The 121896-nt window shown below is 41.2% G+C and overlaps 2 long non-coding RNA genes across 2 annotated transcripts; one reads left to right on the plus strand and one right to left on the minus strand.

The window, feature by feature from the left end:
* The first annotated feature begins 13879 nt into the window (after window positions 1-13879).
* Window positions 13880-73941, plus strand: LOC123614629 (uncharacterized). Its single transcript, XR_006722061.2, has 3 exons — window positions 13880-14077; window positions 69651-69853; window positions 73573-73941. It is a non-coding gene; the product is annotated as an uncharacterized LOC123614629 (long non-coding RNA).
* On the minus strand, window positions 40587-115516 carry LOC141573464 (uncharacterized). Its single transcript, XR_012499223.1, has 3 exons — window positions 105401-115516; window positions 99945-100075; window positions 40587-50565 (listed from the first exon to the last, which is right to left on the minus strand). It is a non-coding gene; the product is annotated as an uncharacterized LOC141573464 (long non-coding RNA).
* Window positions 115517-121896: the final 6380 nt, after the last annotated feature.

Below are 121896 nucleotides of genomic sequence, written 5' to 3' on the forward strand. Positions count from 1 at the left end.
GTGCCAACCAGATGTGACTGCATTTTCCCCTTTTATGGGGACTAGATTTTATTCATATGACCTTTTGAGGAGGTATATGGGGATATGTGCAGTCATCCACCCTGAGTATATTCCTAAGAATAGAATTGCTAGCTTATAGGAGAGAGATGTGTTTATAGCTTTATTAAACAATGCAAAAGTATTTCTAAGAGAGATGGACAAATTTACACTCCCACCAGAAATGTGTGCAAGTTCCTGCTTTCCACGTTCAGTAGCATTTGATATTGTCAGTCTTTGGTATTTATCCAGTCTTGTGGGTGTGTAGTGATACACTGCAGTTGTGCTTTTAATTTACGTTTCCCTGATGACTAATGAGCTCTGGCCATTTGGATATTCTGTTTTGTGAAATACTTGCTCAAACTACTCTCAACTTTTTAAAAAATTGATTGTCTTTCTTTCTGTTGTTGTTTTATAGGAGTGCTTTATATATTCTGGATACGAGTTTTGTGTTGCTTATATGTTGTGACTCTTATCCTTATCAACACACTGACTATTCACTTTCTTGATGTCTTTTGATGGACAACTTCTTAATTTTAAAAAGTCATGTTTATGTTTTTCATTTTATGATTAATGCTTTTGGGGTCCTATTTAAGAAATCTTTGCTTAACATGGTCTTCTGTTAGGTGAATAATGATACACTGGAAATTGGGAATTTTGATGAGTCTAACTTACTATTTAATAAATATTAAGCTTTTAAATTTGAAATAAATATAACTTACAAAAAGGAGAGGGTAATTTTATTCAGTTTATTTATTTAAATGGAGGTACTGGGGATTGAACCCAGGACCTCGTGCATGCTAAGCATGCACTCTACCACTGAGCTGTACTCTCCCCCTTACCCAGTTTCTAATTGTTAACATTCTACCACATTTGTCCTCTCTCTTCATATATGTCTACTTCAATGTGTATTTTCTAAAATATGAGGGTACGTTCCTACATAACCACATTAAAACCATCTAAATCAATAATTTGGTATGATATTACTATCCAGTATACAGACCCCATTAAAATTTTATCAATTGTCCCAATAATGGGACATTTTCAGCCAAACTAGCAAATAAACAAACCTCATTTTTTCTCTAGTCCAAGATGCAAGTCAGGATGACTGGCTGCATTTTGTCATGGTTTTCATCTCCTTCGATCCAGGTTAGTTCTTCAATCTTTTCTTGTCTTTCATGATGATAATTTGAAGAATAGAGACCAATCATTTTGTAGACTAACTCTTCCTTTGTATTTGTGTGATATTTCCTTATAATTATATGGAGGTTGTACATTTGGGGCAAGGATTCCACAAAAATGACATTGCATCGTTCTCTGTGCATCATCTCAGGAAGTGAAGGATACTGATTTTCCCCATTGCTGGTCACTCCCTTGGTCTCCATCATCAGCTTGGCATCCCTGGTTGACTTACAGGAAGGGAAGCATGGGAACCAACGTATAATTTCTAAAGTAATAGAAAGTAAAATTGAAAGAAGAAGAAGACAATTTTCTCTATCATTTGAGCTTAATTTTGTTCTTTCTTATATAGCCTCTAACCACAATAATTTTAAGACTGGCCAAATAATCAGCTTTAATGAGTGATGGATACAAATCATTGTGCTGGACTTGAGACAGAGAAAATGGAAGACCTGGTTGATAATGTGCTCAGCATGAGTGAAGGGAAGTGAGGTAATATTTAGTGGCTGTTTACTCAAGACCAACTACTTTCTCATGATGATTTCAGAGATTAACTATCCTGATAGTAATACTCTAATGCAGCTCACATTATTTTTCTTTGAGTGATGGGCACACTGAGCTCAATTACCTGCCCTTAAGATCACAGAGCAAACGTGTGACACAGCCTGGATTTGAACTGAGGCTTGTCTGACTTCAAAGACTGGCCTTTCCTCCCTATTCTGACCATTTCTTAGTCTAAAGGATTGCACGTTTAACTGATAAGTATAGATAAGAGTTGAAGCGCTAATAATTCTGCTTTTATTGAAGATTGACAAGCCTCAATGTCTAGAGAATGTCAGAACATAGGAAGTGTGGTGCTGAGAGAATGTGTTGAGTTTTTAAGTGTCTCAAGCATGTTTGGGGTCATCTTTGAGAAAAGATTTAGGGACCGTCTTTCCTCACAAGTAGGGAAAGAGGAGTTTTTCTTAGCTATTTTGCCAAAGACAGAATCTTTGCCTGTGGAGATAAGGATTTTTTTTTTTTGTGGACTGCATATTCTTTATGATAAGCAAGATTTACATGCTGGAGCAATTTCTAATATCTGAGAAAGAACTGTTTACTCTAAACTGGCTGGATTCTACTACCTGTGGGGTTTTTCCCATTAAAAGTTATTTTATGTGTAGCCCAACTGCTCTGTTCCCAAAATTGTCCACAAACTAAGAGTACATTTCATATTAAACACCAAAATGATGACAACATGGTAACCTCTGACCTAATTCTTCTTCTTTGTACTGTCCTTCTTAATCTTTCCAAGGGTTCCCAAGAATTCTAACTCAAGTGTGTTCAGAAAGAGATCCAACATGTGTTTCTGCTCAGGACTTATTTTCATGTCGCCGCTGTCAAATCAAAAATGAATCCAGGCTTAGTAAAGAGAGACTTGATTTGAAAGGATTATTTTAAGGATTATTCAAGGATTATTTCTCTGATTATGTGGTCAGAATTATACTATTACAGTAAGTAGAACTCTCTGACCAAATGATCAGCAAGGTTTATGATCAAGGTTAGCCAAAAAGAGTTTTTCTTTCATGGGAAATAAACAAGGCTAGAAATAACCAGGTGGCATGAAAGGATGGCTCAATCAGATAGCAGATCATAGAATGTTGACACCAGCCTATTCTTGAGGGAGTGAGTATTAAGGAGAGGCTGGATGCCGGCTCAGCTGAGGTCAGCATTCAGGGTCTTATGGGGAGGAAATAAACTTAATCAAAATTGGGTTAATATGCATTTTGTTCTGATTGATGGCAGAGGAAAGCATCATCACCAATCATGAGTCAAAGAATGAGAACTGAGATGTTTGTGTCTGGTCTCATCATATGGATACAAGGGTCTTATATCTGTGAATCTTACTTACATCATTTGGGGAAGGATGTTTCTTTGCAGTAATCCATTTCCCAGAACACAAAAGAATGGGTGGGAGGTCTCTTAGCCACCGCTGTTTTTACAGGATCACAAAGCCGGGGTAAAATTCAACATTTTCACTGTATTTCTGACTGCTGTGTGGCCACTATGTTGCTGGACACAAGTGTCCTCTATGCACGATGCTGCTGGTGCCACCGTTCTCACTCCAGAAGGGCACTCCCCTCTCGGCCACACCTTCCCAAGTATGGAGGAGAAAGTTCCGCTGAGTCAGCAGAGCACAGCTGAGCTCAGGCTTTGGCTTCCAGTGGGAAGTGATTAAAAGATGGGGCACAAATGGCATTATTTCATTATTTTTTATGGCTGAGTAGTATCCATTGTTTGTATGTGTGTGTGTGTGTGTGTGTGTGTGTGTATCACATCTTCTTTATCCAACCATCTGCCAATGGACATTTAGGTTACTTCCATGGATGGACCTAGAGATAATCTTTTAAATGAAGTCAGACAGAAAAAGATAAATATCACATATCACTTATATGTGGAATCTAACACAATGAGAAAAATGAACTTATTTACAAAACAGAAATAGACTCACAGACATAGAAAACAAACTGTGTTTACCAAAGGGGAAATGGTAGGGAGGGATAAATTGGGAGTTTGGGGTTAGCAGATACAAACTATTATATATAAAACAGATAAACAGCAAGGTCCTACTGTATAGCACAGGGACCTCCAAACTCAGTATTTTGTAATAACCTATAACAAAAAAGAATATGAAAAAGAATGCATACGTAAATATGTATGACTGAATCACTATGCTGTACACCAGAAACCAACACAACATTGTAAATAAACTGTATTTCAATTTAAAAAATGTAAAAAGAGATGGAGGTAGAAAGAAGGAAAGCACATCACAGAACACCTCATAACAACCGCGTCTGGTCATGGTTATTTTTAGGTTTGGGTTCAAGAGTACCCTTCAGTTATAGGTACAGAAAGTCAGTCTTCATTTCCTGTCCCAGGAGTAAGCTTTGCACGGGATGATACAGTGGGATTATTCACTTAAATAAGGTGCAAATCCAGTCTCACTCAGACAGTGACCTTGCCTTTGGGCGCCAGCGAAGCTAGTAAGATAATCAGACCAACAAGACTGCAGTCCATGATGTCCAGTTTCAACCACTCAGTACTGAGCCCAGTCTTGTTCCCTGCACGTCACCTCCTCCAGGATAAGACATAAAATATGCTGCATCTCCTTGCTGGTACAGAGTCCTTTTCATCTCAGCTTGCTTCTCTTGATAACATTTATCCAGAGAAGAACACACAGAAGTTGCTAAGAATAAGCAATTATTTATACACACTGTAATCTAGATTCACCCAGAAAGGGGAACAAAAAAAACCCACTTATCTTCAAGGAAACAACAAAGAAACATTTCCTGAGCTTTCTGCCCTCACCTGGCCTCTCTCACTTGGGTAGCTTCTCTTCCTCTTTGAAGGTTCAGCTTAAACATTCCTTTCCTAGGAAAAACTTGCCAACTCCACATTTAATGGTCCTCTGCTTATAGACTCCCAGAGTACTTTTTAATTCCTCATTGCCTTTGGGACATTTATCTTTATAAATTATTTGTGTAATTTGTGCTTATTTTTTTTTCTGTTTCCTATTATATAGCCCATGAACCCTGTTAGGAATATATATGACTTGTCAACACTAACTCACCTGGCAAAGAGTTACTGTCAATAAATATTTGAGTGAAAATTTGTAGACAAAAGCTCTGATAGAAGATGCATCTGGCTCATTTAGGGGAAAAAAAGCAGTAAAGTATTGAGTCTAAGATAATCAGCATTCAAGTTGAGGTTGACCTCACTGTTCCTAAAAATCATAGGTGAGACCTGATTTATATTTGCATAAACAAATATGACCCAGTGCTATGTTTTTTCGTTTGCTTTTTTTTTTCTTTTTTTCAGAACAAAGCCACTGCCTGCCTCAAAGGCAAATTGGAGTCTCCACTCTTGAGTGGTAGAAAAATATTCAAAAACTTTTGAAATGGCAGTTTTTCCAGCTTCTACGCCCATCATGATGTTTAAAATAATGGCTTAATCTCAGCCAGTGTCTGTGGTTACATATGTTATTTTCAGAACTAATGACGTAGAGTGTAATTTGAGCTCTGGAAATGATAACACCTCTGTTCATTCTATGATTTACCATTTTCAAAGCAGTTTCAGGTTGGCTCATTTAATCTTCATGAGTACCTTTTGAGGAAAAAAAAAAATTACACCCATTTTGCCAGTGAAGAAACTGCAAACCGTATCCAGCACTTGAGGGGCCCAAGACCGCACAGCTGAGAGCAGGGCTGGGACTCCAGCCCAGGTCTCCTGACTCGACATCCAGGGCACTGGCCACGACTCTCCAGCTGCTGAGTCAACAACAAGGGTGGTGTGGCCTATTTCATCTTAGTTTTAAATAGATTGTATGCATTTGGCCTCCTTTTCCAAAGGAGAGCCAATTGGGTTTATCTCAAAGTGGATTCTTTTTCTTTGGCTATGAGCCTTCTTTTTCAAAGGATAATCAGAGTTGGAAAGGATCTCAGCAGTTATTCAGTCCAATGCAACATCCCCACCATGTGGCTGTCCAGCCTGAACTTGAATGTCTGCACTGACGGAGAACTCACCCCTGTACCCATTCTCCTGTCTGTAGATATGGTGGCTTAAGATTTATGACAACTATGATAAAACTACTATAATCATCCTTACTTTATAAGAGAAGAAACTGAGGCATGCAAACTTTAAGCAATTTGCCCAAGGTTACATGTTTTGTAAATTATAGACTCCAGATTTGACCCCAAGTGGGCTGACTTGAGAGCCTTCTTGCTAAATGACATATTATGCTGCCTCCAGACCTAAATGGTATATCTCCATTGCCACAAATGACGGTTATAAACCTTCCAAGTATTCTGAGGCCAATTTTAATGCACATGGACATGCGTCCAAATAGATGGAGATTAAAGAAAGGAACACATTATTTAGAGATTTAGGTTTTGGCTTTGTTTGCTGGGCTTGGCTGTGACAGGGCAGGATTCATCACATCCAAAAGAAATGTGTTGGCAAAATGCTTCCTTCTTTAAATGCTCCCCATCAACCCTTGGTGGTTCTGGAAACTATCCGTTTTGGTGCAAGGCAATGATTAGAATCAGGACAGGGATCTGGCTTCAGCACAAACTGTTTGGATTCTAAGGCAGTCCCCCTCTCCTGCCTCCCCTGCCCCAGTTTTCAGTGGACCTAACTTTAACACCAAGCACGACTTCATGTTTCTTAGTATCTAAATTCAACTAAGCTCATGAGCCACCTACATTTTTCTGATGCAAAAATCTAAATCTTGCAAATTAAGATAAGTCAGTCATTTTTACTTAAAATCCAAGCTCATTTAGGTAAGTACTCTATCAATTCCATTTCTCCTAGTCGCTCTCCTTTCCTTCTCTGACCCTGGGGCAGCATCAGGGTGCAGATGTCTACGTGAGCCCCCTGCCCAGGTGGGGGTGGGGGATGGGGGAGTGGGTGTTGTGTCCCAGCCCATTATGTGTTCTAACGGGCCACCACTGAGGTGTATTCCATCATTCCAGGTCTTGGTCACAACCCTGTCCCTACTGGGTCTGTATCATCTGCTTGCTGACTCAGCATGGTCTCCAATTATACACATTCTGTCTCCTTCTTGGAGGGTTCTTTCTATCTTCCAGCACTTCAGACACCTTTGAATGCTCTCCTGTGACAGTCAGGGCTGCAGGAGACTCCAAGGAACTTTCTCTGGGTCTTCTTGGAGCTGTTGCTGCACCATCCTCTGGGTCTTTGCAAAGCACAGGGATCCCCTCAGCGGTTTGTGCTAGCCTGAGATAGACCTTCTCAGCTTTCTGATCCTTCATAGTTATGTGAGATTTTTTACCATCCTTAACTCCCAAGGTTTTAACCCCAGAAACAGAGAATGAACTAGTCCCCTAGACCAACCCGCACACAGACACACATCTCATCCCTAAGCTTTCCCCATCACCCATGTCCAATACGGAACTTTGCCTTCCCATGTCCATGCAGAGTTCCTACACAGCACTTGGGTCAGCATTCCCTGTTCCCTACTCCATGACTGATAGCTAAACTCTATATTCTGAGAGCTTATATTCTTGAAGAGCTCAACAACAGTGACAATGACAAAAGTTCTTTTCAATTTTCAAAGTTGTTAAGATATTGAATGAGGCTTTTCCTATTGTCTTGGAATTTGGGCTAAGGCCCCAAACTTGGAACAGTAAGTACTGTGACATTCTAACTACAGCACCGAGTCATTGCCAGTTAGCCCTTCCAGTGCTCGGGGAGAGGTTGCCAGACCAGTCTTGTTATCCCCCATCCTCCCCTCCCCAAACAACCTATGCAAACAGGAGACTAGAAATTCCAAGGGAATTGGTTAGAGGACAAGAAAACTTTTCAGTAGTAGTCATATCTGAGACTTTTTATTTTCCTTGCCCAAGGTAGAGTTCTCCAAGAGAATCACCCAGAGAGCCCTAGGGGGTCAGCAAGAAAGGGACTGGGACCACCTCCCCAGGTGGATATTACTGAGCTACAGAATTCACCAGTCTCTCAGGGCAACCCATCAGCTCATAGTGCTCTGAAGTGGAGCTTAATACAGGTGGACTGGTGCCCATAGAAACGGGTGCTTGCTCAGAAGCAGGAAGTGGTTGGAGCCATCTGAAATCAGAGCAAGAGAACAGGGAAGCTAAGGGCAGCCACCCTCCCGCTGCTTGGTGCAGCAGGATATTTGAGAATGGCTCCCAGGGGATACTGTGAAAGGCAGCTAGACTTGAGCCAGCTTTGAGATATCCAATAGGGTGTTCTTCAAGGACAAGGGGAAGCCAGCAGAGTCTGTGAGATGCACTCCCAGAGGCAGAAATTGAGGAGGGAATGACTGACTAATGGTCCAGTTGTCAATGGTAGGACTTTGTGCAGTGGTGAGGTTCTCATGAGGAATTCTGGAAAACCCATAAATGGGCCCCTTGGAAGAACACGCATGTGACATCTACCATGTGGCGGACATCACTGGCTAGTCAGTACTAGCCAAAGAGGACCATGAGAGCAGGACCCAAGAAATGACAAAGAAAAAATTCGGTCCCTTTCCTGTATCCCTACCCTCCTTTCATAAGAACCTTGAGGAGGGGAGGAAGGAGTTCCTTCCTTGCCCCACTTTAGGTCCTGAGCTGGGTTAGGGATGGGCAGAAAACACAGCTTTCATTTGGATGAAAGAAAGAACCTTTTGATTTATTCTCAGATGGACATTTGTAGTCCTGAAACAGGAGTCTGGGTTACTTATACAGCACTTGCTCTTAAAACCAAGATCAGCCATAAAGTCATCGATCTGCTTGAATTGTCATTAGAGAGCTGGAAATTTATCTGGAAAAGAATAGAACTTTTTACTAGAGACAGGGCAACAATGAGTTAATTACTGCCTCTGTGACACAGGCTTTCAAGACCTGTTTAGGAAGAAAAGTCAAGGATTTAACTAGAAGTCCTCACAGGAATCTTTTGTGACCTCCCTGTTTTATAGCCGCTGAAGTCTCAGCTTCACAAAGAATTTAATGGTGGAATGGTGGCAAGTAAGAGAAAATTACAAAGCAGGAAAAAATATCAGTTCAAATTTAGCACTATTTTCCCTCTAAATGGGAAAACTGGTCTAGATGCTAGCTAAGATTTTTTTCCTTTAATTCTAGAATTCTATTCTTTGTTGCCACTTGCTTAGATAGGGTTGAGAGAAGCATTTATTTTTCTTGAGACATCTTTGTCTTTGGTTATTCTTTTTTATTTTATTTTTTATCCAACTAGCAAATGGATTCCAGATTAATTCACCGTGTACAGAGTTATAGCCAAGAGCCTGGTTGAATGTCCCTGCCTCTTCAGACACGACCCTAGTCCCAGACAGTTATCCTCTGCCTCCTCTATAACTGCAGGTAATTTAACAAGCTCCCCCACCCCACTGCTGCCTCCGGTCCCTCTAAGACATTCCCCTCATGGCTGCCAAAGAAATTTTCAGAAATTGTCTGATCCTTTATTCTCATGTGTAAAGCCCGTCAGCAGCTTTCCATCGCAAGGTGAAATGCAAACTTCCTAATTTAAAATCATCTTCATATCCAAGCACTTGTCTAACCTCTTTATTCTCGTTTTTATCTTTCTTCATCCGCATTGAACTTTTTTTTTTTTAAAGTTATAGTCAGTTTACAATGTTGTGTCAATTTCTGGTGAACTTCTTATTCTTTTCTGAAACTGTCATAGATTTTGCTCCCTCTCTTAACCGAGACCCTAACCTCTCCCCCTAGCCATTCCTGGTCTCCACCCTCACCCCCAAAATACACACATGCCCCTCCACTTTCCCCCTCCTGTGTGTCGATGCCTGGAAGACTTTCAGTCCTTCAAGACCACACTTTACAAATCTTTAAGCAGAGTTTTCTAAGCTCCTGCCCCTGGGTTCTCTCTTCCCTTCCACCACGATGCTCTGGGCAATAGTCTTACCTCTTTGTGGATTTCTGTTCCCCTAAGATTTGCACATTAAGGGCAAATGCAGGGTCTTCCTCATGACTTTAGTCTCACAATTGGGCACAGTGCCAGGAAGACAGTGGAGGGTACAGCTGACTGGAAAATCACAGAAGGAAAGTACCTTTAGTCCTTTGACCATTCTTATCTTGTTCCAGATCTATTCAGCAAAGCAGGATCTGGCCTACCGTAATTACTCGAAAGAATGAGGATGTGATACCTCCTTCCACAATGCAGGCACTTCAGTTTGGAAGTTCTTAAACATTTTGAGCCACTGCAGTTTGCTTAGTGAGTTCTGTAAGAGTTTTAAAGGGAATGAAAACACCAGATGAAATAAGGCCAGATCCAAGGAAATCTGAAGACTAGAAAGAATTTAAATAAAGTGGTTTTAAAAATACAAGTCAGTTCTCCTGTCTACGGGCTATTTCTGGTCTGTCGATCGTTACTGGCGTTGCTCTGGCAGGGCTGGGAGAAGTGTTGAGAGAGGAAGACAACAGAGCCGACCTCTTGCCATGACTTTCTTTTGTCCCATCTTGGGCAACAGACAAGGACAAGTATGCACAGCTGCGTCTCTTCCTCCAAAGCCTGTTTTAAATCCACCCTCATGCCGAAGAAGATTCAGGAGGAGAAGTTACAGCCTCCATCTTCCAGGGGCTCCATCGGAAAGTCACCTCTGCATCCAAGGACCCAGACGCTAGTCAAGACGTGATGGGCAGCGGCTTCCGAGCCCTGGAGTGAGGTGCTGACTGCCCCAAGGGGTGGGCCAGAAGGCTTGCTGCAGGAAGGACTGTGGCCAAGAGAAAAAGGAAGGTCATTGGAGGGGGAAGTGGAAGTAGACTGTGACCGAGGGAAACCCCTTTAGGGCTATGTTTCGATGCTGATCTTACAGTTGGAAGTGGCTCACAGAACTTTGCAAAGTGAGTGAAGCCTCTTCACGTCCGCCCGGAAGAGCCCAGCGTGGCTCTCTGTCCTCTGCGCCTTGCTGTGCGACGTCTCTGGCGGGTCTGCGTGTGGTTCACGTGTCCTTCGCTTCCTTTCCCAGGGCACAGCCTTGCCCAGATTGAGTTTTGCTGACGAACGATTCTCTAAGGCCTGATTTCCCTATTATCTAAATAAGAACACTCGGTCTGATTCATCCCGGGATCCAGGCTCTAAATATGCCTTTAGAAGAGCTGACAGTTATTCTGAGCTGACGGAAGTGGGGACTGGGCCCTGCCTTTCCTCCAGCGATCAGTATTAGCGTCAGTCCCTGATGTACTAATGTTTGGGTCCTGTCAGGCAACACCAGCGTTTCAGCATCAGAAGACTTCAGGGTATTTGGTCCTTCCAAATGGTGGCAACTACTCAGAAGCAGTGTTTTTAAAATGCCATTTCTATATTCATATAGAGACACAGATATATTCCCTGCCACCCCACCCCCAGAAGACTGATAACCTTTCCTGTACCAGAACTTGCTGGGTTTGGGAGCCATTTGGTACGTAGGCTGCAGCACCCTTGGAGGGGGACTGCAGCGGCGGGGAGCGTGCCTTGGAAGTTCTCTTCACAGGAAAAGTAGCAGGAGAGGGACAGATAATCCCCAGAAGAGGGCCACAGGGTGACACTGGAGGAGGGGAAGATGGAGGATTCAGAGAGCTTCCATCAACATTCTGTGAAGACAGACGCTGTTTTGACTTGATAGCATGTGTTCAGTCCTAGGAACTTCAAACCCTGGCTCTCTTTACGAAGAAACGAGAACAGCTTAAGCTCCAGAGGAGGAGGAGAGGAAGCACTAAATTCCTCCATCATTAGCTGTTGTATTCATTTCCTAGGGTTCTTCTAAGAAATTACCATAAACTGGCTGGCCCTCGGGGACTCTGGCTAGAACCGTTCCTGGCTTCTTCCCAGCTGCTGAGGGTGGCCAGCCATCCACGCGGTCCTGGCCTTGCAGCTGCATCACTGCGAGCTCTGTTTCTGTCCTCATATGATGCTGTCCCTGCGTGCCTGTCTTCTATCATCCTTATTTCCAAATAAGGTTACTTACTATCTGAGGTTCTGGTGGTTAGAATCCAACATACCATTTTGGGACACCCCCACCCCAACCCCAGTTCAACCCATATTAGCTACCCAGTACGTTTGAGAGATTTGGCTCATAAAATCCAAGAAATATGTGGCTTGGGCCTTACGAAGTCATCAAATCAAGCACCTCCTTCTCCCCACCTCTCCTGACATCCGAGGAGCGTGGGCATGCATCTTCCCAAAGGTGCACATGCTTCTGCAGGCTCCCAGTTTTGTCGTCTGAGTTAGGGCAGCAGCATGGAGTAGATGAGTGATCCTCAGAAGTTCACTGCACGGGATGCAGAGCTGCTCAGAGGGCGAGCTGCAAATTCCCATCTTCGGGACCTCAAGCCCTAGAGATGCTGTAGGTTATTCGGTTGCAGGTGTTCAAGTGGCTACATTTTGGGAAACACCTGCACGGAGACTCTAAGTAAACTGAACTTGAATTTAGGGTGAAGCGCTGATTAGCTGTGTGCCTGGCTAGTGAGAAGGCTGTCTAAGCTTTGGCTGCTTTTCTTTCCTAATCCGGAAAAGCGGTTAACCACACATAATATATGGAAGCATTTTAAGAATTAGAGAGATGTCAGCAGAGCCCAGATAATCCTCCAGCCTCTTCATGTTGTAGGGGAAAATATCTTGCCCTTCCTCCTTCAGAGGTGCCCTCCTTCCTCCTCAAGTCTCTCTGGGAACCCTGGGGCTATTTTCCATGTAACCAAGGCTACCGTGGGGACCTCTGCAATACTGCTTCTGCTCTGGAACAACGTCAGCAGCCGCATCACTGTTTGCTGTCACTTGGCTTGGGCGGAAACCCCTGCTGATGCCATCAGGCTGGCTACAGGGATCAGCCTTCGGCCCACCCGGTGGTCCTTTTCTAACGTGAACCCCCGATGTCACTTGGGCAGTGTTCTCACCACTGACTCTGCCATGAAGATGCTCCTGGACTACGGATACTTACCCCCCAGGGGCTGCCCTCTCCTGGCCACGGCTCCCAGCCCCGGGCTCTCCTGGCCCAATTTTAGTTCTGGACTTTGCCCCCAAGCGGCTGTCCATCACTGCCACTTGTTGGAATCCAAGTCTTCCCTCCCTGGATGTTTCCAGGCTGCTCCTCTAGGTAGAACATCCCTTTTTCATTTCCATTGTTATGTCTTTTGGGGAGTCCTATGCCGAATTTTGCTTTGGCTCCAAGAATTGTAGTTCTCCTTAGTCTCAGAGTGACCATGCTCTCCTCTTCTGCTAAGGAGCAGGATGTGATACGTTCTAGAGCTGAAAGCATTACTTCCCCTCAGCACTCGGTTCTGGGTACTGAGCTTTGCTAAAGGGGCCAGGTTACTTCTCCTCCACAGTTCATTTCTCCTCAGAGGTGGTGCACATCAGCCCCACGGTTCAGCATCATAGGACCTTCTTCTGAGACTGAAGACATGCACATAAATTTCTCCCCTCTAAACATGATACAGTGCATATTCTTTGCAAATTTCTCTGCTCATACAAATCCAGTGGGGTTTTTTTTAAATTTGATACTAGAATCTGAAACCTACCTAAAAATAGGCAAATTCACGATTTTCTCTGATCCACCGAGGCCCTGATTTCGATGCATCATCTGAGTTGTGTTTGGCACATAGTACGTGATCAGTAAATGATAGCTTCAGTGATTTTGTTACATAGTCACCTCAATTTTTAAAGTCTTTCTTACAGAAAGTCTACGTTTTCTCCCCTAGCCTTCATTCTGTTTCCTAGGCTGTACAGAATAAATTCATTTTCTCCTACCAATAACGTTTAGGTTCTTAAATCTGGCTGAATTCTATAACAACAGTTGTTATGGAGGAAATCCAGAAACTCACAAACGTTGAATATACTTCATGTTACAGTGGCATTTCCTTTCCTCTACTTCCCTTTCCTGCGGTGTCAGGCCACGGGCTCAGCTCTTCTTCTTTAAGGAGCTACAGGCGTAGGAAATTGTCTGATTGCCGGCGGAAGGGGATCTGCGAGAATCTAGTTCCAGATCCTTGTAGTTCAGTGCTTTTCCAGTCTTACAGTCGCCCACATGACCTCGAGGGCATGACCAGAGAGGTGAGTGGGCCTGCTCGCCGAGTACCAGACTCAGCATATCCTTGGGGCCTGAGAATACGCAGTTCTAAGATGCTCCCTGTGCGATGCACCTTGCAAACCACGCGATCGCAGAAGCTTTCGGTTTGCGTCAGCGCCTTCACCGGAGGCTCCGCCCATCTCCCCGCAGGCTCCGCCCAGCTCCTGCTGATTGCAGCTCGGCGCGGACCCCGCCTGGGGTCTTCTCGGATAGGAGCTCGGCGTCCTCCTGCTGCAGGACTTGGAGGAAAAACAGAAGGACGCTCGTGTTCAAACCTGGCTCTACCTCCACCTGGTAAGTTACTTTCTGGCTTCAATATACTTATAAAATGGAGGCGGGAGCAGGGAGCATCTCTCAGAATGGTTTGGAGGACCAAAATTAAAGAGCGCGCGTGAAAAAGCCGCGCACGGAGCAGGCTCTCCGTTGTGGGTGTTGCGTGAGTTAACCAGTGACAAATGCGGTCGCCCCTGCAAAAGGCTGGCCCTGGACTAGGTCCGTAGCCCCGGAGATAGAAAGGGGAAGATGGATTTCCCTGACGCTGTCAATGAAAATATGCTCGTATCGCTCAAAATACATGCTAAGTGAATAAAATACATTCAGACCTGAAAAGTACTTAGAAATGTGCCTAAGCCCAAATTTCACCATCTTTTTAGTGGCGTCGACAAAGGGATAAATGGCTCAAAACCTCTGTACTATTTGCTTGGTCTGGTCGTCCACATAGCAAACTCCTGCTAAGCAGAGCTGAGTAGATGTGCAGGTGCTTTTAATCAAAGCTTATAATCAATTTGCCTAAGAAGAAAAATGTGCTTTGGTCTTGAAAGCTGGATTATAAATCCTGGAGTGGGCGGGAGAGAAGTTTTTCCATGGAAACTGCATTTTTTAAGAACAATGAAGTTGAAGTGAGTCATGATAGTGATTGTGATTTTGTAAGAGTGAGGACAGAAAGGCTGGCGTTGACATTGGTTATAGGAAGATGGCAGAAGGCGAGGGGAAAAACACATGGTTTGGGCTGGGAACAATCTGAGTTTGATTTTTGTTTTTGCTACTGGCTGGTTGTGTGAAACTGAGTAAGTGATTTCATCGTCCTTCACTTTGGTTTTCTTATGGAACAGCTGATACTGTCACCATTTAAAAGTCTTGTGTTAAATATCTCATATAAACTGCCATAATACCTTCAACATGTTGCAGATACAATAAATCATGGAGTTAAGCTCAAAAAAATCTGATTGGGTGGCAAAACCAACTAAAGCTATCCAGCTTAAATATTGGCTGTGGGAAATTTTAATTTCCCCGATCTCTCAAATTCTGGCAAATTATAAAGTACTCTATTGCGGTGAATTCATTAAATGGGGGTAAAGGGAAGGCTAATTCTAGATTGAATATTGGCTGCAGGCAGTGTTAGTCTTTAAACGAGGGGCCATGATGTTGGTGTGGCTCTCATGCCTTGGTCGCTTATATAAATGAGCCAAAACCTAAGACAGAGTCCACTCACTTGAATCTGATAAAGAAACTTAAGAACAAGAAATCACAAATAGCCAACTAGGCGTCCCCAGTTAAGACAGCTGCTTAAGCTATAACTAAGCCAATAAACCTGGCCCCCAGCCCCTGATGATGAAGCATTCCTAACCACTTTTGGTTTGACATTGCCTGATTTGAATCAATGGATGCTCAAATAAAGTCTTTTGGTGAGGGACAATGAAAGGCACCGGGAGGGCATGAGGACTTTGGTGTATTGATTTGGCATATTGACTATATTAGGCTTATCTTCCCCAAACAACATCAATATTGTCAGGGAGAAAGAAATTTTCCTCTGTCCCTCTAGGTTCTTCTGGCTGGTCTGAGTTAAAATGACATGAGACAGATTCACAGGAGAAAATCAAACAAAAGTTTAATAACATATATACATGGGAGGGACCCAGGAAAACTGAGTAACTTTCCCAAATGTCTGAAACCCTCACGTTAAATACCATCTTCAGCTAAAGACAAAAGAGGATGTTGAGGGGAGTGGGTTGAAACTTGAAAGGGGCGGAAGGCAGTTGACATGGAGATAGAAAAGCAAATGTTTGGTAAATAAATGTTTACTGGGCCAGGCAGAAACAATGGGACACAGAGAGGAATTTTAACCAACAGGCTTTGCTAGGTTTTTCCCTGTCTACACACCTAATTAATACGCTATAGTTATCTATGGTGATGGCTCCCCTCCGGGAACTGATCCCCCACCTGCAGTTAGGGGGAAGGCCAGAGTTTCTTCCTGAGTCTTTTGGACCTTGACTGTTTTCAGCTCAAAGTAATCTGCATGCCAAAGAAACATTTGGGGGTGGCAAATGTGTCCCTCCCCTCCAGCAGAACGTGTCCCTCTTCTCAGTGTGCAGCATAAGCTCACAGCATGGAATGATGGGGAAAATTATTCTTAGTTCTTAAAAGTGTTCATGTGTGCTTTCTCTCTCTTTCTCACTTGCCTCCACTTCTTAATCCTTCATCGCATGCAGTTTAATCTGCTTTAAAAGTATGTCTTACGCAGCTGTATTCCATCCATGGTGCTGAATGCTAGGAGTAAAATGATTAATAAACCTAGGATTTTCCTGGAGGAAAAAAGACTCAGTCTAGTGGAGGAAACAAACACATAAAGAAATGATTAAAATATAGTCACGTACAGAAGCATTTAGATGAAAAAGCACAAGATGTATAGTGGCAGGTGCTTATGGATTAAAAAAAAAAGAGACTTCAAAAGAGGAAGCTGTCTTTTAATCACATGGTAAAGACCAAGTAGAATTTGCCAGTTGGATGAGAGAACAAGTATTCCTGGGAATGATTATGATGTGGGCAAAAAAGGCTTGAAGATGGTAAGCTTTGAATTTTTAGGGCACTGGGTGACTGGTTGAAATAAAGGGTGAGGCTGAAAATGTATTTTGCATTAGCTCTTGTGTGTTCCTGTTGTCTTTTTTTAAATTGAAGTATAGTCAGTTACAATGTGTCAATTTCTGGTGTGCAGCATAATACATACATATACATACATACATATATTTGTTTTTATATTCTTTTTCATTACATGTTACTACAAAATATTGAATATAGTTCCCTGTGCTATACAGAAGAAATTTGTTTTTTTAATCTATTTTACATATGGTAGTTAGTATTTGCAAATCTTGAACTTCCAGTTTATCCCTTCCCATCCCCTTCCCTCACCTCGTAACCATAAGTTTGTTTACTATGTCTGTGAATCTGTTTCTGTTTTGTAGGTAAATTGTTTAGTGTCTTCCTTTTTTTTTTTTAGATTCTGCATATGAGTGATATCATATGGTATTTTTCTTTCTCTTTCTGGCTTACTTCACTTAGAATGACAATGTCCAGATCCATCCAAGTTGCTGCAAATGGCATTATTTTATTCTTTTTTATGGCTGAGTATGAGACACACCTGGGGGCTAGGGAAACCCTTTAGGCAGGTGTCCGGTTAGTGATTAACACTTAACATCTTTCTCAGCCTGAGGCAAGAGGCCTGTGCCAGCAGGAAGCTCTCTGGCTTTGCCCTCCTCTTCATAACTATTCCTAACTTGCAAGCAGACCTCCCTACTGCTCTGTTGGAACCTCACCGTTTAGAATTTCTCTGGCTCCGGAAATGCGCGAGGGACGGATCAGAGGGACGCGCTGAAAGAAACCCCACGACACAGAAGTTTTCTGAAGAGCTGTAGGAAACAGGTTGCTGAGGTTCTAATGAAGGCAGCAGCATTAGGCAACAGATGAAGGGGGTGAATTGGTGAACATTCAGGAGACACAACCGATATAAAGTGGTAACTGGATGTGGGTTGCAAGGAAAATGGAAATACATGACTTGTACGCTTGGGTGAAAATGATGAGACTAAGACAGGGAATGACTATACCTGATGTATTTGTCTTAATTGTTATTTATTTTTCAGCCTTCTCAAGAGAATTGTCCTCATCTGTTTTCCCTTAAGTCCTTGAACCCAGTGAATGGGGAAAAAAAATTACAGCCGCTTTCCGATCGATCTGGTTAGATACAGGGCAGAACTTCTAAGTGTGCACACATCCCTCTAACGAAACTGCCTTTCACTTGGAGACCTCAGGCCGGTGAGGGGAGGGTGCCTGGTAACATGGGAGGCAGCCGTCTGATTTTACCTCCCGGTTTAGTCCGGCAATAACTCACCAGCTATGGCCAGTGGTGTGTCACAGCCGCTGTTGTCTTTATAATTACGTTTACTCAAGTGGTCAAGTGGGTGTGACTGCCAAGTGCTCCCTGCCTCTGGCGTCTTTACCTGTGAGGTGGATGGAGCGGTTCTCAGGTGCCCTTACAAACCTGTTATAAATTACTTTCACTGAGCTAAGGTCAAAGGCAGGGGAAGAACAGAAAGTGACAACACTGAGGATTTATAGGACCCCTGTCCTCCAAGGAGACCAAGTACTTCAAATATATGATCTAATCTGCCCTCCTCTGATGCCCGGGATGTGGAGGGCTTGTGGGGAGGCAGCAACGAGAGGCAGGTCTGAAGCCTTTGGTTAGCAACCTTGAATTATCTATAAGGCCAAATGCTTTCCTTCTCTCTCGTTTTCTTTAGGTTTTTCTGTTTTTGTTTGGGACACTGAAGCTGACTGGCTTTTTGTTTCCCTCCTTCAGTTTGAAGGGGCTGAGCAGGATGGTGAGAATGATTCCATATTTAATGAGGTGCCTTTGATTCAGTCCCTTGAGGAAGCAACATGCTGATATGATACCAAAATGTACATTAATTATCAGGCTAAATAAACAAGCAAACTGTGAGGTAGAGAAGTCTATGATGAAGTTATTTCTGAAAAGGAAATTAAATATTGAAGATAAATGATTACGGCTGGAATACATCCCCAAGATTGGTTTTTATGCATTTGTGTTCTCCCAGGGTTACGTGAAACTAGTGAGTGGGAGTTCTATCTCATGCTGCTCCAAAGACAAGGAGAGGTTTTAAAGGAAACCGTGGCTGATGGTACCCATCGAGTTGTCCAAGGTCACGCAGGAAGCTGATGGGAGCCGGGACCTTATCCCAGGCTTCCTCACTTTCCTTCTGGGTTTCTTTCTGTGCACTTTTGTGTGCGGCCCCTTCTGCTCTGCCTGAATGTGGCTTCTGTTGCCATTTGTTGCTAATGGTAGAAAGAAATACCACGACGGCAAAGGAGAGCAATAACAGGATTAGAGGAATGACACAGGAGAAGAGATTACAGGAATTTAATCTGTTACATGCTGCTCTGGGCAAAGGAGATAAAAGGGAGGACTATTTACAAATTGTGCAGGGTTGCAAGGGGAGGGAGGATCTGGGGAGCCCAGACCTGGCAGTGGGGAAATGAGCCTTGTCAGGACTGGGGCTTTCAGAAAAATCCCCCGGGGTGGCAGGAGCGGGCTGAAGACAAGGCAAGCGTCTTTCAGCAGCGGAATGAACTGCCCCTGGGGAAGACTAAATTACCAACGGGGCACCGTTTTCCTTTTAGCTTTTAGCATCCAGCTGATGGAGGTCAGACCCGGAGTGAAGATACTGGCAGCCAGTACCTTTCCCCTTCTCGGGGCTGCGTTAATTGAGCTCCCTGGTCTCCCTGCATTAGATGGAAATTCTGGAAGCTCCATCCTGCATGTGGGTAGGGAGTGTGCCATCAAACAATTGCGTGGAGCCCTAGTATTTTCAGAGACAGGCTTCACATAACAGGCTGATGTATTTTATTTAATAAACCTCCTAATCTATTCTAAATTTCCATCATGTTCCTAACTCACAGCTTCAGAATGCAAAACGTGGCATACTGTTTATGCCTAGCGATGAAAATGCATGTGACCAAGGTATTTTCACCCTGGGACAGCTAAATCTCCTGAAATGGACTTAAATTTTATTTTAAAGATAAAAAGTGTAGAATGGCATTAATTGCATAAAATGCTACACGCATCAGAAATCTGGGGCGTCGCCTGGAGCCAACCCATCATGACGCAGAGTGGCTCAGAGAGCTCTGCCCTTCACACAAGGCTGCACAAGAGTGATGGAGCTGAGGAGGGAGGAGCTGCTCACCAGATCATCGCGCCTTTCTCTGCCTCACTTGCTCTGGCATGCCCGGGGGGGGGGGGAGTAATAACTAAAAAGATGCTATTTTAGTTAAAACACCATAGTTTCATATTTTGGAACGATCGTTCTCTTAGTCTTTATTAGTTCTTAGTGAAAATTGTAATGTTCAGTTTGAAATGGAAACTACCCAATTATATCTATAGCACTGTTGATGTAATTGTTCAGCAGTAGTGTGATTAGTGTAGAAATATGGAGCTTTACTTAGTCACGAGAAGCCAGGGATAAAGCCTGAATACAGAGCTTTCCCTGGAGTGGGGTGCATTGATTTGAGAGCTCTGTTGAATGGTATTTCTTTTAGAAATAGCAATGAGGATCAAACTGAACTGGGTACAGAAAGTAAATGCAACCCTACCTAGATTTTTGCAATTACACAAAACCTTGATTTTTAAGAAACGTGCTGATGATTTAAAAATATTTCTAAAGCATACCTCCAGCGAAGCAGTTTAAACCAGTAGTAACCTTTAATGAAATGAATTAAACTATAATCTGATGGATAATTCCAACAGAAATTAAGCTGTGGTTATCAGAATGTTCTCTAAAACAAGCTGAACCAATTTAATGGTGGCAAGTAAAAGCGCTTTAGAACTTGATTTTGTTTTTCTTTTTATATAGTTCCCTGCGCTACACAGAAGAAACTTGTTTATCTATTTTATGTATAGTGGTTACTATCTGCAAATCTTGAACTCACAATTTATCCCTTCTCACCCCCTTCCCCAAGATACAACTTGATCTTATAAAATGAAATTATAAGAAGCAAAGCAATTACCAAACAAGTTTATATAAATATAATATAGTTATTAAAAACAAAAGGAAAAGTAAAGAAAAAAGCAGACCAGCTAGATAAAATAGCATTCCTCAATGAGTCACATGTTTAAAAAAAAAAAAAAAAAAAGGACCAACAGAGAAGAGCATGCCTGAAGGTTTCCTTCTTTAGTATTCAGTGTTTGAACTCATGTCGTATATATTTGGGGGATGTTCCAAAGAGAGCAAGGATTGGCCTTATTCTCCAGTTTTATAAGAGGAATTTCTTACAGGTGAACTTATTTTGGTGTCACTGAGAGCCGGTGAGCCTACAGTATGTGGATGCTTTTTTTAGCTCAAGGCTTTAAGGTCAAATAAACATTAGTGTAGAAGGACCTCATGTTTGAAAATGAGCTCTCTGTAGTCTGTTAACACGGACATGTGATATTCGCAAAATACAAAAGAATATCTCTGATGCGTGTCTTCACATCCTCCAAATTAGGGTTTCGGTGAAACATTAGCTGAGCAGTTGGTGAGTCTTCCCCTGTTCCGGTTTTACTTTTCTTCTGTTTTCATTTGGACTTTGTGGCTGACTGGTCTATTTCTATGTCCTACATTAGCCCATGTTGGACCTGGTTCATGATATCAATATGGACTGTAAAAGCTTTTGTCTCTCCAGTGCAAAGCCTCAGACTTTGTTGTTTTTTATTTATTTTAACTTCATTAGTAGAATTTTTTTCTTCCAGCTTGATTGAGATAAAATTGGCATCCAGCACTGTGTATGTTTGAGGTGTACAGCATAAGGATTTGACTTATGTCAGGAAATGATAATCACAATAAGTTTAGTGAACACCCATCATCTTGTATAGATACAAAAATTAAAGAAATAGGGAAAACAATCTTTTTCCTTGGGATGAGAATCTATAGGACTTACTCTTAGCAACTTTCATTTATAACACACAGTAGTGTTCATTATAGTTCTCGTGTTGTACATTACAGCCCTGCTACTTATTTATCTTGTAACTGAAAGTTTGCACCTTTTGAATACGTTTATCCCGGGCTCAGACTTTAAAATTGAGTTTTCCTATAACATCTTGCTTGTATGTGGCGTCTGAAAAAGCCAAGCTCATAGAAACACTGTAGAATGGTACTTGTCAGGGGCTGAGAGGCAGGAGAAACATGGGAGATACTGGTCAAAAGGTAGAAACGTCCAGTTATAAGATGAGTAAGTTCTGGGGAGCTAATGTGCAGCACGGTGACTATAGTTAACAATACTGCCTTACATACTTGAAGATTAGAAATAAAATTAGAGAATAGATCTTGAATGTTCTCCCTACATAAAAAAGATACATGTGATGGATGTGTTAACCAACCTTATTGTGATCATAACTCCACAATACATAGGTGTGTCATGTCATCACATTGTATACCTTAAACTTACACAATGTTATATGTCAGTTATCTCAATAAAGCTGGGGGGAAGAAAAGAGCCAAAAAAATACGACAGTTTTCCTCAACTGCCTGTTGACTACTAGTTGATTTCATTATCCTGCTTCACATTGATGCAAATACGGAAAATAACTGAATGTATCTCTTTCTATGTGGATGATCTGTGCTTGCTGCAAAGAGCCAACCTTTCAGTACCATTTTCTGATGAAAAGAAATTTATAAAGCTTCTTGATTTAGGTAGGAGAAAATGACTTCTTCCTAAAAGGACTGTAGTCACTTTCTTTATCCCACTAAAAAAAAAGTAACAGTGATATTATCTACTATGTCCCAGGTACTGATACGTGTTTAATATGTGGAACTGGTCCTGGAATAGCAGGAAGTCAATAAACATTTGCTGAGATAATGAATAATAACCACCTCTTAACAACTAGTGACAACCATGTAAATGAGTGGCTGTCAGTCTCTTTTTCAACATGAGGAGAGGAATTTGGAAAAGATAGATATTTACTAGAGTTTACAGTCATAAAAAAGCATAGCAATACAATGAAACTCTGCTCTTTAAAATATTTTCACTACTTATTTATGGTTACATCATTTAGATTTCCTAAACCACTGCTGGTCCTGATGTTCAGCAGACGCTGACCGTTTACCAAAATTATGAGTGATGGCAAATTGCCATTTGAAATCTTTGAACATTTATCTTAAAAGTAATCACAAACACTCTGAAACCATCTATATCTCTACTCCACTTAGTCAAAATCCATGCAGATTACACTTAGGGAGATTCTTTTTTTATTAACAAATTAATACCATAATACATAGGAGAGTGAAGAGTGAGTAGGAGCTGCTCCTAAGCTCCTGTAGTAAATTTTGAAAACAAGGAATAATTGTCAGTTAAAGAATTTCATGAATACTCTCAATAGAGAGGGACCTGACTTGATAATTTAAAAAAATCATGTGTGTGTGTGTATATATATATATGTATATGTATTCCTTTATATTTTCTGTTCTTTTCTAGTAAAAGAGGATGAGAGAATGAAATTTGAATGTAGAAGTAATTAATCTATTCTGAACTTATAAAGATAAGTAGTGCTACTTCTGCACTTCGAGGAAAATACTCTTAATGTGGATGAGTTGCAAGGAGATCAGTCTGAATTCTTGAAAAGTCAAAAGCATTTTCATAGCAAAATAGGGAGAATTTGTTTCGTCAAGTGAGTCTCCTGATGGAAAGATGTTCCCGCGGCCTCACTCCTTGCCGACTTCTTCCTCTCTCCCCCACCAAAAACAGCTGTTTCCTCGTGGCAGTGGGCCCGCTGTTGCCCACAGCTGTAAAAGCAGCCTCTTATTAGCTAATCAATTATTAGAATTGATTGGTAAATAAGTGCTCTCTATAACCAGGGGAAGGAAATGACATTCTATAGATTTCTCTCATTCCTCATTATGTTTGTAAAGTAATTTGGGTTTGACTCCTGCCTGGGCGCACAACTTTGCTCAGTTTGCATTTTTCTCGCCTGACAGCTTTGCAAGGGCAGAAGCTTCCCAGTCCCTCCTCACGGTCCTGGCGCAGGTGATTCTGCCTGGAGCTCGGTCTTCCTCTGACAACTCTGATCACTCGTTTCTAAGTTTCTCTTGCTTTCTCTCTCCTGGTTCAAAGAAGTCTTAGCTGTAGCTGTTGACTGCTCAACTGAGTCTTAAATGATGGGTTGGGGATGACCAGGGAAATGTGTGGGAGAAGTAGGGGCTGGGCTGACTTTGTGGGCCCTCGGCATTTTTGTCTTCATAGGCAGCTTCCTCCATCCGCCTTTCTCCTCCCCCTCTCCCCTTCCCCCAGAGGGAGAGTGAGAGATACACACACACATATAATGTGATATATATATATGATGGTATAAAGATGACTATAATCCAGGCTTATTACATTGACTTCTTTTCTGATGTTAAAAGAAATGAAAATGTTTTCATGGCCCCTAAATGTACTGTGGACTCTATGCACTGGGACCACTGAGGGTAAGGAATAGGTCAGCCCTGATGCAAAGAGCCATGAGGGCTTCTTAAAGAAGTACAGCAGAGTAAAGATGAGGTGGGAAGGAGGGGAAGAGTGAAAATCATTTCTTGGCAGCGCAGGCGGGATGGGCCACGACAGCCTGGCCGAGGGGATTGGCATTTCCCTAAATGTTAGCCTGTGGCTGAAAATGCGATACTCAGCCGACTCAACAAACACTCGATAAGATTCTTTTTAATATCAAGGAGCCTTTGTGAATGATCTCATTTCGTTTTTACAGTGGCTCCATGATCATTGCTGCCTTCTTTATTTACGGATGAAATAGTGAGACAGGGAGGAGGGTCAGACTCAGATGGTGAGGAATGTGCCCAGGAGCTGAATGCTAATAAGCACCCAAGAGCCTTCTGATGTAGATGGCCCGCGGGCCACACTTAGAGAAACTTTGAGTTTCGTGCGTTGGTTTGTTTCCTGGCTCAGAGTCACTTGTGTGTGAGGCGGTGAATATCAGTTACCTCTCTGAATCTCCGAGTACTGGTCTCTTCATCTGTAGCGGAGAGGAGGATCACCTACAAGGATTGCTGTAAGGATCACAGGAGGTAAAGCAGATTTAAATACTGTCAATTATAAAACACTGAATGAACTTTTCATTTTCTTGGCTTCAGGCCTTTTGTGGAATGGGTGTGAAACATAAATATAGATAAACATATGTTTATAACTAAATATATAAATTTACATATAATACAGATTATTAGCGATCACCTTCTCTCTCCCCTCTCCCTCTCTGCCTCTTTCTTCTTCTCATTTGCAGAAGGCTTGGGACAGACACCAAGAATACAGCCCAGACTGCTTTGAGAGATTGCCCTTGTTCAGACATAAAAAGGGCTTTGGTGAAGTAAGGGATTCAGCGTGGTTTTTGCTATTTAGTTTGGGAACTGGCTCTCATTTTAGCTCTGGGAGCCCAGTACACTTGCTGTTAACTAACCAACATGGAAGAAGAGCAACATTTTAACAACCCCATATGTGCGCCTCTTCTTTTGGGAAAAATGTACGTACATCGAAGGGGCTTCAGACAACTTTTGTTCAATCGGTGTAAGGATCTCTGACCTCTGTCATCAGAAGAACGTGACAAGAAGGTTAGAGTGCCAATAACTATGGGGACATAATAGCAGAGAATAAAATTAAGAACATGAGGAAAAGGTTTTATTTTTAAACATTGATCGTCTGGTCTTTGTCTCAGGGAAATTTCAAAATGGTTCTTTGAGATCAGGGCTAGATACAAGACTATTTTAAATGCACGTGGGTTTTTTTGTGTTTTTTGTTTTGTTTTGTTTTGTTTTTTTTTAAGACGGGACCAGCTAATCCTCCCCCAGGGACCTACTCACAGTCTGTTAAACTTTTAAAGAACATTTCATGGGGCTTTAGAGCCTGCTGCGCTCAAAGAGGCACTTTTATGAAAGCTGCTTATGCTCTGAATTGATAACGATGTGGTTCGCAGGCCAGCATTTTGAAACTCTATCCCCAAGTGAAAGAAGAATAAGCACTAATTTCAAAGTTTCTGTGGGTTTTTTCCCCCAAAGAGTGTGCTTATTTACATAAACTTTGACCACATCATTGTGCTGCATGCTGTATTTTTATTTTGAAGTTTCAGACTGATGGTGCTGTACTTATCTGTATCTTTCCAAACATTTTTCAAGAGTTTATTTCTAGGGCACTTTCACAATAATTCAGAAAGGGAGAGGTGGCACATGATCTCTTCTCCATTACACACTTAAGGAGCTGGAGGCCCTTAGAAGGAGATGCTCCTCTTACCCAGCCCAACTTGCTCTCCTCACCCGCCGTGCAGCAAAGCCACTCTACTGACACCAGGTTGTGATGAAGGAAAGTAGAGTGTTTATTAGGGCGCCAAGCAAGGAGAATGGGCAGCTCATGCTCAGAAGACCTGAACTCCCTGCTGGCTTTCAGGGAAGGATTTTTAAAGGCAACATTTGAGATGAGAGCTGCAACTCATGGACTTTCTTCTGATTGGTTGTTGGTGAGGTAACAGGGCCATGTTTCAGGAATCACCAACCTTCTGGTTCCAACCAGCCTGGGGTGTAGGTGCTTGTGGTCAAACAGGTAGTCATCATTCTCCACCTGGATGTGGGTCTTAGTTTCTGCAGAACAGCTCAAAGATACACATCAGATTGTTATGCACAGCCCCTGAGGAGGAACTAGGGCTCTGTTCTATGGCTGAACTATTGTTTAAGCTGTCGTTTCTTTTCTTGCTTGACTACTTTTCCTTTGTTCCTGTGTTCCCTCATTTCTTCAATTAGTAACTGCTGGAGTTTGCTCTTTGGAACTCAGGAAAGGTCTAAGAGACTAAAGCCTTTTTCTACAAACAAGAAACAGGGACACAGAGGAACTTTTGTACCCAGAAGGGCCCCACAGGGTGCTGCTTTTTCAATCTTTGCTTAATGTCACAGAGTTTAATGTCACTAGCTGGGACTAGAAGCTGGTTGTCTTGATCCTCACAGACATGGCTGTGGTTGGAGATGTGGTTTGCAGTGGGGACGGGAGGACCTTCAAAGTAGATGCCCTCCCAAGGCCCAGCCTAGAGTTCACTTCCTGCTTCTTCTCTGCCTCTGCAGGAGACCCAGCCAGCCAGTTCTCTTCTTTTGCATTGGTGACTGGGGTTGAGGCCTGTTTATCCCTGCTTGTCAGTAAAGGTGGTTCAGGTCTCTCAGCCTTGAGTGGCCTCCAACTTGCAGGATGACATCGGGAAGCTTAGGAGCACAAGGTAGAAAAGGGCTGTCTCCACCTGCTTCTGCTTTGCCTCACTCACAACTCCAGGTTTTAGTCTGCTCCTTCTTCTGGGCTGCCAGTCCACAGGGCGAGCATCTCCAGTCAGCTCCAAGACCTGAGGCAGGCCCCATGCCCCTGTTACTGTCACACTGGGTCTCTGCAACTTCTGACCCTCCCACAGAGGACACCTGGACAGGTTGGAAAAACTGTAGCTAAGCATTCTCTGCACTGGAGGAAATGGTACCCATTTAAAAACTCCCCAGGGGCTAATTCTCCTTCCCTCAGGGGAAGAAATGGGCTTCAGGCATTCTAACGCTTTTTTGTTTTTCAACAAGTAATAATTTTGCTTCATTCAAACAACAGAGGAACTTGAAAAGTTCGTCAGTTTGGTTGCAATGTTTGAAAGGTATATTAGAAACGGTTTTAGCTCTGGGCAGGAAAACATGTTTTGACAGTTCAGAACTGAGTCAGACCTGCATTTGAGTATGCACTGAACCTCCAGTTCAAAAAAAAAAAAAGATTCACTTTTCAGTGGCCAAATGTGGAACTATTCCAACATTTTTTTTTCCCCTTCTCATCTTGGCTTTTATAAAATGAAAAGCTGCAACTTTAGGGCTCCATAATAATTAACCTCAAACTATTCAGAAATGTTGTCATATTCCAAATAGTGATGCCTTTGGGGTTAAATGCTGAATTTTAATTCATTGTAGGGTAAAAATTGGATTTTACTGATTGTTAATCTTAAAAAATGTGCATGTGTGAAGAATATGAGATTCAGAATCAAGGCAAGGATTTTGCTCCTGGCTTTGCCACCTACTAGCCCTGTCCCTCCGGGTAAACTCATTTATACTCCCTGGGTCTTAGTGATGTGAACTGGGCCCATTATGTCTGCTTCAAAGACTTGTTAAGATTTTATAACATAATATATGTGGAATGTGTAATCTGTAAAATACTATAAAAATATTTAGGTAATATTTACCTTTGCCCTTCCCAAAGCAGGAGCGATTTGTGGTGTAAAAATCTGTGTTTTGAGTTTGATACTTCCCTAATCCTCCATGAACTGGGTCAAAGGTTCTTGAGAAAACAACACATCACAACAGTTCATTTCCATTCATTGATGATGGAATCAGACAATTTCATATTTTATGTCAACCTGCAGCGTTGTTAGCCCCATCTGCATTTGGGGATTATACACTCAGAGTATGAGAACTAAGGTGTCTTGCAGATACCGTGTTCAAAGCCTTCCTTATGGATGTGTTGGTTGAAGCCCAGAGAGGGTGAGCAGTTGCTTGGAGGCACCAGCCTGCTCTCAGTTGAACCAGGGCACCAATGCTCAGGTCCCCAGTCTTCTGCCTCACAGCTCACCAGACCTGTGTCCACTGTGGTTTTAGAAAGGGGGAGAGGACAGCTGCGGCGGGCGTGAGTTTACAACTGCACTTCCTTAGGGACTGGAAGGCAAGTCCTACACTTCTCAGTTTGCCTAGCGTCCCCTCCGATACTTGTCTGGGATTCATTCTTACATTCTCTATAGGGTGGTTTCCAGGATGGGACTTTGTACCACAGAAAGAGAGCTCTGCCCCCAGCTAGCTGCTGACGTCAGGACAAGCCATTTAAATGATGTACCCGGGCTGAAACCCAGGATCCGCACCTATGGTTTTCTGCAAGGCTTAAATGCAGTAACTTACATGCAGCATATGGGATAAGGTCTGATAATGGTAGATGCCAACATTTGTTATTTGACTGAAGGTTTTCAACTTCATCTCCATCTCCTTTGGAGGAATGACTTGCTCTTAAAATAAGGGAGGTTTCTGTTTGCTTGTCTTCTGTTTTATTTTTGTAACTAGAAGTGAAAATGTTAAATATTCTCAGAGGCAATGGAGGGAAGGACCTCAGAGGTTGCCTTCTTAAATTCTTCATCCACAGCTGGTCACGTCCACACTTAACAAAGGTCAGAGGGACAGGCAGCCGGCCCCTGGCTGACTGGGAGAGGCTGTCTCCAGATCTGGAGGTAATCAGGAAGAGCGTCTGACTTTCTGCTCCTGATTGAGGGAAATTTTCCATTGGCCGCTGGGGCATTTCAGCAGCCAGGTGAGTTCCTTAAGTGCTTGCTGACAGTCCTTTGATAACAGAGACAGGGTCATAATTGTATTGAAAAGTTCCATGAAAGAGAATTTCTGAAAGGTGTCCCAAAACATCCTGTTTTTATGGCTAATGGGCCGCATTCAGGGTTTCTTCCAGATGACTGACGGCCTTCACTGGCATCTGCCTCTCTCCATTCTGATGCTGACAGAAAGAAAGGGAATGTCTTAGAGCCAGACCTGGCCACTAATGCAGTGTGACTCTGTTCTTCTTACAAAGGAGTAAAGTGCTGTGAAAAACAGGCCCAGCATTTGGAGGGTGTGATTCTCAGGTCTGATTCTTGGCGGCTGTGAGATCTTAGCATAGGCATATGGTTTAATATCTTTGAAATGCATTGTCCTTTCCTCTTGAATGGGGGTAATTACACAGTTTGGGGTAAGAGGCAGAATATGAGCCTTGGCCTCGAGTAGGGAGCAGGTCTGGTTCCTGCCCACAGTCCATACAGCTGGAGTTTGGAAGCAGGCTTGGTGAGTCATCGCTTGTCCAGAAAGGTACATCACGGTATTCTTTGGGAGGATCAAGTGAGATCATGTTCTAAATGGCACTAAATAAATGCATCAGTAACCATCAGGTTTTCCCTCCATTATACAGTGACATCATGGATAAATTACGTGGTGGGCGAGAGCACAGCACAAAACAGTAAGGGGAGAGTACCATTTTGATAAATTACTATCCTTTCAGAAGACGGAAAACAAAGGTTCTATTCTGAGTGCTACCAGATGCTTTACCAAAGGGTTTCCCTGGAGGTGATCAGCATTTTCTGTTTCTTTCTTTAGCAACAAAGTACCTTTCTTCTTGGTATCAGCTAGAGTCACCCTGAAATTCCTAAGAATACTTTCTCAGAATAGCCAGTCATGTTCGCGTTATTGAGTGTGTAGGCTCCCTTACAAAGTTGGATGGAGAAAATTATCTTTAATTGTCCAGGAATAAGGTTTAATGAGGCTCACTTTCAGAGAAAATTTGAAAAGAAGGCGACCCGGTATTTTTGGAGAGTTGATAACTAGAGAGGCAGAAGGCTTGGTGATTCTTTTTTCTTGATTTGAGGCTCCTGGGCTGCCTTCATTCCAGGACATGGATGCTGAGATTGCTAAGTGCTGTCAGCTGGGTCCCACATTCCGAAAAATGGGGTCATCCTTCCATGATGAACCTGGGACTTCACAAGCAGAAGTATTATCACAGTAGATGAACACCACCAGTCAGATTGTGTAGGGGAAACTCCAATAAAGACGCAGTGTGAACATAGGGATCTATGACAGTAAGAGACAAGCTGCAGTCCAGTTTAGTCCATGCTTGGCATTAGCAGAGGGGTTAGCTCTTTGGATCAAGCATGAAACTGGGGTTCTTGAACAACAAAAGAGATAGGGTACAAGTATTAATATTTAGAGGGGATTATTGGACTTCCTGCTCATAAGGAACTAGGGGTCCAGTGATTTGTAGGGAAAAGTAAAAGTATCATGACTTTATTTGTATTCTCAGTTTGTGGAGACTATTAACGTCGGTTGCTTTAGACTATTCCTTTAGATTTGTTTTCAGTGATGTCTTATTTCCAGTATAATTCTTACTCTCCATCCAAACTTTGAAAATTACACATGGCCCTGCACAGGGACCAGTTTCTTCATGCTGTGTTAGGAGAGCCTGAGATGCTGAGTGTCCCTACAGAGCAGCGGTGGGAGGGCTGTGAGGGAGACAGGTGTTCATTTTGAAGACTGCATGTGAGTTACTATCATTAGGAAGAGGGAAAATGAAAATAGGACCAAACTCTTTTCCACTGACTTTGACCTGACCTTCAGTTGGGTTTCCTGAGCACAGTTTTCTAAGCGATACGGTGTTTATTATATTAAAGAAATTACAAAAATAATACCTTGCACTATAATTGAAACTGATTCTCCTTTGATTCTCTTTGTAATTGTGGCACTTTATTTATAATTTAAAAACTATGAAAAAAGAACCTGAAATCAGAGAATACTCAATTTGCTTTTTGTACTTTGAATTTGATCGATTCAATTCTGAATTGCTTTTCTAAATATTTGAACTTGTAAATGAGAAAAAGTTTCACATTCAGAAAAAAATGGATTTTCAATCAATTTTAGAGTAATTGCTTGCTTGAGTTGGCAAGGAGTAAATTGCTCCAAACCTTTTAAATAAATCTTTAAAGTGATAAGGAGAGTTTTGCTTGCCAGTTCTCTCTAAGAATTAAATAAATAAATACAAATGAGATAGTTGGAGAATGGGCATGAAGTGATAGAAGATTTTTCCCGATTCAGGTGCTTTGGATTTAGGGATTTGGTACATACTGGTCTGGCCATATGACTATTTTGAATCAGATGGTAAACAAGAATTTTATTCTTTTAACTGTACTTTTGTGTGATTAACTCTTTTTTGTGTCATGACTGATTTATCTGATGAGGAGGATTTTTGCTTAATAAACTTTATTTTTTAAAGCAATTTTAAGTTCACAGCAAGCTTGAGTAGAGGTACAGAGATTTCTCATTTTACCTCCTGTTCCCACAAGTGCACAGCCTCTCTCATCATCCGCATCCCCACCAGAGTGGTCCATTTGATGAAACTACATGACACATCATAATCATCCAAATTCCATAGTTTACATTAGAGTTTGCTATTGGTTTTGTACATTCTGTGGGCTGCACAAATACATAACAGCATGTATTTACCATTATAATATCATACAAACTAGTTTCACTGTCCTGAAAGTCCTCTGTGTTCCACCTGTACATTCCTCTCTCCCCTCCCAGCCTCTGACAATCTCTGATCCTTTTATTTTCTCTGTTGTTCTGTTTTCCAGATTGTCATAAAGTTGGAATCACACAGGATCCTTTGCAGATTGGCTTCTTTCACTTAGTAATATGCATCTAAGTTTCCTCTGTGTTTTTTCATAGGTTGATTGCTCATTCCTTTTTAGTGTTGAATAATATTCCACTGTCTGGGTGTACCACAGTTTTATTTATCCATTAAACTACTGGAAGACATCTTGGTTGCTTCCAAGTTTTTGTAATTATGTACAAAGCTGCTATAAACCTTAGTGTGCCAGTTTTGTGTAGACTTAAGTATTCAGTCCATTTCAGTAAACACCAAGGAGAGCAATTGCTGGATTGTGGTAGGAGTATGCTTGGTTTTGTATTAAAAAAAAAATTGCAAAACCGTCTTCCAAAGTGGCTGTACTATTTTGCATCCCCACCAGTAATGAGATAGAATTCCTGCTCTGCACCTTTGCCCACATTTGATGTTGTCAGTGTTTCAGATTTTGGCCATTCTAATTAAGTATGTAGCGGTACCTTGTTTTAATCTGCATTTCTCTGATGGCAAAGATGTGGGGCATCTTTTCATATGCTTATTTGTCATCTATATTTGTGTGTGTGTGTGTGTGAGGTATTTAAGATCACTGGATGATTTTTTAATTGGGCTGTTTGTTTTCATATTGCTGAGTTTTAAGTGTTCTTTGTATATTTTAGATAGTAGTACTTTCTCTCTTGTCCTTTGGAAATATTTTCTCCCTGTCTGTGGTTTGTATTCTCATTCTTTTGATAGTACTTTTGCATTGAGAAGATTTTAATTTCAATAGAGTCCATCTTACCAGTTATTTCATTCATGGGTTATACCATCTGTGTTGTATCTAAAAAGGCATTGCCATATCCAAGGCCATCTAGGTTTTTACCTATGTTATATCTTCTAGGAGTTTTATATTTTTGCACTATATGTTTAGGTCTGTGTTCCATTTTGAGTTAATTTTTATGAAGGGTGTAAGTCTATATTCAGATTATTTTTTCTTTGTTTGCATGTTGATATCAATTTGTTCCAGCACTATTAATTGAAAAGATTATCTTTGCTCTATTGTATTGCCTTTGCTCCTTTGTCAAATTTCAGTTAACTGCATTTGTATGTCTATTTCTGCCCTTTTTTCTGTTTCATTAATTTGTCTATTCTTTAGCCAATACCACACTCTCTTGATTATTGTTGCTTTGTAGTAAGGCTCAAAGTTCGGTGGTATCAGTCCTCTGACTTTGTTCTTCAATATTGTATTGGCTATTCTGGGGTTTTTGCCTTTACATATAAACTTTAGAAGCAGTTTGTCAATATCCACAAAATAACTTACTAGGTCTTTGACTGGCATTGTGTTGAATTTAGATCAAGTTAAAAAAAAAAATAGTAACATCTTAGACTGTCGTCTTCCTGTCTATGAAAATGGAATCTCTTTCCATTCATCCAGTTCTTTTTTGGTTCATCAGAGATTTGTAGTTTTCCTCATATAGATCTTGTACACATTTTGTTAGATTTATACCTAAATATTTCATATTTTGGTGTGCTAATGGAAATGGTCTATTACGTTTTTAATTTCAAATTCCACTTGCTCACTGCTGGAATGTAGAAAAGCAATTGACTTTTGTACATTAACCTTGTATCCTGTAACCTTTTTATAATTGCTTATCAGTTCCAGGAGGGTCTTGTTTTTGTTGTTGTTGTGTTTTTCCTGATTCTTTCGAATTTTCTACATAGACAATTGTGTCATCTGTGAACAAAGACAGTTTTATTCCTGCCCAGTTTGTGTACTTCATTTTTCTTTTGTCTTATCGCATCACCTAGGACATCTGTATAATGTATGATGTTGAAAAGGAGTGGTCATAAGGAATATCCTTTCCTTGTCATTGATCTTAGTGGGAAACCTTAGTTTCTCACCACTAAGTATGATGTTACCAAAGGTTTTCCATAGACGTTCTTTATCAAGTTAATGAGGAGGAGGACTTTTAATGTAATTTTTAAAATATGACAGGTTTAGATAAAGGAAGTATTCTAATGTTCTATTTTCAAGATATAAATACATTTTATCTTATAATGAAATAAATAGATGCTTATTATACCACTTTACAGCAATAGAAGTAAAGTAAAACTAAAATAAATAAAATCTCTATGAATCATATCTAATTGTTGGATTTAGAATGTTTTCTATTAGTGTGCAAGTATGTGTGCCTATTTGATTATCTTCCACCCACTTACTCATCTATTCATCCATTCATCATCTTTAAGGTGTCTGGTTTTCCCTTTCTTTATAAAAGTATGCTTCTCTTTCACTGGAGTAAACACGTTATGATTTTGCTTTCTCTCTTGAGCTCTTTGAATTTGCTGCCATTTTTGCAACCCTTCATTCTGTCTGCAGCTCCATGGGTGCTACCCTTCTCTTCTGCCAGTTACTGCCTTAAACTAGTCACCATGAGGGTGACTTCAATCCCGTGGAGCTATCAGGTTGAGGGTAGAGTGACCTTACCTTCCCTGTCCCCTCTGCCCTTGCAGTCTTCCCAAAGACTGCCAAACTGGACTACAACTATACACATTATTGAATTTTCTACTCAAGTACTAACATGAAATAACCTTTTTTTCAGAAAGATTTATGAATATTTTTTCTGATGTTTTACATGTCTTAAAAAGTCTTTCTTTTTTCCTTAATAATAATGATACAGTTTACAATAAAATTTTTGACTCACAATTCTTTCCCCTCCTCTCCCCCCAGAATCCAGAGTAGTTTTTAAATATTTTCCTGGTTATATTACACACATCTCTCATATTTTTTATTCCTCTATCTTGTTCTCTGAATTTGGGGAGAATTTACCATCTTGTCATTAATTCAGTGTACAATTCTGGCCATGATATTTACTACTTAATTGTTTTTATTTTAATTTTTGATGTATTTTTAATTTCTCTTTTGCCAAAAGAAGCCATTTCTTCTTTTATTAGTACTCTGATAGCAGCTCAAATCTATATAGACAAATATTTAGTTTATTTCCTGTTGTGATTTCCCTGTATCTCAAATAAATTCTTTTTTATTAGGCAGTATGTACTGTGACTTCTCAGTTAGGCAGGCTTCTTTAGAGCTGCTTATTTTCTTCATGTATCTGGTGATTTTTGCTTGTCTGCTCACTTTTACAAATAGAAATCTACATTGATCATATTGACAGTTAGCTCCTGTGGTACCTCTCAGCACATACATAAATCATTGTTGAATCCCCTCAGCAGGTGTCTCAGGATGGGAATTCTGTTGTAATGAGGTGAAGTCCTGCACTTCCTTTTAGTGCACAGTCATGAGAAACAGCATGCTCTTGCAGAAATAGGTTTCTTCATACAAACTAAAATAATTTGGTCATAGAGCTGCTTCCTTGGCTTGCCTATTCTGCAACTAGTAGGTAGAATCTGCCCAGGCGAGCTAGTTGTATATAGAAATTAACTCAGTGAAATTGTTGCAATTTTACTTTCTCTTAATTAAAAATGAAACCATTTAAGCTTTGTTTTTTTTTCCTTAGAACATTCTTGGCTGAGATCTCATAGCTTAGATCTCATAGCTTAGATAGTGCTAGTTTGAGCTACACAATTTGAACTACAGTGATGTCATTGACATCATTTAGTAGACATCTTACACTAGATACTTGAACTTGTGTGTTCCAAGGGTGGTAAAGAGAGAGCTTTTTGAAAAGAGCTTTTACATCTGGTTATTTTTTTAGAAAATAATTCGTTGCTTTTAAAAATTTCTACGTTTGCTCTTTGTATGGTTATTAATTGTGCTGAGCAAATCTGATCCTTTCCATTTCTAAATATCGTTGTTTAAAATGAAATACATGAACCATAGTGTTTGAAAAGAAGATGCAATCTCCATGTAAAGGGTATAGAGTTTTATATGTGTGCATATGTGTATGAAAACAAATACACATACTTAAGTTGGGTACTTTCATTGATATTATTGAGATACTCTAGATCAGTGCTTGGTGAAGCACTGTCTGCTGGCCAAACCCAGCTGGTAACTGACTTATAAATAAAGTTTTATTAGATCAGTCAAGCCAATTTGTTTACACATTGTTTATGGCTGCTTTCACACAACAGGAGTGGAGTTGAGCATTTTAGTAGAGACCACAGAGCTGCAAAGTCTAAAATATTTACTGTCTGGCCCTTTACAGAATATATTTGTCAACCCCAGCTCTACATCGATGCATGATTGGTCTATTTGATCTGTAAACAATGAAAAAGTGTGTTAAAAATTCCCATTCGTGTTGTATTTTTGTCATTTCTTTTTATAATATTTAATTTCTGCTTAACATATTATTACTCTTTATTGCTTCACATATGCAAACATGGAGTCATAATTTCTTTGTTGATTATCCCATTGATAATTATAAGGCAAAGCTTTATTTTTTTATGATTCCTAATATGAGTATCGAAACTGCTGCTCCTTCTTTGTTTGCATTTGCATGCTGTTTTGGTGGTGGTGGTGGTGTTGTTTCTCCCCAGTCTCCAAACATTTTAAGGTGCTTTGCATAGATATGTATATTATCACCTGCGGTAACCAGTTGTGGTTATCTGTCACATGGATACAAGTGACAGTCAAGTTTAGGTCAATTTTATTCCCACAGGAAGCTTGTCTTTTCATTTGAACAACAGTGTTGTTTGTTTGTTTGTTTTGCAGAGCAGCTTTTAATTTTTATACAATTTAACTTACCAGTTTTTTCTTTTATTTATCATGTTTTCATTGTACCTAAGAAGTCATTGCCAACCCCAAGGTCATCTAGATTTTTCTCCTGTGTTATCTTCTAGGAGTTTTACAGTTTTCCATTGTCCATGCAACTCTGTGCTCTGGTTTGAGCAAATTTTTGTGAAAGATCTAAGATCCGTGTCTAGATTCACTTTTTTGCATGTGGATGTCCATTTTCAAAGTAGTTTGGAGGCTGTCCTTTCTCCATTGACTCTCTTTGCTCCTCTGTCAAAGATGAGTTGACTGTATTCGTGTACATCTATTTCTGGGCTCTCTGTTTTGTTCACTGATCTATTTGTGTGTTCTTTCGCCAAGACCACACTCTTGATTCCTGTTGCTCTACAATAAGGCTATAGCAGTTGGGTAGTGTCAGTCTTCCAACTTTGTTCTTCACCTTCAATCTTGTGTTGGTTATGCTGGGTGTTTTGCCTCTCCATTAAGACTTTAGAATCAATTTGTCGATACCCAAAAAATAACTCATTGGGATTTTGGTTGGGTTTGTGTTGAAGTCCTTCTCCCGAGGTAGCAATTACCACCTTTGCTCTCCTCCCCAACTGCATTGTATACATCCCTTTATGTGATATAATTTTCCACTCTTCCCCATCTACAAACCATCCATTGGAAACTCTGGAACTTCTGGACTGTTACCTGTCAGTGTTCATACACTCTGAACCTCTTTTTCCAAAAAGGTAGTCCTTTTACTACCTTGACTGAAGTGAAATAAGGCTGTCCATGAGGATACCACTTCCCATGCTGCCCTTTCAAATTAAGCTGTTTGTGGGGTTTATTTGTTTGTTTTGCTTTCATTTAAGGACCAAGAGTTTGGTTAGGTGTCCATTTGCTCCTTTTTGATAGTTTTAGATCATTTACATCCTTTGTTCTCTGGGGGAGTGTGGACAGATCTGCTCTTTTGAAGCTCCTATCATCAAGGTGGGATCTCTTCTTTCCCTCTGGTCACTGTCTTCTATGATGAACTTGTCTTCATTACTTTTTACCTTTAGGACCATAGTCTTTCTATCTCAATTCCTGCTGTCAGGGACCTCAACATCACATGAATTAATTGTCCAGCAGTCTCTCAGTTCTTTATCCCTTCAACTCCAGTCATTTATTTGCAAGCCAGTCAGAATTTACTTTCTAGAATTCATCATCACCTAACTTCTGAACTTACAACAATAAACATCCTAATTTATAGCCATAATTTCCTATTTTTCTTGCCTTAATGAATCCCATTTCTTCTTGTGCTTTTTTTTAACCTTGTCAAGAATTCAGGTCAGTGACCCCATCACTTTCTCATTGCCAGTGAACCCCTCACTTTTCAGCTGTTTGGTCATGAATTGTTTAATTCATCATTATTATCAATTTCTTAAAATTCTGTCATTTTCTTTGGCTTTATCTTCCTCTCTTTTACTCATCCCAGATGAAAATTACAATCCAGGATTTTGGGATCTGCACCTGAGCAGCTGACTCTGGCTGAGGAAAATCACACAAGCGTGCTAACAAGTTTTGTTTTCCCTACACGATCATTAAGTTGAAAGGAGAATTGCTTACGAGTCCTTCCATGTGCGTCTAACATCTCTCTTTGTCATGGTCCAAGATGACTGTCTCCAAGCTAATTCTCTTCTCAGACCATCCCTTCATCACTCTCAGCTGATGACCTAGCTTCATATTTCAAACCGAAAATTGAAGTCATCAGATGTGAATTGCTTTATCTTTTTTGGCATGGGTGCCCTCTTAATATACACTATGTGACAGCCAGTATTCATCTCTCAGGTGTAGCTGTCTAGGGTCATAAATTTTTAAACTAAGGCATGCCTCCCTTCACTGCTTCCAAGCTGCTTGTGTGTCCCATTCAACATTCTTTTTGAAATAAGTTTCTGAGAAGGGGGAAAGGAAGTTTAACTTTCAGTGTCCTGATGGTTGCTGCAAATGTTCCACCCTGTGTTTAGAAATCTTTTGCCAGAGGAACAGATTTGGACATGGGAGTAATTACAACACAAGAAGCCAAAAAGCACCTGCATGCACGTATAAAACCTGACCTTTGGGGTAAGATGTGGTTTAAAGTCCATACGAGCTTTGTGTGAAGCTTTTTTCTCTAGCCACTCCAATACATTACGCACCAACTTAGCATCTTTGCGGACTCCTTTCTCCTACCAAGACTGGCCTTCAGTCATGATGACAGCAGCTTCTCGCTTCCACTGGTGATGACAAGACACTACCTTAGCTGACTTCCCAAATGTTCCAGGAGAAACAGCCACCCAGATTGGGGAAGGCTAATATTCTTCATGCCACCAACCCTAGATAAACTCATTCCATCTTTTCCGTCTTTCTATTTTCAGTGGAGAAAGTATCTCTACCTTTCAATGACTCCACAGTTACATTGGTTCTCTTTTCCTCTTGCTTTTCAACAGTCTTTGACTACACTCTCTACTGCATCCTTTATCTTAGCTTTTCTAGTGAATCTTTCCCTGTCTCATGAGCATCCTTTATAACCTTTCCCATCTGAAGAAAAAAAAAAATTCCCTTGACTCTGTATGTCCCAAAGTTTTACTCCATTAACGGTCCTGTTTTTTTGGTTCTCTGTTACCAATCATTTCAAGAGCCACTCTATCCATTTTTCTTCCATTCGTTACTTTAGCAGTGACTACGTGCTGTGTTTTGATTTTGAAAAGTAAAAAAAAAAAAAAAAAAAAAAAAATTTCTGAAGGTAAGGCCAATATCCAACATCCAGAATTAATAAAAACATTTTCTTATGTAAGTGCCAATCATACAACACATGGTGGAAAAAATTCCTTTGTTACCGACTTGCATTGTAAGTCTCTCTAAAGTAAAATTCTATCTTGATTTGGGTGTATCCTTCCACATCACTTTTTAGGTGTGCTTTTACTTCCCCTCTTAATTTGCCTTAATGCTATCATGTTATGTATGTCACTCCGCAATTAATTATTTGATTTAACACACCCATCATCTCACCCAATTACCCTTTTTTCTTGGTGGCGAGAATGCTCAAGTTCTACTCTTAGCATGTGAGTTTTTTCTATAGTGTCAACCAAGGAGCAGGATTGCTGTATATCAGAATATTTTCATTTCAGTGTCATTAGGTTTCTAATTGCTCTCTAAATTAGTTTTATAAATTAACATTCATACTACAGAGAGTATGAAGGCTTTGGTTTGCCCTCGTCTTTCCTAACACTTCGTAATGTCAAACTTAACTGCGTTTTTGCCAATCATCCAATTCATGGACATAAACCTCTCCTTGCTTCAGTTCCACCTTTGCTAATTTTCTGCAAGGTTGCATGTATTTTCATATTTGTAGGCTATTTCCAGCCTTTGGCGTTGGCTGTTCAATGTTACAACTCTTTTGTTCTTTTCCTATTGAATTATTTTTCTTTTAAATATTGATTTGGTTATGTTGAATGGAAATATCTTCTCCCAATTCGGCCCCTTTCAAGTTTTGTATATGTCTTTATATTACAGATACTTCAAATCAGGATACAATCAGAATTATTGATCTTTTCTGTTTTTTAATCTGTCATACATAAGAAATGTTTACATTTTTAGAGGTCTCAAAGATGTTCTACATTTTCTTTTAAGTGTATTACAAGTTTGATTTTATAAATTGGATATTTTAAGCGTTTGCAAATTCTTTTTTGTATGATGTGAATTAGTGCTTTAGATTTTATTTTCCATAAAGAAAGCTGAGTCGCTAGACCTTTTATTGAACAGTCCATCATTGCGCAGGATTTGTATGCTATGCACACCAGGTACTAAATTCCACATACGCCTGAATCTATTTCTTGTCTCTCTAATTGATTCCTTTTATCTATCGACTTCTAAGCTTCTGCCTTAATGTTTTAATTACCATAGTTTTACAAAAGTCTTAAGTCGAATAGGGCGAGTTATCTTGGTTCTTCATTTGTTACAATTATTTTGGAAAATATTAGATAATTGCTTTTCCCAAGAATTTTAGAATTAGTTTAATTCGTTACATGAAAAATCACGTGGAGCGTTTGATTTAAATAGTCTTGAATATGTGGATTATTGGGGGAAGAACTGACCACTTCAGGGTAGTGGGACTTCCTATCCATAAACAAATTGTAAACGCTCTTATGCTCGTCTGCATAAATCTTTTCTCTTAACTGTATTTTGTAACTTTCTTAATGTGGATATTATACATATTCTGTTAGGTTTATTTCCATATGCCTTACAATTTAAGTTGCTGTTGGTACGTAGGATTGACATTTATCTTTGAATTTTGGTCTTGACTTCAGTTAATACTTCTAAATTCTCTTCTCAGTTTTTGGATTATTCTGCAATAATAAATAGCTTGCTTTCTTTTCTAGTTCTGAGGAACTCTGTAAGGTAGTTGCATGCTGTTACGTGAAAGCATGATAGTGTTACTGTTTCATGAAATGTCCAGGGGTGCAGAGGATGTTTATTGGTGCTACGTAGCCTACGCATGGATTCTTAGAATGGGCACAGAGTGTGAAGATTTTGTTTTCATGTCACTGCTCACCTCAGGGCATCTACTGCAAGGCTCCTGATCACCAAATGGACAAGAAACTGTGTGTGTGTGTGTTGGGTTACTGTCTTACCCCAACCCCCTTAGTATTACCCTTCAAAGAAACAAATAACCCTCTCATCCTCTCCCTTTCATGGGGAGAATATTATGTAAATATATATATACACATATATATATGTATGTGTGAGAAATATATTAATAATTGATAATCTATTAATATTTCATATATATAATGTTATGGGTATTACATGGAAGTTCAAATCTGTGTGTAAAGTTATGTATGAAAATTAATTAGACTCCTGGCTTTGCCTCTCATATGCATATGCTGTAGGAATGATCTTTCATATATCATCCCTATGCAGAACATTCCTCGACCAATGACTTTCTGTTGTTCTTCAGTACATCCAGGTTCCTGACCAAGGGACCACAAGGTTCTGCTCCATACCTGCCTGAGCACAATACCTGGTTTACCTTGGGTGCTTGGACATTGATTAAGTGAAAATCCCACGTCCTTGCAGGTCTTTGGAAGTGCCTTCCTGGGAAAGCTGTAGGACGCTGCACCCTTCCATCTTCAATTCAGTGCCCCTCTAGGACACACTGAGGATCTCTTGTACTTGTGCCAGCCTCATCTGTGTGTTCTGACCTCTTGTCTACCCTAAGCATGACTGCTCATTGGAAAAACAAAACAAAACTGCATTGATAGGATGAGTTGGGAGGGTCCTGTCGCCCACTTTTCCCCACAGCATCATCTAAATGTTCCTTCCTGCTGCTTCTTTCTTAAGAGTAAACTCTCACCAGTGAACATACTTTTCCAGAAACCATACTCAGAAAGCGTGGCTCGTTCTTTTATAAATAGGCCCCCACAAGAAATTTCACCATAAAACAAAACAAATCTTTAGTGAATAGGGTTTTAATTAAGAGGAATTTGTCTGAACCCAGATCTTCTCTTGTGGCTTCTCACTTGCTGCCCACTCCCCTCAGTTACTCTCTGAAACTACTGCCCTGGCAAGGACATGGCCATGTTTTGGTTCTAAGGCCACCAACGGTGGCTGAGAGGATCCTTGCCAAGTCTCCTAGGTCTGCTATCCCATCTAAAAACATAAGCCCTTCAATGAAGAATTGACAGTCCACATCAGTGGCCATTCGTTTTACTTAAAAATAAGTAAGTATAAATCTATTAAGCAAGTAATATGGAAATGCTATTTTCATATCAAAAGTAATAACTTTAAGAGTTTTATGAGGACTGTCAATTTGGTATTCTACCAAGAAATCTGGCCCCCATGCTTGGCAGAGTTGGATAGTTCTTGTAGCTTACCAGATCACTGAAGTCCCTACGTGTGGTCAGATACAAAGAACCAAGACTATTATGAGTTGTCTTTTCAATTACCGCTCTTCTTGCTTTTAAATGAAAAATTGCTATTATTGTCCTCTATTATTGTGGATGTTTGTTGCAGGTCATTTGATTAACTGTATAAGGTACGGAGATACACATTTAAAACAACAATAATGTGGGTTTCCATTTGTCTAATTCACTAGATATATTTTTAATTTTTTTTAATTGAAGTAGAGTCAGTTACAATGTGTCAATTTCTAGTGTACAGCACAATGTTCCAGTTATGCATATACATATATTCATTTTCATATTTTTCACTAAAGGTTATTACAAGATATTGGATATAGTTCCCTGTGCTATGTAGGAGATAATTTTTTTTTGTTTTTGTTTTTTAATCTATTTTTATAGATAGTAACTAACATTTGCAAATCTCAAACTCCCAAATTTGTCCCTTCCCACCCCCTTTCCTCAGTAACCATAGATTGTTTACTGTGTCTGCAAGTCTATTACTGTTTTTTAGGTAAGTTCATAGTGTGCTTTTCTTCTTTTTTCTAGATTCTACATATGAGTGGTATCTTATGGTATTTTTCTTTCTCTTTCTGGCTTACCTCACTTAGAATGACAATCTCTAGTTCCATCCATGTTGCTGCAAATGGCATTATTATTTTTTATGGCTGAGTAATATTCCATTATATAAATATACCACAACTTCTTTATCCAGTCATCTGTCAATGGACATGTAAGTTGTTTCCATGTATTGGCTATTGTATATAGTGTTTCTGGAAACATTGGGATGCATGTATCTTTTCAAATTAGAGTTCTCTCTGGATACATGCCCAGGAGTGGGATTGCTGGCTCATATGGTAAGTCTATTTTTAGTATTTTGAGGACTCTCCATACTGTTTTCCATAATGGCTGCACCAAACTACATTCCCACCAGCAGTGTAGGAGGGCTTCCTTTTCTCCACACCCTCTCCAACATTTATCATTTGTAGACTTTAGAATGATGGCCATTCTGACTGGTGTGAGGTGATATCTCATTGTAGTTTTGGTTTTCATTTCTCTGATAATTAGTGATATTGATCACTTTTTCATGTGCCTATTGGCTATTTGTATCTCTTCATTGGGGAATTGCTTGTTTAGGTCTTCTGCCCATTTTTGGATTGGGTTGTTTGTTTATTTGTTAAGTTGTATGAGCTGTTTATATACTCTGGAAATTAAGCCTTTGTCAGTCGCATCATTTACAAATATTTTCTCCCATTCAATAACTTGTCTTTTTGTTTTGCTTTTGGTTTCCTTTGCTGTGCAAAATCTTATATGTTTAATTAGGTCCCATTTGTTTATTTGTGCTTTTATTTCTATTGCCTAGCTAGATTGCCCTAGGAGGACATTCCTAAGATTTATGTCAAAGAATGTTTTGCCTATGTTTTCCTCTAGGAGGTTTATCATGTCTTGTTTTATATTTAAGTCTTTAAGCCATTTTGAGTTTATTTTTGTGTATGGTGTGAGGGAGGTCCTAAGTTCATTGATTTACATGCTGCTGTCCAGTTTTCCCAATACCACTTGCTGAAGAGACTGTCTTTCCTCCATTGTATATTCTTGCCTTCTTTGTTGAATATTAATTGACCACAGGTCTGTGGGTTTATTTCTGGGCTCTCTAATCTGTTCCATTGATCCATATGTTTGTTTTTATGCCAATACCATGCTGTCTTGATGACTGTAGCTCTGTAGTATTGTCTGAAGTCTGGGAGGGTTATTCCTCCAGCTTCATTCTTTTTCTTCAATATTGCTTTGGCAATTCTGGGTCTTTGTGATTCCATATAAATTTTAGGGTTATTTTTTCTAGTTCTGTGAAAAATGTCCTGGATAATTTGATAGGGATTGCATTAAATCTGTAGATTGCTTTGGGCAGTATGGTCATTTTAATGATACTGATTCTTCCAATCCAAGAGCATGGGATATCTTTCCATTTCTTTTAAGTCATTTTTAATTTCCTTTATCAGTGTTTTGTAGTTCTCCATGTATAAGCCTTTCACCTCCTTGGTCAGATTTATTCCTAAGTATTTTATTGTTTTGGATGTGATTTTAAAAGGGATTGTTTCTTTATTTTCTTTTCCTGCTAATTCATTGTTAGTATAAAGAAATACAGCTGATTTTTATATGTTAATCTTGTATCTGCTACCTTGCTGAATTCTTTTATCAGCTCTAGTAGTTTTGTCTGGAGCTTTTGGGGTTTTCTATATATAGTATCGTGTCATCTGCATATAGTGACAATTTTACTTCTTCTCTTCCCATTTGGATCCTTTATCTCTTTCATGCCTGACTGCTGTGGCTAGGACTTCCAAGACTCTGTTGAATAATAGTGGTGAGAGTGGGCCTCCTTGTCTTCTTCCAGACTTTAGTGAGAAGGCTTTCAGTTTTTCACTGTTGAGTATGATGCTGGCTGTGGGTTTGTCATAAGTAGCTTCTACTATGTTGAGATACGTTCCCTCTATATCCACTTTGGTAAGAATTTTTATCATAAATGGGTGTTGAATTTTATCAACTGCTTTTTCTGCATCTGTTGAGATGATCATGTGATTTTTGTCCTTTCTTTTGTTGATGTGGTATATAACATTGATTTGCATATGTTGAACCATTCTTGTGTCCCTGGGATGAATCTAGCTTGATCATGGTGTATGATCTTTTTATGTGCTGTTGGATTCTGTTTGCTAATATTTTGTTGGGGATTTTTGCATCTATGTTCATATGTGATATTGGCCTGTAACTTTCTTATTTGGTAGTGTCTCTGGTTTTGGTATCAGAGTGATAATGGCTTCATAGAATGAGTTTGGGAGTACTCCCTCCTTTTCAGTCTTTTTGAAGAGTTTGAGAAGGACCTGTATGAATTCTTTATATGTTTGGTAGAATTCCCCATTGAAGGCATCTGGGCCTGGACTTTTGTTTGTAGGGAGATTAACTGACTAGATTTGAAAGTAGTATTTTCACTGTGGTTCAGTCCATCATAAAATATTTCCAGAGGACTTGTTTTGGGTCAGCCCTGTCCTGATGGTGGGAACACAGCACGGAGGAAAGTGGGCCAAGTCACTGTTCCCACAGGTCATACACGACTCACCCACACCCTATTGTGAAAGCAAACGTATAGCAATTCCTCTAAGTTTTGCTTGTATTTTGACTTCATTTATATACCTGAGTTCTTTTTAAATTGGAAAACGAAAAGGATGGTGAAAGTCATGTCCAGGGAGTTTTTCTCATCAAAGTGAGATACAGTCAAAACATTTTGACACTTGAGCATTAAATCTTGTCCAAATTCCTGTGGTTCTCTTCTTCAGGGATATTGCTCAGGGCCCTCTGTTCTGGATGAGATACTAAAATAGCATTCTTCAAATAGTCTCAAACTAAAACCCACAAAATCCTGCTTTTACTCCCTGTCTCAATCTCCTAATTTGGATCCAAAGTTCCCTTAAGAAATTTAATGCAGCATGGCCATCACGCTGCCCATCACGAAGCAACTGAACTTCTCAGACTCCCCCCTTAAGCCTCTGCCACCTCCCTCTCTCCGCAACCAAGCTGGGCTTTTATTTCCTGCTGGGTGCTTTAGCTAAAGCCTCCCTGCATGTTTTCTGGGCAGCAGACACAATTCCAATATAGGCAAGGCAGCCTGGTAAAAATTGCTCCTGGTTGAGCATATGTGAGTTGCCTAGCACAGGAACAGGCTCGGTAATCATTCCATTCACTGGTCTGAGCTGGCCCTCTGATGGGAAATTGTAATGAGGCTGTCTGAGTCACCGTTACTCTCCAAATAACAGATCCATCTTACAGATGAGAAGAGAGGTGTTTTTCCAAAGCCGCTCCATTGTTTTGGGTATGTGCACTTTAATGTCCAGAATCCATTTTTATTGATTGAAGTGTCATCCTAGACAAAGAGCACGAGCTTTCAGGCTGGTCACACCTGCTTTCTGTCAAGGTTCCACCTCCTCTTGGCTGGCTGACATGAGACATTCGTACCCTATCTTCTTTGTCACATGTAAGGTGGGAAAATTTATGTCTGTTCTAGATTTTGGAATTAGATACAAAGTAAGTAAAATTTTTAGTACTTAGTAGGTACTCAAAACACATATCAATTATTCACTAAATGGTAGTGTTCCACCCCCTTCATTTCTAAATTTGAATAAGCTTCGAGTCAGACCTATTTATAATGGAGCAGCCTTTAAACATGTCTCAATGTGTATTTACGCCACAAAACCAGACAGCGAGAAATGGATCCTGAGATTAGCTAATCTCACGGTTTTACTTGTTTAATGTACAAAATATTTTCTTGAAATAAAATATCATTTAACATCCCTGATATGAAGAGATGAAAGATGAGCTTTGCTAGTTGAAACTGGAATTCGATCCCCCCATTGCCCAGATTTGAGCCAGAAGGACCTCACATGAGCTTCACTGGACTCCTTGAAGCCTAGTTTGAAAGCTGCTAATCACATTTTCTAGTGTAGACAGAAGACTTTCCCGAGATCACATCAACACCACTAGGATTAGTTCAGGGCAACTCTAGGGCCAAAGTTTTTACGTTTAGCTTATTTCATTCATTCAATAAACACGACTGAGAAAAGACCATTGTGCCACCAGGCGTTGCCCCAAGTTTTATAGTAGTTAAAGGTGGTAAGGTCTCCGCTCTGTCCTGGGGCAGGTGAACTGAAGGGGAAGCAGGTGAGGACACCCCCAAAGTTGTTCAAGGTGAAATACAAACACATTCTGAGAGAAGGGGCATAAAATACCGTGGAGGAGTGAAAAGAGGAGTAATCTGTGTGTGTTAGAACATGAAGTTGCAGGAGGCCAAGAGTAATTGCTTCTAAAGAGAGCCTTGAAAGAATGGAATAATCACCAGGCGGAACTACAGAGAGAACACGCCAGAGGCACAGAAGCATAGAATCAGGAGAGCATCTTCTAGGAATAATGACTACTTCAAGTTTGCTGGGCCATAATTACACAAGGAGAAGTGGCGGGCCCGAGAATTTTATTTTAGTTTTGTTCAGTGTTACGTAGGGTCTCGAATGCCTGGCCAGGATGCTTGGACTTGATCCTGGCAGGCAGTGAAGAGCCACTGAGGGACCATCAGGGCCTGAAGGAAGTATTTAGAGCTGTGTTTCAGGAAGATTGTTCTGATGCTAATTAGGAGCAAAATCTGCATTTAACAACCCCTAAATACTTTTGATGACTCTGTGTATCTTATTTTAATGCATCTATCCTGAAGAGTTAAATTCTCAGTAGTCCACAGTTCCTGCTCTCTCTTCCAGCTAATCATTAAGCATGCTTTTTTTAAAGTCTGGGGAGAAGAGAAAAATACTACTATTTATTGAGTACTTATTACCTAATAAATATTATTCATTCTTCATATCTATGATCCCTCAATGTGGTTTTCAGATAAGGAAACCAGTGATTAAATACCTTGGCCAGGACACACAGTTAGTGGAAGGTATAAAGGTGAGAGTCTGACTCAGGTCTGTAGACTGGAGAATGTGTGCCTCTGCACTCTGTGAGTTTCTAGAACAGACTTTAGCAGAGTCACAGCTGTCTCAAGTCGTGTCTGGAAGCTGGGGGCAGGGCATAGATTTTTCTCTTCATAAGGAAAATGTTTCTTTAACAGAGAATTCCCAACAGTGTTAGTCGCTGAAGATTCACACCCTTCAAATCCTTCTGTGAGGTTGCATTAAGGCCTGGGCACTTGCGCAAGGCCCTGAGGGTATCAAGCCCAGTAAGTGGAGCTCAAGTCAGGGGAGGCTGGGGGAGAAAAACAAAAGAACCTCTGGGAAACAGGCCTGGAGCCTAGCACCCTAATTGGTGAATGTTTTGAAAAGAACATGTGATGTTACTTGAGTCTGAGACCTGAGGTCTTCTGCTAACAGCATCTGAGTGCGTCTGTGCAGGGAAGAGTTAATAGACGTGGGAGAAGGAAGTTTACTTGGACACTCACCCATGAAGAACTCAGGATTCAGTACCATATCTTTCTCATCTCGTTCCTCTTTCCTCCAAACAAAATTTCATCTATGTAGATGACTCTCGTTACACAGTCACGAGACCAGGAACTCTCTATTGGGATTGCCTGAGTTCACATACTGGCTCTCATACTTAGTTCTGAGACGATTTGGGGCTTATTCATAAACTTCTTTAGTCTTCAGTTTTCTCATCTGTAAAATGGAATGCTAAAACTATACCTCACAGAGTAGAATTAGACAAGTTAATATATGCAGAAGCACTTGAAACAGTGGCTGGCATGTAGTATCACTATATAATAAAAACATTTGCTACTATTTTAATATTATTGCCATTAATCATAATGATGTATTCTCAGTGCCTAGAACACTACTATCGAAAATAGGTACTAAATGATCTTTGGGTTAATGGAAAGATTAATGAAAATTCTACCAAAGTATAATTTCTATGAGAAATTTAATTTTTATCAAAGTAACATGAAACCATAAAGCTCTCAGGAGTGACTGCTCACCGAGGCAAAGCTAAGCATTCAGTATTGTCCACTGAAATGAAATGTACAACCTATACGTTGAGAGTTGCGTTTTACTTGGCAGACTTTCTGACGACTTGAACCTGGGAGGCAGCCTCTCAGATCACTCTAGGAGGCTCTTCTGCCGAGCCAAGGAAGGAGCCAGGATATACAGGAGTTTTTGGCAACCAAGACCAGGTAGTTGGCACATTAAGATATTACTGTTAATTAAAGAAAGCCAGATATTTCAAGTTAAGCAATTTAGCACTTTTCTATGTATGGGAAGGTACAAAGGTCTGGGCTCATTGAAATCGTATCTTTGATGTGCACCTTACTTAGCTTTCTAGGGCCAGTATCCTGTTCTTTCCCATCCTGAGTTCCCTCAGGGGGCACCGTTGTGGGTGGCAGCAGAGGCCGGGCTGCCTGCTTGTCTGCATCCTGAGTTGCCCCTACTCCCTGTCAGGGGTGGAGGTAGTGGCTGATGACTGGATGGCCACAGCATCCTTTGTCTACCGATATGGCTGGCAATATTTTTCATTCACAGGAGATTACAATTCTTGATACTCAAGATGCAGGGTGATTAGGATTCATATTCTTCAGACCCTGTATAGAGCACTTAGAACATACATGTGTATGGATATATATATAGTATTCATTTAGCGCTATTAGCAAAAATTCGTAAACTTTCTTTAATCTAGTTATTCCACTTAGGAGATAAAATACAGTCCAACAAAAAGCTTTACACACAAAGATGTTCACCATATTATTTACAATAGCAACAAAATTCTGAATTAGCTAAACACCTGTATAGAGCAAAATGAATAAACAAATTGGCAAACATTCCATGAAAGGATTAGCCAGACTTCTAAAATGTCATATGCTAAGAATGTTGGTTATGTTACAAGTATCTTCTTCTAAGAGAGCTTTGTGTATCAGTATGTAGGAATGATTGCCAAGTTCCTGAGGAGGGGGTAGGAAACTCAGTTTTGCTTGACCTGGGATCTGTGAACAGATCTAGACATTCTATGAACCTTCTGCATTTTATGCAAAAGTCTATTTGTATGGGTAGTGTCTATGACGTGTAGCAAGTTCTATTTCTATGTCTGTGATCTCCTCAACAAGATAGGCACCAGTGTTTGGGAGCATGTCTAAGTCCAGATTTATGGTACTTTGAGTAGATTAGCTATAGACCCATGTATCAAGGGAAGACAAAATATATGATATCAAATCTACAGACATGTCACTCAAAGATCCGTATAAGAATATAAGACTTGGGTAATCTATTGCCCACAGACCAAACCTGGCCATGCTTGTTGTTTTTGTATGGCCCATAAACTAATTTTTTAAAAATATTCATAAAGAGTTATGAGCAAGGGGTCAGGGGAAGGATAAGGAAGAAAAAGAGATGAGTCGGAGACCACATGTGGCCTGCAAAACCTAAATACTTGTTCTGACCTTTACAGAAAGAGTCTGCCAACCTCTGTGATCATTAGAACGATGCCAAGAGGTAGAAGAATTTCCATAGACAACTTCGTGCCTGTCCTTTCATTTTCCATAAAAAGTGAAATTTAACATAATTTTTCTCAAAAATCATTTGAACTAGTTAGTTGAGTGATTGCCGAACAGAACTTCAGGAATGATGTGAAAGGCCACTGAATTGTCTAAAGTTGAATTCTTCTCAGCATAAAGCTCATTGAATCTTAGACTGGAAAACAAAAGGGAGATAATTAGGAGTCTTCATTCTCAGTGTGAACGTTACCAGGTACAACCAAACTGAGTCTTTGCTGTAGGTCTGCTAGAACCTTTATTTGGTAAGCATGCTGAAGGCTAGTGACTGGATACAATCGGAAAAAAATTTAGAATTTTATTTATATTTAAATATTGCATGTCGCAGACTAATTTAGGACTTAGCAAGGGATTTGAGCCCTCAAAATATATGAAAATACTTCGGTGACATAGTTCCATAGATGGCTATTTGTGTTTCTTTACACTAGAGAGGCCCATCCTGGATTTGGGGTCAGGGTTTAATTTGGCTTAAATATCTTATTTTGCTAGGCCTTCACTGAGTCGCTCAAATTAATGAGGTTTTCTTGTATTTGGCTAATGGAAGGCCTTTGCCAAGACTGAGTTCCGCTCCGCTTCTCAGATGTGACCAGAAGATGCCTATCAATTTCAAGAGGGAAAAGAACATTGTGTGGCGGTACCATTTGGAGGGTCTTTCAGGAGAAGGCAGTCTAGCAGAGAGCACTGTGGGAAGTTTTGAGACTGCCACAAACCGAGGGTGTTTCTGAGGTCTTTGTCCATTTGTGGGTGAGGCAGCCTGAGGCAGTGGCAAGAAGGTCAAAGAAAGTGCCAGGCTCCGCTCTCCTGTCTGTGTGAATGTGAGTGAGTCACTTTACTGGGTGGGTGGAAATAACATAACATTATCTGGACTCTTAGGTTCCTTGTCTCACAGATGCAGCACTGTTCTGAGACCTTCCTTGGACCTCATAGTAAACCAGGACCCGAGTCCTGTCTTTCTCTGGCCCCAGGCCAGCTCTGAGCCCTACCTGGTGGTCACTATGAACCAAGGATTCTATCCACATATCAGCGTCGTGGTATTTCTTCAACAAGCTGGCCTCCACTTTTCCTGAATTCTACTACAGACATTAAACGTAGGGTTGACCATTCATTTTTTTAATTTGAGGCAATGTTGTGTCAATTTCTGGTGTATAGCACAATGCTTCAGTCATATAGGAACATACATAGATTTGTTTTCATTCCTTTCCACCATAAGTTACTACAAGATACTGAATAGAGTTCCCTGTCCTGTACAGTCTGACCTTGTTTGTTCGATTTTGTGAGAATCCTGTATTTCGAAGCGAGAGACACTCTGCCAGAGTTCAGTCGGTGTTTGTGCAAGTCAATGGGTTTGTAGGTGTAATTCTTGGTGTATGTGTGGGAGAGGGAGTCGCTCTACTCCGCCATCTTGGCTCAACCCCTGACCATTCCTTCTTTTTCATTCACTTATTCAATCTGATATTTTGCAGTACAATTTAACCAATTTTTGTCTCAATAGCTATTATAGACCATCTTCTAAAGGACTTGAGGTCCGTCCTCATGCTGGCCTTGGGAAAAACAGAACCCATATCAATTTACTGAGTCTGCTCTGTGTGAACTTTGGCCCCAGCTGACCAGACAACCCTGCACAGGTGGAATTCCCTCACCACATACTTAATTAATATTATACCAAAGTACCTTTACACCAAAAGATTGTTTCAAACCTTGGGATTACTGTCCCCCCAGGACGGGCATCCTAGGTTACTCCACACATTGTTGGTTCTTAAAATCAACTACTCCCTCTTTACACAGTTCTGTACTTCCCTAAACCTCGTTCTTGGGTTCTTTCACTCAAATCTGCATTTTCCTGGTTAACAAGGTTTCCTACAGATGTAATTAGTTTGCTGTGTGTTTCCGCTGATCTAAACACAACTTGGCCCTGAGAATTCCCCTTCCCCTGTAGCTCCAACAAGGGACTATGAAGTCAGCGTCCTTCCCTCACCCCATACTGCACCTGATCTCCTTTATCCTTATGTAAAGTCCTGTTGCAACTGGAAATCATAGTTACCTCCAAACAGATCACATGAAATAACAATGGAAGTTTAGTTGCTTTTAACTGGAGAGTCACACTGGTTATCACTGTTTTACTGGAAGCTCCGATTAGCAATGCAGTGTCCCTTTGCTAACACAAATACAGGAATTTGAATCATCACATAGGTAATGAAGTTTGCTTGGCAAAACTTTAAAAACAAAGAAATTCTTAGGGGAACAGCTTAACAGAAAAGGCTTTTAATGGTGAAAATTTGGAAACCAGAAACTTCAGTTTCAGCGTATTTACCTACGCCAAGACCACCTGGGCAAAAGGCTTGAACATTAGAAGGGCTGCCAGGAAGTTTGGGCAAGAGCCCAGCGGGCGGCCGAGCTGAGATTCTGGGCCAGGAGAGCTATCAATCAGGTCAGACCTGCCTGGCTGGTTTATGGCTTCTGGAAACCTCCAAGGTTGATGGTCAACACACGGACCCTCAGATGCAAGCATCCCACTTTCCCTTGCCTGGAAATTTGGGAGCTGGTCAAACTGTAACACTTAAAGTAACTCAGTCACTTTACAGATGAGGAATTTGATGCATGGGAGGGAGAAGTGACTTGTCAGTGACAGTTTATGGTGGAGAGGAACGAACACGCAAGTCACTTGTTTCCTTATTTGTTTCTGTTAAGCAGCATGATGATGGGGTGAAACAGGAGTTTTTAAAATATCACCATGGAAGAAATCAAAATAAATAATGATAAAACAAAATATATATCATAATATATAATATATGTAATAAATTTCTTTAAAATAATGAAGATTCATTGCAAAGATAAAATAAATAGCAAAATACCTATGGCTGAGAATATCTGGTAGCAATCTTGCTTTCCTGTTAGTATTCGTAGATGCTCAGCTGATACAGTAAGTAAACACTAAGCCTTCACAAGAAGAAATTATCTGCATTAATTCTGTGTGTCTAGTTTAATCATTGTGAATAATTGAATCCACCGCTTTCCTTTTCTTGCAGAAATTGCTGAACTGCCTAGTTGTTTATTGTGCCGTAGATGCACTCAGCTGTAGTCAGTTACTAACTTTTATCAGGATCTGGAACTTAGGAAAGCAGATTTAAAAAAAAAGTCATCATGGTCTCAAACCTCTCTCCCATGCCAGACTGAGAAAGACACAAAACAAGATGGTTCCCGTGTAAGGCGGTCACTCCTGCGTAGAGGAGCTAGGACACAAATAGCTCGGGTGTGCGTGTGAGAACTGATGACATCCGGGGGGGGGGGGGGGAAGGAATTTAATTACAACCTGCCTTTCAGAATTCCAAAAGGAAAATGGTATGAAGCCTATCTTCCCCAGAGCACCCAAAAAAGGAGAAAAGGCTCACAGGTGTGTTAGATCATGGCACCACCACGGTGGAATTCACTAAGGTGATGACTTTTCAGTTAATGAACAGGAGTGGAGTGTTCTTCTTCTTCCCGAGGGAATTTATTAGCCTCTCTGTTCTGATTCCCTTTCCCAGCCTTTGGGGAAGAGAGGAGGTGGGTGATTCCACCGTGTTTGTGTGTCTGGGAGGAGGCTGTGAGCCCTGTTACTGGCACTTGTGATGTGAGGGTTGAATCAGGACATGCAGTGACTTTGTGCTCATGAAGGCACTTAGCGAACTTCTCATCAGCGGTCCTCATGCTCCCTGCTCTCACTGCTGGGCACCTATCCCCTGTCTCTCCATGGCCCAGAACGTCACGTCCACCACAACCGGTGCTCCTCAGCCCATGCTCTGAACCTGCTAGGACCTTGATTTTAAAAAAGAAAAGGCAGTTTGTCAGATGCTGCCTTTACCTGCAGCGTCAGGTGTAAACAGCTACGGGAGCACACAACGCCCTGCCTAACCTGCCTTTCCAGCCCCTTTCTCATTCCTCCTCTTAGAAGCCTCAACTTCCTGCAGCCCTTCCCAGGCACATGGGCATGCATCAGCTTGTCGCCTAGAATGCCCTCGTTTTCCTCTTCTACCCCTTCAAATTCTACCAGTTCCCTTACAGTCCAGCTTATACACTCACTGCCTTCCAGAACATTTTGGTAATTGTGGCTCATAGCAGTAGCACCCTCTTTGGAAATGTGGCATATGTATCAGCCATGCCATTAATTTAGCTGATTTCTTTTATAACCAAATAATTCTCAGTTCCTTAATGTGTTAAGCCCACTGTAGTACGTGCCTTAAATACCTCTGGATTTTTCCATATGTGTGGTCTCTTCCCCCCAATTAGGTGACAAGTTTCTCAAAGGCAGGATCATACCCGTTGTCACATATACTTAATATTATCCACAGGATGCATGAAGTGGCCTCATCTAGAGAGAAATAAAAACAGTATTCTCTTGGAAACAATTGGCATTTGGGTTTTGAGTATACAGGTTAAATGTAATTAAAATCATTAATATAAAGGAATAAATAAGAAACTTCTTGGGGATAAAACCTACAGGTCAGTCATAATGTATGTGTCTGTCTTAATTTGCTGGTTCCTTATTCACTATCATTCCTTCCAGATGAGCATGCACATCCTCAGAGAGAAAGGAAAACAAAAAACAAAAAACCCAGGTGGCAATCCACTTGAGTAAAGTCTTGACAAGCAGGAGTGCTCACCACCCTTGTCAGTTCTCAGCACCGGGTGAGGTCACCTGCGCAACGGACGTGAAACACAATTGAAACAAACAGTAGATGGTGAATTACTAGCCTGACTGCTCATAGACCTGTTCTTTCTTGGCCTCTCTTTGAAGTTCTGCAAAAAAATAAGGTTCATGGAGGGATTCTTTCATGCTCCCCAGGCCTCATGAAACCTACCATAACACCTCCCACATCCTGTGCCTTTTCAGAATCCGCCTAAGGAAAGCAAACACGCACACATGCCCCCCGGAGTCCTCCGTCACTGTGTGGGCCTTTCATTTCACAGTCCTCTTGAAAGTGTTCTTTGTGCAACTTAAAATATGTGAGCTTGCAGGGGGAGGAGACAAGTGCTCTGGAGAAAATAACACACCAGGATAAGCCATATCACACTGTTTCTTCAGGGACACATTTTGTTCTTGGAAAATGTCCTAATAGCCTCCGATTTCAATGTTACTGCATATCACAGCACTGTGCCTGGGAAAATACAATGACATTTTATATGATGATATTGTAGCAAAATAATAGCTCTTCAGCACCATAAGCAGCAGACTGACGTGCAATATCTATTGGAAATAGCACTGAATATCTAATCCATCAGATAGCTCTGCGTACAGGATTGTTTCATGGTGGGGAGGCAGATTTCACAAACTAAGGTGTGATACAAGTTTTAGCACAATGCCAGCTGCTTTTGTACTTCCAAAATGAAAAATCGAGGTGCAGCTTGTTAGGGAGACGGTACCATACAGCGTACAAAGCAGAGACTTGGGTCACAAAGACCTAAACATCGGTAGAGGCACCATGATTGCATTTTATACCTTTGGGTGAGTCATTTGGCATCTCTGTATTTTTGTTTCCTAATTTCAAAAATAGGTATAATAGGTAAATGATTTTTCTTTTTATGTTGAGGATTAGTAATAATGCACAGCTCCTGAAATGTGCTAAACAAGTTCATGGTCATTTATTGTTCTTGTCATTATCAGGATGAAATGACTAACAGGTGTGCAGCATCGTACAAGAACTGCTGCCCCAACATCTCTTCCTCACCAACATGCAACCATCTTCCCTTAGATACAGGGAGAGCAAGACCATAAGAGGCCTCTAGCATTCTCCTGACTGCACCCCGGCTTTCCCTAAGGTCTGCTGCTAAGAGAAATCCTCACAGCTTACGTGTTTCTCATTCTTTTACATTTATGTGCTGTGAGCCTTCATGGTCTCCTCAAGAAATCCAGTTCCTTTAGAGGCAGTTTTAACTACCAGCACAGTGCCCTGTAACCAAAACGCCGGACTCCTCTCCATCAGAAATGCATTAATTTTCTATTGCCGCTGTAACAAATGACTAGTGACTCACAATAACACAAACTTACTGTCATGTGGCTCAGTCAGTCATAAGGTGTCTGCAGGGCTGTAGTCCTTCTAAGGGTAAATCCATTTTATTGAATTTTAAAGTCTCTGGAAGCCACCCACACCCCTTGGCTCATGGCTCCCTTCCTCCACCCTCAAAACCAGCCACGTTACCTCTCTCTGGCCCTACTTCTATTGTCACGTGTCTTTCTCTGACCCTCTTCTGCCTCCTCTTCCACTTTTCAGGACCCTTGTGATGATGCTGAGCCCACCTGGATAATCCAGGAGCACCACTCTGTCTTAAGATCAGCTAGTTAACAACTTTCATCGTATTTGGTATCTTAACCTTCCTTTTGTAACCTTCCATATTCACAGGTTCCAAGTATTAGGATAGTCACTATTCTGCCTAACTCAGTTTGGCTTTAGATCTTTTTCCAAGAAAAGAAACAACCTCAAAGAACCAAATTTTGCCATCCCACCTCACACACAGGGAGAGAAGGCAATCTAAACATTTCCTAAGCACCAGTTATGTGTCGGTCACTTGACATTTACTAACTCATTTAAACCTCAGGACAACACCCTTAAGTGGCCTAGAAGAACCTGCTTGCCTCTCCTACCTCATCTCTGTAACCCTAGCATGGACGTTCATTGTACACATATAAATTCTGAGACCCCAGGAAAAAAGGAAAATTCTATGAAAAAAACAGAAATCAGTTTGTGACTGAAAGGTCAAAAAATATTATCTCTGTTATAGAAAGAAAAAAATGATTTCCACAGTTAGGAAAATTGTTCAAGGACATGTAGTGGTAATTGGCAGAATTATACTTTGAACCCAGTTTGCCTGACTTGACGGTGCACGTGGAGAGAGATCAGGATGGCAGAGAGGGAGACCCTGAGCTCACCTCCTCCCACAAACACGCCAGAATTCCAATGCCAACTATGCAGAGAATGGCTCTTTCTCTGAGAATGACCTGAAGACTACCAGAACAGCTCTTCTGCAACCAAGGACATTAAAACAAAAAAATATGAGACTGGTAGGAGGGGAAGAGAAATGACCACCTTGGGACCCACTCCCCCAGTGGGCAACTCCGAGGAGGAAGAGGATATCATAAGCTCAGGGATCCTCTTGAAAGAGTGAGGGGTTCAAGTCCTTTGTTGGGCACCCCACCCCTTGGGTCTAGCACCAGAGAGATCCCTTGGCTGGGTTTTGAAAACCTGTGGGGTTTACGGGAGGGCTGTAGAAAACTGAGACACTCATACAGCTGCTCTTGCAGTCCCAGTGCAGAAGCAGCAGATTGAAAAGTGCCTGGTGCCCTGGCTGGCCTGTGGAGACCACCCCAGTGCACCTCCCTGCCTGTATCAGGCTGTAGCTCCAGCCCTGTACCCCACCAAGGCAGTGGCAGCCAGCATGCCCTGGGAGGAGCCATGGCTTGCATGAGGCTGCAGCTCTAGCCCCACCCCCTGCCAAGGCAGTGGTCACCAGAAGCCCTGGGAGATGCCCCAGTCCAACCTGGGCTCCATTTTCAGCCCCCCACCCTTCCCTGGATCCAACCCACATTCTCCAGGGCAACCACCCCGGCATGCCCCAGAAAAAGTCCCAGCCTGTGCTCATGTTAGATCCAGCCCTCCCAGTAAAACCACTAGGCACATGTGGACCGACCGCATACATAAGGACACTCCAAGACCAATTTTGCCTAATTTCAAAGAGGAAAACAAAGTCAAACAAAATGAGGAGACAGAGGAATATGTTCCAAACCAAAGAACAGTATAAAATCCAAGAAAAAAACTAATAAAACTGAGATAACTACCTGACAAAGAGTTCAGAATAACTGTCATAAGAATGCTCACCTAACTCAGAAAACAGAGGAACACAATGAGAACTTCAACAAGGAATTAGAAAATGTGAAAAAAGAACCAAAGCTGAAGAATATAATAACTGAGATGAAAAACACATTAGAGGGAATCAACAGCAAATTAGGTGATACAGAAGAATGCATAAGTGACCTGGAAGACAGAATAGTGCAAATCACACAGAACAACAACAACAATATTTAATGGAACAACATCAAGCATACTAACATTTGCTCCCATAAAGAGAGAAAGGGGAAGAAAATGCATTGGATGAAATAATAGCTGAAAACATCCTGTTACCTGAAGAAGGAAACAGATATTCAGGAATCACATTCTTGAAAAAAGACAAACCCAAAGAGACCCACCCCAAGACACATCATAATTTAAATGGTAAAGCTTAAAAGAGAAAAATTTAAAGGCAGCAAGAGCAAAACAGAGTCACATACTAGGGAGCTCCCATAGGACTATTAGCAGATTTTTCAGCAGAAACTTCAGCCAGAAGGGAGTAGCATAATATATTTAAAGTGCTGAAAGGGAAAAAAAATACAACCAGAAATACTCTCTCCAGCAGGGTTATCATTCAGAATTGAAGGAGAGATAAAGTTTCTGAGATAAGCAAAAAATAAGAGTTCATCATCAGCATTATAAAAAATGTTACATGAAAAAGAAAGGGCCAGTTACAAAATCAAAAAATATATGAGGGAAAGTAATCTCTCTGATAAAAGCAAATATATAGTATAGGCAGTAGGTCAACCTCTTAAAAAGGTGAGTACAAAAGTTAAAAGACAGTTGTAATATCAACTATAACTACAAGAAACAGTTAAGGAATACACATAAAGATGTAAAACATATCATCAAAAATATAAAGCATGGGGGAAAGTAAAAGATGTAAGGCTTTCAGAATGTACTTGAACTTAAACAATCATCAGTTTAAAAAATATATAGAGATTCTGATATATATTAACCTCATGGTGACCACAAACCAAAAACATATAATAGCTGCACAAAAACAAAGAGAAAGGACTCCAAACCTAACACTAAAGATCATCAAACCACAAGGTAAGAGAGTAAGAGAACAGAGACTAACTTAAAAAAAAATCCAGAAAACGGTAGCAAATAGCAATGAGTGCATAGCGATCAACAATCACTTCAAATGTAAGTGGACTAAATGCCCCAATCAAAATATATAGGGTGGCTGAATAGTTCTACAAGAGACTCACTTCAGAGCTAAAGGTAAAGAGATGGAAAAATCTTTCCATGCAAATAGAAATAAAAAGAAAATTAGGGTAGCAGTATTCATATCAGATAAAGTAGACTTTAAAAGCAAAATTTGTAACAAAAGACCAAGAAGGACATTATATAATGATAAAAGAGTTCATTCAAGAAGAGAATACACATTTGCAAACATATATGACCTAATACAGGAGCAGCTAAATATATAAAACAAGTATTAACAGACATAAGAGGAGAAATTGACAAAAATAGTAGGAAACTTTGACACCCCATTGATATCAATGGATAGATCATCCAGACAGAAAATCAATAGTGACCTCAAATGACACACTAGATCAGATGGATTTAATAGATACAGACCATCCATTCAAAAACAACAGAATATACATTCTCTTTAAGTGCACATGGAACTTTCTCCAAGATAAATTCCATGGTAGGCCACAGAACAAGTCTCAGTAAATTTAAGAAGACTGAAATCATATCAAGCAAATTTTCTGACCACAACAGTAAGAAACCAAAAATCAATCATAGGAATAAAACTAGGGGGAAAAAAAAACCCACAAACACATGGAGACTAAACAACATGCTACCAAAAAACTTATGGGTCAATGAAGAAATAAAAGGATATTAAAAAAAAAAACAAAAAAACCTTGAGAGGAATGGAAATAGAAACACAACTTTCCACCAAAAGGAATTAGAAAAAGAAGAACAAAAGCAAAAATTAGCATAATAAAGGAAATAATAAAGATCAGAGCAGAAATCAATAAAAGAGAGACAAAAAATTAGAAAAGATTAATGAAACTAAGAGCTAGTTTGTTGAATAAACAAAATTGATAATCTTTAGCCAGACTTCTCAGGAAAAAGGAGAGGGCCCAAATAATAAAATTAGAAATGAAAGAGGAAAAGTTATAATCAACATGGCAGACATACAATGATCAGAGAATACTATGAACAGTTACATGTCAACAAATTGGACAACATAAGAGAAATGGATAAAAAACTAGAAATGATCATCCAAGACTGAATCAGGAAGAAGTAGAAAACATGAACAGACCAGTTACTAGTAACGATATTTAATCACTAAACATGAAACTCCTAACAAGCAATAGCCCAGGACCAGACAGCTTCACAAGAAAATTCTACGAAACACCTGAGTCAGTATGTATCCTTCTCAAACTATTCCAAAAAAGAAGAGGCAACACTTTAAAACTCATTCTACAAGGCCAGCATTACCCTAATACCAAAGCCAGAAAAGACACCATAAAAAAATGAAAATTACAGGTGACACAGATGATGAACATAGATGCAAAAATCCTCAACAAATATTAGCAAACTGAATTCAACGATACATTAAAAAGATCAGACATCATGATCAAGTGGGATTTATCTCAGGGATGAAGGGATGGTTCAACATCTACAAATCAATCAACATGCTGCATTACATTAAACAAAAGATAAAAAGAATGTGATCATCTCAATAGATGCAGAAAAAGCATCTGACAAAATTCAGCACCCTACCATGATAAAACTCAAAGTATAGATAGAAAATATCTCAACATAATAAAGGCCATTTGTGACAAACTCCTAGCTAATATATATTGGAACTCCTAGCCACAAGTCAGACAATGAAAAAGAATAAAAGCCATCCCAATTGGAAGGCTAGAAGTAAAACTCTTCACTATTTGAAGATATTATACTATATATAGAAAGAGTCCACCTAAAGACTCTATCAAAAAACTATTAGAATGAATTCAGTAAATTTGCAGGATACAAAATTAATATACAGAAATCTGTCACATTTCTATACATTAATAATGAAGTATAAGAAAGCAAAATCAAGAAAACAATCTCACTTAGAATCAAATCAAAAAGAATAAAATACTTAGGAATAAATTTAACCAAGGAGGTGAAAGACCTAAACTCTGAAAACTAGAAGACACTGATAAAAGAAACTGAAGATGTCACAAATAAGTGGAAAGATATGCCATGCTCGTGGATCACAAGAATTAATAGCACTGCAATGTCCATACTAACCAAAGCAATCTACAAATTCTGTGCACGCCCTATCAAAATACCTCAACATCACCAATCATCAGGGAAATGCAAATAGAAACCACAGTGAGATAACACCTCACTCTTGTCAGAATTACAGTAGTCAAAAAGACAAAAAATAACAAATGTTGGGGAGGATGTGGAGAAAAGGAAACCCTACTACACTGTTGATGGGAATGTAAATTGGTGCAGCTGCTATGGAAAACAGTATGGTGATTCCTCAAAAATTAAAAGTAGAACTACCATGTGATCCAGCATTTAAACTCCTGGGTATATATGTAAAGAAAATAAAAATATTATTTGAATATTAATTTGAAAAGGTATATTCAACACAATGTTTATTGCAGCATTATTTACAATAGCCAAGATAATGGAAGCAACCTAAGTGCTCATCAGCAAATGAATGGATAAAGATGATGTAGGAGATATATATATAATGGAATATTACTCAGCCATAAAAAATGAAATCTTAACCATATGTGACAACACATATAGACCTGCAGAGTATTATGCTTCATGAAAAAGTCAGAGAAAGACAAATACTGTATGTTTTCACTTATATACAGAATCCAAAAAAAAGGAACAAATATAACAAAACAGAAGCAAATATACAACAAACAAACTAGTGGTTGCCAGAAGGGAGAGGAGTAGGAGGAGAGATGAAATAGGGGAAAGGGATTATGAAATACAAACTGCCAGCTATAAAATAAATAAGTCACAGGGATGTGATGTACAGCACAAGGAATATAGTCAGTATTTTATAACAACTTTGTATGGTTTGTAATCTTTAAAAATATCAAGTCTATATTGTATAACTAAAACTAATGTAATATTGTAAGTCAACTGTACCTCAATTAAAAAAAAAAAAGAACCACCGTGTGTTAAACCACAATACAAACTCTCACATGTTGGGTCACAGGGCATCTATTGAAGATTAAAGCCTGAAAGGATCTGAATTTAAAACAGCTTATTTAAGCCATATCAGAATCTGTGTTTAGCCTCCAGTGATGATTTCACAGAAGGAGAAAATGCTCCTTTGGAAAGGTAAGCATACGGTGTTCACCAGGGAAAAACAACCCTTAGCCCAGCAGAGGGGGAGAGGTATTTATTTGGGAAGAGCTGATGACTAAACAACCAGGAGGAGGGAGGACAAGGGTGCCAAACAGAAAACAGCACGTGTAAAGGCACAGAGATGTCACTACTGATGGAAAACAAAACGTGAGAAAGAAAATGCAATAGGAAAGGGAGACAAGAGACCAAAAACATTGAGGTCTTTGAATGCCATATGATGAGCTGAAGGATTCTGAGCAGAGAATTAACATGACCAGACGTATAGTTACCAAGAATGCTGGGCAGTTGTGATGGAATGCGGGCTAGACCCCAGACTGAGACTTGTTCGCCTGATGCGAGAGCAGAAAGAAGAAATATTAAGAAGAAAAATTGAGGCTCGAGTAAGATCAGTTAGTAGTGATGGATAGAAGGGACCAAACTGAGATCCATTCAGGGAACTTTAGAATCTCAGCTGCTGAGTCAAGCTGGCCTCCTCCTGGGACAGTTGGGCGGCTCTGGTCCCTCAGTAAGTGGCAGCTCCTGTGAGCAGTTTGGTACCTGTGATGAGGAACACTGAGGTGACCGCACAGGTGCCCTTTTCTCTGAGACCCGAACTGAATTGCTTTGAAGTGCCAAAGCTGCTCTGAAGAGGAATAATTTAGAGCTTGGCACAGCCTTTGCATGCAGTAGCCCTCAGCCTTTCTGGAAGAAGAATCTGTCTTCCAATTGAAGTCAGTAAGAGTTGTTTTTGGTTTTTACATCAAGTCCATGTTGGAAACTCTCGGCAGTGTTCTCATTCTCTCCCTTGGATTGCACATGATTCATTGTGTTTTCGCCTGTCTGTTCAGGGGGAAAAACATCCCTGGACCTCCCTGTCATAGGGAGGGGTGGCAAAGGCACATGGAGATCAACTTAAGTACATTTTCACGCTTCCTTGCTAATGGCTGGACAGTGCTTTGCAGGTGGATAAAGATTTTACCGGAAACAAAAGGACAAGGTTTAGTCTTCAGCCTAATAATGGTGCCGACCTACCATTTAAAAACTTCTCTGAACGTGCATTTAATCACTGTCTCGTTGCACAGTCAGTATTGCTGAGTGACTTATTCAAGGAACAAGCGTGTCTTGGACCCTCCTGTGGCTCAAACTCTAGGGAGGTGTTTATTAGTTACACGGCTGTACCACACATGCGACTCAACCTCTCCAGTCTTCAGTTCATCCTTTAAAAGGTAGGGTCATATGAACTAAGGTAGCAAACACAATGCCAGGCAAAAATAATTAACCTGAGATTAAACCTAAAGCTACAACACTGGGCAGGTGAAGTTTGGAAGAGAATGTTTGATTTAACTATTATTGTACAAGAAGGGCCAAGGCATCCATTTTATGCCCAAAGAGAGTTCATTTCTGTCTAAAAGAGAATAAATCCCTCTTTCAGCACAGAACATACAAGCAGCAGGTTGGAGCACAGAACTTGCAAAGAAGAAACAGGGAGCTACGTATGGGTCTTTCCAAAGGGGAGACTTGACTCCTAAAGTAAGAAAAATTAATTAGAGACATTATTCTGTACAGCAGAAACTGACATGTCGCAACTGACTGTATTTCAGTTAAAAAAATAATCAGAAACCAATATTCACAGTTCTTTTTGGAAAGAATAGAAATAGTAATGAGATTAGGGACTTGCATACGTTGAGAGCTTTCCATGTGCCAGGCACCATGTTCAAGTCTTCTCTTAGAATAATTTCAGTTCCCGTCTTCACAGTAATTATTGCTTGTTTCCCTGTTTTACCATGAGAAGACTGAAGCGTAGAGTACATGCTCGTCCACAGTTGCCCTTAACATGAGTTAAACTGGCGCTCAACTGTCCAGCCCTGTCCAGAGTCTGATGCTCACCCGATCCTGTCATGCAGAACCTCAGCCACACCCTCAGCTAAGCTAAAAAGACTAAATATTTTCTTCAGATGATCCAAAAAAAGTTAAAATAAGTGTACACAAGCCAACGCGGAGCAGGGGCAGTATGGAAGAGAGTCAGTGGAGTTGGACAGTGACCGAGATGAAGTGAAAAAGGGTTTTCTTCGTGTTCCCCTCCACTCCTTAGTGAGGAGCTATTTGAAAACAGATGGATGTTGTGGGTCTGTGTACTATGTGAGTATGTGGCGGGAAGAACATTTCAAGTAGATGTATGAACCCAGATCCAACTGTAGAAGCTTCCCCTTTTGAATGTTTTGGGGGTCAGCGTATGAACAGTAAGGAAAGAAAATGGCCAATTTTCTATCTTTATACTGATGAGGATTCCGAGGGGAAGAAAAGATAAAACTTAAGTACTCGCGGGTTCACCAGGCTGCCGAAAGAGGAGTAAAGAGGCAGGTGGCCTTTGGCTTTGGAGAACATGCGTGGGCCACTTCGAGGAAATGGAAAACTAAGTCCTCTGAACAAAATGAGGGGGACTGAGCTACAAGGGGAGTACTGGGCCTGAGAATGGCTGGGCCCTTGTGCTCTGAGAGAGGCAGAAAGAGAAAGCATCTTCAAGTGCCAAGATGTCAGAAAGACAGGCATCTGACAGAGGCCATATTAAAGACAGAACACATGATACAGAGTGAAAGGCAACTCTGAGCTTTACTCTCCTTCTGTACTGTTAATGATGAACTCTAGCTACTATATTCTTCCTGTAATGAAATTTATATATTTAATTTTATGGTATGCATATTTTTTATGTTGTCTGCACTGCTACAAATTCAAACCCAATCACTGCCCCCCAAATTGTTATGTTTATAGTCTGTTTTATACACACAACCATCTCTAAGAGAATTCATAGAGCACAAATTGCATGCCACCCCTGGGTGGGTAGGGAGAAAGCAGACATGGGACATGAGAGATGAGTGCAAGCAGAAAATTGGATCAATGTTATCACGGTCTCAAAGGACAGATGACTGTAGCTAATATCAGTCCTCTGTACTACTTACACTGAAATAACTGAGCTACATGATATAACTTTGTAAGCGCCAAGCAATCCCTTTGTCATATTGTTAAGATCCTAAGCAGAAGGAAACTTCCAGAAATTATTTTAAGCAGGTAGCTAAGGTAACTTACTTAGAGCAGTGAACAAGGGAAATAAGTGAATAAGAGACAGACCTTTCAAGTCAGACAGCCCAGGATTGTGGGCTGAGCAATTCCACTGGCCAGACCTGTAACCTGGGGGCAAGTCACCAAATGTCTCTAAACTTCAATTTTTTCATTGGTGAAATCAGGTTACCAGTACTTCACAGAGAACCAAATATATTGAAGGTACTCGCCCTGGAGAAAGGCATCGGGGCAAAGTCTGGTGCAGAAATTTGGGAAAACCAAATCATCGGCCCTCAGAACAGAATATACCCCAAGCCAGCTGGTGTGCCCAAGAAACATTGCCATCCAAAAGTGTTCAAAGGACATGTGTGGGAAAACGTGTTGTCAGTGCCACCATGCTGTAATTTTTAGAATATGGAAATGAATATATGTATGTATATGTACAACTGGGACAGTATGCTGTATACCAGAGATTAACACATTATAACTGACTATACTTAGATGAAAAAAAATACTGTAATTTTTGTGTATATATTTTTTAATTGAAATATAGTCAGTTTACAATATGTCAATTTCTGGTGTATAGCATAAGGCTTCAGTCATACATGAAGCCATGACATATTCATTTTCATATTCTTTTTCACCATAAGTTACTACGTGATATTGAATATAGTTCCCTGTGCTGTACAGTTATGAACTTACTTATTTTATAAGTGATTTTTAATGTTGCTCTTTTCAGAGCAATACTATAAACTCCTTGAGACCAGAGCCATAGCTTCACTGTTCACCATACAATAGATAGCCAGAATTATTAACTACCCAGGAAAGATCTTTTTCTAACTGAATAAAACCAAAAACCAAAAATCTTCACTCAACAATGATGGCTAAATTTAAAGTGTCTTCTGGGAACTCTAAAAGACCTAAATGGAAAAAAAAAAAATCATGAAGCATTTAGAGTACCGTCCGCCTTACAGAAGTGAAGAAATATGGGAATGGGTTTTCTGGAGGAATTGTCCTTCATCACGAGGATGATGAGTGACAAGGCTTCCGGCAGATCAGATAAGCTGAACCAGAGGGGGCAATGCCAATGTGAGGGCTCATTAAGGAACCCATGGTTTCAACGGCACAGCATCATCTGTCACAAGGGATGTCACGGGTCATGAAATGTAGGCACTTGCCAGTTCCCCGCTGGGATCGTATTTATCTTGAATTATTTACTACTAGATTTCCTGACAGTGGGAATAGGTTAATAATGTGGTCTTAATATGGGGGTTTGGGGGTCCTCAAGTTGTAATTAATCCATCTCTAGGAGATTGAATGGGTCTGACAGAGCCACAGTCCATAAATGACTACAATTAGTGGCATCATGCAAGTTTCACGGCATGAGAAACCACATTTCCAGAAAGAACAGGGAGTGGAAAACACTTTGGGGTAGATTGCCTTTGATTCCTGTAAGGTGGCCTTCCTTTCAGGCTACATTAGGTCCAAACATTAGGGTGAATACTAGCCACTGGGGAGATGGATGACAATTTTAAAGTAGGAAAAAGTGAGATGGTGTTTCATCAAAGAATGTATTCTAGCCCCAGAAACCATACACAGAGAAAAAGGCTGTGTGAGGAATAATTACAAATTGAACATGTAGACTCAATAACGTGTGACCTTTCAAAGATTCTCCCTGTCACCTTTGGGATGGAGTCCAAAGTCCACAGCAGGCTGGCTCCAGCCTCCTTCTCCAGTCTTATCTCTCAGTCTCCCCACTTACATCTTGCACTCTGGGCGTACGGAACTCTTGGCAGTTCCCCTAAACACACCATGTTTCATGTTTGGGAGCCATTTTTCTTTGTCTCCTGTGCCTGGAATTCTTTCTTTCTTTCTGCCTGGCACAAATAAATCCTTAATGTTTTAGTTAAAAACCTTGCTTCCTCTGCAAGCCTTCCCCCCCGACGCCCTCAGGCATGGCTGTCAACTCCCCCGAGTCACGCCCTGAGTGGTCTCTCAACTCACCTTTCTTATGATGCCCCATACCCTGCACTGCCACTGTGAGTGTTAGGACCAGGACAATATCTCATTTTTCTTTTTTTCCCCAAAGCCTGCCAGAGGGTCCGGATCACAGTAGGTGCTCTGACTGTGTGGTTTTGATATAGACAGGGGATGCCACAAATCCCAGCAACTCTCAAAATAATGTGTATCAGGTCAAACAGATAGGAATTCTAAATTGGATGCAAACATACAGGGTAGATTTTGCCGTAAGACGAAATGACAAAAGATGTCATAGAAATGCTAATCTTGTCCCATACAGTTTGAACTGGTCACTGTAACTGAGAAATGTGCAAGTTTATGTCCTGAACTAGTTACACATGTGTGGGTGACTTGTTCCTTTTACCTGGAATTCTCTCACCTCTGCATGTCCAAATTTCACCCTTAAGCCCATCCACCAGTTCCTTTATGAGGCTTTTGATGTTAGCCCTTATAACTCTCTCCTGTACAATTGTTTGTATAATTTATTATGTAATTTATGAAAATTATTGAGCGATATTTCTCACTAAATTAAAAGTTGTTACGGGCAGTATTCTCTGTGCTCTGTTCTGGATATCTACTACTGTGTAACCACCACCCCTCCTTCAAAATTTCTTAAACCAACAACAGTCATGTATCTCTCATGATTTCTGGAGCTCAGGAATTTGGGGATTGCTTGGCTGGGCAGTTTTGGCATGGCGTTTCATGTAGTCCTAGGTGGACAGTGGCTGGAGCTGGGAGTGGTGCTAAGGCAGCTGAGGGCTAACCGGGCATCTCTTCTCTTCATGTTCTCTCAGAAGCTCTGTGTTTCCTCCCCATGAGTTAGTGTGGGCTTCCTCACAAGATGGCAGCTGCAGTCTTCTTAAATGGCAGGTCAGCATTCCCAAGGCAAGTGTCCTAAGGGACCTGGGAGCTGCGTTGCTTTTATGACCCTCGTCTGAGAAGTCAGAGCAGCTCCATTCTGTTAGTTAATTCAGTCACAAAAGCCTAAGTGCAAGAAGGGAGGGTGTACATTCTGTCTCTTGAGAGGGGAGAGGGAACATTCTGGAAAAGCACCGGAGATGGGAAAGAGTGTTGTGGCTATGTTTGGAATATGCAGTTTGTATCATGCGTATTTTATCCTTACTCCCTAACATTGGTTCTGTTTGCCTGGACTTGAGCTCAGTAAATGTTTGTTGAATAGATGAATTAATGATTTCTGAGTTCTGTTAACACTGACTGATACTAAATATTTGAGCCCACATACTTCTCTTTCTAACCCTCAGCTGTCAGTCCGTTGCTTGTCCAAGGGGGCAAAGTAGAAGATGCATGTTTTATTAACACTGATGATTAGGAAGTGTGGGATGTACGTTACTCCTCCCAAACGAATGCAAGTCAGACAAAGGAAATGTTCATTCTAATTATTTTAGTAGTTGTTTGAGTCGCTATGAAGAAAAAGTATCCAGTTATTTTCCCTCTGACTTTCCTAAAAGTAAAGATGTTTGTTTATAGTTCTGATATCCACCTGGTTGATAGAAAGTTCTAAGTATTTCAATATTGTTTAATCTTTTAAGGTGGGAATTTCTACAGCCCAGGTATTAACATACGTCTGTATGGGTGTGCATTATGTGTGAGTGCGTGTGTGTGTATTAGTTGTCAAGGCAAACATTTTGCCCTCCAGCAAGAGTGGAGTTCACTGAGTTTAAGAATGTTCTGCATGGCTATTCTGTGTTTTGAAACACATGTATACATGGTGTAGGAGGTGTCGGTTTATATGTGTTTGTGTGTACAAATCTAATACATGTCTAGGAAATATGCTAAAACACAGAACACATATTTGAGCAGGAAACTAAAGTTAACAAACTCTCATATTTTTGTTTACAGTTTCTCTGCCTGAGACTATTAGTTTGAGTAACTTACTACCTTTTACTAGAAAATACAGAAAAATGCTGTGTCCTTTCGTAACTTGTCTGTTTTCCTGCAGGGACTGTGTCTGACGCTTCAGTGTACTCTGAACAGTCTCCATGCTCACTGAGTGACTAGCTGACCACCAAGCATGAAGGAAGGTGAGCCCAGCAAAGCCCCACTTGGCACCTGAAGGGACAAAGATCACAAAATCCAGCCGTGGGTCACTGATGAGTCATAATGGACAAAGCCATGTTCAACAATTAGCTTTGGGACTAAAAGGTAAACATGAACATATTATCATATTGTCTGAAAGTATATCCCTTAATGTAGATTCTTTTTCTTCTATGGACACTTTGGAAAAAGTATGTCAATTTTAGGGGCAAACATTCAAAACTACATAACATGTTCCAAGAGATTCTAGTTCCTTCTACAGTCAGATGAAGGACAGGCACCATGCAGGATGGTGCAACTTGACATCACATAGAGGCTCCAGCTTCAGGAAACCATCTAGCACTTTCCTACCTCCTAAGGTAATTAAAAAGGTGAAAACATATAATATCTGTAAGAGCATTTTAAATGTCAATGAGTATAATCCAAATATAAAAGATCGTCACAAAAGATTATAATTTATAATTGTTTTATACCGATTTTAGGCACTACCAGCTTGCATTCAGGACCCTTCCAAATCAGACCCAAATCTGCCCAACTACTTTTATTTCCACTCTTTCCCAGCTTAGACTTTAACTCCAATTAAGCAGAGTGAATCATTCACTCCTACATGTACCCAGTCCACATCCAAGTTCCACCCCAGCTCCCTACCCCTCACAGTTTTTACTCTCTGGGATTTTCTTCCATCTTTCCAAGCTGCTGGAAATGTTCTCAGTTTTACCAGTTTGTTAAGTCCCAGCTTCAAGTTTATTTCCTCCCACCTATGCTTCTCTTTTCGGGATTGCATAGTATAGTATAAATAAATGTTGTAGTATAAATAACTCGGTTGCCAGGATATCTGGGGTTAATCCCATTGGGGCAATTTACTAGTTTAGAACCCTTAGTTCAAAGCACTTGGCCTCCCTCATATAAGATGGGAGGGTAAGGACGGTCCCTCGCGGGATCTCATCAACAGACCAGTAGGGGAGTCAGCCAACCACGTGAGCTATACGAGAAGCTGCAGGACATAAAAATGAATATGACAAAGCTACTGTCCTCAGAAAGATCAGCGTCTCCTAGAAGAGACAGGTAACTAAGCCAACAATAACACCATTGAGTTCTGGGTACACCATGATCTGGAAGGACAGACGAGCGTGCCAGGTATTTTCAGCAAAAATATTTACCTTAATAATAAGACAGATCCACACATTGAGCAGTGAGGAATGTTTGGACAAACAATGGAAAGTCTGAGTTCACTGGCCACAGGCTGGGTACCTGCTTTAGGAGAAATGCAAGCGCGCAGGGAAAGCTCTTTGAACTCAGTGTAGGAGTCGGTACGGCCCCACGGCCCCTGCATCAATCCTCGTGTGCGATGGATTCTTTAGGAAAAGCTGGAGGGGGGTCAGAATCGTGTGTCTTCCAGGTGATGGAGGCGTATTTGGAGAAAGTGGAGGCAGAGTGAGCGATTTACCTTGTTTTAATGCAAGCAGATGGCGAGGTCATGGGAACCTGTTTAAAGCCTTAGTGAACTGTCTCTTCAAATTAAGGACTTTGGAGAATTAGAAGTTCTGAGAAACCCCCATGACTCACAAGATCGTAAGTTCTCGCTGAGTGCTCAGGCATCTCACCCTCCGCACGCTGAACCACCAGGCGTACACAAGGGCAGGGCTGACTGCTCTAATGAAATGCAGGTATTCAGATTCGAGGCAGTGTAGTGAGAGAGACTGCCATCGAGACAGCAAGCGCTTCCCACTGAGCTGCCCTCGGCTGAATGGAATCACAGGCTTTGAAGAATCACAGAGCTCTCTGGTAAAAATAAAGTGACAGTTTCTGAAGAAACTTTCAGATGTGAATGGGTTTGAATCCTGTTTCAGAGGTTCTTGGGCCTATATTTGGGAGTACAGCGTCCTTAGATATTGGAATAACTAAGGATCTAAAAACACAACTAGGCTTTAAAAGGAATTAATGGACCTAAAATCACACGAGGCCTATGCAATATAAATCATCTATACGATCCATATATAATATATATTTAATCACATGAGTCATTATTAAACAAATTCAATTTATAACTTTAAAAATTAAATGAAAAACTATGACCCTGTCTAACAAACCATCATTTACCTAGTTAGGGATCCTTTAATTCATTTAAGATTGTAGTCCTTTTTAGTAAGCACAAAAATATAAGCTATACAAGGTATTTACACTAAATCATTGTGTTTTGGAAGTTTTATACTTGACATTTTTAGATTAGCAGTTTGGGGCGAATATAAAAGAGGCTGTTAGACCTGAAAAGGCCATTGGCCATTAACTAATTCAAACCCAGTTTTTACAGAGGAGAAAAGTGAGGCTGGAGAGAGTGACTCTTTTTAAGTCTTTAAGCTATGCAGTTATGGTGATAGAAAATACGCCAGAATTCAGGTCCGTGGAATTCATGTAATCTCAAACCCAGGTCCGATATTATCAAGTTCAAATTACAAAACCGTAACCCTCAATTTCCGTATAAGATAGGCATTTTCTATGAAATACATCTTATAATACATAAAACACTTTATTTATACGAAAAAAAATTCAGTGACTAAGAAAGAGGAAGAAATCTAAACTCAGCTGGTTTTCTTCACTGAATATAGCAAACCAAAAACTGGCTTAAATTATTTCAGAGGCTAAAACAGTCCTCTACAAGAGGAGGGGAGAGAAGAGAAAGAGAGATCTTGGAAATTAAAATACTCTCACAGCAGACACTACAAGACTGAATCTCCCAAGTCCTGTGGGACTCACAGTTCCCACCCCAGACGTGAGCCCAGCACAGTGAAGGTACGCGGAATTTGTCACGGACGATGGAGTCCTTGCTCAGCCACTTACTAGGTGGATACCACTGAGTGAATCACCTTCTCTTTGCATCAGTTTTCTCTTCCTTAAAATTCAAATTAAAATACTGCATCCTCAGTCTTAACTGTGGATACTAAGAAGAAACGTACATGAATGTGCTTTGTAAACCATAAATTGTTAGGCACGTGGCCATTACTGCGCTCCTTGCAGATCACATAACGTTCAGTGATGTTTTCCTTCAGCGGACTTCTTTCTTAAAGCACCATTATAAAGAGGTGGTTGTGAAGGGACAGCTAAGAAACTGGGGGTAAATCCTCACAAATTTGAGGCTAACAGTGGGACCAAGTGCCAGTGTAGATGGGACCTTCAACCTGTCCTGTCCCAAACCTTCCTGTTGTGGTCATTTTAGGATTAATTTTTATAAACAGAAGTTCAACAGAAGGTTCTCAGAGGACTTGAAGTTCCCTGTAAGGCTTCAGAAAAAATTTTAATATCATCGATAATCATTTAAAAATCTAAAATAGCATGTTCTGAATTATCGGCACAGTTGCTTTATTTTCAGATCCTTTCTCACGGTTCCAGTGTCCAAGTTTGCAATTATATTTACAAATGAGTTGTCACCAGTCAAATAGGGCTGCTTTCACTGTCCCAGGCGGATGAGAAAAGAACAAAGGCAGATTTAGTAGGCAAATGATCAGCTCCTGCCGTGTGAACTCTAAATGACATCAGTGTGAACTGTGGGGATGAAGGTTCAGAAGCAGTGCAAAAAGTGGTGAAAAAATTGACTTCAGTCCAACAGAATAGGAAAGGACCAGTCCACACCACAGCCCTAATGCAAGTGGCAATTTAGTTTCAGCAAAATTACTCTTGGCGATTTGAATTATTTTTGCTTTTGTAATTTGTCTGGTTTTAGCTCGTTAATTTGTTTTGACTTCAAAGCAGTATGAATTAAAAGCATAAGGAGTTTAGACCTAGTTCTGTGTGTCTTTATGAGGATATAATAGTCTAATTCTGTATCACAGGGTCTGTGAAAACATTTCCCTTTAAAAGGGTCTGCACACACCGGAATTCGATTCTGACCAGCATGAAAGCTTGGCTCCCATGGTGCTGGGTGAGTTCCCCGGAGGCACCGTGCGCCGCCAGACTAGGCTCCCCGTGGACCAAGGATGAGAAATACATGGCGTGTAACTCTTCGCACAAATTTCACTCGCACTGAAGAGATTTGTTTTAAGCTGTTAATCTAATTTTTTTTCTATTCTCAGACTCATATTAATGTTCCAATTAAATAGAAAATGAGGAAATGAAAAAAGGGTGTGTTTTTAATAAATTGAATTTCCATTTGGGCTTTATTAAAACTGCCATGGAAATTATCATGGGAAAGTTTGTCTCGGAAAATGATGATATCAATGATGATTTCTATTCTTGTGATTAAAAAAGAGGCAACATTAGGCGTGGTGCCAGCCCAGGTGCAGACGAAATAGTAAGCAGTGCCTCATTTGGGAACAATCCCAAGGCAGGAACGATCTTGCTCCCCTGTGAATTCCTGGCACCCCAAACAGGTCCTAACACATGACAGGTAAGTGCTTGCTAGTTAATTGCTATGCCTTGCTTGGCACACCGCCCTCCAGAACTCACAGCTGGAATGTTCCCACGGGCTCAGCCCTGCCCCTAAGTTTAGGATGCAGTGAAGCAATCCCAAGGCTAAAATCCTGCAGCTCAGGATCGAGGCAGCCTAGATGCACAACCTACTCTCCGCTGCAGATAACCTGTCTCCCCGATTCTGAGCCTCCAGGCCAGGAAAAGGAACCCTAAAACTGATCTTTCTAGAGACAGGCATTTTTTTTTTTTTCTTCCATGAATCTAGCTCCCCACGTCCTCTGGCTGTCAGTCACCTGCCCGCCTCTACCTCTGCCCACTCTGGTGCCGGATCGTGCCGTCACTCGTGGAGGAGGTGGTAGACAAGGAGACTGAGACTCTGGGCTGAGCGGACACGCAGTGCATTGTTCAAGAACAGAGATAACAGATGTGCGGCTTTAGTCCTGTCTGCACCTGGCCGGGATATTCACTGCCTATGGCTTGGCATTTTCATCTGTAAAACGAGCTTAAAATAATTTATAAGCCAGTTATGAGCAAGAAATGAATTCCTTTGTAGAAAGCATTTGGAACAATGCCTGACTCATAGTAAGCACTTGGAAATGCTGGCTGTATTTTTTTTTTTTTTTTTGGTCTCTGCTACCCCCACACCTGTGCCAGATATCGCTGGTACTGTTAACCGGCTGTCCTGGAAGCCTCTGCAGCCACAGAATTCTGCTTTTCTGACCTCCTTTCTCCTAACGCCTCTGCTTAACTGCCACGTGTTTCCCTACCAGAAGTCCTCATGTCATCGTAGGCATCATGAAATTATCCCCCAGTACTATTTTACAGTCTTTAATCCTTGTGGGGCCCTGGCCTGCCCTGACCCTCCCATGAATGAACTTCCTTCTGACACTTACTTGTTCAGGTGTAGAAATGAGGGCTTTCCTGCAATTAGGACGCATCCATCCTTACCTGGCGCACTCGGGCCCAACTCCACTGGGTCCTAAATGCACCTAATTCCCTCGTTCTGTAAGCAGTGCCCTAGGAGCAGGGATGCAGTGACAGATCTACAGACAGGTCGCAGGTGAAGGTCTGGGGCAAAGACAAGAGAAAGCCAAGAAAGCTGCCTGAAGACTCTGTCAAAGGAGCAGTTCACCTTTGTCACGTCTCAGAGCTTTTCATTTTACACAGTAATAGGTTCTCTCATTTTGTCCTCACAGAAACACAATGACAGGACAGGATGTGTCTGGATGACTAAGACAGTGCTTGGTACAATTTTAGCAGACGCAAATGCTCTAAAAGTGGCTGGTATGCCCATGAATTGAGGTTCAAGGGTGATTCAAAACAAACAAGCAAAAAACTGTAGCTTTTTGCACTTTTGCTCATGCCCTTGCTGGTGACTTTACACCCGATAACTTTCTCCACTGATGATTTTTTTTTTAGAGGGGGTGGAATTAGGTGGTTTGTTTGTTTAAATGGAGGTACTGGGGAGATGGAGAAGATGGCGGAGTAGAAGGACATTCGCAGGTCACCCTCTCCCACAAATACACCAAGACCCACATCTACTGACCCACTCAGCCAACCAGAGCACCTGCGGAACTCCGACAGAACATCGCCCTCTTCAAAAGATAAAGACGCCAAAAATCTGGTAGGAGAAAAGGAAAAAAGAAAGAACAAAAGGCAAAGCAGCGCCGGATGGGTCCCGCGGGGAGGGAGCAGCAAAGGAGGACTGGCGCTCGCTCGCTGGGTCTCCCCTCTCCAACTGAGAGGCCAGCAGGACTGAGGGGGAGCCTCCGAGGCTCGGATCTGTACAGACCAGCCCTTGACTAACAGAACTAAGTTAAACGGGCACAGAGCATCCCCCCCCCCCCCCCCGACACCCAGCCTGAGACGCGGCCGGCGGCGGCGGCGGGCAGGGCCAGGCTGCCCAAGCCGGGCGGAGGACGGAAGCGGCTGCACGGAGGCAGGCCCGGGGGAACGCAAGGGGCTGCGCGCCGTGGCTGTGGGTGCACAGGGCAGAACAACCTGGGCCCTCCATAAAACAGCAAGGTTGAGGTGCTCCCGGGGGAAGGGTGCACACCCCCATCTCTGAAAACCCGCGGAAAGTTTTCGGGGGAAGACAGGCGGGGCTCAGGCACAGCCGCCATATCCTCCGCTCTGAGCACCCAGGCGGGGGCGGGGGCGAAACCTGCATCCGCACGGAAGGGCTTAGCAGCCTCAAAGGCCAGACGGAGACTGGCCTGCAGCCCGGGGCAGATAGGATCCTTCCATCCTGGTCCCTCAGAGAACTTGCTCCACAAAGACAAACAGGGAGCTGGGTTTTGGCTCGGAGCAGGGACAAGGCTGTCCCTCGGTCTTCCCCGAGCCCACCCGCGGAGCGCCGACCAGGGCGGAGCGCGCAGCCGCACAGAGCAGCGGAGCCACAGGTGGCGGCGCAGGTAGAGCGAGAGCGGCCCCTCCCCCCCGCCTTTCGGGCAGGAACACAGCCCCTGACCGAGGTGCTGGGAGGGGGCACGACCCGCCCTCCTACCCGGCCAGTCTGCAACATCTGACTGCGGCATCCGGAGGGGCAGCGACCCGCCCGCCCACAGCAGAGAGCTGCACCTGACCCAGTGTTAGGAGGAGGCGCCATCCGCTTGCCGACAGGTGCTGGGAGCAGCACAGAAGAGGGCGCCAACGGAGGGCCTCTGAAAACAGCAAGCTGAGCTTCCAAAACAGGACGAAGACAGAAAGACTTCACAGTAAAAGCACACAGACTCCAGGAGAACACCGACAAACCAACCCCCCCCCCTTTTTTTTAAATCTGTTTTTACCTGTTCTATTTTGTATTACTCTCTTAATTTTTACTTCTTAATTCATTTCTATTTCTCTTGGGTTTTGATGTCCTGCTATTGATTAGACACAGGTTTCAAATACATCTATTCATCTCCCCCCCTTTTTTTGTAAAGGTTTTAAAAGGACGTCTCAACCCGATTAATACTCTGCTTCAACTCACTCTTCTATTATTCATTATACACTGTTTTCAAACCTTCTTTCTCCCTTCTTTTAAAATTCATTCTCTCTTATTTTTTTTTCTTTTTTTCCTAAGTTCTATTCCTAAATAGGCATTAGATAGATAAAATCCTTAAGGACCAAAATAAACAACTGATACTCCATAAACCACAGTGCCAAAGAGGTACGAGCAAGATGAAGAAGCAGAAAAACCTTTCCCAATTAAAAGAACAAGAGAAACCCCCTGAAAGAAAGATCAACGAAATAGACATCGATAGCCTACTAGATCAAGATTTAAAAAAAAGAGTGATCGAATTGCTGAAGGAATTAAAAGAGATAGTGTTTACAGATATAAAATATGTCAAAAATGAAATTGAAGCTATAAAGAAGAGCCAAGTAGAATGGGTAAACTCATTGACAGAGATGAGGAATGATCTAACAGCTGTGCAAAGCCGACTAGATAATGCAGAGGAACGAATTAGTGATCTAGAAGACAGGGCAATAGAAAGCACCCATTCAGAAGAACTACAAGAGAGGCAAATAAGAAATAATGAAAATAGCATAAGGGACCTATGGGATAATATAAAGCGTCCCTATCTTCGCATAATAGGGGTCCCAGAAGGAGAAGAAAGATCAAAGGGGATTGAAAAGGTTTTTGAAGAAATCATGACTGAAAACTTCCCAAACTTAAAGAAGGAATCAGATATCCAAGTACAGGAAGCTCAGAGGGTCCCAAACAGGAAGAACCCAAATAGACCCACACCAAGACATACCATTATCAAGATGGCCAGAGTCAAGGATAAAGAAATGATTCTAAAGGCAGCAAGAGAAAAGCAAAGAGTAAGTTACAAGGGAACCCCCATAAGGCTCTCAGCTGATTTCTCTACACAAACACTACAGGCCAGAAGGGAGTGGCAAGATACATTCAAAGCCCTGAATGAAAAAAAGATGCAGCCTAGGATCCTTTATCCAGCAAGGCTATCCCTGAGGATAGAAGGAGAAATAAAGAGTTTCACAGACAAAAAAAAGCTGCAGGAGTTTAGCAACACTAAACCCATGCTAAAAGAAATATTGAAAGGGCTATTCTAAATAGAAAAGCAGCAGGATGCTACAGAAATGAGAAACTCACAACTGGAAAGGTGATAACTCATGAATTACAAATAAAGTAAACATGAAATTATAAAAGAAGACATACAAATCACTGAGAGTGGGAGAGGGAGGCAGGGAAATATAGAATATCTTTTTCTTTCCTCTTTAAATTTTTTTAAGAGTAGGATGGGTTTGAGATCATGTTACTATCAGTTTAATAAAAACAGTTATAGTAATGGGTTAATAGATTTACAAAAAAGGGTAACCACAAGCCAAAAATTTACAAAGGAGTCACAAAAATTAAATAAAATCCATGATAATACAAAGGAAAATTACCAAACCACAAAAGGAAGAAGAAAGGAACAAAGAGGATATACCAGTTCAACTGCAAAGATAAGTTCAAAATGGCAATAAACACACATCTATCATTAATTACTGTAAATGTTAATGAACTAAATGCTCCAGTCAAAAGACACAGAGTGGCAGACTGGATAATAAAGCAAGAACCTTCAATATGCTGCATACAAGAGACCCACTTTAGGGAGAAGGACACATATAGATTGAGAGTGAAAGGATGGAAAAGGATATTCCATGCAAATGGAAAAGCCAAAAAAGCAGGTGTTGCAGTACTGATTTCAGACAAAATAGACTTTAAAACAAAGGCCATAAAGAAAGATAAAGAAGGACATTTTATAATGATTAAAGGAGTGATACAAGATGAGGATATCACACTCGTTAATATATATGCACCCAATATAGGAGCACCTGAGTACATACAAGAATTACTAACAGAGATAAAGGGGGATATTGATGGGAATACAATCATAGTTGGAGATTTTAACACTGCATTAACATCACTAGACAGATCTTCCAGACAGAAAATAAACAAGGCAACAGAGAAATTAAATACTGCAATAGAAAAACTAGATTTGGTGGATATTTTCAGAGCATTACACCCCCAAAAAATAGGATATACATTCTTTTCAAGTGCACATGGAACATTTTCCAGGATCGATCATGTACTTGGGCACAAAAGAAACCTCAACAATTTTAAGAAGATAGAAATTATCTCAAGCATCTTTACTGACCACAATGCCATGAAACTGGAAATCAACAACAGAGAAACAAACGAGAAAAAAAGGAAAGCATGGAGATTAAACCATATGTTATTGAAAAAACAATGGATCAATGAGGAAATCAAAGCTGAAATTAAAAAATGCCTTGAGACAAATGATAATGAAAGCACAACCACTCAAAACGTATGGGACACAGCAAAGGCAGTGCTAAGAGGGAAGTTTATAGCGATACAGGCCTTCCTCAAAAAAGAAGAACAATCTCAAATAAACAATTTAACCCACCACCTGAATGAATTAGAAAAAGAAGAACAAAAAGCCCCAAAAAGCAGCAGAAGGAAGGAAATAATAAAGATCAGAGAGGAATTAAATACAATAGAGATTAACAAGACCATAGAAAAAATCAACCAAACCAAAAGCTGGTTTTTTGAAAAAGTAAATAAAATCGACAAACCTCTGGCCAAACTCACAAAGAGGAAAAAAGAGAGAGCACAAATTAGCAAAATAAGAAAGGAAAATGGAGAAATTACAAAAAACAAAATAGAAATACAGAATATCATACGAGAATATTATGAAAAACTATATGGAACCAAACTGGATAACCTAGAGGAGATGGATAAGTTTCTGGAAACATACTGTCCACCAAAACTGAATCAAGAAGAATATGAACACTTGAACAATCCGATCACTAGAAAGGAAATAGAAATAGCAATTAAAAACCTCCCTACAAATAAAAGTCCAGGACCGGACGGCTTCACCGGGGAATTCTACCAAACATACAAAGAAGAACTCATACCAGTCCTTCTCAAACTCTTCCAGACGATTGAAAAGGAGGGAATACTCCCAAACTCATTCTATGAAGCCACCATCACCCTGATACCAAAACCAGGCAAAGACACTACAAAAAAAGAGAATTATAGGCCAATATCACTGATGAACATAGACGCCAAAATCCTCACCAAAATTTTAGCAAATAGAATCCAACAACACATAAAAAAGATTATACATCATGACCAAGTGGGGTTCATCCCAGGGACACAAGGCTGGTTCAACATACGCAAATCAATCAGTGTAATACATCACATCAACAAGAGAAAGGACAAAAACCACATGATCATCTCCATCGATGCAGAAAAAGCATTTGATAAAATTCAACACCCATTTATGATAAAAACTCTCGCCAAAGTGGATATAGAGGGAACATATCTCAACATAATAAAAGCTATATATGACAAACCTACAGCCAGCATAGTACTCAATGGTGAAAAACTCAAAAGCTTCCCACTAAAATCTGGGACAAGACAAGGATGCCCACTATCACCACTCCTATTCAACGTAGTCCTGGAAGTCCTAGCCACAGCAGTCAGGCAAGAGAAAGAAATAAAAGGGATCCAAATTGGAAAAGAAGAGGTAAAAGTGTCATTATATGCTGATGACATGTTACTATATATAGAAAACCCTAAAAGGTCCACACAAAAGCTACTAGAGCTGATTGAAGAATTCAGCAAGGTAGCAGGTTACAAAATTAACGTTCAAAAATCAGTTGCATTTCTTTACACTAACGATAAATCAATGGAAGAAGAAAGTAAAGAAACAATCCCCTTTAAAATAGCACCCAAAGTAATAAAATATCTGGGAATAAATCTAACCAAGGAGGTGAAAGAATTATACACAGAAAACTATAAACCATTGATGAAGGAAATTAAAGAAGACTTTAAAAAATGGAAAGATATTCCATGCTCTTGGATTGGAAGAATCAATATTGTTAAAATGGTCACACTGCCCAAGGCAATCTACAGATTTAATGCAATCCCTATCCAATTACCCAGGACATATTTCACAGAACTAGAAAAAATCATAATAAAATTCATATGGAACCATCAAAGACCTAGAATTGCCAAAGCATTACTGAAGAGAAAGAAAGAGGCTGGAGGAATAACTCTCCCAGACTTCAGACAATACTATAGAGCTACAGTCATCAAGACAGCATGGTATTGGTACCAAAACAGGCATATAGACCAATGGAACAGAATAGAGAGCCCAGAAATGAACCCACAAACTTTTGGTCAACTAATCTTTGACAAAGGAGGCAAGAATATACATTGGAATAAAGACAGTCTCTTCAGCAAGTGGTGTTGGGAAAACTGGACAGCAGCATGTAAAACAATGAAGCTAGAACACTCCCTTACACCATATACAAAAATCAACTCAAAATGGATTAAAGACTTAAACATAAGACAAGATACAATAAACCTCTTAGAGGAAAACATAGGCAAAACATTATCTGACATACATCTCAAAAATTTTCTCCTAGAAGAAATAAAAGCAAGAAGAAACAAATGGGACCTAATGAAACTTACAAGCTTCTGCACAGCAAAGGAAACCAGAAGTAAAACAAGAAGAAAACCTACGGAATGGGAGAAAATTTTTGCAAGTGAAACCGACAAAGGCTTATCTCCAGAATATATAAGCAGCTCATATGACTCAATAAGAAAAAAATAAACAACCCAATCCAAAAATGGGCAGAAGACGTAAACAAGCAATTCTCCAAGGAAGACATACAAATGATCAAAAAGCACATGAAAAAATGCTCAATATCACTATCAGAGAAATGCAAATCAAAACTACAATGAGGTATCACCTCACACCAGTCAGAATGGCCGTCATTCAAAAATCCACAAATGACAAATGCTGGAGAGGCTGTGGAGAAAGGGGAACCCTCCTACACTGCTGGTGGGAATGCAGTTTGGTGCAGCCACTATGGAAAACTGTGGAGATTCCTCAAAAGACTAGGAATAGACTTACCGTATGACCCAGGAATCCCACTCCTGGGCTTGTATCCAGAAGGAAATCTACTTCAGGATGACACCTGCACTCCAATGTTCATAGCAGCCCTATTTACAATAGCCAAAACATGGAAACAGCCTAAATGTCCATCAACAGGTGACTGGATAAAGAAGAGGTGGTATATTTATACAATGGAATACTACTCAGCCATAAAAACTGACAACATAATGCCATTTGCAGCAACATGGATGCTCCTGGAGAATGTCATTCTAAGTGAAGTAAGCCAGAAAGAGAAAGAAAAATACCATATGAGATCGCTCAAATGTGGAATCTAAAAAACAAAAACAAAAACAAACAAACAAAAACAAAGCGTAAATAAAGGATAGAAATAGACTCACAGACAGAGAATACAGACTTGTGGTTACCAGGGGGGTGGAGGGTGGGAAGGGATAGACTGGGATTTCAAAATTGTAGAATAGACTACACTGTATAGCACAGGGAAATATACACAAAATGTTATGATAACTCACAGAGAAAAAAATGTGACAATGAGTGTGTATATGTCCATGAATAACTGAAAAATTGTGCTGAACGCTGGAATTTGACACATTGTAAAATGATTATAAATCAATAAAAAATGTTAAAAAAAAAAATAAATGGAGGTACTGGGGATTGAACCCAGGGCCTCATACATGCTAAGCACACGCTCTCCCTCTGAGCTGTACCCTCCCCCACCTTGACTGATGATTTTTGACTACAGATTCAGTTCTTGCTTTCCTGACTCTGAGTTCAGCAGACTCCATTCTGGAACATTCCCAGACTGGACGTGAGCCTCCTTCAGGCCCTACTTCTACCTCACCCTCTTCGACTTCTTACCTCACAATTGTCTCAGCGTGAGAGCCTCCTCTTCCTCCCACATTGTGAATTTTGTTTACACCTGTGGTGGGTGGACCCAAAGGTGCCCCCGCCAAAGATCACCACCCTCTAGTGTCCATGCCCTGTATAAAACTGCCCCCTGACCTTCCATGAGGAAGCCCACATGACCAGGAACTGTGGGTGCCTCCAGCCAGCAAAACGCTCAGGCCCTCACTCATACAGCCACCAGGAAATCAATTCTGTCAACAACCTAAATGAACTCGAAAAGTATTCCTCTCCAGTTGAGCCTTCAGATGAGATTGCAGCCTAGCCCATACCTTGATTGAAGCCTTGCAGGAACCTGAGCCAAGGATTCAGCTAAGTCTTGCCTGGATTCCTGACCCACAGAAATGGCCACAGTCGCATCAGCTGATCAAACCACATCACACTTGTTTAGAAAAACTACAAAATTATATCAAATTGAAACAACCAGGATGATAAGCCTTAGGGAGAAAAAAAACAATTAAAAAATATCTTGTAATAACCTTTAATGAAGAAGACTATGAAAATGAATATACACATGTATAGCATGACTGGGACATTGTGCTGTACACCAGAAATTGACACATTGTAACTGTATTTCAGTTTAATCAAAACATCCAAACTATATGTTGAATGGCCAGTTCAATAAAATCATACTGAATTTAACTTGAGGTTTAGAACATTTACTATTTTGAGTCAGTCCCCAAATTCCTTCCCTAAATGCATGACTATGTGCAGCCTCATTAAAGACAGACTGGAGAAGCCCTGCATTGACAGGTGGATGGTATGTAAACCAGCAGGCATGTGAGAATCCAATAGGATGCATAGACTGCAAGGATAAATGGGCAGCATCCGATGGTGATGGTCAGGAGAGCCGGGCAGCTCCATACCCCTAAGCAGAGTCAAGAACAGGAAGGCTTCTAGAAAGGCAGAGACAATGGGGAACAATCACTGACAGGCCGTCTCTGCCTCTGCACACACTGAGAAACACACTCACACATCACAGTATTTACAGAGTCCCTCTTTGTTCTTTCGCAAAGATTTCTCATGCTATAGAAAAGAGCCTGGAATGCCATTTCAGTACAGTACAGTAGAATCTCTGAGCTTGGGGTCTGTTAGTTTTTGTAAGGTTGGAATTGAACAGTTAAAGACAAATGTACTTGAAGGATCCCCATCACTGGCCACAGTGATGCTCCCCTCTGTGCCTCTAAGACAGACAGTGGGAAGCGGAAAGACAGAAGCTGAGCATCTTTCACAGAAGGGCTGTGTGTCCCACAGACAGAATTCAGTGCCACGAGGGCTCTCGCACTCTCTGCAACAACTTCCAGTTGTTCAGGTGACGCAGGAAAATCTATCTCAGATGGTTTCGAAAGTCATTCTCTTCTACTGTCGATCTTATTTTTAGAATGTTTCCCCCTCTTATTTGTTTAATCACTCTCATTCTAGATCTGTCTTCTACAATGATTTTGGACTCTTCTTATCAGCCTCCACAAGGCAGCCCTTCCGATGTGTAAAGACAGTTGTCATCGTCCCTGTCTTCTCATCTCCTCTTGGGAGCTCCGAGCAGAGTAGGAGAACCATTGCCTGAGATCAGGACCCTGTAATTAGGCTGTTTGTCACGTTTCTCCCTCTTCTTCCTCCTGAGACAGCTCCTGATGAGCAAGAGCCCGGTGCTGCACCCAGTAAACCAGTCAACTCGGGGTCACTCACGAGTGAGACCACTGATGCTCAAAGGACACTGAAGAAAAGAGGGATGGACGGGCAGGTCGTCTGCTCAGAATCCGAGAGAGAAACTCTGCTTCGATCTATTTACATATGGAGCTTCTATGCAAAGTTTCATTTTAAGAAAGTATTCTCCTATTTTAAAAAAAACCTTAGAAAGCTACCACACCAGCCCATTTGTAATTTCTTCATCCTTATCAATTTTATCTAATTTGAATAACCTTTTTGCACACTTGACTCGAGACTTTTAAGGCCAGGAAATTTGCATGCCTGATTACAATACTAAGATTTTGATGTGTTTATACATGTACAAAAAAGGAGTCATGCCTAACATTAAATGACAGAGAAACGTGGAAATTAAAAACATAAACAGAGATTTTAAAAAAAGAAAAAGATGTAGGTGTGAGTATAAAGAATTACTCAGTAGAATTCCTTTTCAGTAAAACAGAAACACATCTGACATTATTTTCCATGAGTTTATTTACATAATATTCTTGGGAAAAAAATAGAGATCAGTGATAGCCCAACTGAATTTACTGGGGTGATGGAACGGTTCTCCGTCTTGATTGTGGCTGTGGGTATGTGACAATACGTATTTGTCAAAACGTACGGCACTTTACACTAAGAAAGGTGCATTCTACTACAGGTGAATTATACCTGTTGGATGATACAATTTTGTTTACAGAAAATATATGATTTTAATGTCATCAAAATGAAAACTTTTGTCCTGCAAATGACACCATCCCATAAAGTGAAGACACAGCCACAGAATAAAAGAAAATATTTGTGAATCATCTGTCTGATCATGGACTGTATCCTGAATAGGTAAAGAGTGCTTACAATTGAATAAGATTAGTAAGCTAAATTCATACAGAACGTATATGACTGGACGTTTCTCCAAAGAGACACAAATGGCTAGTAAGCACATAAAAAGATGATTACCGTCATTAAACATTATCAAAACCACAATGAGACAGCACTTCCATACCCACTAGTATGCCTACACTCAAAACAAGAGAAAATAACACGTGTTGATGAGGAGATGGAGAAATTGTAGCCTTCACGCGTTGCTGGTAGGAATGTAAACTGCTGTAACTGCTACTTTGAAAAACAGTTTGTCAGTTCCTCAGAATGTTAAACACAGAGTGTTCATATGACTTGGCGTATTCCACTCCTGGTTATAGACCCAAGAGAAACAGAAATCTGTATGTATGTGCAAAAATCATCCATGATTGTTTTCTGACTTTTACTGAGGTAAAATATATATATAATATAAAATTTACTATCTTAATCATTTTTAAGTATACAGTTCAGTAGTATAAAATACATTCATAACCATCTCCAGAACTCTTTTTAATCTGGTACAACTAAATCCTGTACCTATTAAACAGTACCTCCCCATTTCCCCGTCTCGCCAGCCCCTGGCAACCACCATTCTACTTTTTATTGCTGATTTTGACTACTGTACACATCCCATGTAAGGAGAATCATACAGTATCTGTCTTTTTGTGACTGGCTTATTTTACTTAGCATAGTGTCTTTAAAGTTGATTCATGTGGTACCATATGTCAGAGTTTCCTTCCTTTTTAAGACTGAGCAATGTTCTATTGTATGTATATACCATATTTTGCTTATCCATTCATCCCTCCAGGCACTTGGGTTGCTTCCACATTTTAGCTAGTGTAAATAATTTTGCTATGAACATGGTTGTACAAATATCTCTTTGGGACCTTGCTTTTAATTCTTTGGGGTCTATAATTCAGAAGTAGAATTACTGGATCTTGTAAATGAGTGTTATCTGTATTAGCCAAAAATGGAAACAATCCAAATGTCCATCAACTGATAAATGAATAAATAAAATATGACATGTCCACACAATGGACTATTACTCCACAATAAAAAGGAATTACACATACACGCTACAACATGGATAAACCTTGAAAACATTACGCTAAGTTAAAGTAGCCAGCCACAAAAGACCACATATTTATGATTCTATTCATATAATTATTCATAGTTGGCAAATTTAAAGAGACAGAAAGCAGATTAATGCTTGCCAAGAAATGGGGTGGGGGAGTTTAATAAGGGGTGATTATTTGCAGGTACAGAGTTTCTTTTTGCAGTGATGAAAATGTGTTAAAATTGGTGGTGATAATTGCACAAATCTGTGAATGTACAAAAGTCAATTGCATACTTTAAATGGTGAGTTGTATGGTATATGAATTATATATCAATAAAGCTGTTAAAATAATTATACCTCAAAAATCCTGACTCAAAAGAGAAAGAATTTCAAATTTCCAAAGTCCAAAGAAAAGAAGGCAAATCACACAAGCAGAAAGTTTCTCTTTAAAAAGGAATATTAATAACCAATAACCATACAAAAGGATGCTCAATTGATCAATTGCCAAACTAATGCAAGTAAAACAAAAATGAACTGCATTTCCCCAATAAGATTCACAAAAATTAAAGACTGGCAATGCCTCATGTTAGTGAAGTTATAATTAAATAGCCTTTCCAGCCTCAGGACTCATAAAGGCTCAACTGAAACACATTTTCTAGAAAGAACTTCTGTAGTATGAATCCAGATAAGTAATGTGCATAGCTTCCTATCTAATTTTAAGGCTACAGTAGCACACGTTTTATAATCAAACATTCAAAACTGTCACAACAGTGGATGGCGTGGAAGTGATCTGTCACAGCATGTAACTGGGAGGGACCCTGCTGAGTCCGGGACGGACCTTTGCAAGTTCCAGGCTGTGAGGAAGATCTGAAGGGTCCTGACAGAGAGGCCTGGACAGCCAAGGAGGCTGAGACTTGAGGCGCATCCTGGTCCTTACTGAGTAGTACAAACTGGTCAGTTGTGTACAATTTGGTACAAATTTTCTGTATTTCAAGTCTTGCCTTACTGTGAATACTGACCAAAAGTTGGCCCTATGAAAAACCACAAGTGTTGAAAATGCATGCAGTGAACACCATCACGTGTGTTTGTAAGACCAGAAGAGTAAGTGTTCATCTTTAGGGGACTGGTTAAGAAAACTGTGGTATATCCAGAAAACGTCTGGGGCCATTACATACGATTTGAAAATATACACTTGTTAACATGCAGAAGTATCAGCAACACTGAATCACTGAATGAAAAGATGACTTAACAACATATAGTTAAAAAAAAAAAAAAAAAGTAAAAGTATTCATTCATATATACTTCTGTGCATGAATAAGGAAACATCCCCTGGGAGGCTCCAGTGTCACCTCTTCCAAGAAGTCTTTGCTAATCAAGACCAAGTCCTTTGCCATCATGGAGCTTGATTCCCAGTGTTGTGGGAAGAGGAGGGGGAGGAATGAGTTTGGTGGAATGGGTAAGCAATAATAAAATATGACGAATTCAAAAAAATGAAAAGTTCTATGAATAAAATTTATAAAAATGAGATGATAGAGAAGGCTTTAAGGGTGTGGGGAGGGTGCTGTTTAGCAAGGATGGTCCAGGGAGAACTCTCTGAGGAGGTGACATTTAAATTGAGGTCACAGAGATAAGAGTGAGCGAAATATGTGAAAATACAGGGCAAAGAGTTCCTGCAGTCGGAAGGACACCTACACAAAGATCCAGTGATGGAGGTGCGGTTGGTGTGTTAGAGCCACAGAATGAAGGCCAAGGGAGCAGGGACACAATGAGCCAGGGAGGGCAGGTAGGAAAGGCAGACTGAGACCAAACCCCACAGACCCATGTAGGTCCTATCAGCCATGGCATAGAAACTTGATTTTTTTTTATTTTTAAGTTTGTGATAGGAATCCATGGCAGATAAAAAAAAAAAAAAAAGAAACAGATTTACTTTAAAAAAGATCACTAGGCTGCTGGTTAGTGAATTTACTGCAGAGTAGAAGCGAGGAGTACCGGAGGTGTCATCACAGTGGCACAGGTAAGGGACGCTGATGTGCGCGGGGCTGGCAGCTCCAGACGCAGTAAGGTGGTGAGAAGGGTTCAGATTTGGGGAACATCTTAGACGTAGTGCTCACCAGGATGCTGGTGGATTGGGGGTGGGGCTGAAGGAAAGAGAACAATCAAGGCTTTCTGCCAGATGTTTGACTTGAAGAACTGAACAGCAGTGACTAGGGGAGGAGCAGATTAGGGTGTCTGGGAGACTCCAAGGGTTTTCTGGAAGTCTTAAATTTTGGATTCCCATTAACTATCCAAGTGAAAGCGTTGAGAAGGCTATTTGGTATTTGTATATGGAACTCACCGCGGAGGGCTCAGAACTGGTCACATGAATCTGACTGTCACCAGCAGGAAGGCGGTAAAGATAGAAGGACTATGATCGCTTCAGGAATGGGGGTGGAAGAGAGAAGGTGAACGTGGCTGAATTCTGGGCCCTCTAAAGCGAAGGGGGGAAGAATCCAGCAAAGTAGAACAGAGATTGGGAAACTTTTTCTGAAAAAGGCTGGACCATCTTGTCTGTTCCCGCCTCAGCTCTGCTATTGTATTTTGAAAGCAGCCACAGACAAAATAAAAACAAATGGGCATGGCTGTGTTCTAAGAAAACCTGATTTACAAAAGGAGGCAGGAAGCAGAATTTGGCCAGCAGCTGTGATCTGCCACCTCTGGAGTGGATGTGAAGGAACAGCGATGGTGATTGAAAGAAAACCAGCCACCGTGGTGTCATAGAAACCTGGAGAAGGTGCTTTAAGATGGAAAGAGGAGTCGATCAGGTCAGACTGAGTAAAAAGAAGCCTGAGCACGAACGCCTTCCAGCTGCAAGCGTCTTTGTGGTCTGCTGAATGCGCTATTGTTTTCCACAGTACTCCGGGGCTGTAGCTCTTTCTGCCTGCAGTGTCTTCCACCAAAAATATCTGTTTGATGAATTCCCACTTATTCTTTTTGGTTTTCAATAATACCTTGACCCTAGAAGCTTTCTGCAGTAGACAAAATAACAGCCACCCCAAAATCTCTACATCCTGAGCCACGGAACCTGCAGGTATGTTCCCTGTTACCTTGTGGGTATGACTGAATTAAGGATCTTGTGATGGGGAAATTATCCTGGGCTACCTCAGTCCAATGGCCGAATTGTGTTCCTCAGGTCCCGTATATCGAAATCCTAACCCCAAGGACCTCAGAAAATGATCTTATTTGGAAATAGGGTAATTGAAGAGGCTAAGATGAGGTCATACTGAAATATAGTGGCCCTTTAACCAGATATAAGTGGCGCCCTTATAAAAGGCCAACAGACCACCAGAAACCAGGCAAAACTCCTGGCACAGACGCTCCCTCACAGCCCTCAGAAGAAACCAACCCTGCCAACACCCTGACCCCACACTTCTAGCCTCCAGGATTGTAAGACAATAAATTTCTGTTGTTTGTAGCTTTGCACTCTGTTACTGTGACCCCAGCAAATGAATACGGGCTCTTAAAGGTGAAAGAGGGAGGCAGGACAGGAGGGGAGAGTGACGCAGAGGTAGAAGAATGGTCAGAACTTTGAAGGTGAAGGAAAGGGACCGTGTGCCAAGGAAGGAGGGCAGCGTCTAGACACTGGGAGCCTCCAGAAAGCAACGCAGCCCTACCTGCACTTTGATTTTAGCCCAGTGAGACCTGAGTTGGACTTCTGATCTATACACCATCATGATAGTAAATCTGTGTGCTTTTAAGTCCCTAATGGTAGTAACTTATTACAGCAGCCACGGCAAACTAATACACTTCCCAGGGTTTAAGTCCTTCACGTCCACTCCCTGCACAAGGCCAGCTCCTGTCACTCTGGCTGGACAGGAATATCTTAAAGGCAAGGGTCAGGTTTTACTCGTATTCTGATCTCCCAGGCAGAGCAGTTACTCCGTAAATAAACGTAGGTTAACGTATGTTGATGAATGTGTCTTTCAGCATTTTCACCGCTAAGCTACTCGCGTTTTAGTTTTCTGGACTAGAAGCTCATTTTGTTTACATTTCTTAATCAACTTTATTACATTTGATTGGACTACTCTAAACTGTCCTAAGCTCTTCTGAAATTCAGAACAAAAACAGAAGAAGACTTTGAAGACCTGGGAAGAAACAGGACCCATCGGGAAAGTGTCCCTGGCAGAAGGTTGTGATGTGAAGTCACTTGACCTAATTTGCTGCAAATCACTCCTGAGTATATCGCAGTGGGCAGATCTGAAGGGACAATTTCACAGGAGTTGAGCTGAGCTGATCCTTAGCCATCTGCAAATCCATTTAGTCTTAATGGTGAAATAATAATAAATTTCGTTATGATTTATTGAAAACTTCTTCTAATGATTCTAGATATGTTTATGGAGTCATTTTTTTTTAATGTTGGAACTGCAAGTCCAGCTCTCCATGGCCCTGTGCTAAATAAATATCGCTAAGTATGAATGAGATTCTACTAAATGCTGAATTAATTATGGATTCTCCAGGATGTCCTTGATTGCAAGCTCCGCAGCAGCCTTGCCACGGAGTTAAAATGTATTACAATCTGTCTCTGCAACAGAAGAATCCCTCATTTCGGACAATGGAGAAGCAGCTGATAGTTACAATTAAGTCAAATCCAACCAGATGGAAACCTCAGTTGTAACAAGTGCTGAACAGCGCCTTTGTGCGACTGTAACTCAAACGTTTTTTAAAGTTATCACGTGTGCTGCATCTTTACACTTTATCTCATTTAATCCTCCCCTCAGTGTATGAGGTAGCTTTTCTTATCACTAATGTGTAGATGAGGAAACCAAAGACGGGCAAGTGGAAAAGACTTAAGCAAGGTCATGTAGAAATTTAACAGTAGATCTGAAACCTGTATAAACCTCTGACTAGAGCACCATTTGCCTCTAATGCAGTGGAAGAGCACAAACTCCAAGAGGAATAGAGAACTCATTCTCCGACTCCAAAATGATCGCAGTTTATCAAAAGCATTGGCTCTTGCTTTTCAGATTTGAAGGGGACACTGGATACATAATCTCCCACGTCTTGGCACATGAGCTGCCTCACCAAAGAGGAACCTGGCACTTAGCATAGGTTAGTGAAGGAAGGAACCGGAACCAGAATCCAGGTTTCCATCACCTCCCTTGGCTCTCCTCAGCAGCACACACAGAGGGAACGGTTTGCAAAGAATTACATCAACTGTATCACCCAGCGCCAAACAGTGAAGAAACCACAGCAGCAAAGTTGCTTAGAGCCGGCTGGGGTGCATGCAGGGAGGATTCTTGCAAGTGGCAGGCTCAGAAGCAAGCAACCAACCAACGAAATGGAAGCACAGCCTTAGAAGCAGAGGCTGGCGTGTGCTTAATGAATCATCGGTAAATATCATACAGGACTAGACATGTAAGCAAGTTTGGCCATAACACAATGTCACAAGGGGAATGGCAGGAATTGGAAGGCATGAAAATATATCTGTACGAGCAACTCTTTCTGCATGGAATGTATTTTCCCAGCTTTCCCCAACCTTCTGGCTACTGAAATATCATTCACGTCCAAACCAAAGGCCACTTTCTTCATGAGCCTCTATTACCTTCCCATGGCAGAAAGGTCTTCTCCAGTCTCACTTTATTTGCTCCAACAGCAGAGCATGCATTTTGGTCTCACTCAACTTATATCAGTGAGTTGAGCAGGTGTTCTCTCTCTGAAGGATTCTTGAGGGCAGAGATTCTGTGTGATTCACACCCTCTGATCACCTGCAAAGTCAGAAGGAGGTAGGACATGAGATGACCCCGGAGGCAGTGGGAAGGAGACGTCTCTGAAGACACGATGGAGCGGAAGGGGTATTCATAAAATCTTTAATCAACTGGCCAAACTGAGGAAAGAAGAGAGATGTTGGGACCAAGTGAGAAGCTGAAAAACAGCAGATCTTGTTTCAGCTGCCCGGAGGCTCAAAGGCTTACCCAATTTTTGAGCAGAAGGGCAGGCCAAGGAAGACTGACCTGGATAAGCTGGGTGGCTGGTGAGGCCACGTGACCCAGGATCGAAACACAGAAGATGAACATTTGGTGGGATTTCTTGGATGTTTCTGAGACATTTAGCTCAGGTAGAGCAGGAGCAAGACAAATATTTAAGTGATGCAGAAGGATGTGATCGCTCTGAATCCCTGTGGAGCCCAGCTGGTTGGGACAGATTCAGGAAGGATTCTTGGAAATAGCAGGCTCAGAAGCAGGCAACCAATCAAAGAAATGGAAGCACAGCCTCAGAAGTAGAGGTCTTCAGAATGGGCTCCAGGACATTCAGTGCACAGATGTCCTCAGCTCCTTCCTGCCATTGTCCACCAGAGCTCCCCGCAGACGCAGGCACTGCTGTCCACCTTTGCCTCCATTTCTGATGCTTCTTCCTCTCCAGTCATCTGACACCTGCTGAGCACACTTCTGCTCAGTGCCTTTCTGATCGTGGTTCCATTGCCTGGGATGCCCCCAGCAGGTGTCCACCTGGCTTGCTCCCTCGCTTCCTCCATGTTTTTCCTCAAAAACTCCTTTATCAGCAAGGTCTTCCCAAATATTAAAATGAAAAAAGCAAATCATCTCTCTGTTCACCCTCTCTCTCCATCTCTCCGACCCTGCTTTACTTCTCAGCACAGTCATTTTCATCATCTGACTCCCTACATATTTACTAATTTATTAATTTATTTCTGTCTCTCACCCGGAAGCATGTAAGTTTCCTGGGGGCAAGGACCCGTCCATCTTGAGCTCTGATGTATCCAAATGCGTATGGCAATGTTTGGGTCGCTGTAGGCACTAAATGAACATACACTTAATGAAGAAACCAGAATGCTACACTACTTTTAGCTACAAAAAGAAACCTTTTGTCCATCACTCTACAGAAAATCATGCTGCCTGGCTCCACCTACGTCCCTATCTCTAACACCAGCTTGAATCTAGATGAGATTAACTGCTGATTTGAATCCAATGCATGTTCAAGGGCTGACATTTCAAACCTTCAGCTACTCCAAAAGCCCCAATTCTAACTGAATTATAGATTTTGCCTCTCCTTCTGTATTAAGTCCCAGCATATGCTGCCGCTGAGCCCACCCAAGTTATCACAAGATGTGGGTCTGATGCTCAATATCTCTTTCCCGAAAGATCTGAAAGAGTGTAGCAGAAAGCACCGGTTGGAAGCCTCGCACAGCATTCCTGCAACCATTCCAGCTCATTTTGAACAGAAGCTGATACAGACTGACTACCTTTATGTGGTAGCAATTTATCATGCTTAGAGTCTCTTTTTTGAACATCAATCTTATAAATTTACCAGGAGACATCATAGTGTAAATATATTATTCATAAACTAGAGTGAATCCCCACTCACCAGTATAACGATTTTGACAATAAAGCATAACATGTAAATGGGTTTTTCTTCTTTGTAAATTTTTTTTCTTATTTGGAGACTCGACAAAATACATCTTTAAGCAGGACAAAGAGCAGCAGAAAGGATTCTCTGAGCAAGAGCATCGAAGAGGAACCTGGATTAAATGCACAAACACAAGGGAACACTGTTGAACTGAGATAATTTTTTCTTTTCAGGGTTGCTAAACCGTTTAAAAATCCTCATCGTTTCTTTTAGTTGTACCAAAAGCTAGTTATTCTAAGCCACTGGGCATTCTGGGTAAATACTACATGCCTAATAATTCTCAAATGGCTGGAAGATAAGGCCACTGATTATAAAAAGCAGCCAAAAAGTGGTATCTTAACATAGGTATCGTATATGTAGAGTGAAAAAAAAAAAAGCATGATTCCTATAGTTAGAACTGAGTTCATCATTTCTCAAGTTACTATTAGCAACGATCTTAAATTTACTTTCTCTCACGTGCAAAGGGAGAATCATACTATACTTTACCCTATATCACAAGATATATAGGAGTTAAGTAAATTAATGCACATGGCCATGTTTAATGACAAGGTATAATACAAATATGACAGATCATTAACACATTTTGATGCAAGACTATACCAAATTAATGCAGAAACTTTAATCATAACATATGTTGGGAAACAACAAAAGAGCAACTGAAAATGTTACAATGAACGAGCTTACTTCTATTAGAGACAAGGGGAAAATGTGGTTGAACCTGGGATAGAAATCTCTAATTTGCATGTTTGGTTTAATTTTATAAGTCACACTGGAATTTAGTAGCCATCACACAATTCAGATCAATAACTTACACAGCACGCAGAGTTCATATGCAAGCCAAAATATCAGGTTGAAGTAATCTGACACTCCACGTGGGGTAATACTGACGTGTAACTCAGAAATGACCTGCGTCTATAGACTGCAGTTGGTGACCTCCGGGTTCAGGAACTATTCTTTGTTATTGAAAGGAACTGATTTTAAGAAGCTTTTGGGTTGATGAGATGATCTTTCTCTTGGTAGGCCTTGGTATTTCCAAGAAGCATGAAATAAGTACAAGTAAATATAGCCCCTCTGCTTTGTTGTCTGCTTTCTGTCAGTTCTATTAAATAATGCTCTCAGGAAAGATTATGAGTCTATGAAAATACAGAAGTAATTAAAGAAACTGTCTATACATTTTCCAATGTGCTGATGGAAAGAGTTCAGAGAACTGAATTGTTGAATCTGTTACTATTCTCGTGAACTTGGACCAATGATTTGATCTCTCAGAGATGGGGTTTCTTCAGCTGTAGAGTGGGCTGGCAAAGTTAAATTTTACTTCAGTGTGCTATTTAAAGACGCTATGACATTCTACAGAAACAGTTCTGAACACTGAAGAACATCATATGCGTTGTACTACTAGTAATGGTCAGTGTTGTTATAAACAAGAAGCAAGGAAGACATAGTCATTTACAGTCTCTGGGCCTGAGACACACCCTCAGCAGAAGCGGAAATGAATTTGCGCCTGGCTGATTCTCAGGACGGCTGCAAAGCTCAAATGACACCATGTGTCTGAAGGTGCTTTGCAAACTGTACTGAGTTTGACAGAGTGGTTAACATGCCGATATCTCCTCATAGGCACTGTCTTAAGATGTTGAATTTTTCAGATCTTTTAGAGGCAGAAGCGTCTGATCACACAGCTAGGTTTTCTCTCCTTTCATTACATATTTACTCATCATCCCTCTGGATAATTAACTGAAAGCAAAACAGGCAGGAGGTAGACCAGAAGTAAATGTTGCAGTTAGACGCACAGTACGATTTGGAGGTGTGGAGAAGAAAACAGAAGGAAGTTAACAGACTAGGTGCCACCGAGTTTGCACGAGATCATAAATAAATACTGGCACCAGAATTCAAGCCCAGATCTGTCTCCTGAGAATCTGTACTTTGGAAAACATTAAGGCTCACCGTATCACATCACCTCATTTTACAAGTCCAAGAAATCAAAGATCAGAGAGAGAAACTGACTTGCCCAAGGTCACACAGCTATCAGTGGCAGAGACTAAAACCCCGGAATCCCAACCACATCTCCTACTTCCAGTCAGTGCACCTTCCTCCATAACCCTGCGATCAGGGTCTAACAGTGGCTAGTGCAGCATTTCAGCTGAAGGGCACAGAAGGAGACGACAGGGCACAATCCCTGCTTGCCGCCCTCCGGTGACTCCCAATCTAGGAGCCTCCACTTGAAAATGTGCCTCATGTGTGCAACCCAGGATGATCTCTTGTGACCATCCCTCTTTTTCAGATCACTTTTACACATTTTCGGTACGGGGGGCTGGACGGAGTGAAGGCAAAGGGGAGATGACTGAGTAAGTCTGAGTTGGAACCTGGTTATTTGTGATTTTTTAAAAATTCACAATTCACAACAGGTGATTCTAACACACACTATGAGGGATAATAATCACAAATGTGATTCTTTTTTACAAATATTCATACTGTTTTTTACTTAATATGAGTTAGTCTTATATCCTTAGTTAAGACCCTGGACTAGGACTAGAGATTGTTTTTAAGTGGATCAGAAAAAGTTACACAGTTTTTTTAAGCCATATGCCAAGAATCACACCTAGGGTGTGATCTAGGACACCCCCTGAGTCCTGACCAGACCTCACCCCACCTTCTCCCCAGGGCCCTCCCACTCTCCCACTCAAGCCCTAGTCTCCCATTTCTCAGAGAAGAGTGGCCCAGGTATTTAAAAGTATTTGGTCTTGTGTGCCCATAATGTGCATTTCCCTCACCAGTCTAGGGGCAGCCCCCGATTTTTTTTTCTTAACCCAAGATGCAAAGAGAGAGTCTGTCAAGGCTGAACCCACCCCCACTCATTTAATTTACAGTGAAAATTACAACCAACAAAGAGAACAGCTGTTCTGTGTCTTTTGACAAATACTTTTTATCCCTGTAGAAGAATTATGTGGCGAATCAAATTTTAGCCAGACTATTTCTCATGAAGAATCAGAAAGAGAGGAGGTAAGTGTGAAAGCTTAGCATCAAATTGCATTAAGTAGGCCAGCCTGGCACACCAGGCAAGAAGAATCCTTGGGTTGTGTCCAGGACAGTGCCGGGATGGGCACAGCCAGGGGACAAAATTCCTCGAGAAATTCCTTGACAGTGTTCACATGGCAGCTCCAGCCTGCTATGCGGTAGTGCTCAGTGAAGACCAGTTGGTTGTTGGAATAAAAAAAACTACGTCTTAGGCATTGGCCCTTCATGCTTTAAACCCATCTGTACCACTTAATCTACACCATCTTACACACTGCTCCCTTATCGACTTCTCCCACCATCAGTCAGTCAGTCCAGGCTGCTGTGACAAAGTACCACAGACTGACAGACAGAAATTTCTCACAGTTCCGGAGGCTGGAAGTCAGGATGCTAGCCTGGCTGGGTCTGATGAGAGCTCTCTTCTTGGTTTGCACACGGCTCTGTCTTCACATGGCGGGGGGGGGGGGGGAGGTGAGTAAGTGCTCTCGTTTGTTTTCTTATAAGGACACTAATGTCACCAGCAGGGCCCCCCTTCAAGACCTAATTACCCACCAGGGGCTTAGGGTTTTGGCACCGGACTCCGGGAGGGCGCAAGCAAGCATTCCACTGCCTCCTTCTCCCTTTCTCTTTCTCCACAATTCCAGTCAGGGGCTTTGCTGCCTCCTTTGGCCAACAACTAATTTTGGATTAAACATCTCCATTTAGACTATGACATCCCCTCCACACTGATATTCAACCTCTGGCTTTGCCTAAGGCTCAATGAGACCAAGAAGTCAGACTTGGGGGATCAGGCAGCCTGGCCTTGCAGTAGCTGTGTCATAAATGTTTGTTAAACAAAAGAACGCCAGGGTCAGTTCATTGTGTTTCACTTTGGATGAGAAGAGCTGAAATCCTTAAATAAAATACATCTGGAATTATTTTGCTAGTAGATAACAGACTACCGTTTATTTCCAGAGATCCGTCTAAAGGAAATACGACACGGCTATGTTATTCACAAAGAAACAAGACGCAGATAGATTAGATACAGATGAAGAGGTGGGCAGGTGTATACACATATTATATATATTGCTTTCAGACAAAACAGTTCTACAAACTTCTGAGGTGTATGACCATATAAATGAATCAAACATGTCTCATCAAAGCATCTGAAGGATCTATAATTTCTAAAATACAAAACATCTCCGAAGCTCTACTATTGACTTCATGGATCGCCTCAATGATTATCTTCTAATCCAGTGCAAGAGGCTGGTTAGTGTTTCAGCGTGAAATGTAATTTCCAATTAACCTGGGTCTCACACCTGAGGACCTTGCTGGGAGTCAGTAGGTTGAATACATGAATAATAAGTGTATGAGGACTATGTTCTTGTTGGCCTTTTAGGTAGGCTGTGAAACCCCTTCAGCGGACATTTTCCCACTTTGGGACTGGGAAGGGGCAGATGCCTCTGCACGGGAGGGAAAAGCACTCTGATGAAGCAGCCATCAGTGCACGTACAGAACGTCTGAAAAGGAAACTAACATGAATTCCTCATTTGCCGTGTGACAAGTGCGTCACACCCACCATCTCTTTCTGGTTCACATCAACCACTGAGTAGGCAGCACAGCCCCTCTTCTATAGATGAGGGAGATGGGCTGATCGTGAGGAAATTACCTACCACTTAGGTTACAGCAGTGGAATGGCTAATCTTGGGCTTGAATCAACCCATCTGTCTGATTCCAAGGCTCATGCTCTTCAACTCCATGCTGACTCTTATTGTCTGTTCTCTGCCTACCCTCCCCCCAACCCCGCCCACAGATTACGTAGGACAGCAGAGCTTCCTAGACCAGAATGACCTGTTTTCCAGGAAGCCTCCCCACAGGGGAAAGTCAGAGCTCTTTCTCACACTCCTTATCTTGTTAACCCAAGAATGGAGAAGCTGAAGTGGTGGGTCAGGATCCCCGTTCATTCTCACCCCTCTCTAGGCAGCAAGCAGTCAGCATTGACACTATGATTAGTTGGAGAGGATAACTGTATTTAAGAACCCGGGTGTGACCCCCGTCAGGGCGATCAAAGGCAGCCTTTGTGATTTAATGCTGTTCCAAAATAGTCAAGGGAGTGGCCCCTAATTAAGGAGTGAAACTCTAAGCACCCAAGAAAGAACCAACCAACAATCATGAGACCTTTGAGGTTAACACAGCAGTTTTCCTGCCTGACCTCATTTTCAGAAAAGAAATCACCGTTTGTTAAGGCTTCCCGTGTTTCCAGCACCATGAGGGGCACTTCATACCTGCTGTCTCAGGGACGAACAGAATAGCAGGTCGATGTCAGTGCCCTGTCTCACCGCCCATGATGCTGAGGCCAGGGAGCAGGGCGATGTGCCTGCTCCTCCTCGCCACTCGCTGCCCAGCATCAGCCTCGTGCCAGCTGCCCAGAGCTGCCGACTCTCATCCGTCCCTTCCTCAACTTGTTTCTAATTCTAGAACCGACCGGATGAAAGCACGCCAGTTCCCAAAAGCGAAAAACTGAGCTTACGTCTCACAAGTCTGTTTTGTTTCAACATGATTGGAATTATCCTAAAACTGAGAAACTACCTAGGAACAGTTGGGCATATTTCAGAGACAAGGTTCCAGTGTGGAAATCAAACGTGAATGGCTGTCGTGAATCTGGGAAGCGATGCACAATCTGGAAAAAAACTGCTTCCTTTCTAAGAGATCCAGGCCAAACATGAAGGCAGGAGAGGGGAAGGGAGTTAGCTACTCAAAACAGACACAATGTGTAAGATGCAAAAGCACGCACTACACCTGGAGGCTGTTAGGAACAAGGCGAGGGGGAAGGGATTGTAGTCCTCGGCTGATTTTAGGGACGCAAGGAACCATCCCACATTCCCCCGTAACGTCCTTCCAGCCTCACAGTCACAGGTGCAGGACAGGGATCCAGTGAGGAGAACACACGTGTGTGGTCAAAAACAAGACTGACCTCGAGTGAGCCGGGTCAAGGTGCCAGTCTGCAATCTACCAGTTGGGTGGACGTCTGTGAAGGAAGCAGCCTCCTTCAGTCCTCACTCAGCATCAGCCCCACACTGCCTCTTCCATGAGGTTGTCATGACACTGAGACACAAACCAAAGAGGATACACAATCACTAATCATCCAAATGAAGGCAAAGTAGGTTTTTTTCCCCAAGGAGTTCACCAAGCTCTGCAATGAAAGCTCTGATTTTTAAAAGACTTGAACAATTGATGGCACAAACACACACAATAGAACAAGGTCAAGAAAGCTTAGGAGAAACCAAGAAAGTTTTTTGTGTATTTTTTTTTTTTGAGAAAACTATTCTGGCCTAAGAATAAAGGATTTAAGTTTTGCAATAAGATAAACAAAAATGAAGAACGGCTGGGTTGGCTTGGGCAGGGGACATAGTGTCAGAAGTGACTATGTAAAAGCAGAATGAGTCAGAGTCAGCGCTGGCCCTTTGTCACTAAAACCGTTAAAGAAAACTAGACGTTTACCAGTCAGAAATGGTGCCAGGGGATTCCCACATTGTGTGAGATGTTAAGGCAGGTAACTTGAACTTGTCCTCTCATAGTAAGAGTTGATGAAAGGCCCCAAAGTAAGGCAGGATCCATGTCAAAAAGTTTAGGGAAAAAAAAAACAACTCAAGTTTACGTTAAATATATAGTTGGATTAATAACATTCTTCACGATACTGAGACATGGTCACTGGAGGAGGATGTGGTACAACGCAGGGCAGAAAAAAAAAAAAAGCAAGATATGCCATCATTAACTGGTTGTGGGATCCTGGGCAAGTCATTTCACCTAATTAGGATTTGGTCTCCTCATCTCTGGGAAGAGAGGGTTGGATTCTTCAGGGTAATCTTTAAAGTCACTCTGGCTCTCACAGTCTAGAATTCTTCTATTGCACAAAGGAGAGTTGGCCAGAAAACAGAACCTTTCCTTTGAAAGAAGAATTGTCTGTGTATTGAAGAAAGATAACCTTAAAATTGGAGCAACAAAGAGGTTATCAAATCTGTCTTTGTAAACAAAGAATTGGGCATGGGGGAAAATAAAACCAAGCTAAAAAGAGAGTCATTTATAGCTTTATTACCACACAGCAGAAGCAGATCGTGGTAACTTTCGTTCCTTTTGATGCTGTCTTCAAAATGACAAAACCCCAGATTACAGAGTGCTTTATACCCACACCTTCTTAAAAATATTACAAGATTCCTTTCTTAACCATTGTCTTTTCATTTAAGACTCTGACCTCCCTACCTATGTTCGCCCCAAAGTTTGATTTCTCCTCTCTGGGCTGCTCATTCCTTCTTTCCAAAATGCTCTTTTATAAAAGTCTGAGTCCTGCTTTGTATCTTAACACGTTTGCCAGTACATTTCTGCTCTTCCATGAGATGGACACTCCTTTCCAGGCACATCCGAAACTCTAGTTTCCTTCTTTCACACAGCCTTTGAGGGAAAAGTCCATGACAGTCCGAGGACTCATTGTCCAGATCAGGGGACGGCCACTCTGGGAAGTGATGACTCCTTCCCCCCTCCCCCAGCCCTAGACACGCACTGCCCTTTAGCTTCTAGAAATCAGGTGACTTCTCCTGACATGAGTTTACTTTCGGACAGGTAACCCAGTGCAAAGTTTGGACAGGACACAGAATAGCTAAGCAAGGAGTAAAGGTCTACCACTGAATTCCTTAGTGGTGGTACGGGAGCATCAAAGGTAGAGGGGATGACAAAGGAAAGAAAGCTCACTTCTGCTAGATACTACTATGTGCCAAGCATTGTGTGAAGCACCTTAAAGTCATTATTCTATATTCTAGTCGCTCTGAAGTCATTATTCCATTGAATCAGCATAACCCAGCAACTATCGTATGTGAACATGGCGTTCGGAACTTTAAAGTCTTTATCCGCTGACTCATCACAATGCCCATTTCAAATCAACAACAACAAAAAAAACGGCACCATGGAAGCCATTTCACTATTTACCATATGCTGATAACTGGCTACAGGAAGACTTAAATTCGAATCTTTCAACCTCATGTCCAGGGTCCTTTTCTTCTATCTGAGCTCCCTCCAAATTAGAGCATTAAAAGGCAGGCAAGCTGCCGGCAGAGCTGGAGTGAAGAAGGGGGCAAGTGGTTAGGGGCTGGGGCCGGGGTGAAGGTCCCCATGCACATGGCCCAGGGGCTGCAGACGGGGGGTGCACCAGGCTTTCTTATCAGTGCATCCAGAAAAGGGCCAGGGGGAAGGGGGAGGCGTGGAGCCTGGAAGCCAGCAGTGGAGGCACATCAAAAAAGGAGCGAGGCTCTGTCTTTGCTATGGTACATGAGCTCAATGGGTAGGCAATGTACTCAGAGTCAAGATGTGGAAAGATCACCCCGGCAGTGGTATTTGCCCTGGAACATCCCTTCCCTCCTGCCCAAGCCAGAGTGGCGGGGCAGAGCGGCTGTGTGTGGTGTCGCCACTCCAGCGAGCAGCACCTGCTTCATTCTCTGTGCCTAATGAGACGGCAGAGGGAAGCGCAACACTCGGCCGTAAACAGTAATCAACCCCGATCCATCAGGAGGCAAATTACGCGTTTGTGTGCACTGGAAGGGCTCAAAGCGCACTCCTGAGGGTGGTGGTGTGAAACATGCTCGGCCCAGCGGACATAAGAACATCCCAAGAACTAAGTTCACACCAGAAAAAAAAAAAAAACCCTGATATTTTTGTGACCTAAACATACCCCAGGCACTTTAAATACAATATGGTTAATCTACCTCCGTGACCGGCATGTGTGGCAGTTGACCAAATCCATTTTATAGTAGAGAGAAGCTCTGATGGGGTTGCTGCCACACACAACTCTAGGGGGCGCTGTTTTCTTTGTGGTCTATGTGAACGGCATCCCCTGAGGTTGGGGCAGTGAACAGCCAGCAGAGCTGTGCCTGGTGGCCCAGCTCAAAAAGGTCAAGTCACTCGCTCTAGATCATAAATACATTCAGGAATTGGCGCTCCTGTAATCTGAACCCAAGTCTTCCAGACTTCAAGGTCCATAAATGTGTTCTTCTCTAAGATATCAGAAATTCATTTTGAAATGGCAGAAAGGAAGGTGGGGGTTGGGTGGAGGTCTACTTTTCGTAGCTGCTTTTCCTTGGGGGTCTGTCTTCAGAGTTTTCAAGACGAAAGTGAGCATTCAGTCCAGGACTCCCAAGTGGGGATGCTGGCAAACAGTACATACAAGCCTATGAGTTTTAAGGAGGACTCACCCAGGCATTTCAGTGGGGTATCGGCCCTTTGTGTTTGGAATTGCTCAGCTCTGAGTTCAGGAGTCATTTCTGGTGATGGATCAGGGGGATGAGGGGACTTGGGAAAGATTTAGGAAAGCTTATGAATACTCATTTATAAACACTGATCAGACTTGGAGGAGGAGAGAGCTGCGAAGAGCCTTCTAAAGGATGTGTCTGGATCTGTATCCTGCATGGAAGTAGGAAAAGTAATTCAAGTGATGCTAGAGACTGGAAGGCCCCCGTGCTCTGTGCCGGAAGGCAGCGCAGCACAGCTGTGGGCATGCGCTGTGCAGGGTGCTGGGGGAAGTGCGGCGCTGAGACCGCCCTCCCAGGAGTTAACGACTTAGCATAGAGTATGGAGGTGAACTCCAGGAGGGGACATTAGGAAAAGTGGCATGAGGAGGTGGCATCGGTACTGAGCTTTCATTCAGTATCCTCAGTCCCTGAGGTTACAATGGTAAACAGGTAGGGGAAAGCTCTCCTTCCAGTGTGGAAGCCGCAGGGTCCTTACAAGTGGAAGAGCACGTCCAAAGAGAGAGAACAGAGAAATGGCAGCATGAGAAGAAACTTGCCCCAACGTGGCGGGCTTTCAATATGGAGGAGGATGACCACCAGTCAAGGAAAGTGGGCGTGGGCGGCCTCTGGAAGCTGAAAGAGGCAAGGAACCAGACTCCCCTAGGGCCTCCAGGAGGAACACAGCCCTACTCCAACCTTAATTTTAGTCCATTTCAGACTTCTGACCCACAGGACGGTTAGATAATGAATTTGCATTGTTTTAAGCCATTAGGCTTACGGAAATGTACTATAGCAGCAGGAGAAATCTAATACACACTGCACTTAATGCTGGCTGTCATTGCCATTAGTATTGGATAAAGCTCCAAAATAAAGAAGGTAGGGGAGAAGAAAGGAGACAGAAAAGAGAGAAATTAATTCTTGTTGGGAGTGAGAGATTCCTATTGAGAAGTGATGAAAAAGTGTAGGGTGTATTTGGAAAGCAGCCAATGATGGCCTGTGCCTTGATCAGGCCATACCTGAAGCAGGAATTATAGAGATGGAAAAGTGAAAGGCCTTCAGTGCCAAGCTAAAGTATGTATTCAGTGGAATGATATTCCAGGTACTCTGTGCCCATCATGGTTTCCATCTTTCCACCATCCCATCCTTCCCCTTTGGAAAATAATCTTGAATAATTTTTGTGTTTTCAAAGAAAGCATAGGAAATCAAGAATAGAATTTCTGGAGAGAGAGTTCTGAGGAAGTCTGGTATCAGGAATGGGGACCATTCAAGTCTACATAAAGGTGTGTGAGGTCCTTCTCAGGTTACAACAGAACAATGGCTTCCCTTATGGGGAAGGTGGACTCTGGATAAAAGATGTAAAGTGTCCCTGTAGCTCGCCGGCAAGAACTGACTATCACTTCTCTCGTCAATGTCATCTGTGGAATGGGTCCGCTTTTCTTGCAGACTGCTAAGACGATCAAAGGAGGTGACAGGAGTGAAAGAACTTTGTGAGCAGGAAAAGCACAATACATCGGCCATCAGCCTTCATCAGTCCCCAGGCTGCCGACAGCACCGAAAGGGAACGTGTCAGTCTACCCTGAGAGTTCAGGGCTGTCTGGTTTCAGGTTTGATCACACACACACACACACACACACACACACATCTCTGTCAGAATCCTTCCCTTCATTTTGCGCTCTCCTAATTTTTTCTATTCCCCTTCTAATCAGCTGAACCCTTTGATCACTATTTTGCCTCCTTGTTAAACAGATCCCTGAAGTGTACTTATTTGCAAACTGGTTTTACAACCCAAATTGCTCCTGCATAATGTACAAGCCTGTCAACGAAAGCTGCTGGGAGTGGCGATAATATTCACCAAAGAACTTATCAACAGAGGCAAGGCTGTTCTTTGAAAGCAGGAAGTTTTCCTGGAATATATATTCATCTTGGATTTTATTCCTATTTCATGACAGAGAAGTAGCACCAAAGTGTTTAAAGGTGATTAATTTCACTGGTTACACACTAATAATAATTTCATAATTAATCCACAAGATAACTGTCCCTAAAATTATCTGTTCCCAGTAAGTTCCAAGGTTGTGATTTTTATTGAGTTCCTCTTCCCTTTATAGGACCTCATATTGAGGTTTGAGTTGGCTCTTCGTAGACAATAAAAACCCACCTTGCTTCCATCTTGAAACTGCTTCTGCCACATGTAAACGAAGGGCTTTCCTTTCAAACTCTGCCTCCTCTCTTTCCCAGTCTGGAGCCCTGGGCAGATGGCATGTTGACCCACTCCCAGCAGGACCAAGCAGATGGACTGTCAGAGAGGGAAAGAGAGAAAGCCAAAAGCTAGCACAGAACCTGCCCATGTGGGCGGGACACACATTGGAAAACTAACCTGTTGCAGAGATGAATTCTGGAAGCACATCCCGGCAGGGGAATGGCTGCCCCCAGAGGATGTGGGCACACAGGGGAGTTTAATGACATCCCGGGCATCTGCACCTGACACTGGACTTCTGAGATGGATGGAGCTCAGCACTGAGCATCCGAACAGAAGGAGTCTGTCCCGGCACGGTCAACCATTTGCAGGAGTTGTCCGGTTTTCCTCTGTTCTCACCCTCTGGGCACATCCTCCTGCTCTCCTTCAGATAAATACTGCTCTCTTCTCTACCAAAAGTTGGGGATTTGCAGATACAAACTACTACATATAAAACAGATAAACAACAAGGTCCTACCGTAGAGGACAGGGAACTATATTCAATATCTTGTAGTGACCTATAATGAAAAGGAATGTGTGTGTGTGAAAGTGAATCACCATGCTGTGTATCAGAGACTAACACAACTTGTACATCAACTATACTTCCATTAAAAATTTTTTTTTAATTTAAATAAAGTTGCCCTGAGAAGATGAACTTTATCAGTTATACCTTTAATTTAAACACAATGTGAAATCTCAGAAGATCTTCAGTGATCACGAATTTTCGTATTCTCATTTTATGAGGCTCCAGAGAGCCTTGGTGGTCAGCTGCAGAGAGGAGGACCTTGACACACAGAGACAGCCCCGAGAAGCAGTCGCTGAATTAACTCTTTCTGGGGCTTGGTTTCCTAAACCTCGGCTCACCATTTGAAAGGTAAGGCTTTGCATGCCAGAGTGGGAAAACTGGGGGACAGAAGTACGAAGCCTTCCAAGGTCTCCCTAAAACAACCCCCATCACCACCAAAGGCAATTTCCATGCAGTTAATTCAGTCATTACAAATGGAGTGAGTCACTAGGAAGGTTTCAAAACTGCATGAGAAAGCCCAGAACCGGTGTGATTTCTCTGCATTCAGGATCTTTGAGGAAGTCCGGAGAGGGCTCTTTTGCCAAGCTGGGATGTGGTTTGCATCCCAGGTCTGTCTTTCATCTGTCATTCAGGACTCAGTCACGGTGGCGTGGGCCCAGCTGGGGGAGAGCAAAAGGCCTGGGGCTCAGCGTCCTGGCTTGAGAGAGACATTCAGTGACTCCAAGAAAATCTTACCAGGCATTTGCTCCTGCTTTCCTTCTCCTTTCGGAAGAACCCGGCTAGCCTCAGTCCCCAGCTGCAGCTCTAATCTGCCCTGTCCCCAATAAAGGCACAGAATTTGCAAAGGTGAAGTGGTTAAATAAACAAACCCATCACCCACTTTACCACCGCATCTCGCACCCTTGCATGTGCTGTTTTCTCTACCAGGAAATCCTTCCCAACACATTTCCCATCCACTCTGCCTGGCAAACATCCATCATGCACTGAAGCCTTTCCTGCCTCGATTGCCCAGGATGACTTTGGAAGCCTCCTTTCCCACCTCCCACAGTGTGCGTGGCATCGCCTCTCTGTACTGGCGCTGATCTGAGAGTTCCTTTCACACGGGAGCCTCACCTTACGCACCACAGTAACGAATTACTACACTAATAATCATTATTACTAATGTGAAGAAGTCAAAAAAGGAAGAAGAGAGGAGGAATCAATGAAAGAAATTCATCAATGAGGATGTCACTGGTCCTGGAAGGTGGCAGAACTGGAGTACAAGGAGAAGAGGACAGAGAGGGGCCACCAGACCGTGTCAGAGGCAGAACAGTGGTGCCCAGGCTGATTCCTTGTCATCCTCATGGTACATGGTGACCAATGGGACAGGAATGCCCTCAACAGTCTGGTTTCAAGATGCCTGCTCTTTGGAGGAGAAGTGCACTTTTGCCTTAGCCTAGGGAAAGACGAGACTGACTTGAAGTTACTGACGTGGACCCAGAGTACAAGGGAGAGTTTAGTTGTCCAGCCTGGCATTGTGCCATCGGCCCGTCTAAATCCTCGGTACATCTGGGCTGTGGACATGAGAGTTCTGTCCTCCCACAGAGGAGGTGGGAAGTAGAAGATGGAAGGAACGTTTCTAAAGTACTTTGGGGTAAGGATCCTTCACCTAGAATCACAGAGAAGGGGGGAAATCTAGGCCTGCCTGCCCCCAAACTGTGCCAGAAAAGAGGCCTCATCTCCTCCAGGTCTCCCCAGGAGTCAGCGTGTCACTTCTTCTTGGAAACCTCCTCTGCAGTTAGAATGTGTGAGCCCTAACCCCACCCGGTGCTCCTTACCTCCATCGCAGGATTACCTCTACGCCGGTTCTCTCTTGGGGTGGTTTGGAAAGCATCTTTGCTTAAATGTCCCCCCGGGGGACAATGGGAGACGACTTTCCCTGGTCGGTGCAAGCAGCAGGGAATCTCTGCACACTGTTTGTGGTTTCTAAGCACATTCACACCTTTTATCTCATTCGAGTGTCGCAACAACCCAGTGAGAACTCTCAACTCAAACGTGGCTCTTGTCCAAAATCAAAGAGCTAATAAGACAAGGAAGCCTGGCTGCAACTCCCCAGGTGTCCACTCCAGTGCCTTGGCATGGTTGAAACCCCCTCTTGGAAGCAGTCTAATCTGTATGGGCGACCTGCTCGAAAGGATACATTCTGTCCCAGTTTGAATGATGGGGACATTTGGAGACACAGAGCTCTGCTCGAAAGATCTCTTCTAGTGCATCCTTTTCAGCCTGAAAAGTTGTGGGAACTGCTTGAGCTAAAATAGCCTTTTCTTTGAAAGCTAATCATCACTAGCCCTGTGAAAGGAGTTAATGTAATTAACTCCTCATTAACATACAAGTCAGATGCCTGCCACCCCACAACTAGTCAATAGCCAGAAATAAACAAGAACATAGCTGATGGCCTTTCCAAACCTCCAGGGCCAGGACGAGGCACCTCTACCCAAAACTTGTTGAAATACTTCAAGAACCTGATTTATACTCTTTTCTCTTTGTATGGAGGTATGTGCATATAGCCTATTTCCCAGGGATATGGAAGCATAGACACCTGTCAAGAATTTCTAGCAAAGCACTCCTGTTACAGAAGCCTTCAGGATAATGTAAGGCCCTAGAAGGCTGAAGTCAGGGCTCATCCTGAGCCCCATCTCATCCCTCAGGCCCACAGAGAAGTGACTTGCCCACGTTTATAAAGCAACTTAGTGGGGAAGCCAGGATGGGAGCGCCAAGTCCCACATTCCAAGTCTCCTGCTCTCTCTGCTCCACTGCGGTAACTTTCAGATGAACTCTCTGAAGTCAAAGCATTTTTAACTAAACATTTTTTTAATTTGTTGAAGTATAATTGATTTACAATGTTTCAGGTGTACAGCAAAATGATTCAGTTTTATATATATATGTGTATATATATATATATTCTTTTTCAAATCTTTCTCATTATAGGTTATTACAAGGTATTGAATAAAACTAAAAATAGAATTACCATATGACCCAGCAACCCCACTCCTTAGCATATACCTGGAAAAGATGAAAACCCTAATTCAAGAAGATACGTATACCTCAGTGTTCATAGCAGCACTGTTTACGATAGCCAAGACATGGAAGCAACCTAAATGTCCATCAACAGATGAATGAGTAATTACGATGTGACACACACACACACACACACATAGTAATATTACTCAGCCATAAAAAGAATGAAATAATGCCATGAAACAATGTTGTTTGCAGCAACATGGATAGATCTAGTGATTATCATACTAAGTGAAGTAATTCAGAAAAAGACAAATATCATGTGACATCACTTATATGTGGAATCCAAAAAAAATGAGACAAATGAACTTATTTACAAAACAGAAACAGACTCACAGATATAGAAAACAAACTTATGGTTACCAAAGGGAAAAGAGGATGAATTAGGAATTGGGGATTAACAGATACTAACTACTATATATAAAATAGATAAACAAGGGCCTACTGTATGGCACAGGGAAATATATTCAGTATCTTGTAACTTAATAGATCTTAAATCAAGAATCTGTAGTTGAACTCTTTGTCCCTCTCAAAATCCTAACTCATGTCATGATTTGCTCTGGAACCAGGATGGTGGCAAGGCAGAACACGGGGTCAGAAATCTTATGAATTCTGGGGGAAAAAATCCTGAACTTCATTTATATTTATTTTAAAATATGAATGAAATGCAAATACAAGCCAGCGTCAAAGATCGCAACATCATTGAGCTAGAAGAGATCACAAGACGAAAAGAGATCTCCCCAGAAGTTTACAGACACGGAAATTAACAGGAAACCTACTGGAAAAATGGAACTCAAGACATTTCCTCATGTTGCTAGAGATGGACTGACCAGGAGGAGTAAGGGCAAAGCAGCAGGACTGGGGGAGGCCCAGCACGGCTGGACCGGAGCCAGTCACAGGGGGGAGTCCACTGATGGATACAGAGACCAGGCAGGGACCTCAGTACTGCTTTCTGTAAGTTTAGTTCTTTGAACCTTTCTATGCTCTTATCTGTTTACACCTTGTGATCTGTCAGACTCGGAGTTAGACAAGGCTTTTATGACTATCCTCATAGTTAAAAAAAAAAAAAAAAAAAAAAAAGAAGCTTTGAGAAAGAATGAGTTGTGTTGGAAAGAACACTCAGCTGAAAGCCTGGAGCCATGATTGCCAAATCATGCGGTTGGATCTGGCCTGGAGTTTGGACAATCACTAACTTCAAACCCTCACCTGCAAGGTCCCTACTCCAAGACTGTGAGTACATGGACCTGACAAGACTGGGGAGAAAGTAACAGCCATTTTTCCAGAGAAAATGAAGGTGCTGGTAGTTCAAACCTTGAGATGCAAGCATCCGTGAGACATTGAATAATAATTTTAAAAAGAACAAATCTGTCTGATTTGAAGTGGCATATAGCAGAAGGGTGGAATCTGGAGTCACGTGACCCTAGTTTCCATTCCACTTGAGGAAGCTCCGAGACGTTACTGAACCTCGCTCCTCCCACCTGCAGTCTGTGTGCTTTATCACAAGGATGGCTGAAGATTCTGACTGAAAATATTTTGTAAAATATTAGTGCATCATATAAGCGTAAGGGATTATTCCTAATTCCTTGCTGTTCAATTTTTGTTGCACCTCGTACGTACCATCTGCAGAAATGGTAGGCATCACAGGAAACATCTGGTCCTGTCATCAGCCTCCAAACTGTCTACTTTCTAGAGATCCTGGGAACATTTAGTGTAGACTAAAAGAGTTAATTCCCCCTTAGGTCCAGTTAATTTTGCCAGCTCCAGCTGCTCTATCCTGCATTTTGCTGTATTGATAACACATTGCTTTATATCGTGTAAATGTGCATGTTCTTTGCAAACTGGCAGGAATTAGAAGGCTGAAAAAATATCACTGCGGTGGCCCTGTCTCCCGGCAGCACATCCTATCAGGACTTCAGCTACTGACCTTTTTGCTTGTCTGGACAAACAAAAAGAAAATTATTGACTTGTTTTTCTTTAAATATTTACTTACCTCCCTATCAAGATAAATTACATCAATAAAAATATCAGGCACTCGTTTCTACAGTGCGTTTTGGAATTTCATCCTATACGCGGGGCTGTTTTACACACTGGACTCCAGCTGTTTAACGGTTTTTCTGCCATCAGAGAATGAAATTCGTATTTAAGATGCTATCTTCCATAGGCTCAATGCTGGAGAGTGAATCTACTTAAAATCACTATTGAAAGTCACTTCCCCGCCCGCCTTGTGGATTTCCCACAATTCTCCTGTTGAGACCGGGCTGGTTTCATTTACCTTCATTTTACACGCTCTAATAATTTTTAAATACATTTTCCTTCATATACATTATAGGACCCAGATGGACCTTATCAATAAGCTGGAGATAATGTAACAAGGGTTATTAGTCAATCGAGTCTGCTGGGGTCAGATAATTAATAAAAGGAAAGGTACTTGACAAAAGAATTTTTTTTTTTTAATTTTTAATGCCTTATGAATTAGTGAGTAGAATTTTCATGGGCAATTCAGCTTCCCACTGTTGGATCTGGCACAGAGGAGGGGAAGGAGCTCACCCAGGCTGTCTGAGGCAGCACAGGGAGCTGGAACAGACCTGGCCTGGGAATCAGCAGACCTAAGTTCTAAACCATGGCCTAGAGCGGACATCTGACTCCTCTGGCCCCCGCTTACCCATCGGCACTTCAGCAGGTATCAGCCATGACTAATGTCCCCCAGTGTCAAATTGCTCAATATCACAGACTAATAAATTCCACCCCGCTCTGCCGAAGAGAAGGGGGGGAGGGGAAGCTGAGATAGGGTTGCCAGTGTTTGTTTCCCCGAATGAAGCATCATTTAAATTCTAAAAACGTGGAACAATAAAAACAGTAGAAAAAAATAATTTTTAAACATAACTGGATTTATGGAAAAAAATTATTTTTTTTCTTACGTATTGAGGATTGATGAAAATTTCCTCACGCGTCAGAACCAAAATATAAAATCATGCTTGGAAACTCTTAGGCTGGAACATCTCCAGACACCATCAGAATGCTGTAATTCTTGGAAATCTCATACGAGCAGATCTGAAAGATCCCTTCTTGCTTTAAAATTCAACGGAACTTTATCATTTGAGATGCTGCAAAACCATTTTTTTTTTAATTGTGGAGTTTTTTAAAAAATGGATTTCCTTAACTGAATGTTCTGTTTATGGGAGGTTAATAACATCAGCTTTAAATGTGAAGGTCAGCTCATGTTTTTACCACTTTAGTCAAATGATTAACTCGATCGCAAAGGAACTGAAAGCCTCTAGTACATTTGTACTGGAAGTTCTCTGCTACCATGCCCCAAAGTTTTATTTCTCTTTCTAAAGTGTACTTAATGCAACTATATTAACTTATTTCAGTCTCTCTTTTTAATGCAATATTTGTGTAGATATACAATACAATATCAAACTGTGAAATTCCATGTATTTTCTACAAAGTCAAACGAGGAAATCACAAATGTTTGCTTTGTACTAATGTTCCATACTCCCACACTCTCCTCCGTAAAGTAAGGATAAAAGGGACTATTCTTCTGTTGCAGGACATGGCCTTGAGGCTCACCTGAGATAGTTCTCTGAAATACCTTTGTGCTCTAAAGAGTTTTAAATTATCTCCATTTTGTAAAAATTGCTTAAAATCATAGGTGATTCTGAAATCACTCATTAAACACATGCATGGTACTATAATGTTATTTTATAAATATTAACTAAATACATTTTAAAATAAATCATCAAAGGTTTGGGGAGGAAAAACATGGAGTTGAAATTTTTTTTTATCCCTAAGTATATAAAAACAACTTTGTTACCTGAGGGCAATGCCCTGAAGATCTAAGTTTGGAGAAGAATGGAGAACATTTCTAGAACAGCTGAATCAAATGAGGCAAAGTAAAATAGGATATAAATGAACCCCATTGTAGGCAAATGGGATAGAAAATTCATGCCATGTGGATTCACCAAATTACTCTGCTAGGAATCTGGAATGTTTCTTAATGCCTGCTTTAAGTGAGGCTATCCTAGAAAAATGATAGAGTCTAACAGAATAGGCTGAATTCTGTTTTCACTTTTCTTGGAAACGGTTAAGAAACCATTTTTTTTTTGTTTTACTTTTGGAAAAAAATGACCTAAGATCACACAATATTAGTATAGCAGAGCTGGGTTAGGAGCCATCTGGCAATCCCTGCTTCCAAATTGGAAGAGGACAGTGAGGTTCCTCTGAGCCTTCTCAAAGAGAGTCAAGCTCGTTTTACATTTCTGTGGCAGATGTGTGTGGTTTTTTGTTTTTTTTTTTTTTTTAATTTTTATAATGCACCAGGGATGGCACCTGACAAAGTTTACAGTAGTGAAGACGAAACAGCCCCTGCCCTCAGAGAGCGGGCAGATCATTACCATGAAGCGTGATGCTTTCCACGGTCAGGGAAATGCAGTGCCCTTTGAAGGCACATGTCAGGAGCGTCCAACCTAATCCAGAGGCATCAGAGAAGCCTGGTTGGAGGAAGTCACCTAAAATCAGACTTTTGGAAATTCTTAACTGGGAAAAAGATTGGTGGTAAGGTGTTCCAAGAAGCAGAGAAGAAAATACACAAAGGCAGAGCATCGGGGAAGTACAGATGCTCACCACCACTCAGATGCCCTAAGGAGAGAGGGAGAGCGAAGTCAGGGCTACGGAGCAAAGAGCCGTGTGGGGCACGTGTAGCAGGAATTAAAACTACTGCTCAGTAAACAAGGTATCTCCTACAGGTGTTCTTTGTTCTGGGGGTAAATAACGCACTCTGTCTCTGGAACAACTGATTTCTTTTCAGGAAGACATCCTGTTGGACATATTGCTTAAGCAAGGGGAGGAACAGTGGCTGTGGCTGATGTGAGAAAGGAAGCAGTCGAGCTTCCCTAGGAGGAATGGGCCTTCCAGCCCAGGTGAGTGCATAGAACTGGGTCCTGTTTTTCATCCACTCGGCCAACCTTTTAACTGGTGTATTTAGACCGTTCACATTTAAAGTAATTATTGATATGTTGGGGCATGTCTGCCCTTATTATTTGTTTTCTGTTTGGTTGTTCTATTTTGTTCATTCCTCTGCCCTCCTTTTCTTGCCTTCTTATGGGCTGTTAAATAGTTTAAATTTAATTTTGATTCATCGATCGTGTTTTTGAATCTACCACTTTGAACGGCATCCCAGTGGTTACTCGAGGTATTGCCGTGCACGTCCGTGTAACTTAGTCTCTGATACTGACATTTCATCCCACCAAGCAAGATGCAGACATCTTAGTTCCTTCCATACAGGTCCCTTTACTACCCACCTCACATTTAAGTTCATTATTTCCTCTACAGACACTGAGCACATCAGATAATTTTATAATTTGTGCTTCAACCATCAGACATAATTTTTAAAAACTGAGGCTCAAAAAGAAGCCTGTTAATATTGATCTCTAGTTTTACATGCTTCATTGTTTGTTCTCCTATAAGCAAGCCTCCTTACTTTCTTTCCTACTTAAATACCTTCTTTTCGCCTTGCTTTAAAGGTTGTTCTGCTCGCAACCAGTTCTCTTAGTTTTCCTTCATCTGAGAACGTCTGTATTTTCCCTTCATTCCTGAAGGATATTTTTGCTGCCTATAAAATCCAGAGTTGACAGTTCTTTTCTTTCAGCATTTGAAATATGTTGTCCTACTTCTTTCTGGCTTCTGTGGTTTCAGATGAGAAAACCACTGTGTTTAGTCTGTTCCTCTACATGTCATGCACTGTTTCTCTCCAGCCTTTTAACAACTCATTGCATCTGCCATGATCCTATTTCCAAATATAGTCACAGGCTGAGGTACTGGGGACTAGGACTTCGACATCTCAACTTGGAGGGGGTATAATTCAACCCACAACACTGGCAATGTCAGCTCCTTAAAGACTTCAAGATATTTAAAGGTTTTTTTTTAATCCAAATTTTGTCATTATTTCCAGTGGTATGGGGGATCTGAATACTATTTGATTGAAAATAAACATTGATTAGTGTTGGCTAACTCCTTCTTCATTCAATTATTCAATCAATTATTAATTTAGTCAAAAATTTGACCTCCTACACTGTGCCAGACAGTCATGATAAGAGAAAAATTCTATATAATACCACCATTCAAGAATTTATAGCCAATAATGGGAAGGGGGGAAAGGCATATATACACATATAGCCATAATGAAAGGTCAAGCAAGTTCAGATCCCTAAGAGTGGTCAAAGGATGTGCTTTAGTGATTTGTAGGAGGGAGATTATTTCCCTGTCAAAGTGAATCAAAGAACAGATGCATATCACTGTGTATAAAATAGATAAACAACAAGGACCTACTACTGTATAGCACAGGGAACTAGATTCAGTTTCTCATAGTAACATAATAGAAAAGAATCTGAAAAAAAAATATGTATCTGTATGTATAACTGAATCACTTTGCTGCACACCTGAAACTAACACTGTAAACCAACTACTCTTCAATAAAATTTTTTAAAAATTTAAGAAACAAAGTGAATCAAGAAAAGCTTTATGGAGGGAGCAGCACAGATCGACATCTAGAACAGTTGGATTTGAACACACACAGAGAAGTAGAAAAGGGAACTCCCAGGAAAAGGAAGAGATTGAACAACTGCAAAGAGATGGGCACAAGGAACAGAGGATTTGGTTTGCTGCTTTTTTCCCTGAATGCTGACTGTGCCACCCAACAAGTTTGAAACGTTTTGCAGAGCAGAGACAAGGTGTTAGCTTACCATCCACAATGAGCCAGACTTTAGAATTCATCAGACCTCAGCCTGAGTCCCAGCTCCCACACTCGAGAGCTGCGTGCTCCTCACTTGTCTGAGTCAGTTTCCTCATTACCTACCTCGCAGGTAATTGCATGACTGTGTGAACTGAGTGCAAAATACTCAGCCTTCTTCCTGTTATTTCCTCTAGAGTGACAGGTATGAGCATGTATGTGTATGCTCCTGCTATTCATGGGCTTCACAGTTTCCTGATCTGGTGGCAAGTAGGGGCTGCCATCCACCCTGCTGTCCACCCGCCAAGCTTGTGTGCCAGCTCAGGGCTGCATCTGCCTGAGGAAGGGATGCCTGCTCCTTCTCACCTTGCCCTTGCCTCACAATATACCAATGTAGAGGGGGCGCTTCTTTCTGATTCATGTAACAGAGCAGTAAAGATTAGCTGTAGCTCTGGGGATGGGAGGGGGTTCACTGTAATGCCAAATAACTCATTGTTTCTAATTGACTTCATAATAAAACTTTTCATGATAAAGGTCAAAGTACCTAGTGACTTTTTCCAAAAACCTGCACCTTTTGTTGCAGTCTATTTTTTTTCTGATTAAGAATATCAAGAAATTTTACCCTCTGTGATTTCTTTTTGGTGCCATCCTACAATCTGAGATAAAATACAAGAAGCAAAAAGATAAAATACAAGAAGCAGATACAAAGTACAGAAATCTTAGTAATGTTTTCCTAGGGCAGTCTACACAGGCAATAGTCATAAAAGCAAAAATAAACAAATGGGACCTAATTAGCCTTACAAGCTTTTACACAGCAAAGTAAACCAAAAGCAAAACAAAAAGACAACCTATTGACTGGAAGAAAATATTTGCCAAACATGAGACTGACAAGGGCTTAATTTCCAGAATATATAAACAGCTCATACAACTTAATAATAAAAAAAACCCAAACAACCCAATCCAAAAATGGGCAGAAGACCTAAACAAGCAATTCTGCAGTGAAGAAATACAAATAGCCAATAGGCACATGAAAAAATGCTTAATATTGCTAAATATCAGAGAAATGCAAATCAAAACTACAATGAAGTATCAACTCACACCAGTTAGAATGGCCATGATTCAAAAGTCAACAAATGATAAATGCTGGAGATGGTGTGGAGAAAAGGGAACCCTCCTACACTGTTGGTGGGAATGTAGTTTGGTGCAGCCATTATGGAAAACAGTATGGAGATTTCTTGAAAAACTAAAAATAGACTTATCCCACTCCTGGGCATATATCAAGAAGGAACTTTAATTCAAAAAGATACATGCACCCTGGTGTTCATAGCAGCACTATTTACAATAGCCAAGACATGGAAACAACCTAAATGTCCATCGACAGATGACTGGATAAAGAAGTTGTGGTATATATACAATGGAATACTATTCAGCCATTAAAAAGAATAAAATAATGCCATTTGCAGCAACATGGATGGACCTGGAAATTGTCATTCTAAGTGAAGTAAGCCAGAAACAGAAAGAAAAATACCATATGATATCACTTGTATGTGGAATCTAAAAAAAGACGAACTTATTTACAAAAACAGAGATTCACAGACATAGAAAACAAACATATGGTTATGGGGGTAGGGGGTTGGAAAGAATAAATTGGGAGTTTGAGATTTGTAAATACTAACTACTATATATAAAACAGATAAACAACAAGTTTATACTGTGCAGCACAGGGAAATATATTCAATACCTTGTAGTAACTGCTAATGAAAAAAATATGAAAATGAATATATGTATATATATGTATGACTGAACTATTATGCTGTACACCAGAAACTGACACATTGTAAACTGCCTGTACTGCAATAAAAAAACTATTATATATGAAATAGATAAACAAGGACCTACTGTATAGCACAAGGAACTACATTCAATATCTTATAATAACCTATAATGAAAATACGAAAAAGAAAATATATGTATAATTGAATTGCTCTGCTATACACTGGAAACTAACACAACATTGTAAATCAACTACAATTAAAAAAACTTTGAAATCAAACCTCAGCATTTTGTGGCTCTGACAAGAAATATGAAGACGACCATAATGAAATGTGCACAAATTTAAGTGCTGATAAGAAATACAACAAAAAGTCGATCATGACAACCGTTTGATTAGATAACTAATTATCAACAGTAATGCTTACATGAGTTAGCTGATCTCAGTGTAATTAAGGAAGCAGATGTCAGAAGTGTCCAGTTACACCTGAAATGCTCAAGTGATGCAAGTGGACTGGAACATTAGTAGGAAGTTTTACTTAAGTGGAGAGCATTGCCTCTATCAAGCCTTCCTCTCTGTCTCTCCAGTCTGCCTCAGTCTCTCCATCGTCTGAACCCTCACGACATGGAGAAGAGTTAAACTGACCTGGAGTCCAACCCTGGTTGGATACCTACAAGCAGCATAACCACATGCCACGTCTGTTAACCTCTCTCAGCGTCAGTCATGCCTTAGCTGGGGCTGCCATGAGGGTTAAATGTGATAATGTGCATAAACTACTGAGCAGGAGACCCTGCTGTATGATGTGCTGACCCCTCAGTAACCAGCATCCATTAATATCACCTGATTTTCTTCATGAATCCCCTTCCTGCATTATGCTCGTCTATACGTCTGCAGTGAACTGAACTGCCTCTAACCACCTAGAACCCACAGTGATGCTGAATCCGTGGTCAGAATCACGAGGGCTGGGCCCAGTTTTCAACTCCTAATGGTGTCAGTGTTACATCTGGCAACCGTAGTACATATTTGCAGAGGAAAGACCAGGAGAAAGAGAGAGAAAGAGAAGGAAACTGATATTAAAACAGGCAAACAGTTCAAAGACATTTTTTTTTTAATGTGAGTCAGGGCTTTTGTGGATGACAAAGACCTGGGTTGAGGAACAGCTGCAAAATCCCTTACCCTGATATTTCAGTCCCTGCTAACTGACTTGCCACAATGTATGTAAATGCTCAATACATGCTTCCTTAAGTTGTATCCAAGGTCAATTCAGAAAGAATTAAAACTCTATGGGCAATAATTTTAACTTATGCAGTATGGTCTACCGGGTACTCGATCAAATGCAGAGAACTAAAGACAATTGCTGATAATGGTCGTCTGGATAGTTTCAACGTGACAAGAGACATACACAATAAGCTGGAAAAGTGACAAAATATACATCATTGCCCGCCCTGAAATTTACATTTCTAATTTACCGCCACAACCGGACATAAAGGACGCATATATCTTTCCTTCTGATGTGAAAGCTAATTTATTTTGAATTTATCTGATACAAAACAAAAGCAGTTTCAATTTTCACTTTGAACCAGTTGCTTGGACCTGCAATCTGAGACAATCCTTAAGATAAGCTAGCGTGGATAGTAGCGACACTTTCAGAGTCAGACAGACCTATGTTAAAATCCTGGCTCTACTAAGTACTAATTATATAGACTGAAAATTACAATGCCAGCCCGGGACCTGGGGGGTGATGAGCATTAAATGAGATAATGCCTGACTTAACGAGCATGGTGCCCGGCAGGTTGTAAGCCTTACAGTAAATAATGATTGTCCGACCACCAAAATTATCAGTCACAGTGATAGCATTCAGATAAGAGGTGTTAAAAGCAGGCTTTAACAGGAATACTAACAAAAAATAAAACGAAGACCACTGTAAACATGTGAGCTCCAGGAGGAAGGGCTATTTGTCTTGTTTATTCACTGCTTTATTTCTTGCACTCGAACAGCCTCTGACACAGAGCAAGTGTTTTATAAATATTGGCTGAATTCGTTAACAACAAGTGCTAGGAAGTTACATGCCAGAGGACCCTCCAGAACTGGGAAGACAGCGTGGTGTCCGTTTTTCTCCCCCATCCTCACAGGATGTTCTCTGTGGAGGAATGGACGGGTTTGGCCATGGTTGTGAGGGGCAAGAACTGCAGCTTCAAGCTTTTCCAACCTGAGAGAATTTTCTTTACAGCAAACACTCTCCAGTCAAGGGGCTCTTATGTTTCGTCAGCATCTAAATAGAAACAGTTTTACTCCTGTTGGATAGAAAGTGCTCTGGGTGCCAAGAGCAATGGGCCTGGATACTGGATGCCTGGTCCTGGTCTCGGGCCTGTCATTCACCTCAATAACCGCCCACCGGTGTTAGTCCAGGGCTGGTGTGTTTTATAACAAGTCAGAGATGTTCCACAAGAGAGGGAAACAAGGTTATAAAAACAGTCTGCGAATCGGTTTCCTCCCCACTAAATAGAAAAACACTCTGATTCGTCTACACGAGACTCCTGAAGAGATCAAATAAAAACCCTTGAAAATAATCACTATACAAAAAGTATTTATAGCTGTCCAGGAATAAATATTACTTTATTCCAGTAATAACTGCAGCTGATTGTAAATGATTTTTTAAACCATTTAAAAGGAAGAGATTGAAACATCTGAACAACTCTTAAAGCAGCAAACTGGGGAAAAAATGGCTATTAGATGAGAAGTTTTAAAAAAACATACTCATTTTAGAATCCTTTCTCAGGAATATCACTTTTAAATTGAGTTGTAGCAGCTAATTTTTTTTTTTTTGGTATTTTTGCCCTAAAAGTAATATGCTAAAAAAAAACTTTGTTCTTTTTTTTAATGTATAATAATGAAAATGAAAAATTACAGGGGGAAGGTATAGCTCAAGTGGCAGAGCGCATGGGTTAACATGCACGAGGTCCTGGGTTCAATCCTCAGTACCTCTGCCAAGAATAAATAAATAAACCTAATTACCTCCCCCTACAAAAAACAATACAAAAACAAAGAAATTTTTTTTTAAATGACAATGATGGGGAGAAGTTCAGTTTATTCTGATTCTGAGCTTCGTCTAGAAAAGGGATTTTAAGCATAGGCTATTTCTATTCATCGTTTTGCCTCTAACAACAAAAATAAATGATTCCTAGAGCGTTCAGCATGTTTCATGTTATCGGAGGAAACACTAGTTGGAAAATATGCTGCATTCAGAAAATCACAGATACTCTGCAGCTCACCAGGGTTGAGGCCCCTTCTTAGTGTCTGCCTTCACGTGCAGAAGGACTCCCTGCCTTCAAGGTTCCCGGGCCCCAGAGATGCAACAAAAGTGTACCAAATGTTCTGGAATAATGAGATTTGCTTTCTCACAGGAGGGGAAGTGGAACACAAAGCTTGGCAGTGTGAGTCAGGGAAAGACTCCAAAGCAGGAAAGTCCTGGGAGCTGGTCTCAGAGGCCCAGAATGCCCACACAGAAGTTCAAGGACAGTCCCTGAGTGGGAGGGCTGGGCTGTGTACAGTAAAAACACCCTCACCCCAATTCTCAATAGCAGTTTTTCTTGGGTAGAAATGGGACACATTTGTGTGTGAGTTTGCCTTTCTATATTTTCCAAATCTACAAGCAACCAAACATGCTTATAACAGGAAAAAAGCAAATAAAAATGTTCTAGTTCAAAAATGTATCCCAATGATATTGATAAGGTTTTAGTACAAAAGTCACTTTTTTTTTTTTCAATTTCAGAACCTTTTCATCTTCTTAGACCATAAATGCATTTCGCGGAGCCATCATTTACTATATAAACCCCTTCCCCAATCCACCTCCCACTGTAGCTCCTCCAAGAATGATTAGGCTGCCTGGCTGTTTTTCCAGAATTATTTAAACATTATCTAAACGTGTAGGCAACACTTTGCTGCCATCTGCTTCGAACGAAGATGATAATGATGAAGATCACAGCCTTGTGGGTTAAGACTCCGGAAGAACGCGTTTGTGTTTACAAAGCTGTGGGTATTAATTTAGGTCGCAGCTTTGGGAGGAAGAGAGAGGTGTTTTAACACCACGTTTATGCTTCTTCTTTTAAGAATCTCTACTTCCCGCCTCGATGTGCTGTAGTTTGGAGGTTAGAGGATGTCCCCGACCGTCCCACTGGGCTTAACCTTTGAATGTGATTTCAAAGAGCTGAGAGTCGATGAGGATCAATAGAACAGCTTTTTTAATCCTAGAAATCATGTAAGAACCACCAATGAGGGGTTTCTTAATAAAGTTGACTTGGGGCATAGTACTTGGGCCTGAGGACAAGTGAGACTCC

This window comes from Camelus bactrianus, chromosome 15, assembly GCF_048773025.1.
Source record: "Camelus bactrianus isolate YW-2024 breed Bactrian camel chromosome 15, ASM4877302v1, whole genome shotgun sequence".
In the NCBI taxonomy this organism is placed as follows: Eukaryota; Metazoa; Chordata; class Mammalia; order Artiodactyla; family Camelidae; genus Camelus; species Camelus bactrianus.